Here is a 144,179-nt window from a genome sequence, read left to right on the forward strand (position 1 = left end):
GTCGCGTGCATAAGATGAATGTGGCAGAGATGTGTATATTGCGATGGATGTATGACCATACAAAAAGAAACGGTTGAGGAATGAGATAATAAGGAAGAAACTAGGGGTTACATCAATTTAGTACTAGTTGAGGGAGAATCACTTAAGATGGTTTGGTCATATAAGGAGGAGACCAAGTGACGCTCCGGTAAGGAGACTTGAAGATTTGCAAAGTGTTGGGATTGCGAGAGGTAGGGGGAAAACCTAAGAAAACTTGGAAGAGGGTGATTGAGAGTGACATGAGTGCTTTGGGAATTGAGGAAAATATGGTGTTGGATATGGCGGTGTGAAGGGTAAAAATTCGCATCAATGATGTGTTGTGATTAATTATATATTTATATTTAAACTTTAATTTCTATATTTATATTCGTATTTAATTTTATTATTTTATCTTAATAATGTTTCATGAATTATGTTGTTATTTTAGCTCAATACGAGTGCGACATGTCAAATTAAATGAGTCAAATTATTGTTTTGAACGTTTTTTATCCTTAGCTAATTACACATTCCTCCTTTCTTCCTCATCTTTACTCTGAGCTCCTCATGTTCGTTCTCGTTCTTGATTTCTTTTCTCTCCTCCTTTTCAAATTTCATTTATTATGAATTCTATCTCATCAATACATTGAAAATTTATGTGACTTATCATGTTTCTGTTATCGGCCTTTTTATTTTATTTTATCTTATTGTATTTGATTTTTGTTTCAATACTTTGTCAAATTCGTTGTTTTTGTTGATTTTATTTGTGAATTAGCTTTGAAATTAGTGAAAAGTGTTGATTCAAGGTAAAAATTGGATGTTTGTTTAGCTAATTATGTTTTTGATTTTGAATTAAAGCTTGGCTATAAGCGAGATCTGCATTAATTTGGTGTACGAATTAGCTTGAAATTTTGTAAAAATAAAAAATATACTTGAGCAATTATTTTTATTCCTTTTCCTCTTCCATCGCGGTCTGCAATAACAAATCATATTGAAATTCTCAAGGTGAGGTTCGTGGGCACTCCGCCCTTACATGTTGATGTTATTGATTGTTTAGTGGGTGGTAGTTTGCTAGATGACAATGGGTGATAACAGTATAACTGTATAAGCCTTTTTCTGGACGTTTTATAGTCTTCTTCCTCAAGGAAAGGATAATGGGAGGGGGTATTATCAGAAAGAAATTATTGGAAAATGCGAATGTGAACTCATCGGTCAAGGAACACAATAGAAGCAAACTTTAAAGTTTTTTGTTTGGAATTATGGGGGTGAAATTTGTCTGATGCAAGCTTAATAAAGTGTTAGAAATGACTTTGATAGTCCACCACTCGGCTAAGTAACAGTGTTACCGTGTTGATTAACACAGACCTTCGATGGTACCGTTTGGCAAAAGAAAAAAAAAAACAATTTTGGGTATCATATGGAAAAGACAGTTGTATAGTTGTACCAGATGGAAAATTCCAACAATCAATAACATCAACATGTAAAGGCGCAGTGCCCATAAATCATCTCACCTTGAGAATTTCAATTTGATTTGTTATTGCAGACCGCAGAGGAATGAGGAAAAGGAATTAAAAATATTGCTAAAGTATACTTTTAATTTTTACTAAATTTCAAGCTGATTCGTACACCAAATTAACGCAAATCTCGTTTATAACCAACCTTTAATTCAAAATCAAAGACATAATTAGCTAAACAAACATCAAATTTTGACCTTGAATCAACTCTTATTACTAATTTCTAAGCTAATTCACAAATAAAATCAACAAAACAATGAATTTGACAGAGTATTGAAACAAAAATCAAATACAAAAAAAATACATATAGAACGGACGATACCAGAAGCATGATAAATCGCATAAATTTTCAACGTATTGATGAGATAGAATTCATAGAACATGAATTTGAAAAGGAGGAGAGAAAAGAAATCAAGAACGGGAATAAACATGAGGGGCTTAGAGTAAAGATGAGGAAGAAAGGAGGAATGTGTTATTAGCTAAGGGTAAAAACGTAATTTTTTAGGAAAAGGCAAAAATGTCATTTTACATGAAATGTGTAATTAACGTCCCAATTAGCGTAGTGTTACTGTTTCAATTAACACTAATTTTCGGTGGTACTGTGTGGAAGAAATACTGAAATAACAATTTTAGGTACCATATGGAAAAGACAAATGTATAGTGGTACCAATTGGAAAATCCCGTTAAACATATTGGAATTTGGAAACCCTTGGCATTAACCCATTTTTCTACATTTAGTTCATGTTATATGAAAAAGGGTTAGCCTCGCATAAAATATTAATCATTAATTCCACTGGGTTTTTTCTTAGACAATTAAGTCATTTCAATTCATATTGAGAATCTCACAACTAACCCAACTTGTTAAATTAAACGTGTTATGTCGTTTTAACCCTTTTAATTATACGTGCTATAAAGCCCAGACTAACTTTTTTTTTCTTTTTTTTTTGACAAAACTAACTTAATTTTTTCCGTGACCAGTTACTCAGTTGGTGTCATATTGTCATGCCACATCAGCTTTTAGTATAAAATGGGGAAATAATATTTTTTTTTTTTGTATGAAACTAGATTAGACTCGTGCGTTGCACGATTAAAAACTTTTTATTATTATGCATAAAAATTAGTTTTTATCATTTGTGTAAAAAAGAGTGCAAATTTTTTTTGTTTGAAGAATATATATATAGTGTAGATTAATTAATTAAATAATAATAATAATAATAATAATAATATTGTTCGGGATACCCTTGTTGATGTTTGCTATCGGTCAGGGATTTCAGCTAGAAAGGAGGTGGACATCGGGTTATCTGGAGGGAACGACGGGGCTCTCAGACCTGCAGATGTGTTACTTTATTCATGGGATTGTGGTCGTGATGTCTGTGTTGACTTGACAGGGTCTTCTCCTTTGACAAAGTCTGGGCTTTCTGACTTTGTTCCTGGACGGGTAGTGACTGATGCGGCCAATCGGAAGCGGGTCAAGTACGAATCCAGTTGTTAAGCAATTGGATATGGCTTCCTTCCTTTCTCTTTCTCTTCTCTTGGGGAGTTAGAAAAGGAGGTTGTTGCATTACTGAAGCGGATCCAGAAGTTCTCGAAGACTCAGGATATTGGGGCGCGTGCTGCATCTTATATCTTTACTAGAATCGATTTTTCTATAACTAGAGGAGTGGGGGCCCAGATTGTATCTCGGCTTCCCACTAATTTTCTATAGGTTGTATAACTTTGTACGTCTTCTGGTCTTCAAGCTACGCTTCTTCGCAATTCTGGCATTGTTGGTTCGAGACCGGCCTTCGATGGTGCTCTTAGTCTTTTTAACAGGACTGTGGAGACTGACCTTATGAGTAACCCTAGTGAGATCGCTGCCCCAAGACTCATGAAAAAGTTGGCAGATATATATTTCACGAAGGTCACAGCATCTGCGGATTCCACTTTCTTCTTAACTCCGCGTCAGGTAGCCTTATGGAAGTCCCGACAGGGGGATCACTCTTCGTCCTGGTTGCGGACGGTCCCGATATTGGGTTTGGGTGAGACTATGAATGGTAAGACTTACCGTAGTGCTCTTTGCTACCAGTTGGGTGTTCCTTTGTTCTCCGTTTGAACACCGTGTTGTGCTTGCTCAAGGGTTTTTGATGGGGATATTTATGAGGATCATGCAGTGTCTTGTGCTGGGATGGTGGGTATTAAATATCGGCACAATGTTTTTCGTGACACCCTTGTTGATATTTGTTTTCGGTCTAGGATTTCTGCTCGACATGAGGTTAACGTTAGGTTGATTGGAGGGAATGCCGGGGCTCTACGACTAGCAGATGTGTTGCTTTATTCCTGGGATAGAGGCCTTGATGTATGTGTTGATTTGATGGGGTCTTCACCTTTGACACAATCGAGGTTGTCTGATTTCGTTCCTGGTTGTGTTGTGTCGGCGGCGGCTCAGCGGAAGCGGGACAAGTATGGGGCGCGTTGCAGGGCTATTGGCTATGGTATTCTTCCTTTCTCCTTTTCTTCGTTGGGGGAATTAGAGAAGGATGCTATTGCATTGCTGAAGCGCGTTCAAGCGTTTGCTAAGACTCGGGATATTGGTGCTCGTGCAGCTGCTCACATCTTCAATAGGATCGGGTTCGCTATAGCTAGAGGGGTGGGGCCCATACTGTATCTCGACTCCCCACCAATTTCTTGTAAATTGATTGACTTTGTAGGTTTTTTTGATATTTTTATCATAATAATAATAATAATAATAATAATAATAATAATAATAATAATTGATGACATCATATTTAGAAATAAAAGGAAAATTTTTAATGTGAGAATGACACGTAGGATAGTTTAGAGGTTGATGATGTCAGCAATGTTTTATTTTAGTAATAGTTAATGAATACATCACATAAATCATACAAAATATAGAAAGTTAATTCATAGGAAATACAGTTTCTAAGTGTTAATTCCTTGACTTCACATGAATTGTAAATTCCCATGTGCAACCAAACCACCACTAAGCTGTGAGGCCATACCAACTTAAAAAGCACTAGATTAACAAAACATGATAAGAACAAAGTTAATGCTCGATTATTCACAAAAATACTAGATTAACAGGACCCAACTACAGGACCAAAGTTTACAAAGGTCTGTACAGTTCCGTGACATTCTGGAGGGAAGGACCACTGCATATAAGTTGGTGGCGATGGCCACACCTCTTGTAACAAAGAAGTGCCCTGAATAAATGGTTTTTATACAAGTTCATCTCCAAAAGTATAATATGTACGAGTACGATAAAAGTTCTACATAGTTAAAGCAGTTGATGGGCAGTGAAGCTTTTTCAGTCCATCAAGAGTGATCCACAACCAAGGCAGCCGATTTACAAATCGGGCACACGTTTTTCAAGAGCAGCCACTTCTTCAAACAATCTACATGGTATTCATGTCCACACTCTAGGGTTCCCAGCTTCTGATTGTCTTCGTATTCATCCTGCAATGCCAATAACAACCATCATCATAATGTCTACAGAGCTTTTTTCATTTAACAGGCTAAGATTTCAAGTAAAAAGTGCACCAAGCTTACTTTTGCACCCAGAACAGAACCATAAAACAAAACATTATACAGTAGTAATTTTTACCTGGCATATGATGCATGAGTCGTTCTTTTGATCACTGCATGGCAACTCCTCTAAATTGATAGTAGCTGCAGTAGACTTATATCTTCTAGTTTTCAGATGGCATCTAATGTCTTTCTCTGTCAACCCAGTATTTACCGTCCCAATACGTTCACTCAAAGCAAGAAGCTCCTGCAATAAAGAAAGCAAATATCATATCATATCACCATTACCAGGGTACATGTAAAGATGTAAGAATAATGTACATGTCAGATTGCACTCAGTAATTGATCTGCAAGAGATGGTTTTATTTTGCAACACTATATATACAATCAAGATCAGATTCATAATTCACCTCATAGGACATGTCATCAATATCCAAACGCATATCCCTATGATGATCAATAATGCTCTCGACATCATAGTCTACTTCATAAAGGTCTGGGAAATCCAAAAGCGCAACTCTCTACAAGCAAGTAAGCAACAATGCAGAATATTAGCAGTCTTATAAAAACAGGGGTTCCTCATCTAAATTATATTGTGCATCATTTTAGTATTATCAGCAGTAAGCCTGCAACTCTAATGGCCCAAGCAACATCAAATCTCCTTTACTTGTTCATTCCCAGAGCAATAAAGGAGTAATGATTTTCTAAGCAAAAGCAGATAACTTAAACAAGTGTCATGCATCATAATAGATATGTAATAATTAAGCAGACCAGATTATGTTATTCTAACCTATAGGCTAGAGATATAAATTAGAAGTTTAAAGAATGGACATACATCTACTGGAAGAGTCCTCAAACGAGGAAGATCACGTCGTCTGGAGGCTACATCAGGCACAAGGCTTCTTCCATGAGAACGATATATTCTAATGCCTGTTGGCCTATTTGCTGGCTCAGCACTTTCTTGGGATATATACGAAAGATCATGAATCATACCATCACTTGGTGGAACTCTACTTGGAACTGCCAGAAAAGGTGGATAACAGGCAACACCATACCCTCTCAAACCCTGAATATTCTGAACTGGATGTAGATTGTGGTGTTGTTGAATAACAGGTGGCACATGCAAGAAATTGGCAGAGCCATGGTTACTAGATCTTTCAGTGTTACCAGGTAGACAAGCATTTCCTAGCTCAGGGGAACCTCCATGAATATTGTTCCCTGGATAAATCATAAAAGCAAATCATTAATTAGCCATCAGCATATACAACAATTTCTGAAGAAAACAAAAAAAAATCACAGTTCAAGCGTAACTTGAAAAAAATCATCAATCATGTGCACTTGTTTATGCATGTTACACGGGTCATTGTGCCAGCCTCTCTCTCCCCTCTACCCCCCCCCCCCCCCCCCCCCTCTTTCCTCTTTGTGAGTTGTGTGCACGTAGGTGTCAGGATGAAATAGAAATCATCAGAGACAAATGCATTACCTTGATAATAAGGCAACATGGGAGGTCCACTCCATGGTAAACCCCCAGCATTGCTGATTGACTGTTGCTCCAACCATGAGCAGCTAGATGGCTGAAAAGATTGGCCTCCATAATTCCCTTGAACTATTAAATTATTATAGTTATGCAACATAGCAGAATCCATATGAGGCCCAACAGCACCAGATCTATGCCTAGCTCCTGAAACTGCTTCCATCATAGGATAAGAGCCATTACCTCTGTAATCTGGCAAAGAAAGTGATGCTTCCATAGAAACAGACCCAGAATCATAATGACTGCTAGTCATAGGAGCAGCTGAAGAGCTACTAAGTCCTGCAGAAGCACCAAAATGCATAACATTCCCAGGAATTCCTTCGGAATTTTTCCCCTTACATAACTCTCTAACACTTTCTGCTGAGTAATTGATCCTCCCATGATCATTAAAGGGAACTACATTGCCTCCATAATTGCTTGAAGATGGTAGTTGGTCAACAAATCCATGGTTTAGTGGGACTGGAAACACCCTCGATCCAGATGCAGGTTCTAAATGTCCATTATAGAAGTTAGGCTGATTTGTAGCAGGATGGATAGGCTGATTATACTGTGTCATCCCATAAAAAGATTGCCTCCCAACAACATGCTCTGGTAAATGGTGGAGATCAAAGCTGTTCATACTTCCAGATGGAGGTAACACCTGATTTATATGTGACCGTGGAAAATTAGATGTGCTTCCCAGAAAAATGCAGGGCTCAGGATGAATATGATTCTGGACTTGCTGGCCATTTGCTAAATCAAAAGCCCGATGGCTGCTACACAACAAATCTCTTTCGTTCATATTCATCAGATGAGAAGATGTTCTTATAACTGTAAAAGAGAAAAAATTCGATCAAAATTTGTAACTCAAGAATCAGCTAGATAAACAGAGAAATTAGACTAATTGGTTTGATTGCTTATGCATAATTCCAATTTCTGACAGTAGTTTAAGCACAATCAAACACATGCGTAAAATAAAATGCTTCAGCAATAGAAAGCTTGTGCATCAAATAAGAAGATGATACTTCCTAAAACTGTAAGAGAGAAAAATACTCTCAAAATTTGTAACTCAATCAGCTAGACAACTGAAGAAATTAGACTAATACGTAAACAATAAAGGCGAACAAATACCAAACAAATACGTAAAACAAAATGCTTCAGCAATAGAAAGCTTGTGCATCAAACATAGTAATGAAAACAACAAAATGTTATTATATTTTGATCTTTTCCAAATTTTTAGCAATGGTAACAAATAAAAACAACACAGATAATAATTTATATTTCTATTATTACAACTAGAAAAAATGACCAACACAATTCATAGATGCATAACCTACAACATACACCCAAATTTCATTAATTCAATTAAGGACACTAGACATCAACTCTCATATACTTGTAGATGAACTCACCCCCAGCTTACACCCCCAGCCCAGCCGACCCCCACCCCGACCCTGCCCTCACCCCCACCCCCACCCCTCAACCTTAAAAAAATGCAGAGAAAAGGGAAGAAAAAGGTTAAGCTTCCAAAGGCATTATCTGTTCCCAAATCTAAAAATTAGTTGATTTTGACAGCAAACTGTTCAACAGGAAAGTCATTAACTGCCATGAAACCCTCAATTGAGTTGCACAAAAACATCAGAACCATTTAAAGAACAATGCCAACTAAGTATTCATCTAGAGTAAATGAGGAGTCTTGTTAGACTATCGCCTAAACATGATATATACCAACTCAACAATTTATTAATGGATAGCTAGTCCATGCATTAAATAGAACAATTCATACCTTGAATAACATCAATAATCAAAATGGAAGTTAATGACTTCAATTTTGGCGGGCAATCGCAATCAGGAGACTAATTACCTGAAAAAATACACACAAAACATTAGGAGCAATACAACATTAAAACCAAAAAATACCCAGAAAAACTGAAGTTCATAAGTTTGAAACCGAATAAAAATTAACGGTAAAATTTACGGTAGTTGGGCCCAAATTTTGCTAGAAATTAAATCAAAACCCTAATTTAAACAGCATAAAAATCCAATTTTTTTTCGTCAAAAAAGCCCAGAAAAATCTATTACATTAGTGGGGTAGAATCAATTAAAAAAAGACGAAGAACAAGTAAATCGATGATCAAAAACTCAAATTGGGATAATTCTGATCAAAAATTGGGGAAAATAAAATCGACCCATTATAGAATTGATGATTAATTAGAGAAATTGCTTACCAAGTTAGAAAATTGATGGAGAATAAAATCTAGATCGATGAACAAATTTGCAGAAAAGGAGAGAGGAGAAGAAAGGGAAGGCTAACAACGTCTGGGTTTCTATTTATCGTTGTTTTCCCCCAAATATTTATTTTTGCGGAAAATAGAGTTTGGTACTTTCTCTTATAATATAACCGTTTTTATTTGCCGGAATAAATTTGGTGCCTAATTATTTTTGGAAATTAAAAAAAAATGACCGTTTGGATTATTCTTGAGGATCAAGGAATCTTTAGGCGGTTGATGTGGTAAAACTATCCCGCAATTTTTAAAAATCATTGCAATAAATCCCATTTTTAATAAAAAAGAACAAAAATGGCCGATAATATTAAAGAGTGTGACCCTTCTTTTTCATGATATTTTAGGGTTGGTATTTCTTTTTCATGATATTTTAGGGTTTAGTCATAAGAGTATTTTTCTCTAAAAAAATTTATTAGAAAATATGAAAAGAGCATGACACTAAGTTGATATATTATTGTTATTTATTATTTATTTATTAATGTAAACTCGATTTTACTTTGTAATCTCCAATTTTGATGTTTTTAACAATGATGTATTTATTCAATGATTTGATTAATTTTCTTTTCTTTTTCTTCAATATTTGTTCTTGGAAACAATCTTTACTTCATTTGATTATGTAATGTGTTTAGCTTAGTTTTGTTGAAATTACTTTACCCTTTTGACTTGGTAACTCTTCTTCTTATACCCTTTAACATGATATGCTATTAACTTATATATGTGGTTGATCATAATGTAATGATCATTTCTTTGTCTTTATTTTAGCCACCAAAATAATATTTTGTCTTTTTTTAATAGTGCAAATAATTCAACCGATTTTTACTTATATAGACTAATCTTATCTTATTTGAATTCATTTAAACTTATCAAAATCTACTCGTACCTACACTTATTTTTCTAAACTTATTAACCCTTATATGAACTTATTTAGTTTCCTAAATAAGTAAAGATAAGGTAAACTGAACCAGACTTAGATTTTTAGCTATTTAAATTTTGACTTTCCTACCTCAAAGTTTAAAATAATATGCTTTTTATTTTTACTTTTGTTAATTGGTAAATTATTTTCTCTTCACATTTGCTAATACATATTTTAACCATTACATAGTATTTTCATTACTACTTCAATATCTAATTTAAATGTTTTTTAAATAGTTTAAACGTTTCTAATTATAATTAGGCATGAACATGGTTTGGTTTGGTGCGGTTTGACTCCAAAACCAAACCAAACCGCAAAATGCGGTTTGGTAAATTTTTCAAACCAAACCAAACCATATTAGTATTGAAACCAAACCAAACCGTACGGTTTGGTGCGGTTTGGTTTGCGGTTTATGATGTGATGATATTTTTTCCTCAAATATTGTCAAATAATATTTTATTAATTTATAATAAAGTTTTAAAAAGTAGCCCAAACGGATTAAATTGTACTACAAAGTTACAATAAAAATAACAATCAACTAATCAAGTGCTAATACATAATAAAAATAATACATAACAATAAAAAATATTTATATGGATTACTATAAAGTTACAGTAAAAATAACAATAAACTAATCAAGTGCTAATACATAATAAAAATAATACATAACAATAAAAAATATTCATACGGAGTACTACATCATAGTCATTAATTATATAGTATTGACCATATAGTTTTTATTTATTATTCATGGTTTTTTTTATTTATTCTTTAATTTTTTTTTACTATATAATAAGTAATTTTTTTATTTAAAAATTATATAAATTTTATAATACGGTTTATTGGTTTACGGTTTGGTTTATAATTTTTGCAAAACCAAACCAAACCATAAACCATATTTATAAAAAAATCGAGACCAAACCGTAATTTTATAAACCGTAAACCAAACCAAACCGCTAAAATACGGTTTGGTCTGGTTTGGTTACGGTCCAGACCAAACTGTGTCCAGCCCTAATTATAATCAATAACATAATACTAAAACAAACAACAATAATAACACATGTAAATTTTTAGTGCTGTTTTCCCCTCCAAATTTTTTTTCTATTTTTTTATTCACTTCCTAAAAAAAATATTTATTTCTTTACATAATTGTGATTCACTTCCTAAAAGACTATGAACATATTTTTTTCATATTTTTATTTTATAAAATATTAATCTACATCTTATACTTTTTTTTTTTTGGTGTTCTACATTTAGGGTGTGTTCTATTCACCTAATTTGAACTTATCTGAATTTATTAGACCTTATTAAAACTTATTTTAGTTGTAATTTGTACTTGGGTAACCCTTATCATAACTTATTAAACCTGAATTAAACTTATCTAAACTTATTACACCTGAAATAAATGAAAATAAGGCGAACAGAATAGACCCTTAGGGTGTGTTCTATTCACGTGATTTTCACTTATCTGAACTTATTAGACCTTATTAAAACTTATTTTAGTTATTATTTGTACTTGAGTAACCCTTATCAGAACTTATTAAACCTGAACTGAACTTATCTGAACTTATTACACCTGAAATAAGTGAAAATAAGGTGAACAGAACATACACTTAGTCTAACCCGAATTTGAGGCTCAATTCCGAGTATAAATCAAGATTCAAACTTTTTCAATTTCATTTAAAATTATGAGGATTATTTTTTGGTAGATTTTGAATTAAGATTATAGTTCATTATAAAACTTTGTTAAAACCCGTGCGTGGCACGGGACTTAATCTAGTTAAAAACACAAATTATTGACATAGGAAATAAGAATATGCTAGAGTGAATTGAATGATTTATGTCTTCGTCGTGTGCAATTATTAGATATATAAATGGATCAAATTATGGAGATAATTAAGTTCGGACATTTGGGTCATCGTTTTATCATAGCTAGAGGTAATAACGATCTTTGGGCTAGTAAAATAGCCCAAAACCCAATTGGACGGATCCTATAAGGTCACACAAAGGGCCTAGATTGAGCACGAGAGGACGAGGCCCATGATGGGCCTCATCCCCTAGTATGGCCGGCCACATGGAATGGATTAGAGGGTTTTGGGCTTCCTAACCCTAGTCTAGTTATTATAATGTGATTATAAATAAACTAGGTGCCTAGGGTTTGCATGTAACAGTAATTCAGTGATCAGTTTGATCAAACCTGAATTAGCAAACACGAGACCAAGGCTCTCAAATTCTCCTCTCTCTCACGGCACTCTCTCCTCCCTCGGCGCCAGTGTGGTGGTTCGTGGTAGTGGTGGTTCGTGATGGTCGGTTAGTCCATTAAAAGTGGTGATCGCGGTTTTCCCTTTCACTCGACCAATCTAGTATTGGTGGACGGCTCGTTCAAAACTCGTGGACTAAGTAGAGGAGCAACGCTTGAGGCTCTATTCTCTCCTTGATTTGTCAATCATTTGCTACGTGGAATTCACGCTTCAAGGGTATGATTATGTGTCTTGTGTGTTATGCATGTAATCTTGGGATTAGGTACTTGATTGAATATGATTCATGATTTTCCGCTGCGTAGTACCTATAAACTCCTACAGTGGTATCAGTTAGCCTCTTACATGAACGCGCTTGATTATATTAATACGATTATTTTGAAGTCCATGTTAATTTTATAATCAATTCAGAGGGATAAATTAATTTAATTATGGTTCAATTATTATATTTAATGTGATTAAACTTTTGAAATTGATTAAATGTAATTTAATTATGCTCAAAATAGCCATGAAGAAGACCGAATTAAGCCCTGGAGCATTTGAAAATTTCGAACCCTAACCCTAATAATTTTCGAATTTTCGAAAATTCAAAGCCTAAAATATGATTTTTGTGCTTGTTTTTTATTTAATTCAATTTTTTTATGTTTCATAATTTTAATCGGATTGATTTATGCATAAAAATATTTTGTGTATGATCATCGATTTAATTTTAAGAGTTAGAATTAAATTGGGATTAATTTTATGATGAACCCTAATTTTAATATTGAATGATGATTTAATTTTAAAATTTGGACTGATTTTATTTAATTTTAATAAAAGTTATTTTGATTAAATTAAAAACCAAAAAATAAAAAAATAAATAAAATAAATAAATTATAAGGCCGGTAGCCGCGGCTGGGTGGCGCAGCCACTGCGGCTGCCGACCTGGTAATGGTCCAAGAGGGAGGGGAAGGATAGGGTGGCGATCATGGTGGCTGGGGCAGCAGCTGCTGTTAGGATAATCATGGAAGATTAAATATGATTTATCTTCTAGATTAAAATAAGATTTGATTCTATCTCATGCCTAAATTAAAATATATGACAATTTTATTAACGGTCATGAATAATATATGATATTATCTAATTATGATTTAAAATATGAGATATTTTAGGAAATGCGTTGCCTTAATTATGAACATTTGATGTTGTAGTTTAGACAAGCATTTTGAGTGATTTATTATATGGCACTTTTATAATATATGATATTATGTTACTATATATATATATATATATATATATATATATATATATATATATATATATATATATATATATATATATATATATATATATATATATATATACACTAGTATGGCCCATAGATTCTAAAATACGATATGCGCATCGTGATGTATTTTTGTAATCTAAATACGGTCTGCGTACCGTTAAGTATTTTTGTAACTTTTATTTAAAGTAAATAGATTAGTTATTTAAATAGTGTTAGTCCAAAGAATCCCATGAAATGAAGGCCCAAAGGATCAAAGTGGATGGAGATCCATGATGATTCAAGTGGGAGTTTTTCATTTCTTGTTTTCTTAGGACTAAGGGGCCATACTATGTCATGTTTTATTGCATTAGTAGATTATGCATGTTAGATTTTATTTATGTTGATTGATGATGCGCTAGAGTTCACTAAATAATCACAACATAATAAATCTAGGTCCCAGTAATATTGAGATTACTTTTCCAATTAGATACCCAACAATCCTTAAATAGTGAGTGATGGGTCGGCCTCCGCAGAGCGTCACTTGTTATTTTAGGCATTTTCGGGAAGATCACGTTCTACATATTTAATTGGTTGTGCTCAACAAGGTTACCTAAAGCGTTTAGAACCTTGAAACAAAGGGTAATAATTAAGCATGTGATGGTTAATTATTCAACCACGAGTTACAAGAGTTGTAATCACTAAAGAGTTTACTCACCTTGAAAATGTAATGCTTGATGGTATGGCCTCAGTCCGGTCAACTATTACACAAATAAAGGGTCTTGGAATCACTTAAAATTCAATTGAGATCAATTAATGTTGAATAAAGTGCTTTAAAGTTACCAATTTAATTCGTTTATGGTACTTTAAATTTTAAATTAAACATAATTATTAAACTTTGCCTTATTTTGACATAGATGGGTAGCCGTAACAATGATGACAATAATGCTTTACCACCAACAATGAAAACAAGGCTTAATTTTCTCAACTTCAACGATTGGGAAAGCGAATTTAGAAGTGTTCTAAGGAACGAAAATCTCGAATTTCGTTTAGACTTACCAATCGAGGGCAGATTTAGCCCAGACATGACTCCTGAGAAGCATTTGAGAAATGTTTCAGATTCTAAGAGAGTCGCATATGTAATGTTATCTTCTATTCCAGAGGATTGGGCTAGAAGATTCATGGACTAAGAACCTTATCTCTTATTTAAGTGTTTACGTGATGTTTGTAATGGAATACTGAATTCCCATGTTGATGGTGAATTTGATGGAAACGTCGAGGAAATCATTAATATGGCTCCCAAGAACGACGACTCCTGGACTGGAAATATTGGGTTTGAAACCTACAAGATCAATGTCGAGATAATTTCGAGAAAACTCTTGCCAGGCTAGTCAGTACAGATTCATGTGGATATGATGGTTCAACTATTTAGCCGCATGAGTATGTTAGAGAGACCATACAAAGATCATCAGGTTCATGATATAATTCTGCATTCTCTACATGATGGTTTTGACCTCGAGAAACTTTCACAAGATAGTGAGGATTCTGCAGTCAAGCTAGTTGATTTACTTAAGAATCATGCAGAGAATTACCTGAAAGGAGAATAAGCCAAAGCTTGAACAAAGATGTCCTCACTAGGATGAAGTGACGAGTAAGAGTTACCTAATATCCTATGTTATAAACATTTTAACTTTCACTTAGGTATGTGATACCAAGTTGCAGTGTTTAACATTATTAATGTTGGACAGGAACTGCAAACAAGTGAAGCTAGCATGGAAATGGAGCTTAAAGGTGCACTAAAAGTGTTTGAGTGGCCAGAGATAGCTTCATAGTTTTATTTTCTAATCAGTTTATCATGATTTTAGAACAATTTCCAGTTTTTGACGAGGCAATTTTCGGTGTTAGTTTGAATACTGAATTGGTTTACTTGGCTTGGACAAGTGTTGATCCATGACCAAGGTAATAAATTGTTTTCATTTTGCTAGATATGAGTTATTTTGCTTTATGACATTGATATAAGTAGATCACAAAAGTAATATTAGATGATTTAAAATAAACTTACTTATAACAAAGTAAGATTAGGTCACATAAACCATTTGCACATCCAAAGTAACAATTGGATGGACTCTTATTCTAATTTGATTATGAATCACTTGAGAATTAGAAGTCATGCTTGATAAAGTGATCAAGTCACCTTTTAGTTGAAAAGGTAAAAGAGCTAAAATGACCTTTTGGAACTCATACATATGATGTGTGTGTACCAAAATTTCAAGAATTAGCAAAGAGATTTAACTATTTCATTGCTTTTACTAATGATTTAAGTAACTATATCGATAATTACTTAATGAAGTAAAGCATGGAATCATTGAAATGTTCAAAATTCCAAAATGAAATGTAAAATCAGTTGGACTTGAACAATTTAACACCACAATATGATTGTTGTGATAAATATTTAACTCAAAATCAATGATCATCTAAAAGGGAATTGTTGAATTAGTTCACAATCCAGAAACATTACATTTAAAATGTATGTGAAAGCAGGAATCAAACTTTGCTTTCCATGGTTCAATCCTAGATTAGCTTTAATGATTTACAAATATCGTTTGAGGATATGCATTACAACAACAATTGCGAATATACTAAACAGGAAACTTAACCAAAGCAGTAGAAAAGATGTCATAAGAGTTATGAACTGGAAATGTTCCAAAGTTATCTTTTCTAAACAAGATTAAGGGTTATGAAATCGATGTAAAATGTTTACAAAGATAACATAATGCACCCTACATCAGACAAATAGTTCTTCATAAATTTTCCCACGGAAACTAAGAGGTATTATTCCTACAATCGCGTAGAAAACAAAGTGTTTGTTGTTCGCAATAGTGTCTTTATAGTTTGAAATCTCTTCCTACAAAGCCAAGTGGGAGTAAAATTAGATTTCAATGGGATTCAAGACGAGCAACAAATGGATGTGGATTATACTACATTAGAGACGAGGGCGTATGAAATCAGCTAATTTGATAATTCATATGTCGAAGCAAGCTAATTCAACTAGCGAGACTACTATCGTCCCACTTGAATGAAAGGCTTCAAAGAGTTGAAGAGAATAATTCTATTGTTGCTCATACCTATTGTAGGTTACTTAGGATCAAAACAAACAGTTTGTTGAAATTCTGAGAAAAGGTGGATTCTAAAATTTTCCTATTGGAATGGTTGGAATCCATGCCCTACAAGCAAGCTTTGGATAAGTGCCAACTCAAGAAATGGCTTAAAGTCATGAAATCTAGAATGGACTCCATGTCTGTAAAGATGTGTTAGTCCATGATAGACTTACAAATAGGGTCAAACCTATTAGATGCGTAAGCTTATTCGGATTCTTCTAGTGATAGCTGATTTCGATTACGAAGTTTAGCATTGGATATCAAAATCACCTTCTTAAAATGTTCTTGATGGAGGATATGTATATGATACAACCTAAGAATTTTGAAATCCAGAAATCATAGAAAGTTTTGCGAACTTCAGAAATTCATTTATGGATTGAAGTAAGCATCAGGGAGTTGGAACATTCGTTTCGATTAGGCAATCAAACAGTTTGATTTCCTCAAAGAACGATAAGGAATCTTGTAGAGATAAGAAGTTTAGTGGGAGCAATTGGTCTTCTTAGTCTTGTATGTAGATGACATACAGTTCATATGAAATGACATATCAATGCTTGAATCAGTCAAGCAATGGTTAAGAAGTTGTTTCCATATGAAAGACTTAGGAGATGTTGAGTACATATTGGGAATCAAGATCCACAAAGTGAATCTTGAAGAATGATTGGACAACATCGAGAGACTTATGTTGATAAGGATCTTGACAAGTTCATGAAGCAAGACTTTAAAAGAGGATATCTTCCCATGTTTCATGGTGTTACGCTCAGTAAAACTCAGTGCTTTTAAAAGCTAATAGAGTTGAGTTGTATGTATATTATGCCTCATGCTTTTGAAAAAGGGTCCATTATATGTTCCATGATATGTACATAGTAAGATGTTACATATGACTTGTGCATGTGTAGCAGTTTCAAGTAAATTCAGAATAAGCATACTAAAAGTTGCTAAGAGCAAATCCTTGAGTACTTGAGAAGGACTAAAGGAATTTCTCTAGTTTATGGTGTTAAAAGTGAATAAATTGTCAAAAGTTATACGGATGCAAGTTTTCTAAACAGGCAAGATGACTTTAGATGTTGATCTAAATATATTTTGTGTCTGTATGGAGAAGTACAGTAAGCTTGAAGAGTTCAAAGCAGAATACTGTCGCATACTCAGTGTCAGAATATGTGTAATTAGCTACAGTAAGAGTAGTTAAGGAGAAAGTTTGGATCAAATTGTCATGTGACTAAAAGGATACCTTTGCCAAAACGAAGGAGCCCGGGTCACATCACAAATCCAAACAAATAGATATGAGATGTCACCTTATTTATGAAATCAATGACAAGCGGGATGTCGTAATCTGCAAAGTTTTATTGTGAGTGAGAAATCACTAAACCCCTTCCATAAACTAAGATATGAGAGTCATATTAAAGACTTGGATTGAAGCAAGTTATGTAATTTAAGTTGTGTATGTTTTGAGAAAACATATTACATAAGTAATGCATTAATTTGCAAAATTATGTTTAAACAAAAATTATTATCTCTCTTATTTAATTATGGTTTTGGAAATTAAATAAAATGTCCAAAATAATTATGAATTGATGGGCTCATCAGGTTGATGACCTGGTGAATGAAACCCCACAGGTGAACAAAATTCATGTATTATTTAAGTTCCTAGTTCAAAATCATTAAAGTGGACATAAATGATTTCAATAATCGGACTAGCATGTAAGATTGATTGGATAGCGCAGTTTCATGGGCTATAGGGGCATAGTGATGCTCGGTCAATCACTTGAATATGCATGTATGATGCATGATCGAACTTATGACCTACTTTGAAGTTCAAGTACAGAGCTTCCGGATATATTAGTGGATTCCTTTGACATGAGTGGAACATTGATTTCATTCAATGGATGTTATGACTGTGGTACACTCAAACGTCTACCCGTAACTGGAGATTATAAAGGGTGTTTCCTTGTTGAGTGGAACATTGATTTCAAAAGTTGAGTGGGAGCCTTGTTGCCACAAGATTGGATTGAGTCTACCTATTAAATTAGGGAATGTGTCATGGCCACTTGAAGAGGGAGAATTCAGAAAATACGTGGTTGCGTTCAAATGTATTACTCAGTAATCATTTGGTTTTGTAATTCTAACTCAGATTTCAAGAAACGATTTGTAGATTAATATGATCTCGACATGTGATGCAATCATATTATCAAATCGACACATATTGACTTAAGGAATTTGAATATTGCACACTTGTCTCAGACAAGTGGGAGATTGAAGGATTTATGTCTTCGTCGTGTGCAATTACTAGATATATAAATGGATCAAATTATGGAGATAATTAAGTTCGGACATTTGGGTCGCCGTTTTATCATAGCTAGAGGTACTAACGATCTTTGGGCTAGTAAATTAGCCCAAAGCCCAATTGGACGGATCCTATAAGGTCACACAAAGGGCCTAGATCGAGCACGAGAGGACGAGGCCCATGATGGGCCTCATCCCCTAGTATGGCCGGCCACATGGAATGGATTAGAGGGTTTTGGGCTTCCTAACCCTAGTCTAGTTATAATGTGATTATAAATAGACTAGGTGCCTAGGGTTTGCATGTAACAATAATTTAGTGATAAGTTTGATCAAACCCAAATTAGCAAACACGAGACCAAGCCTCTCAAACTCTCCTCTCTCTCACAACACTCTCTCCTCCCTCGGCGCCAGTGTGGTGTTTTGTGGTGGTGGTGGTTCGTGGTGGTCAGTTAGTCCATTAAAGGTGGTGATCGCGGTTTTCCCTTTCACTTGACTAATCTAGTATTGGTGGACAACTCATTCAAAGCTCGTGGACTAAGTAGAGGAGCAACGCTTGGGGTTCTATTCTCTCCTTGATTTGTCAATCATTTGCTACGTGGAATTCACGCTTCAAAGGTATGATTATGTGTCTTGTGTGTTATGCATGTGATCTTGGGATTAGGTACTTGATTGAATATGATTCATGATTTTCCGCTGCGTAGTACCTATAAACTCCTACATGAATTTCCTTCCGTTTTAAATAATAAACAAATTAGAATTGTATAGAATGAGCGGGATCCTTATATATCATATAACTAATATATAAAGCTAAACTTTTAGCCTGGTCATGAGGTAGCGACACTTGGCGTTTTAACTTTTCGCCAAGTGTCACGCCATGTTGAATAGATTTAAATAGATTTCATAAGATAAAAAAGTTATTTTTTATTCAAATTGAATTACAATTTTATTCAAAAAAAGTTATTATTCGATTATAATTCTCAAATATTATTATATGAATTTATTTTTTTATATTATAATATTTTTGGAGCAAATGAAGTAGTTCAAAGCGTAAAACATAAATTTATAACTAGAGTTGTTCATGGTCGGAACGACCCGCTAAGCCTGCCCAACCCGGCTCGTAAAAAGGGCAGGCTTGGACAACCTTTTTGAAAAAATTGGATATTTTGGCGGGCTAGGCTCGACCCGTTAATATAAATGGACGGGTATGGACAAGAAAATATGTATCGTGGGCTAGCCCGCCTGGCCCGTTAATAATAATAATAATAATTATTATTATTATTATTATTATATTTAGTTAGTTAATTATGAGTTTATGACATACTTTGTGTTTTTAGAAAATAAATACAAAGAGACTATTGAACTATAAGCTTTTATTAGTTATAATTATTTATATTAATTTTATATTTTTCCATTAACACTCATTAAATAAGTTTTTTCTTTCATATATTTATAACATATGTCATAATTTCAATTTTTTTTAAAAAAATTCTATTATCATTTGTGAACAAAAAATTATAAGACAACTCTACCAAAATAATTTTAGCACAGGTAAATAATAAAAAAGATTAATTAGTGTTATACAAAAGTAAAACAAAGATTTAAGGACTGTTAGCCCGCAGGCAAGCCCGACTCGTTTAATAAGCCGGAATGGGCAATGTATCAAGCCTGCATATAAGGGTTCGGATTTGCTACATAAAGGCCGTTGGACAAAAAAAATAAGCATAAACCTGGCCTACTACCCGCCCATGCTCGCTAATGATCACCTCTATTTATAATATATACTAATCGGTTAAAATAATATACTTTGCAATCTAATAGAATTTTATTACTATGTAAACCTGTCAATTAGGGTCGGGTCATGAGTCATTTCGCATTGTGTCACTAGGTTACGAGTCAAGAAATGTTCAACCCTTACCCAAAGTTTTGGGTTCGGTCAACCCAACGGGCTTTGAACATTTAATTTATTTTTTGCTAATTTTTTTACTTTTTAATGTATTAATCGAACATTTCCACCAACATTATATTAGTCATTACATGCCTACTAGATAACAATCGTCACAAAAGCACATCAATTCCTAAATAATTTTGTATCAATGATATATTTAAAATTTGATATATAGATTAAAAATTTATCTTAAAGTTCAATAAACAACTCGGGCATCGCACGAGGCACAAAACTAGTATATATATGTATACCAAGTACTTCTCCATTGTATAACCTTGAATTAGTTTACATTATTTCTAAATTAGAAATAATCATTATAGCAATTCATTAATCCATCCACGGCTGCTATAATTGCTTTCTTCAGTCTTATTTGGTCTTAAAGACAATAAGACATGTGACATAATTAAAAGCATAAATAATCCAATGACTATAAACAGAGGCCTAACCAAACAAGTAATGAAGTTCTAATGCACATGTGGCCGGTTGGACAAGCGAGCTAAAATATTGATTCGACATAAAGAAGCATTCTTGTGTTACTTTAGAGCATATGTCATCTCCACTTATGCTCCACATATAATTATTCTTTGTTAAAATAATGATCGATATTTTTTCGTATAGAGCCACGGATGAAAATAATATTGATGGGATTTAAACTTTAATATAATTTTTTGTTTATTTTTGTTCTTCACCCGATTCATTTTTTGAATTAATCCAAATTTGAGGATCATTTATGAGTGGTTAGTTTTATTTCCATCCAATTTTTGTTGTAGACGATCCAACACGCAATCCTCCCTATAGTGCAGTCTCAATCACCACTGCACCAACAATCAATTGGTAACTGTAATTTATTATATAGACAGGATCACAAGAGTAATATCTATTAGAGAAGATATTATTGCGTCAGTTTGGACTAATGAAATGTTTTCATCAGTCCGGACTAGCGAAATGCGGATTTTGATATCCTCAATTAGCTGGATGATATCCTCTAATGGCTGGATGGTATCCTCTACTGACCGGATGATATTCTTTATCGGTTATATGATATATATATATATATCATAGCTGGATCATATCATATAGCCAATAGAAGATATCATCCAGCCATGATATCATATAGCCAATAAATGATATTATCCGGCCAATAAAGAATATAGACACAATCATAAATGATATCATCCAGCCAATGAATGAAGGATATCATAGCAGCCAATGAAGAATATCGTAGACACAATCATAAATGATATCATATAGCCAATAGAGAACATCATCTAACCATGATATCATATATCTAATAGAGGATATCATTCCGCCACTAGATATATCATCCAGCCAATAAAGGATATCATATGGCTAATTGAGGATATCATCTAGCCAGTAGAGGATATCATCCAGCTAATAGAAGATATGATCCAACAAATTGAGGATATCAAAATCCGCATTTCGTCAGTCCATATGTCATACTAAGTATTTATTTATAGCATATGTATCCCCACTTATACTCCACAACATATAATTATTCTTTGTTAAAAGATCGATTCATTATCATTTTATAGCTATAGACAGAGATAATATAAACAAAATTTAATCTTTAATTAATTTAATCTATAATTTTAAACAGTATTCCTTAAATCAAAAGTTGCCAATTATGGGTCTGTTCTCATACGTTTATTTTTAGTTCAGTTCAGTTCAGCTCTAATTAGTTTAGTTCAGCTCTAATCAGTTCAGTTCAGTTCAGTTTATATCTAATGATATTGCTAATGATATAAAGCCAAATTTCATTCTTTTAAGCTCTTATTACAACAACAACAACAACAAAAACAACAACAACAACAACAACAACAACAATAATAATAATAATAATAATAATAATAAATAAATAATAATAATTAATAATAACATTGTATTAATTAGAATAATAAAGAGAGTGGTATACAGTTGGGGGGTTTGGCTCTGTTTAATTTCGTTCCAGCTTTTTCTTTCTTTTTTTTTTATTTTCTTTTTAATGTGATAATTTTTTACAAAGTGTTTTGTGTTCTTTTGTTATAATAATATTTTATTTTTTTAATTAAATAGTATATGTTTTTAAAATGTTTTGGGGTTTCATGTTTTTAATATATTTTCCATAAATATTTTATTTATATAGTATATTTTTCTTAAATATTAATATGTATATTTGTATATACACATATGTATAATAATAAATAATCAAAGATCACTAATCCGTAGTTAAAAATCACTAATTAATAAGTTCAATTCAATTCAGCTCAGTTGAATTCAGTCAATAAAAACAGGCCCCACGTTACATATGTCATATACTCATATAGTCATATGTTACCTTTGTCTTTATTTTCCTTTCTAAAACAAAAGTTATCCTTTGATGAGTACCCAAACAATTGTGTGAACACGTTAATGCTAAGACGGCACGAAACTTTTTCAAACATTGTTAGGAACTACAAGCAAAGATAACGCATGTTAGCATGGTAAAGGTATATTACAAGGATTTTATAATATAGATTAATTAATGGAAATAGGCTTAATTATAGCCAAAGCCAAATAATATCTCTTACGTTGATAAAACTAAAATAATTTTGTGCTATTAACGTGATACTTCTTAACAAAATTAATTTTGGCGATGTTCTCTTTAACATTATTTATACTATTAAGCCCCTGTTCTCTTCACCTTTAAAAAAATAATATTAAGTAAAAATAATTTCAGTTCAGTAAAAATAAGTTTAGTTCAGTAAAATTAATTTCAGTTCAATAAAAATAAGTTCAGTTTAGTAAAATTCAGTTTTCTTAAATAAGAATTATAATAGAAAATCAGTAAAAATAATTTCAGCTTAGCAAAAATAATTTCAATTTAGTAAAATTAATTTAAGTTCAGTAAAAATAATTTAAGTTCAGCAAACATAATTTTGTTTCAGTAAAAATAATTTCAATTCATCACAAATAAGGAGAAGAGAACGGGGCCTAAATCTAATATTCTAATATGAGTACTTTGCAAGACTATTCGTCAAATGAACACGAGTATCATTTTAAGTTTTGGTTGATAGCTTGGTTGTTCGATTTTTTTTTTTTTTTTTTTTTTGGTCCTTGATAATATGCATTGAAGTATTACTCCTTTTGTTTGATTTTTAAATTATGTCATATTCCCTTTTACAATAATTACATGATTAAGTGAAATTGTACTCCCTCCGTCCCCAAAATTTCGATTCTTTTGACCTAATTTTAGTTCTAAAATAATCGATCTATTTGTATTAAAATACCCACCAATTTACAACAATATTTGTGAAAATTAGCTTCTCCATATAAAATTTTATTTTTTTTCATGTATTTTTAATACTTTATCCCTCTACTTTTTTACAAATTCCGTGTAAATTTATCTTTCCAATATGTTTTTTTATTTCTTTTTATTTAAGTTTTTTAATAACCGCGAAATCAACCAAAAAGGGTCGAAATTTTGGGGACGGAGGGAGTAATTTTTTTCGATCTATATCAATACTACAATAGCATAGATCATAATAATTACAAAACAACTAAGGGTCTGTTCACTTTACTGAGCTGAACTGAACTGGACTGATTGGAGCTGAACTGAATTAAACTGAACTTAATAGAGCTGAAATGAATATTTTATGAGAGAAGGAAATTAGGAGCTGAACTGAATTGAACTGATTGGAGCTGAAGTGAACTGAACAGAAATTAAGTTGAAGTGAACAGGCCCTAAATCTAAACACATATATATAGTGATATTTGTTAAATTAACGCCTAATTACTTCAATGATTTTTTAGAATCAAAACTTAATTGTTTACGGAGTACAAGTTACAACGCAGCCTTACTTTAAATGGTTTCCTGCATGTAACTATCCACTGACAAGAAAGAGTGTTAGAAACAAGGTATCTGTCTGAAACTAGCTACTTCGTATATCGTTTGCCATTAGTTTAAATTTTAATTGCATGCATGGTTTTAAAAGATGCTCGACTTATTTAGTAATTTAGTTGATTATTAACAAAGGAATGAGTTGGCTATGACAATGTTCAAGGGCTACTCTTACCCTTACCCTTACACCATCCACCTTCCTCATCTTCCAAGATTCTCTCTTTTGTCATAATGCCCCTTTCACCAATTTACTTGTATCTCTTTCTTTGTACCGAAACAAAATACTATTCTCTTCCCTTTGAAATTGTCCCATTGATTGAAGCGGCTTGATTAGTACGAAGTACATTCATTAGTTTTGGTTGGATGAAATTTATTGAAGGAGAAAATTGGTTAAGTAATTAGCATGTGTAAGTAAGACCGTATAAAGGCGAGAGACTAATGAGAGTAAACTATGACCCTTGACCATAGTCAATTAGACTAATGAGAGTAAACTATGACCCTTGACCATAGTCAATTATATATGGGATAGATTTAAAGGGACAATGTACATTGAAATTGTAACAACACAATAATAGTAGAGAGATGTTCTCCCACATACGGAGAATTTTGTATTAAAGTAATTATTGTATCGAAATTGTAACAATTTCCCTAGTGGGTATTGATCTAACCTCATGAGTCATGATTGTGAGATACAATCCTTACCTCTATTGCTTGGTGCCATTGTCAACAAATGACCCTCGGTTTACTTAACGAGTGATGTGTGTATAATTCAAAACCTTAAAAACACATCTACTAGGTTTTGTACAAAGTAATATATACTAGTATATTAAAATTAAAAAAGCATTCCTAATTAAACATATGAGCCACCAAGCTAAGCTTGATCTACGGGAATACATTGTACCTTTTAACCTTGAGATTGAGATTCAATCCTCACTAGAGACACTTTGAGGATGGGGATCCTTTACCCTCCCCCTTGTTTGATACGCAAATATTAGATCAAAAGCGAAGCTTGGTTTAGTGGGAAGATTTGCATCTCACAACCAATACGAGGTTTTGGGATCAAATCTCACTGGAGGTACTTTAAAAGTGGGGATTCCCTTACCCTCCCCCTCCACTCCCAAAGTGCTTAGCCCGCTAACCTGGGGCAAGAGGATTTGTGAAAGGTTCCGGCCTGATAAATCTCTTCTCCTTACTAACAAAAAAAAAAAAAAAAAAAAAAAGAAAAAGATAAACTTATGAGCCATGTGTTGCCAAGAGTGAGGAATAGCTCAAGTGATTAGCTCTCCTTCTGGTTCCAAGAAATCTTGAGATCGATTCTCATTACTCGCCCTTGTGATTCTCTAAACACCAATTGTTAGTATGCTACTTTTAATTCTTTAAACAAAAAATTTTGCATGCACCCGGTTTACAATAATTTATTGTAAATCGGGTGCTGCCACACGTGCCGTTTTTTTTTAAAAAAAAAATTATAAAAGACGCGAAAACTGAGAACAATGGAGGAGAAAGAAACTAAGAAAACGCAACAATGGAGGAGAGAGAAAATGCAACAATAGAGGAGAGAGAAAAATTGATTACCTTAGGGATTCGATAAATTCGATCATCAATAGAGGATTCATCAGCAAACTTCAATTCATCAAATTGCAGTAATTTGATCCACAATTTTCTACAACAATAGAGGCAAATTCAAACACCATAAGGTGATTTCGACCTAAATCGCACAATAATAGAAGATGAAACAGAGAATTTTGTAGAAGATAACATCGAAACTACTTGAATTGATGATGAACACAGAGAAGCACCATTAATGAACGAGGATAGAGAAAGTATAAGCATGAATCAGGACACTAGAGGTAATCAAATTGACAATGCAGAAGAAAATCAAGTGGTTTCTTGTAAGTCAATTGATTCAAATTCAGCACAAACATCCAAATCAAATGAAACTGAAGGTCATTTCGATACAATCAACCTTGGAAAGAAATTGAATTTTGAAGTTAATGTGCTAAATTTTGTTACTCTTTGTGTGAACGAATGTTACCCTTTTTATGCATAAAGGTGACCCTTTGAACACACAAAATGTTACCCTTTTGTAAACTCACATGTTACCTTTTTGTTATAAAATGTACAGTCAACCTTGTAATTATTATGCAAAGGTGACCTTTTTTATGCATAAAGGTGACCCTTTTTATGCATAAAAGTGACCCATATAAAATATAGTATTTCTTTAAACATAATTATATGCTGCTACTGCTTATCTGATATGACAGTGTTAAATCACATATGCAAATCCAATTGATGCTTCTGGTTTAGATCTGAGAAGATCATTTGTTGGTGTGATAAGACAAAATTTTAAAAAAATCTTGGAATTGTATGAAAAGCATGCAGCTGTACTCGGGTTTTCAATTAGAAAACATACAACTAGATACTTCACAAAGACAAAGATAGTAAGTGAAAAATATCATGTGTGTTCTGCTGAAGGAAAGAGAAATTCAGGTGACAAGAAAACAAAATTGGTTGAAAAGATTGATGAAGAGAATGTAAATGTGAAAGTGATAGGCTAAAGTCGTATCACCCAATCAAAAGTATTACCTAAAATCACTAACTAAATATAGATAGGGAAGTAGGGTCGAATCCACAGGGAAACTGGTCTTTCTATTCCTAATTAATTAAAGCAATCTAAATTATTAAGTAACAAATTATTATTATCGAAGGGAAACTAAACTACGAAAATTAAGGGTAAAGAGAAATCAATGAATAAAGGACCTAGGGCATAGGTTCACCAATAAATAAGATTCCAGGGTAAAACATGAAAATCAATCATCAATGCATCAATTAACCAGATCATAAAGGGCTTTCGCTACGTATTACAATCACAGAATTAATCTACCGGTATTAAATCTCATCTCTCGAATCTCGACTTAACCATTTACAAATTAATCTGCCTATTGAAACTAAGCCTAAATATTAATTCCCATCTCTCGAATCTCGAATTAATATTGCTAAACTCATACATAATAGACCTACGCAAATCTAGTTGCATAGCATTAAATCAATCAATAGGAAATTAATATGGCATTGACAATCAACAACAATAAATTATCCCTTCACATTATTTATGGATCCCCACAAACCGTAGAAAGAAAACTACTCACACATAATTAAAACTAAACTAATCAAAGCGATTAAAGAAAGCATGATAAAAAGCAAGAATTAAGATAAAGAGAATAATAGTATTAAAGCAGTAGGAAAACAAAATAATAAATCTGATATAAAAAGTAGAAAAGAAAAGAAAACTAAACTAAAAGAAAAGAAAACTAAAAACTACCTAATGAAAGCTTACCTACATAACTACTACTACTCCCTTTTTATAAGGAAAAAGAATCTGTTTAAGAAACAACTAAGAAAGATAACCCTAGCTTAACTCAAACTATGATAAAGCTGCCAAAATTAATCTAGGAATCAAAGTCCCAAAATCAGCTCAGCAATCATGCGCATTCCGTGGCCCAAAATGATGCTTGATTGATTGGGCCCGGCAGACATTACGCCCAACAATCAATCTTGTGGCTTTCTTGAGCTGCTCTTTTGGGATTGGGCTCCTCAAGCTTGGACCCAATTTTCTTCCTTGTTTGGTCCGTAATAATAAGTTGTAGAATGTTGGACCTCTTCAAATATCGAGCCCTTAATCACCGGATTAAATTTCTCTAACTCGGGCCACTCGGCCTTAGGCTTAAAATATACAGTCATAAAATATGATCCGACTCTAATATCTTTGCAGTGGTTCAAATAGCTCAGGAATTGTCATGAATCTGCAAATTTCTACAAAATAATACAAACTCTACAAAAACACTAGAAAACGTATATTAGTAATAAAAATAGCTCCGCAGAGCTCATATAAGCAAAAATATGACCGTGGGACGAAGAATAAATATATGTATAAAATAGACTCATCAGAAAGCAAGAAAGCAAAGACAAGTAGCCATCACACGATCTGATTGTAAGGCAAGAATAAGAGCAAAACTTAATAAAGAAAGACACGTTAAGGTGGTGTCACATGTAATACAACATAGCCACGAACTAGCAAGGTCATAGTGGCATTACTTGCATCGTTCTAAAAGAAAAATGACAAAAGAAAAAGTTGAAGCAATCAAAACAATGAAATCTTCAGGTTTGACTACAATGGACAGTTACAATTACATGGCTACTGAAGCTGGAGGAGAATTGAATATAGGGCACAGTGTTATAGATCACCTAAATTTCTGTTCAAGGTTAAGAATGGAGCAAATTCAGGCTGGAGATGCTCAAACTTTAGTGAACCTTTTAAATCAAGAACAATCAGAGGATCCAAACTTCTTTTTTAGAGTGAAGTTTGACAAGAAGGAAGAATTTCCAATATATTTTGGAGTGATTTGATGATGCGAGAAGACTATAGAATATATGGAGATATTCTTGTCTTTGATACAACATATAGAACCAACCGGTATAATCTTATATGAGCTCCATTTGTTGGCATAAACAATCACTGGCATAATTGTATGTTTGCATGTGCTTTTATTGGGGATGAAAAAACTGAATCGTTTGTGTAGCTACTAGAAACCTTCTTGAAAGCTATGGAGGGTAAAACACCAACTTCAATATTCACTGACAAGGACCAAGCAATGGCAAATGTAATTGAGCGGGTAATAAGTTTATATTTACTGCATAAAGTGACCCTAAGTAATAAGTTACACTTTTTATTGTATAAAGTAACCCTTTTTACTGCATAAAGTGACCCTTTTTAATGCATAAGTGACCCTCTTATTTTGAATGTAGGTGCTTCCCAATACAAGGCATAGACTTTGTATCTGGCATTTGGAACAAAATGCAATAACCAGATATGGAGCTCTTAAAAAAGACAAAGAGTTCAAGTATGCATTCAACCAGTGCTTAAAGTGGTGTGTGACAGAACAAGAATTTGAAGAAAAGTGGCAGTCAATGATGCAGAAATATAACTTGACAGTACATTCTTGGTACAAAAGAGTGTACGAATTGAAAGAGAAATGGTGTCCTGCCCTTAGTAGAGATATCTTTTCAGCAGGAATCTTGTCATCACAAAGGAGTGAAAGCACTAATCATGCTATAGGATTCAAAGAAAGTAAAGCAACTACCTTGACAGAATTTTATACCATATTTAAAAAGACAACCAATCGTTGGAGAAGCACAGAGAAATATGATGAGTTTAACTGTAGTAAGTCAATAGCATTCTTCATTGCCACTGTCTGGAATGCTAAAGCATGCTGCATAGGTAAAAAGTTCACTCAAAAGTTCATAAATAACACATAATATGTAACAGCTTAAATCTAGCTCATGATTTTGGTGAACAGGTATTCACTTTGTCACTCTTTAGAGACTTTAAAGAGGAGTTTGGATACTCTATGGCAACAACTGTTTAAATGATAGGGACAATTGAAAAATGCATACTTTATCAAGTAACCCTAGATGACAAGCCATGGTCTGCACATCAAGTAAACTATATACAAGAGAGCCAAAGTGTATGGTGTACTTGCAAAAATTTTAAAGCATTTGGATGGTTATGTTATCATTACATCAAAATTCTACACCTACATTCAGTAACAAGAATACCAGACAAGCATGTTACAAAAATATGGACTAAGTTTGCAAAAACAGAGACATGGAATAGGTTGAAGAGTCAGGATCCTACACAGCCATATATACCATGGAGACAAACAATGATGAGAAAATACTACAATCTAATCTTAAAAAGTCAAGAAAATGAAGAGACAAAAGCATTTATGGAAGAAAGCTTTAGAAATAGTCTAAAAATGGTGGAAGACTTACTTACTATTGCTGCTCAGAGAGAACAAGGTGCAGAAGCTGCTTCTGACATTCCTGATATGGCAGACATCACTCAGAGCAATGATGTTTCTTCGGCATCCAGTACAAGCACAAGTGCACCAATAATACTTGATCCTAAAAGAGCTGTAACAAAAGGAAGAAGCAAGAGAGCAAAATGAGGACTTGAAAAAGGCAAGAGAAAAAAGAAACAGCACTGCCACCTCCTCATTCAAAATTTATATCAAAGACACCAAACATACGACTCTTTTAGAAAAATTTATTACTTGCCTTAGAACATTTTTTTTATCAATGTTATATTACTTTGTATTATTAAGCTTTTTCTTTTTTTTTTTAATTTTACTCTATGACTAGTTTGATTAAAATTTGAATGATACTCTTATTACTTAATTAGCATATGTTTAGTTTCCCTTTTTACCCACAAAAGTGACCCATTTTAAGTGCATAAAGTGACCCTTTTTAATGCATAAAGTTACCCACTTACTTTGAATGTAGGTGCTTCCAAATAAAAGGCATAGACATTCAGCAGTTACCCTTTCTACCCATAAAAGCGACCCTTTTTAGTGCATAAAGTGACCATTTTTAATGCAAAATGTTACCTTTTTAGGTGCTTCCAAATACAAGGCATAGACATTCAATTTTCCCTAGAATTAAACAGTTACCCTTTTTACCCACAAAATTTACCTTATTCATGCATATACGTTACCCTTTTCATGCATATACGTTACCCTTTTATTAACTAAAGTGACCCATAAAAAAAACTGAATTGAACCTTTTACCTGTATGAAGTAACTTATTTTACCTGCATCAAGTGACCTTTTTTAAGTGCAGGTTTGTCCCTTTTAATGCATAAATGCACAATTAAAAAGAAATATATGTACAAAATAAAATTTCAAATTACTTAATGTATGAATATACATTCAGTTTTCAAAACAAAGCATCCAAAAAATACATTCAATTTTCAAAAAAAAAACCCACCAAACACTATACCATAGAAGATTTAATTACATCATTGCACTTGATGTATGCACATACATTAAGTTTTCAAAAAATACTTCTACACCTAATCACTAAAAAGTCATTTCACTCTTTAGAAGGAATGTACTTCTTTGTTTGCTTTTTTTCCCTTTTATCTTTGGGCTTTTCTTCTTCTGCCTCTGCCTTTGCTTGTTTTTCTGCTTTCATTTTTCTTTCCTCAGCTTCTTTTTTCTTCTTCTCAGCAATTGCAACCTTTAATCTTACTTCAATTTCCTGGGCATAAGCATCATCTTTCTTCCTCTCATTGAACTTGGATAATTCTGACAAGACATCATCCCTCGATTCATTATATCACACAATACAAGTGTGGTACAGATCTCTCCACGCAGAAATTTTCTTCCAGCAACCTCACAACAGAGATAAAAAAAAACTTATCAATATAAAATTAATAAAACAACATAAAGGGAAAAACAAAAGACAAATAGATGAAGAATTACTGTTTTGAGATTATTTAATTTGAATGGTTCAACAACAAAATGGAGCATGTGATACATGACAAAGACCCCACAGTCCAAATTGTCAACCTTATCCTTTATCCATTCCAACTCAACAATTTCAAAGCGATAAGAAGGTATCTGAGAACTCTTTGGATGATTTCTTTTGCTAAGAAAAGCACCAAATTGATCACATTGATAAAAAAAAATATAAAAGTTTAGATTACATTGAATACAAAAAAAAAAGGTTACACTCTAAAGTAAAAGTAACCATTGTAACTGCAAAAAGTGACACTTTTAACTAAAAAAGGTTACCCTTTTAGCCAGAAACATACCACTTGAGCAGACAAATCTTTAAAGTAGTCAAGACTAGAATTCGAATCATGCCAAATAATAATAGATCAACTCTTTTGAATGATCAACAACAAACAAAACGTAGTGATTCTCAATAAGAATAGGAATATAGATATGAAACAGAAAAATTAAAAGTGATTTAGACAAAGCATTTCACGGACATAACTCTTTTAAGGGTATTATATGAAAGGAATAGTGTCCTTCGAACAAGTGTATTATTCCGATAGAGGGTTCGGAATTATTAGAAAGCTAATTATTCAGTGACGTCAAGTGATCGGAATGCCTGGGTGGAGGCTGCTTCCGATCAGTAATATTAATGTATAATTAATATTACAGCTTAATCTTGACTGAACCCTTCGGGTCACACCCAAGCAACTATCGAACCGAAACGACAAATTAATTTTGAAGGAATTAATGAGTCGACCGAGTAATTAATATTTAGACGTCGAAAATTCGAGCTTGGAGCTAGGGGTGAAAGTAGTTTGGATAAAAACCGAAAACTGATCCAAACCGAACCGAATTAGAAATTTGGTTCGGTTTTTTCGATTTTCGGTTCCAAAAAACTGAAATCGAATTATTTCGGTTTGGGGTCCCAAAAAACAGAAAACCGAAATGTTTAAGCCTATAGTGATTTCCAGCCCAATTCCCCTACATATATATAGCAAACCCTAATTTCCTCCTTCATCTTTTCTGACTTGCGCCTAAAACCCTTATCCTCCAGAATATTCCTCCACCTTCATTCCGCAGTTCCTCACCAAAACCCTTATCCTCCCTTATCACCTCACTCAAACACTCACTTCGGCCACCGTATCTCACCACCACCTTCCTTCAGTTTCGGTGTTTTGTGTTCATACTCCACTACTCCCTCATATTCGGTGTTCGTACTCCCTTAAATCCGCGACGTGCCACCACCTTCTGTCGCCACAACCTCTCTCAGTCACTCAAAGGTAAGAATTCTTATTTACTCCTCTTTTCCTACTTCTCTTCCAATTTTATTGGTGAATTTGTTGTTTTGTTCTGTTTGAATTGGGAATTTGAAGTTCTATTATGTTCGAATTGAGAATTTGATGTAGTATAATGATGTTTTGTTCTGTTATGTTCAAATTGGTGAGTACTTATGTTAGTTTTGATAGATTGATTGGTTTATGAGCCTTAATTTTGTAGTATAATGATTTATTTTCTGTTTTTTGTTGGTTGTTTTGTTCTGTTATGTGCGACTGTTGAAATTGATTAATTGATAGCGTTGGATTATTTTCTTTTAGTTTTGACAGCAATGATTCATATATTTCACTATTTTGCAATCCCTAATCTGTGATTCCATTCAAATTTCTATTGCCTGCCAAGTGCCAACTGTTTGTTAAAATGCCCTGTGTGACTGTTGAAATGTTAACTTGCTAACTTAATGGTGGTTTACTGGTTTATGCATATTTGATGTTGTTTAAAACTTGAAATGTTGGTTTATGCTGGTTGCCCTATTGGTTCTATATATTAGTTTCTGTGTTGATATGCTGGTTTTTTCTGTCTTAAATCAGCATGTCCACAAATATGGGTGACGTTGAAGGAGGTGCTCCTAATGAAACAGAGGAGCATCAATCCGATAATGGTAAATCCAAACCAAAAAGGAAGAGAATGAAGGATCACTCTGAAGTTTGGGAGCATTTTATCAAAGAAGAAACACCCACTGGAATGGAAGCACGTTGCAAATATTCTGGTATGAGATACAAGTGTGGTACAAAGAGAAATGGCACTAGTCCGTTGTGGGCTCACATAAATAGATGTCGTAAGTACCCCTATAATACTCCTAAAGATTCAAAACAAAGCTTGTTGTCTTTCAAAAGTAAAGTTGAAAGTGGTGGTACTAGTGGGTTGTCTTATGTGAAATATGATCCGGTTTTAATTAGAAAAGCTTTATCTTTCATGGTTATAGTTGATGAATTACCTTTTAAGTTTGTTGAGGGAGTGGGTTTTAAACAAATTTGTAATGTTATTGAGCCTAGATTTCATGTTCCTTCAAGAATTACCGTGGCTAGAGATTGTTATGAAACCTTTTTAACTGAAAAAAAAAGCTGAAAATGGTATTAAAAAAGTATAATTCAAGGGTTTCTTTAACAACTGATACATGGAAATCTATTCAGCAAATTAATTATATGTGCTTGACTGTTCACTTTATTGATAATGAATGGAAATTGCAAAAAAGATTTCTGAATTTTTGTCCTATATCAAGTCATAAGGGTGAGGAAATCGGGAAAGAAATTGAGAAATGTTTGTTGGATTGGGAGCTTGAAAAAGTATTTTGCATAACTGTTGACAATGCTAGCTCAAACGATACTGCAATAGGATATATGAGAAGGAAAATAAATGGTTGGAAAACCGGGGTTCTTAAGGGTCGGTTCCTTCATATGCGTTGTGTTGCACATATTGTGAATTTGGTTGTTTCTGATGGCTTGAAAATTGTTAATGAGTCTATTACTCGAGTGAGACATGCTGTTAGATTCATCAAACAATCCCTTACTAGGTTGTCAAAGTTTAAAAAATGTGTTTTAGATGAAAAAATTAGCTCTAGGAAGTTGTTGTGTCTTGATGTGCCTACTAGGTGGAACTCCACCTATTTAATGTTGGATGCTGCTTTAGATCTTGAGTTTGCTTTTGAGAGGTATTCTGAGGAAGACCCTCATTATGTGATTGAATTAAATGAGAGGGAAGGGAAGGGTTGCCCTAATTCTGAGGATTGGGAAAACAGTGAGAAGGTTTTCTAAATTTTTACAAGCCTTTTATGATCTTACCTTGCGTGTCTCTGGTTCTTTGCATGTGACTTCTAATTTATTTTTTCATGAATTGGTGAGTGTTGTTGTACTTTTGAAAGATTTGATTACAAATGAGGATCCGGAGATGTGTCTTATGGCTAGTAAAATGAAGGACAAATATGACAAATATTGGGGTGATCCGGAGAAAATGAACATGCTGATTTTTATTACTGCTATGCTTGATCCTCGTTACAAGTTAGATTATGTTGAGTGGATGATATCTGAAATTTATGATTCTTTGATTGCATTTGTTATGGTGAATAATTTGAAAGAGGCTTTGAATACTTTGTATAAGGAGTATCGTGTTTATTCTAGTGATGTGATTAGGGAGGATGTGACATCAAGTAAGGATGATTCCCAATTTTTTCCCAAACACAAGAAGATTGAGGCTTTGAAAAGTAAGTATAAGAAACACAAGTGTGAAAAAGATGGAGATGCAAAAATTGAGTTAGAAAAGTATTTGGATGTGGAAACGGAGGAGGAATCTGAAAATTTTGATATTTTAGGGTGGTGGAAGTTTAATAGTGCTAGGTTTCCTACGATGGGGAAAATGGCGTGTGATATACTTGATGTCCCTATCTCAACAGTAGCCTCTGAGAGTGCATTCAGCACTGCTGGTAGGGTTCCGGACCCATTTAGGAGCTCCTTAACTCCGAGGGTCATTGAAGGACTTGTTTGTGCTCAAAATTGGCTACGTTCTTCTCCATTTCCTAATGTAGAAGAGTGTTTACAGGAAGTTGAAGACCTTGAAGAAGGTAATATAAAACAATAATTATCATATTTTATTTTTTTTCATTATGTCATATATATTATGTAACTTGTTTATTTTTTGAATGTTAGACTTGAAGAATATGACATTTAATGGTCCAAACCCAAACTTGGTTGAGCTTAATTGAATGCTTGAAGAGTAAGCTGCCAAGGTTGAAGCTGCCATGTTGAAAGAAGCTGCTGCCAGACTTGAATGAATCTGCTATCATGTTGTTTTTAGCTGCTGCTTGTTGATTTTTATCTACCATGTGGATTGTCATTTTATTTTTAAGACTATTGTTATGTCTGTAATTTTATTCTGGCTGGACAAACTTTTTTTTTATTATGTTGTTTCCTAAATTTGGCAAATATTATGCTTACGGACTTAAGTGTTGTAATTCATGACATCATGGTTGTGGAAGCTTTTTCTTAAAATTTATGCTTTTGTTCAGGAACAAGTACAAAATTTAGGCCTTAAAAAGGCCCAAAACTATTTGTCCAATAAAAGCCCAGAATTTAAGGCCCAAAACAATAGTGCAAAAAAATTTGGTTTGGATTGGATTCATTTCTCAAAACCGAATTATTTCGGTTTGGATTGGATTGGATTGAATCCAAATTCGGTTTGGATTCGGTTTCAAAAATCCAAAACTGAAATAATTCGGTTTGGATTCGATTTGAGGTATAATTCAAACCGAATACCGAACTTTCACCCCTACTTGGAGCGTCGGAAGTCGAGTTGAAAATTACTAAAATACCCATAACATCGAAATGCTCGAGTGCTAGGGGCATATGGCCTAGCAAGGTGGCTAGCAATGCGTGCTAACGCACCTTGGCTAGCATGGCCAGCTAGCAGCCCACACCATGTGCGAGGCATGCTAGCAGCTGGCCGAGGCTAGCAGCCCGCACTTGGTGCGTGGCATGCCAGCAAGCCGAAGCTAGTAGACCGCACCATGTGCGAGGCTTGCTAGCAAGTTGCGGTTAGCAGCCCGCACCTAGTACGTGGCGTGCTAGCATGCTGCAGCTAGCAGCAACCTTCGGCTATAGCAGCCCGCGCATATGGTGCGTGGCCTGCTGGGCCAAAAGGGATGGCAGCAGCAAGGCAGCCCACCTTGGGTGCCTTGGTGCCCAAGTGTGGGGATGCCACGTGGCGCAAAGCAATTGGGTTTGGGTGTTGTGTTGGCCGGCTATGGGAGAGGGAGTGGGGAGTGATGAGTCTATTTTACACATATATTTATTCCCCGTCCCACGGTCATATTTGTGCTTATTTGAGCTCTGCGGAGCTATTTTTATTACTAATATACGTTTTATAGTGTTTTTGTAGAGTTTGTATTATTTTGTAGAAATTTGCAGATTCATGACAATTCCTAAGCTATTTGAACCACTGCAAAGATATTAGAGTCGGATCGTATTTTATAATTGTATATTTTAAGCCCAAGGTCGAGTGGCCCGAGTTAGAGAAATTTAATACGGTGATTAAGGGCTCGATATTTAAAGAGGTCCAACATTCTACAACTTATTATTATGGACCAAACAAGGAAGAAAATTGGGTCCAAGCATGAGGAGCCCAATCCCAAAACAGCAGCTCAAGAAAGCCACGAGATTGATTGTTGGGCGTAATGTCTGCCGAGCCCAATCAATCAAGCATCATTTTGGGCCACGGAATGCTGACAAGGGAATAAACGCGTCGTCAATTGTCTATCCCTAGATCAAATACAATTTATACAACCTAAACAGACCTAATACGAGTATAAGGCAAGCATAGGGGTCGAACCACAAGGAGACATGCATAAACAACGCATTCACTACTTAAGACTTAAGCTATCTCGAGACAAGAAATGTGAATAACTAAGAGATTAAACTAAAGATTAAGAATGATTAAAGATCAATATAACTAAACACCAAGGGAAGTGGGTAGATGTAGATGTCACTTGATCATGCAATAACACGGAAGCAAAGCAATGGTAAACTAAACATGCAAGAATATCGAAATAAAGCTCAATCTAACCGCCTTCCGGGGTTAATCGATTTCTCCTAACATAGCCTCTATGTTTCCACACTAGAACCATATATTAGAAGGTGCAATCAATGAACTATCGATAGCAATGAACCTTAACTAAGTCAACTTCCGTTTCTTGTTAGCAAAGATTCACCTTTAATCAACCAACAATGTGCACTTGCAAGAGGATTAAAGAATATCAAGCATACAAAGACTTTAATCACCATTAACATAACCCCAACATCATAAGCATGAATCAATTAACAACTACACCATCCCCACACCCTTGGCTAGGTGACTACCCACAAATCATATTGAAGACAATATCAATCATCAAATCAATAAGCATCAACATGATTGATAAGCAAAGAAGGAAAATCAAAATAAACAAACAAAACTAAATACAAAAGTAAAGAAAGAGAGTAAGAGATTGCTCATTAATTGAAGATGAAGATTTACAAAGATTCAATCAAGCTCCTTCTTCAATATCCAAGTTCATCAATGAAAATCCACACTTTCTCTCTCTACTAATGAAGTTTCTCTCTCTAGATTAGGGTTTAATTGTTTCTAAGATAAGGCTAGATGATCCACTAATCTACCCTACGACCTATATATATAGGTCCCTTAAAAGATACAAAAATACGAAATAAAAAAAACTGAAACTCAGCGGTGCGCGCCCGCGTAGATGTTGTGCGTGCGCCCTCGCAGATCTTGTGCGCCCGCAGATCTGTGGGTACGGGGAATTAGACCCATGGATGCGCGCCTTCTCCCAGCATTCTGCGCTCTCGCTCTTGAAGAGTGTGCGCCCGCACACAAAGCGCGCACAGGGCGCACACAACTCCCTGTTTTGGCTCTGCTTCTGCTGCTATCTCGTGCGGGTTCTCCCAGGGCTGCGCGCCCGCGCAGTTCAAAGGCGCGCGCCCGCACACAAAGCGCGCACAAGGCGCACAAAACCTTCTGTTTGTGTTCTGTTCTTGAAGCATTCCTGCGCGGGTTCTCACAGTGTTGCGCGCCCGCACACAGGGGATTTTGGGGTTGAATTGCTCTTCTTCCAATGCCTTGATTCCTACAAAACAAAAACAAAGAAAACAAGGAGAAAGGCAAACAAAGAAAAGAAGAACAAAAAGGAGAGAAAAAGGGGGCAAACAAGCTACAAATGGGAGGGAAAACCCGTAAAAAGAGCACTAAATTGTGGCATAAATGCCACTCATCAAATTCCCCCCACACTTGCTTCTTGCTTGTCCTCAAGCAAAGGAAAACAAGGCAAAAGACAACATACATAACAAACACAACATGACAAGGTTCAAGAAAATCAATCAAGTACCATGGTGAGAAATGCTCAATTCGGACTCAAATATAATGACATTGATCAAAGAATACTTACCTTTCTCAATTCAAGAGGGAAAACACGTTATAAGTTGCTCAAGGTTGAAAGAGACAAACCTAAGCTAAGCATAGAGAACTAATGATTTCATCCTCCGCCCTAGCCCCATCCAAGACGGTCCACGTTCTCTCCGCTAGCTTCAATTCATCCCCTAGTTGGCTCCTCATGATTCCGCGAGGGAACCGGAAAAAATTAATTCTATGTGGAACAATGAGGCTATCCTGACATCTCAACTATGCATACTCTCTCCATAAGGTTGAAATCTATCTCCCTCCACCGTTTCCTTGACCACGCCCCTCTAAAGTCCAAGGGTCTTAGTTAAGGTTGTAATGTCATGGCTAAAGGTTAAGGTTGGGAATTAATTTGAAAACTTTGGTGGAAACTCCTAAGTGAAGCATAAGAGTGGCCATCTCTCAATAACAACATAGGAATCTAACCTAAATTTCAAATCACAACCCTCAATACAAATTACATGACAATACTACTCTTTTTTGCAAGATTTTTATTCAACTTAATTTTTCCTTCTCTTTTTCCTTTCTTTCTTTCCTCATAATTTTTTTTTTTTTTTGAATGGTGTTTGGTTTTCATAAATTACAACTTCCTTGCCAAACCTTTTGCACACTTTTTCATGAATAGACTTTCAAGACCTCATTCGAACCAAATTGCACAACTTCCTTGCTTAAAATCAAGACTCTCAAACTCGAACCTCACAAGCCGATGCTTCACTAACTACAAGGGTTGGTAGAACATAGGCCGCTAGGTTTGTAATGTGGTTTAACCAAGAAAGGGGAAATAAGGCTCAACATGGCTAGCAAGAAGGTATATGTAAAATAAAAACCAAATTTGTAACAAAACACAAGGAAAACAAAGAAAAATGAGAAGAAATGCCCTCTTCCTCCTCTAGAGTTATATGATCACGATCTTGGGAGCTAGATACCAACACAAGGATTAAGACACGCATAGTTAAGGATCCAAAATGCCGCTCAACAAAAGTGATGGAGGCTTGAACAATAAACGCTCACATGGGATATGAAAATAAGCAAATACCAACCAAGGGAATCCTATTCACTACGGAGAGCAACACCATCTTACCACTTTCCCGTGAACTAGGGGTTCAAACGTCCTCTAGAGTTCTAAACCGGGCTACCTTAGCTTAAAATGTGTCTAGTTCAACCCTAAGCACTCTCAAACCGTGAAGACCCTCTTCAACTAGGAAGGTAAGCATTCAAAAATATGTCATAACAAAAGCATATAGGTCCACATGTCCAAATGAACGAGCAAATTCTCAATTTTCAAATTTTTTTTTTTCTTGTCATGATTATGAATGTCACATAAAAGAAAGAAGAAAAGCAACACACAAAGGAAAAGGAAGAAATCAAAAAGGTTCATAAATGAGGCATGTAAATCATATAAATCCCAATCGACATACAATGATCGTTGAATACAACATCAACGATCCCAGGTTCCTTAGAACCAAATCAAACAACCTCGAACCAATCAACTCCTTCCTACACTAACCTAAGCTATGCAACCAATCAAATATTTAAAGAGTTGAGAAGGAGAATTTGTCACCCAATTACGCTTAGCAAACGCAAATCCACAATCGTTGAAACTCCATTGCTCGGAAAAATTTGGGGAATGCGCCAATAAGCCCTACAAAATGTCAAAGTCCAAAACAACTCGGCAAATATTTGGTTAGTAGCAAGAGAAATATATACAAAGAAATAAAGAGAAAACAAAATAGAGAAAAGAAGCTACTAAAGAAAAAGAACAAAGAAAAAAAAAAGTTTGGATTAAAGGGGAATTTGGATTTTCGAAAAAAAACGGGAGCCAAAACAACACAAGGTTTCATTAAAAACATCATCATCATCATTTTTTTGAAAAGAGGGGAAGGAACCTTCCAAAAAGACACCTTTTGGCCCAAAATTGCGCCCCATAAGAACAAAGCCCTTGAATGAAACAATAAATAAGCACCCCCCCACACTTGAACGGAAAACCGTCCTCGGTTTGAACAAAGTGGAAAATGGGGTGGGAGGAAGGGCTAAACTCGGCCCGAGGGCCCTAGTCCTCCATGTGAGAACTAGAGCCCTCTCCATATGGACGCCACTCGTAGTCGACGTCGATAGGAGGGCCATGGGGGTCCCAACCACCGGTGTAACCCGGTGGAAAACCACGGTTCCGGTACAACTCTTGTTGGTAGTCCGGAAGAGGATCAAAGGGAGGGGGCATCTCAAGAGGCTCGGATGTGTACATGGGGTAGTTGGGGTCCCCACGGTAATCACACCCCCCCGGTGCCTTGTAATCGTACCCCTCAGAGGTGGGGTAGTTCACACGGGGGGCCCCTTGAGATGAAGGCCTGGACCAATAGGGCCAAACCGGTTGACGGGGAGTGCCGTCAACATGCGGTTCCTCGTGAGAAGGAACCGGCCCCTGTTGGGGCGGAAAATACGGATAGTTCACCGGTGGGTCAAAGTGCCCTTGGTTTACATGCCAATCATAAATGTTGGCATTGTAAACCGAGTACCCATCGGCGGCCTCCGTCAATCGGTTAACTTGCATAGAAAGGTTTTGGAAAGCACGCTCAAGGTTAAAAGAAGAAGAGGAAGAGGCCATACCTCCCTCGCTAGAGGAGGAGACGCGCAAACCTTGGGATCCTTCCCCATATTGAAAACCCTGTAGTTGAAACCCTTGTTGTTGTTGTTGTTGATGAAATTGTTGTTGTTGTTGGAATTGTTGTTTTTGTTCTTCTTGTTGTTCTTCTTGTTGTTGTTGTTGTTGTTGCCGCTCGCAGACAATCATGTTTCGCTCACCTCCAAGAGCGTTGGGAAGGACACCATTGTCCCTAGGAATCTTCCACACATTCCTTGTGTTCCGCTCCAAGGAAGTGCGGCTCGGGAATAGAAGAATGCAATGGTGCTCCCGCTCAACGCACCAATCGTGGAAGTTGTTCACATCGTCGGTCGGTTGGATGAAGACCGACTTCCGCATGTATGAGATGTCCACGAATATATCCTTGTCTTTCCCCACCCTTGTGCAAAAAGGGAAAAGAACCTCACCCCCTAGCTTCGAGGCGATCCTTGTAATCATCCCTCCTAAGGCAATCTCTCCCGTCTTGTTCCCATTCTTAATTGCCTCACAACAGAGCACAAACCAGTACCCCATGTTGAGCCGCCCACTCAACTCCTCCTTTGTGGCAACCCAAAGAGTGAAGAGCTCTTCATGAGAGAGCTTGCTCAAGTCTTGTTTGCTAAACACCACAAACCCCAAGATGCGGTGTAGGATGCGGAGTATCGGATGGATAATTTGGCTAGCCACCGAGTACCGAGTACTAAACTCATCCACGTCGGTAATTGTCCGCCACCAACGGAAAGCGTCGTACTCGGGGAAAAGCTCGGTGGATGGGGCAAGAAGATCGGCGTCGGGGTTAAAGTCTAGGAGTTCATTTAGACGCCGAAGAGAGATGACATGGCGGGCATTAAAGAGTTGGAAGGAGATTTGGAACTCGTTGTTTCCAACGGGTTCCTTCTCAAAGGAAGCTAGGAACTCGTAGGTGGGTTCCTTGAAGGTTGGGTATTGGTGTTGGATGAACTCACTCATCCCAAGGTTATCAAGAAGGGACTGAAGGTCCTCATCTATCCCCAAGTCACGCATTGAGCGTTGATAGTAGTGTCGGGTGGGGTTTAGCTTGCGTTTGAGGAGTGTTTGATGGATGGGAGCATGGTGTCGGTTCACAAATTTTAAGGTGGGAAGAGAGGATTGTGCTTGGTTTAGATTTTGAGAGGAGGGTTGGGTTTCGTCAACTGATATTCTAGGCTCCTTCCTGCTCCTTCTCCTACCACTCATCTTCACCAACTTTACTCAACAACCTAAAAAGATACCGAGAACACCAAGGAGTGATTCCAACACTCAAAAATACCAAATCCTTCCCACAACAACAACAACAATTGAAACCTTTGATCTTGTTATCTGAAAAGGGGTTAGGAGCAACAACTTTCCAAGATACAAATAACACAAGAGAAAACAACTATGACCAACAATATTCAACGCCAAAATTTGCAATACTCAATCACTAAAGAGACAATCACTAAGCAAATTTCAATATCAAGCATCAAAAACTCTCAATCAACATACATTTTCAATCTCACATGCATTAACAATTTTCAATGCTCAAAATCAAGCTAGTGATCACTCACACAATTCTCAATATCCAAGTCAAGTAATTGCTAGGCAAATTGCATGCAAACAACAATATTCACCAACAACACTCACAAATCACCAAGAAATTCACAACAAAATCCACAATTATAAGCAAAACTATCTCAAAATCACACAATATTCATACAAGCTCAATTTTTGCTTAACAATCCTAAAACATGATATTATCTAATGAATTAAAGCCACAAAGTACTTAAGGATTAGGATTATACCACAATTGAAGAGCTTGAAGACCTCCAAGAGCTCTCACGCACCACCACCTCGGCCACCAAAGAGCCACCACGAATTTGGTGAAAAATGGATGATTTTGAGAGGGGAAAGTGATGAATTTGTGAGAAAAGTGAGGGAATGTAAGGGATTTGATGAAATTTCAAGGAAATAAGTGAGATTAGAGGGGATTTGGGAGGTTAGGGTTTGAGTTCTTGAGGAGAGAGAGTGAGAATCGTGAGGGATGGTGAGAAAGTGATGAAAGAAACGGGGAAAATGAGAACTTAAGCCCCGATAAACCCAGATCTGCGCGCTCGCGCAGGTATACTGCGCGCCCGCGCAAGTGAACTGCGCGCCCGCGCAGATGTCGCACACACGTCGCGCAAAACCTTCTGCCAGAATCTGGAATTTTTGCCTTAAATCTGCGCGGGTTCTCCCAGGCCTGCGCGCCCGCACAACCCTCTTCTGCGCGCCCGCGCAGATGTCACGCACAAGGCGCGCAAATGTTTCTGCCAGCTTCTGTTTTCTGAGCTTCCCTGTGCGCGGGTTTTCCCAGGCCTGCGCGCCCGCGCACAGGGTCTTCATCAAAGTTTTCTCTTTAAATACTCCTCATTCACTTCCAAGTCTCCAAACCCCAACTTAGCTCCATATATAACACCAAACGGCCTGCAAAAATAGTCCTTAATTACACATCTAAACTCCATACAATCATCCTAGATGCACCGTTTATCAAACACACAAATACAATCGAAACTCACAAATCCCAACAATCCAAAGTTGTAGATAGAAAAATGAAAGCAGCATGAAGAGAAGAAAGTAGAAGAGGGTTAGAAACTCGGGTTGCCTCCTGGAAGCGCTTTTGGTTAGCGTCGTTAGCTCGACGTTCTTCGAGATGATTAAGGAGGGTGGAATTGACGATGCACATCAATTAGAGTAACTGAAATTGGTTCATCACTTGGGGATCCTTCAAAATAAGGCTTGAGGCGGTGGCCGTTGACTTTGAAAGGGGAGTGGCCATCTTGGAAAATTTCATATGCACCATACGGGAACACCTCTGTAACAATGTATGGCCCACTCCATCTTGATCGGAGCTTGCCCGGGAAGAGCTTCAACCTCGAGTTGAAGAGGAGCACCTTTTGCCATTTGACAAAATCTTTCTTGATGATTTGAGCGTCGTGCCACGCTTTTGATCTTGCCTTATACATACTTGCATTCTCATAGGCACTCAACCTCAACTCCTCTAGCTCATGCAACTCTAAAAGCCTTTGCTCCCCCGCACTATGGAGATCCAAGTTGATTTGCTTGATCGCCCAATGAGCACGATGCTCCATCTCCACGGGAAAATGACAATTCTTCCCATATACAAGCTTGTAAGGAGTGGTCCCAATTGGCGTCTTGAAGGAGGTCCTATAAGCCCATAGAGAATCAATGAGTTTAAAGGACCAATCCTTCCTCGTCCTAGCAACCGTCTTTTCCAAGATCACTTTGAGCTCTCTATTGGTGACCTCCGCTTGACCACTTGTTTGGGGGTGGTAAGCAAGCCCTCGCTTGTGAGATACCCCATATTTATCAAGAAGTCAAACGAAGGTGTGGTGCTTGAAATGTGACCCCCCATCACTAATAATTGCTCTTGGAACACCGAATCTTGGGAAGATCACTTTCTTGAAAAGGTTGACCACCACCTTTGAGTCATTTGTTGGAGAAGCTACGGCCTCCGCCCATTTGGACACGTAGTCAACGGCAACCAAAATATACTTGTTCCCATTTGAGGAGATAAAAGGGCCCATGAAGTCTATAGCCCACACATCGAAAACTTCAAGCTCAAGGATGGGGTTTTGCGGCATTTCATCCCTTCTCGAAATATTCCCCACCCGTTGACATCTATTGCAGGTCTTGACAAACATCCAAGAATCCTTGAATAAAGAAGGCCAAAAGAGCATTGATTGAAGAACTTTTGAGGCGGTCTTTTGAGCACTCATATGCCCACCACAAGGAGAAGAGTGGCACATATGGAGAACACTTTGAACCTCGTCGTTGGGGACGCATCTCCTCAACAACCCATCAACCCCTCTCTTCAACAAAATCGGTTCATCCCAAATATATCTCTTTGCCTCGTGCTTGAGCTTTCGACGTTGTTGTGAAGTGAAATCCGGAGGTATGGCACCACAAGCCAAGTAATTCACAATATCCGCATACCATGGCGCCGACTTCACCTCAAGAACATATAGTACATCATCCCTTAGAGCATCCTCTATTGGCAAACCATCATCCTTGAACCTTGCACCGCCCAACCTTGAAAGGTGATCTGCCACCACATTCTCGGCTCCCTTCTTGTCTCTCATTTCATAATCAAAGTCTTGGAGAACTAAAACCCATCTCAACAACCTTGGTTTAGCTTCCTTCTTCCCTATCAAATATTTGAGAGCCGAGTGGTCGGTATACACAATTGTCCTAGAACCAATGAGGTAGGTTCTAAACTTCTCAAATGAGTGAATAACCGCTAAGAACTCCTTCTCGGTGGTTGTGTAGTTTCGTTGGGCATCATTGAGAGTTTTGGACAAATAATGTATGACATGAAGCTTCCCATCCTTTTGTTGCCCAAGAACCGAACCAATAGCCTCGTCGCTTGCATCGCACATGAGCTCAAATGGAAGAGACCAATCCGAACCTTGGACAATAGGGGCGGTGCAAAGGGCCTCTTTCAACCTACAAAAAGATTCTTGACAAGCATCATCAAATATAAACTCTTTATCTTGTTGCAATAGGGATGTGAGAGGCTTTGAAATCAAAGAAAAGTCTTTTATAAAACGCCGATAGAACCCGGCATGGCCAAGAAAAGATCTCACTTCCCTCACGTTGGTGGGGGGAGGAAGTTTCTCAATGACCTCTACCTTGGCTCTATCAACCTCAATGCCGGCATGGGAAATTTTGTGCCCAAGAACAATCCCACTTTCTACCATAAAATGGCCCTTTTCCCAATTCAACATGAGGTTAGCCCTCTCACATCTTTCCAAGCAACGAGATAAATTAGATAGACAATCTTCATAGGTGGCTCCTCCAACGGAGAAGTCATCCATAAAGACCTCTATCTCATCCTCAATCATATCACTGAAAATAGACATCATACAACGTTGGAATGTTGCGGGAGCATTACAAAGCCCGAAAGGCATCCTACGATACGCATAAGTATCGTAGGGACATGTGAAAGTCGTCTTCTCTTGATCCTTAGGGTCAATCGGGATTTGGAAAAATCCCGAATACCCATCAAGGAAACAATAGAAGAAATGCTTTGTAAGCCTCTCCAACATTTGATCAATGAACGGTAATGGAAAATGATCTTTGCATGTACTTGTGTTAAGTTGGTGATAGTCAATGCACATGCGCCAACCGGTTACAAGCCTAGCGGGAACTAGTTGATCATGATCATTTTTCACTACCGTCATTCCCCCTTTCTTAGGCACAACTTGCACGGGAGATACCCAATCACTATGAGCAATCAGGTATATAATTCCCGCATCAAGAAGCTTAGCCACTTCCTTCCGCACAACCTCTTGCATGGAAGGGTTAAGCTTCCTTTGCCTTTGCCTAACGGGTTTGGCATCTCCCTCTAGATCAATTTTGTGCATGCATAAAGAAGGACTTATACCTTTAATGTCATCAATGGTATAACCTAAAGCTTTCTTGTGTTTTTTCAAAACATTGATCAAGAGGGACGTTTACTCCTCCGTTAGGTTGGAATTAACAATTACAGGGAAAGACTCATTAGAACCAAGAAATACATACCTCAAGCCCAAAGGTAGAGGTTTCAAGTCTACCTTTGGTGCTCCCTTACCATTAGTGCTCTTCTCTCTTTCCTCAACTTGAAAGAGATCATGGGTGTGAAAAGCCTCTTCCTCCATGCTCTCATCCATGCACTCACTCTTGCTCTCATCTAGAAAATCCTCATAGAATTGAATGTCGTCCTTGTGAGCACCTAGCTTGGAATCATTCAACAATACGCTTTCTAGGGGATCGTTAGTAGCATGCAAGTGGGAACGAGAAAATTCACTAAGCATGGTATCTAGAACATCTATCCTAAAGCATTCATCACTTGAGGAGGGTTGTTGCATGACATTATTCAAATCAAACTCAATTGAATCATTGTCAATTTTCAAAGATATTTTACCCTCCTTCACATCAATGATGGCCCTAGAAGTAGCTAGAAACGGCCTACCCAAGATTATAGGAATCCTCTCATCCTCATCCATCTCTAGCACATAAAAATCCACGGGGAATGTGAACTTTCCTACCCTAAGGGGAATGTCCTCAACTTTACCCATGGGAAACTTAATGGACCGATCCGCTAGTTGGAGAGTAATGTTAGTGGGGGGAAAGGGTTCCTACACTAAGCTTTTGGTAGACGGAGTAGGGCATGAGACTCACACTTGCTCCTAAATCACACAAAGCTTTGTCAAATTCAATGTCATTAATAGAACAAGGGATGGAAAAGCTACTCGGATCCTTCAACTTGGCGGGAAGTTTGTTGGAAAGGATTGCACTACAATTGGCAGTCAAGCTCACCGTTTCACACTCCCTTCTCCCACTCAATAGATCTTTCAAAAACTTAGAGTAATGGGGCATTTGTTTCATGGCATCAACAAAAGGAAGGGAAACATGCAAATTCTTAATCACATCCAAAAACTTCCCAAATTGAGCGTCAAGCTTAGCTCTCACAAATCTTTGGGGAAAAGGTAATCTCTCCTCTCTAGGTTGGAGATTTAGGGGCAAGGGGGTGGTTTCTTTCTCCTTTTGCACCTCAACATCCTTCTCCTTCTCAACATTAGAAGGCTATTTGGTTCTCTCATCCCCTTTCTCTAACTCTACTTCATTTCGGGGTTCCTCCTCAACTAAGGGGTCACTCCCTACTACCTTTCCACTCCTTATTGTCACGGCATACAAAGGTTTTTGGTTGACTCCTTGACTAGGGATAGTAGAAGAAGAAGAAGAAGAAGAAGAAGAGGAATTAGAAGCAAGTTGAGCAATTTGGGTTTCAAGCATTTTCATATGAGCATTGGCTCGCTTTTTATCCTCCTCATTTCTCTTCTTTTCCTCCTCATGCATTTTCATAATGGCATCTAGCTTAGCCATCACGGGATCATTTGGAGGGGCCTCAATTTGAAGAGGTTGTTGAGGTGGAGGAAGTTGGGATTGATGAAAACCCGGAGGCCTATTGGTTTGGGCATAGTTAGAAACATTTTGGCCCCTATTGCCTCCGGTGCCTTGGTTGGGAACATTGCTTTGTTGATTGTTTCCCATGTTACCTTGATCACCAAAATTTTGATTTTGATGGTCATGGTATCGGGAGTTGGGTTGTTGGTTTTGATAACCATACCCCCTTTGGTTAGAGTAGCCTCTTCCATTGAAATTAGAAGGGCCTCCCCCACCATGGTATTGGTTACCATAGCCACCACCACTTTGGTTCCAACCACGGTTTCCACCTTGATTCCAATTCCCCATTTGATTGGAGTTTGGCCTCAAGTTCCCTACATTTTCCATTCTAGGGGTAAAATTCATAGCATTGACATCTTCCACATTATCATTATGTTCATAGGGAGGGGGTTGAACTTCACAAGCATACACACAATGGGAGGTATCATGATCATAGGTTTCACAATTTGAGCAAAACATGCATCCTTGAGGCATTTTATTATAAGAAGAGGGGGAAGAAGTGGTCATACCATTGCCTCCCTTGGTTGAAGGGGAGGTATTACCATGAGGGTTGGACCTTTCTTTCATCATTTCGTCCATTTGCTTGGCCATCTTGGAGATTTGGGTAGAAAGGTTGTTGATTGCGTTGGCTTGCTCCAATGCATAGACACCCTTGCTAGAAGTAGCCTCCCTTTCTCCTTCATAACAATCATCATAATGCTTTGCGGCCTCCTCTATGATGTATTCCACTTCATCCTCTCCTTTGTTCATGATTGGACCGCCGGCCGCGGCATCTAGGCTTGTTCTCCCTTGAGGTGTGAGACCTCCATAGAAAGTGTGGATGAGTTGATACTTGGGTATCCCATGATGTGGGCATTGACGTTGAAGCTCTTTGTACCGGTCCCACGCCGCACTTAGAGTCTCACCACTCTTTTGGCGAAAACCTTGAATTAAGGACCGAGCCTCGGCGGTCTTCCTATGGTTATAAAATCTCCTCAAGAAAGCCGTAGTTACTTGGTCCCAAGTTGTGAGAGAGTTAGGGGGCACCTCCTTCTCTAACCATTCTAGACCTCTCCCAATTAAAGAAAATGGAAACATCTTGAGGCGGATATACTCTTGAGTCACTCCATTGGCTTTGATCGTGTCACAATACTTCTCAAATTCTTTCAAATGCTCATGAGGGCTCTCAAATTTTCCACCCGAGAATTGTTTCCTCTCTATTAAAGCAATCAAATTGGGCTTGATTTCGAAATTGTTGGCTTGAGTGGTAGGGGTTAGGATCCCACTTTGGGCTCTAAAGGCTTCGGGAGCCCCAAGACGACTCAAAGGTATATTCTCTCCCATTTTAGAACCTTCTTCACTTTTGGACTTAAAAATTGAAAAGGGGTTGATTCCCGGACTTGATGGTGAATTAGGGCTATCTAAGTCTTCACTTGAGGGTGAAGATGGTGGAGTATCTTCCAATTATCTTACTCCTTCTTTCGTTGGGGTGTGAGAATTTCTACTTCTCGCTCTCGCTTCTCTTCGAAGTAAGGACAAAGATCTCTCTAGCTCCGGATCGATGGGAATCAAAGACCTTGAGCGGGTTCGTCCTCTGTTCATACAACAAAGCTAAGGAGAACGTAAACACTGACAAGTAACAAGTAGTAGCAAATACTAACAAACAAGGAATGAGATAGTCTCAAATAAAGTAATGAAAAAGCAATGGAAGCCGTCTCCCCGGCAACGGCGCTAATTTGACAAGGGAATAAACGCGTCGTCAATTGTCTATCCCTAGATCAAATATAATTTATACAACCTAAACAGACCTAATACGAGTATAAGGCAAGAATAGGGGTCGAACCACAAGGAGACATGTATAAACACCGCATTCACTACTTAAGACTTAAGCTATCTCGAGACAAGAAATGTGAATAACTAAGAGATTAAACTAAAGATTAAGAATGATTAAAGATCAATATAACTAAACACCAAGGGAAGTGGGTAGATGTAGATGTCACTTGATCATGCAATAACACGGAAGCAAAGCAATGGTAAACTAAACATGCAAGAATATCGAAATAAAGCTCAATCTAACCGCCTTCCGGGGTTAATCGATTTCTCCTAACATAGCCTCTATGTTTCCACACTAGAACCATATATTAGAAGGTGCAATCAATGAACTATCGATAGCAATGAACCTTAACTAAGTCAACTTCCGTTTCTTGTTAGCAAAGATTCACCTTTAATCAACCAACAATGTGCACTTGCAAGAGGATTAAAGAATATCAAGCATACAAAGACTTTAATCACCATTAACATAACCCCAACATCATAAGCATGAATCAATTAACAACTACACCATCCCCACACCCTTGGCTAGGTGACTACTCACAAATCATATTGAAGACAATATCAATCATCAAATCAATAAGCATCAACATGATTAATAAGCAAAGAAGGAAAATCAAAATAAACAAACAAAACTAAATACAAAAGTAAAGAAAGAGAGTAAGAGATTGCTCATTAATTGAAGATGAAGATTTACAAAGATTCAATCAAGCTCCTTCTTCAATATCCAAGTTCATCAATGAAAATCCACACTTTCTCTCTCTACTAATGAAGTTTCTCTCTCTAGATTAGGGTTTAATTGTTTCTAAGATAAGGCTAGATGATCCACTAATCTACCCTACGACCTATATATATAGGTTCCTTAAAAGATACAAAAATACGAAATAAAAAAAACTGAAACTCAGCGGTGCGCGCCCGCGCAGATGTTGTGCGTGCGCCCTCGCAGATCTTGTGCGCCCGCAGATCTGTGGGTACGGGGAATTAGACCCATGGATGCGCGCCTTCTCCCAGCATTCTGCGCGCTCGCTCTTGAAGAGTGTGCGCCCGCACACAAAGCGCGCACAGGGCGCACACAACTTCCTGTTTTGGCTCTGCTTCTGCTGCTATCTCGTGCGGGTTCTCCCAGGGCTGCGTGCCCGCGCAGTTCAAAGGCGCGCGCCCGCACACAAAGCGCGCACAAGGCGCACAAAACCTTCTGTTTGTGTTCTGTTCTTGAAGCATTCCTGCGCGGGTTCTCACAGTGTTGCGCGCCCGCACACAGGGGATTTTGGGGTTGAATTGCTCTTCTTCCAATGCCTTGATTCCTACAAAAAAAAAACAAAGAAAACAAGGAGAAAGGCAAACAAAGAAAAGAAGAACAAAAAGGAGAGAAAAAGGGGGCAAACAAGCTACAAATGGGAGGGAAAACCCGTAAAAAGAGCACTAAATTGTGGCATAAATGCCACTCATCAAATGCGCATGATTGCTGAGCTGATTTTGGGACTTTGATTCCTAGATTAATTTTGGCAGCTTTATCATAGTTTGAGTTAAGCTAGGATTATCTTTCTTAGTTGTTTCTCAATAAGATTCCTTTTCCTTATAAAAAGGGAGTAGTAGTAGTTATGTAGGTAAGCTTTCATTAGGTAGTTTTTAGTTTTCTTTTCTTTTAGTTTAGTTTTCTTTTCTTTTCTACTTTTTATATCAAATTTATTATTTTGTTTTCCTACTACTTTAATACTATTATTCTCTTTATCTTAATTCTTGCTTTTTATCTTGTTTTCTTTAATCGCTTTGATTAGTTTAGTTTTAATTATGGGTGAGTAGTTTTCTTACTAGGGTTTGTGGGGATCCATAAATAATATGAAGGGATAATTTATTGTTGTTGATTGTCAATGCCAGATTAATTTCCTATTGATTGATTTAATTCTATGCAACTAGATTTGCGCAGGTTTATTATGTATGAGTTTAGCAATATTAATTCGAGATTTGAGAGATGAGAATTAATATTTAGGCTTCGTTCCAATAGGCAAATTAATTTATAAATGGTTAAGTCGAGATTTGAGAGATGAGATTTAATACCGGTAGATTAATTTTGTGATTGTAATACGTAGCGAAAGCCCTTTATGATCTGGTTAATTGATGCATTGATGCTTGATTTTCATGTTTTACCCTGGAATATTATTTATTGGTGAACCTATGTCCTAGGTCCTTTATTCATTGATTTCTCTTTACCCTTAATCTTCGTAGTTTAGTTTCCCTTCGATGATAATAATTTGTTACTTAATAATTTAGATTACTTTAATTAATTAGGAATAGAAAGACCAGTTTCCCTGTGGATTCGACCCTACTTCCCTATCTATATTTAGTTAGTGGTTTTAGGTAATACTTTTGATTGGATGATACGACTTTAGCCTATCAGGGAGCAAGTTTGGTCCCCTCTTCTCCGAATGGTCCTCACCTAACCTCTCTTGTGAGCATGCCACTTGTTGATTTATTAGTAGCTTGATTATTAATTTTATTTTTGATTTAAAATAAAATGGAAAAACCAAATCTCCCACATTGATGGGTGAGCTTTTCTCACTCTTGCATTTCCCTATAAATACCCAAGTTGGGGTATTGGGAAAATTGCTTGAGTAAGTGTTGAAAAAGGCATCACCATTGTGAAAACCTTTGAACACAATTAATTACTCAGGTTTTAGGTCGGCTTAGCTAACTCCTAAGCATTAGACCATTTTCGGTGGTCGAGTTGCGGGTGGACTTCGTTGGAGGTCCTCGTGTGAGCGGGGCTAAAAGCTTTCAAAGTAAGAGCTCAATTAAGTGAGCAAAGCACGCGACAAAGGTATTTACCTCTTTCTTAATCTTGTTAATTAAGTTAATTATGCATTATAGTTATAATTATTGTGAGTGTGTTCTTGGCTCGGGTTTCCTTCCGCGGTGGGTCGGACTCACCGAAACCCAACATTATATTAGTTTAGCATGAAGCATACCCGTTCAGCATCCATTATATCACATTCAGGATTCTCGTAGCTGACCCACCCTTCCCATATACCGTGCAAATCGTTAACAACACTAGAAACGTCACGTTGGCAAATGTTTTCACAAACATGCAACAATGCAAACTATTAAAGTATAAGATCTTGTTTATATACAAATATAAAGTGAATGTGTTTAAATATAAAAATATCAAATTACTTACACTTTGCCTCGTACCAAAAAAGAATCTTCGAGGACCAGAAGACTCAAAACAAGATCTCTCATTCAAATACAGAGCAAAGCAATCAATAATGCACCATCGAATCCTAAGTGGAGCATTAAGGGACACCATATCTCCTCTTGGAACTAGAAAATTCATTCCAAAAGTCACAAGATTCTCACTGCAACGATAAAAAACAAGATTAACATTTAAAAAAATAAAAGGAAAAAAAAAAGGGAAAAAAATAAATACTCATAGAAAATGACACTTAACTTCCTATGCATTGATATATCCTTCAGCAAATAACAATCAAGAACTTCCAAATGTTAACGAGGCAAACCATTGAAAATCCGAGCATTACTTTTAAAAAAATGAGTAACAAAAGGCACATTCTGACCTAATGGCCCACAGTTCAGTGAGCATAAAGATTTATTGGATCTGATAATACGCTCGGGAACAACTTCATTAGATACAGGAACATTTTCATCAACTCCTCCTCTCTGATCCTCATTAACTTCACGAACAGAAACATTTTCGTTAATTCTACCACCAACATTTTCATTAACTTCGGGAACATCATCATTTTTATCCTTATTATGTTGTTTACCACCATACGCTTCAAGAAACAACTCATGTGCAGACTTCATCTTAATGCACTCCTCAATTATACCATCTATAAGCTTATGGTAATGAGGATCAGAGAGTAACTGGTGAGTTTGAGAAATTGCAACAAGATCCTCAGAAGATAATGAAACAGTTCTTTCAGAAAGAACATTGGAAACCAAATCACTCAAGGTTTTAAAACCATTTGCTTGAACACTTGATAAAACATCCATGTTTCTTTTAAGCAAAAGAAATGATTCATGAATAGCCTACAAAACATAGAAACAAAGAAAGAATTAAACAAATATGACAAAGAAAAATAATAAAAAAAGTAACTGAAGCTGAATATTTAGGGTAACTTGAGTGCACAAAAAGGGTAACTTTTGAGCACATAAAAGGTTACTTTTGTAAACATAAAGGGAAACTTTTGTGCACATAAAGAGTAACTTTTGTGCACATAAAAGGGTAACTACTACACATATGAAAAAAACACTTACATCAGTTGAAATTTCTTTTATTTAATCATCAGTCATCACACCTTCTGGAAGCTCAAATTGAACAAAGTGGCCAATTGTACCACTTTAAGAACCACCACCAATTCTTAAGCCACCTTGAGCAGATCCCAAAGTAAGAGGTTGCTCAACAACAGATTGGCTAATAGGAGACTATGACACAGGATACGTAGTAGTATCCAATGGTCCCTGTCCAAAACCACCAGCTTTAATCTCCAAATTGATCCGACTTTTAATCTTAGCATCTATCCAATGCTGAATCAAAGGAATGCTACAACTCTCCTTTACTCCTTGAAAATTTAAACGATGAAAATACAGAATTTGCAAAAGCACCAAACATCCGCTAACATTCTAAGCAGTTGGATCATTGTTATAGTTATCAACAGATTTCTTTAACTTCTTCAAAACACAAGAACACCAATCAAAAGTTTTGATTTCATCAACTTCTTCAACAGCCTTTAGCAACTTCAATGAAGCAGTCCTGTTAGTAGTAGGAGCTAAAAAGCTAGACATAGCATGAACCACAAAATACCTCTTAAATTCCTCCCCTCCATCAACCAAAGCTTTCATTCGAGCCTCCAATTTTGACAAAGGAATAGCTTGCTTATCAGAAATATCAAAATCAGATCTCCATGCCTGAATAATACAGTTGTCTACACTTGTATCTTCAACATTTTTCTTTAGTTCAGGAACAGGAATATCACTCATAGGCAAACAAAACACATCACATACATCATTCCTAGTAACTACGAATTCTTTACCACTACTAATAGTAAACATGCAGCTACCACCATTAAAGTTTTTAACAAGCCAAGGAAGTATTTTACGACACAGAGTTTTCAACTTTAAATCTAATAAACCACCAAAACCAACTTCTTGAACAGCTTGTTTTTTTTTATTAACACTAAAGCTTTGCACCAAGCTTTTCAAGGTATATGGTCTACACCTTGTAATCAAAGGTCTCTAGTCCCTATATAATTTTTTTTTAAAAAAAAAAGAAAAAGTAAATAAAACAATGTAATAAACAAATGCAAATCAAGTTTCAGTCAAAGCTTGGTGCAGAACAAATCAAATATCAATCAAATCAAGTATAAACAAATGCAAAACAAGTTCTCTTACAGTGAAGTATCAGAGTCAGAATCAGAATCCAATTCCAATTGAGGACTCATCTTTCTCTTCTTACGTACTGTTTTTTCCTTAGCAGACTCTTCAGGCACTGCTTTGGCCTTCTTAGGTACTATTTTACCTTTAGGAGCCTCTTCAGTCAAAGTTTTGGCCTTCTTAGGCACTCCTTTACCCTTAGGAGACTCTACAGGCACTGTTTTAGCCTTCTTAGATACTACTTTGGCTTTCTTAGGTACTGCTTTTGCCTTCACAGCAGACTCTTTATAGCGATAACCACTTATAGAACCAAAACCACCTACATCTGATTAATACAGAAAAAATCAACACAAATTACCAATTCATAAGCTATCCTAGCAAAACTATAAAAGTGACCCTTTAAGAGCAAATAGTGACTCTTTTAACAGAAAAAAGTGACCCTTTTAACAGCAAAAAGTGACCCTTAATATGCGTAAAGTGACCCTTCTAAACACAATGACATACTGCCTATTAGCATACTCAACCTAAAACCAAGATCAATTCCAATTAGCATATTCTCCCTAAAATCTAAGCATTGAAATATAACAAAGAGCAAATTCTGAAAATAACATGCACTAGTTAATGGACATATAACAAGTAAATACAATTATCAATTCAAATTATCATAATCCCCGTTAAAAAAAGCAAAAAATCAAAGAGCACATTCGCAAAAATATCATGCAAAAGTTGTTTAACACATAACAACACATGACTAAACAATTTTTAACCAATTAAATACAATAAAAAAAATTAAAACAAAAATAAACACATTAACTTCAAAATATAATTCCAATTATCATAATCTGCATACAAAATAAGCAAAAAAACAAGTGCAAACTCTGAGAATAACATGCACTAGTAATTCGACATATATGTACGAAAATTGAATTGAAAATTTTGAAAAATTGATGAAAAAATTAAGTAAACACACCTTCTTCAACATCTGAAGACTTCTTTGTACTCTTCTTCTTCACCATTACAGAATCAAACACTACAAAAATCGAAAATAAAAACAAAATAAAAAACCTAATAATCGAAGAATAAAAATAACTAAAACTAACAAAAATCTCAAAAAATTAAGTAAACAAACCTCAAATTAGCAAATAACAATTTCGATTCTAAAAGAAAAGTGAGAACAAACTCGAAAATCAGCGGTTGAGGAGAGAGAAAATCGCCGGTTGAGGAGAGTGAAAATCGCACTTAGGAGGAAGAAAGAGAAAGAAAGAAAAAAAATCAGAATGAAGAAGAGAGAGAAAATAATTTGAATTGTTAAAATTTAAGAGGTTAGTTGAAGCTTGGCACGTGTGTGAGAAATAAGGAAACAAAATTGTTTCCTTGTAGAAGCTTGATTTACATTAAATTAGTGTAAATCAACCTTTATTAAACATTTGTGTTCTTTATATAAGCCGGACGCTAATAGTCACCTTTCTTGAAGACTACACTTACAAATTTCATTTGTGTGTGTTTTTAAAGGTCAATAAGACCATTGTGTTTTTTAAATGTCAATAAGACCGATAGTCAGTACAACATATTAGTGTTAATTCATACCAAATTTAAAATTGATGTCTATGTATGACCTATGAGGCTATGACATAACAACGTGTCTTTCATATCGTGCTAGAGTAGTCAGATTCGTGTCAACAATCAAGTCGGACCATTTCCCTGCCATGTTTGACCTACACCGCTTAATGCTTGATGGAGGAGAACGTATTTATCGTAGGAGCAAACCTTCTATTCCACATTTCCACCCCTAACTGGCAGCACCATCAATTAAAACTTTACGACAAAGTAAAAGAAAAAATGGGGAGTGAGGTCGTAAGGAAGAAGAAGAACCCTAAAATGGCGCCTCTAAACCCTAATTGGGCTCTGCTTCAACAGGTACAATATTTCAATCTCTCTCTTCTTTACATTCAATTCAATTCTTCGTATTTCCATTTATACAAATTAATCATGTATTCTGCAATCTTCCACAGAAATTGAATCTTCAGGGTTCCAAACCCAAGCTTTCGCAGCACTCTAATGGCGGCTCCTCGCCTGTATTAGGTCTCTTTCTCTTTCTCTTCAATTTGTAGTTTGTAGTTTAATTTTATTGTTTGTTTTGCTTAATTTTTCTCTTTTTTGCAGGAAAACGGAAACAACGCTCTGTTCCTGAATCCGATGAGTCTCAAGTCAATGTTCTTGCTCCTTCTTCCTCTGATTGCAGGTACCACATTCACGCTTTCGGGTTTCTGTTACGTTATTTATTATCGCCTACCAAACGAGCTGTTATATGTTTACCTTACCTTCCTGTATTTCAATTGTAATGTGAATAGCTATATTTCGACCGTTGTTCGACCGGTAATTTGGATGTTCAATACTATTCTTATTTAACTTCTGTTTCCCATGGGTTCTATTGAATCCTTTTTCTTAATTGAGAGTGTGTTAGCGAGTATATTAATGTTAATCTATATTCGAATTTCTTAAGGTTGGTGGATCATCATCATTCGTGTTCACGCTATTTTAGTTATACAGAAGTTTGAATTTCATTTAAAAATTAATTTGGAGAATAGATGGTATTGGTGTCGATTTTGTAGTCTTGTAATTTCCATGTATCAACTGATCATTTGTATTTCCTTCCTAACTGTCAGCATAACTTTTTTTTTTTTCTTTTTTGCCTTTTTATGCACTCATATTTTGTTACTATGAAATTTGATTCATAAGGGAACTTAATTAAATTGTGAGTGTTAATAGTTGTTGTAGTTTTTATTCGTTGCTTGGTGTAAGTTATATTGATCAAGCTGAAGTGTATGTGTTGATTATTGATGGAATTTTTATTTACTGCTGGTTTATGTTGTAATGATTTTTTTTTTCTTAGTTTGACAGATGAGGTAGCCATGGATTGTGAGATGGTTGGGGTCAGTCCTCAGGGTAATAAAAGCGCTCTTGGGAGAGTTACACTGGTACTATATATTCTTCATCCTCACATTCATGCTCTTCTGCTTCATTCATTCATATAAAGTTGTCTGCCTTTTTAAAGTACTGCATCCAAATTTTCTTTTTGTTCAATTTATAAATTCAACTGACATGACTGGTTGTTTGTGAATTTGTGTTATTCCACCCTTCATGATTTTTGATCTATCAACTTCTGTTATTTTTGTGTATTCACCTTTTGTTTTCTGTCTGGAGGAGCTATTAGGATGCATGTCCAATTTCCCATTGCTGTATCACCTAGCTCTTTTTATTGTGCACTTGTATGGATTTTCCATTTGAAAGTAGCAGTTATTTGCGGTATTTGGAATTTGGATGTAGTAATAATATTTTTGTCTGCCTATTACCAATTATCTACCATTGCACATGCAAAAATTGACCTAATAGGCTAATACAACGGCTTTACTACCAATTATGTTATTAGTGCACAAACAAAAATTTGGCCTAAGACATGGCCGTGTCTAGTCATGCCATCTTAATAAAATTGCCTTAGAACTTTATTTGGATGTGGTATAGTACAGATTGTGTTGCTGTCCAGTCAACTCTCTGCTTTAGTGTTCGGTACTTATCAACAATTCACTCCACAGCTCTGAATTCTCTCGAGTTCTATCAATCAAAATTATATACGAGCTTCCCTGCATCAATTATGCGTTACAAAACTGAATTAGTGCTCTAGGATTATGTGGATGAATGGAGCTTAAGAGTTAAGACCTTTCAATTATCTGCTGTCCGAAGATATAGATGAATCTTTGATCTCTCTTCCATGTGGCTGATGTTTTTCTTTTCCTGGTTCTTGGGTTGTTTAAGGGGAAGGTATTGGAAGAAGTGTATTTGGGCTTTAGGAGCCTAACTTTTATATCTCCTCAAAGATTCTGTTCTCAATCCCTGGTTATTTGTGATTTGGTACTTAGTTTATAGGTTATGTTGTAGGAGGTTTTTTTTTTCCCTTTCATTCATGGTACTGGAAACTTTCCAAAGGATAACCGGAGGTTTGAAATTCTAGGATTCAGCAGGCTTGACCAAGAAAGGGATGAACTATCTGTTAGACTGGTTGCTTTATGTGAATTTTGCGTGCTACTATTTTAGACTAGTTACAGCTTTCAACTACCGGTTTGATTCTTTGTTTGGATTTTAATGTTCTCAAGTGCGTATACTATAATATATCATTGGAGTAGAATGGTGTTTTGTAGCTCATGGACTTTGTTCCTTGATCTATTATCCCTCTCATATAGTCATATATGTGGCTTTCTCCTGTTCATATATTTTCTCATGTCTAGGTCCCCTATTAATGATTTAATGTACATCAGTTTCTGGCAGGTAAATAAATGGGGAAATGTGGTATATGATGAATTTGTCCGGCCTATTGATCGTGTTGTTGACTTCCGAACAGAAATTAGTGGAATCCGACCTCGTGATTTGAGGAAAGGTATGCTGGGCATTGTTTGTTGTCATTATTATTTGTAGTTAAGAGTTGAAGCCTTGTGGGATTAAGGCTTTGATTGATTGATTGAGTTGAAGCCTTATGTCTTGTGTGGTCGTTTTCATATTTGTATCTAGGCTTCTTTTTCTTACTTAGATCCTGCTAGTGACTGTTCATTGTATTAGAATCTCATATGTTAAGTTTATGCCTGTATCAGATGATATAGAATAAATTGGTCCAAATAATTGTGCAACTACTATTTGTGTTTGAATTTGGACCTATCATGAGTGAATTTAAATCTCTGTATGAGAATTAAGGCTCAATGTATATGTCTTAGTCTTACTGCATAAAGTGCAATACAGGCACAACAGGGATGTTTGCATGCATCTAAGTTTGAAATAAGCCAAAACCTTCATAACTCCTTTTGAACAGCATTAAGAAGTCAGCATAATTTTAAATGGACATGAATAATATAATGATCAGAAATTTCTTTCTGATACTTATTATGGATTATGTGATTGGGTCTTGAGTAAAGTTATGGCACTATTTGTCCTGTATCTGTTTTTGTTGAGTGCTCCTCATTTTGCTTATGGATGATTCTACAGCAAAGGATTTTCCTTCAGTTCAAAAAAAGGTGGCAGAGTTGATCAAAGGAAAGATTCTTGTTGGCCATGCTTTGCGTAATGATCTAAAGGTTAGTTTCCCCCCTTCCCCCACACTAGTAATATTTGTTGAATTTATCTGTACCCTACATTTTAAACTATAACCTCAACTAATCATCTCTTTACAGGCACTTTTGCTAAGTCATCCAAAGAAAGATCTGCGTGACACTGCAGAATACCAGCCATTTCTAAAGTATGTCTCTTGCTTCATACTCTTTTCTATTTCGAGGCTTTTCCTTTCATATAAGTTGAATTGCTCATCTTGAACTAATCTGTTTAAAAAATTATGCTCCATTGGAATGCATGATAAGTAATTATTTGAGTTCTAATTGTTTTTCTTGAAATGAGTAGGGAAAGTCGTAGAAAGGCACTTCGGCAACTTGCTACTGAGTTTCTTGGTGTAGAGATCCAGAATGGAGAGCATTGTCCTGTGAGTATCTTAACCTGAATTCCTTGATCCATCCAATGACTTGTCTTAGTTTATAAATTTATCTTTGACGGTAGAAACTAGGGTGTCAAGATGTCAACACTCAATACATATAGTTTCTTATTATTCTGTTAAGGAAAGGATTATGCCTATCTGAAGATGTTGATCTTGCTACTGTCTCTCTTGTTGAGATGGAAAGATGTGCATTATGAACTCGTTGATTGTTCGTTGGCTATGTTTTGGGTGCTCACTATTTACACTGAGTCACAATCGTTATGTCAAGTCCTTGCTTTTGTCACCCTATTTTTACTAATCAAAACTTATATGTACCGATGTTATATTCTTTTTTTTACTGATTATAGCTAATCTAATTATTACTGGAAAAAACTTATTTTTACTTGACTTTGCCTTAGTGTAGAGTAGCTATATTTTTTTGGTTGAAATACTTCTGCTTCTACATCTATATAGAAAAAGGATTCTAGTTTACAGTGTGGAAATTGGCATTATGATCAAAGGATTCTGATTGCCTGACTCCATGAGTTAGAAATAGTATATTTTACTTTTGGGCTTTGATCATTAGCTTTGTAACTCCATGAGCTGTTTATTCAGCAAAGCTATCAAACTACTGTAACTTTACTTAGAAGTTAATCAAAAAGGTGCTTTTACAAGGGTCCCTGTAGCACTCCTGAGTTCTAACTACTAGCAAGCCCCAGTTAAAAAGGCTGATATAAGGCTAATTCAAGTAGCGATTTCCCCTTCAAAGTGCACGCTGATATACAAATATTCTATATCAGCCTTATTAACTTGTATTTTTCCCTAACCACTAGGGTTCTTTCAAGCCTGGAAGCCCCCTTGTGAAGTAGGTGTAGTTTAGACTTCATGGTAGTGGAGACAGGTGAGGGGAGAATCTATTGACATATAGCCTAGCAACTCAGCAAGTTGTGGGAGTTATTGATGATTGGAGTTCTACAGAATACATAATAAGTTTATTTAGTTCCAAGGCATTGTAATAATACAAAATCCTTGTTGTATGGCATGGGTTAGTTGTAACTCCTAGATATTTTATAAGCACTTGTTAGATCTATGATAGTATTTGAATTTCTGATAGTTGTTGCAATGTGTAACAATGTAATTGGATGGGGGAATGTGGAGGGAAGGGACTTAGGAGTGTGAAGGGTTATTTTTCCCTTGTTTAGAAATGCAAATGGTGAAGATAAGGAAAGGAAATTAGATGGACTGAACACTCAAAATCACACATAAGCTTAACTCATAATAATAACAAAATTCGGTTATATATATACCTAACATTGTCTTGTTCCCTGCTGTTAACAAGAAAAAGGAAACTAAATAATCTAGTAAAATAAAAAGATAATGACTAAAGAATTAATTAATGAACAAAAACTGTCCCAAAATTAACCCTGACAACTTGGAATCTACTTATACTAAACACCTATACTTATTATCATTGTAAAGATAATAATAGAAGCCACTTGTAAAACCCCTAATATAAAAGTAAGGTAACACCAAGAGGGTTTCTAATTGAAGCTGTAAAGATAGTCATAAGGATTCTTAATTTGCATCACCTCACCACTCCTTCCCTCCCCTCCCTTCCATCCCTTTCCCCTGTGTTTGCCTTTTAAGATCTTAATGCATCTGCATTGTGAGGGTAAGAGGGTAGTACTTAAGATTAATATATCTTTTCAGGATTTTGTGTTGATTTAAGAAATGATTTTAAATGCCTTTCATATGCTGACTTTTGGAATAATCTTTTGTAATTTTTTTAATTGTATTTAATTCCTTTTGAAATTCTTCAATATTTAGAATCACCAATCACTTATTGAAGGGATAATAGTGGACTTTAAAATTATATGTAATACTAAAAGATAATAATTTGTAAACTCTACGTAAAAAGGTTCTTGGAAGCATTTATAGCAAATTGAAGGGGGGATAGTTTTGTATAGCTCCAATTTATCTCATGGCATATATTGGAAATACCATGTAAGACATTCTGAATGTCATGCATAGAAACCTCGCACATTCTGGTAGATATTTAACTTCTGGTAATTTGATGAACTCAATACACATTGATTACACTGAAGTGGGGTGAATGGATTTATTAGTGAGTGATAAAACCCTCCTGCAAATTATAAAGCATGCTGAAAAGTTGCTAATAGAAATCATGTTTTAATACCCTGAAATCCTGCAATTAGAATGAGTGAACAATTAGCAAGCATAATTTTCCTTGGAGAAGTCTTCAAAAAACTGATGTGATTGCAGGTTTGGTATTGAAGTTCATAATAAAAGGTTTTAAGTAAAACTGCTGAGTTTTCTAAAAAGTAGTCCAACTTGCGCAAAGAAGCCTGGTGGAGGCTTCAAGTAAGCCCAAGAGCAGTTGTTCTTAAACAATCTTCTTAAAGTAGAGCCTGATCTTGTACACTTTGTTTGGATAGACAGGAAATGTAAGACAGAGAGTGAAGGAAAAGGGAGGGGAATAAGTTTTCTTGTTTGGAAGGTGGTTGGGGGAGGGAAGGGGAGCGATACATTTTCCTCCATTTTCTCTCCCATCTTTAATTAACATGATCACTCTAAAATTGGAAATATTTGGAGGAACTAAAGCCCCACCTCTCTCTCTCTCTCTCTCTCTCCCCCCCCCCCCCCCCCCCTCTCTCTTTCTTTTGCCCTCTCCTTCCTTTCCCTTCTATCTTGCATCCAAAAAAAGTGTTTTTTTTTCTCTTGAGACAAGGAATGAAGAACATTTGAGCAAATAAGCTAGACTAAAAGAATTCTGAAGAGCAAGCTTGAAAATTTTACTTTTGCTTTGATATCATTGTTTCTCATTATATTTGCAAAAGAGTGTATATTGTATAGGGAGTATTTGGACCATTTGATGAAAAGAAAGTGAAGGCGCTTGCCTTTGATCTTGTGATTTAATGAGAAATTATGGCTCATTGCCGTAAGGATGTAACATGGTGAATTGAGATTGAAGAATGACGAGGGGATTCAAAGGACATTTCTCCTTGCCGAGTTGGCAATTATATTAGGAAGTTCGACTTTTGATTCTTACGATGCAATACCAGTTATGGTGTATATGAGTGCCTCAAGTTCTTTATTGAACCCTTATTGGTATCAAAACATGTAAGGTAGCTTACAAGTAGAATGATTCAACTGACTGAATACTGCCTCTTTGGGTGCTGCTTCCATGAACAGAACTGGAAAGTTTTATAACACAAGATAAGAGATAGAAGATATCAGTGATGCCTGCCTTGTTTTATAACACAATGATAGCAGATATGTTTTGACTGAATGCTGCCTTGTGGTGACTGCCTTGTATTCATATGAAATAGAAGATTGCAGGATAGATCATATGTCGGCGGGCATAATTCATAATCTATCTGCTGATGCTCCCTGCTGGAGTTAGTTTTATGTTATCAAGCTTTATGCTGATATGACCTCTGCTCTGTGTGGACCCTCTTAAATGCATATGTTAACATTTATACACATCTCTTGGGCTGGAGTCGTTGGACTTGTTAAAAAAATAGACTTAGGTGGGGGGGAGGGCCTTCATTAGTTTTTTCTGTGAATGCTATCGGCTACTATCAAATGGGCTCTTTTTGGCCTTCACCCATTTTCCTGGATATGGCTGTCAGGGAAATAAATTACTGTTGGAAGCCAAGTCTACCTTGAAACTGCAATATTGAATCAGAATTGTTAAGAGTAGGATTATAAATAGGATTCAGATTGAATTTTTGGATCAGATTCCTCGATGATGCTAGAGCATTGTGATTTCAATCCAGCTTTGTATGATAGAACTTTCAATTGTTTCCTGTTAGGTGACAAACTAACTTGGGTTGCTTGCTCCTTTCTGTGGTCTCTCAGATTGAAGATGCTCGTGCAGCTATGTTGCTGTACCAGAGGCACAAAAAAGACTGGGAGAGGAGTGTCAAAGATCGGTCAAGGCTTATGGAAAAGCAAAAGAAACGCAAAAACAGGAAGAAATCAAAGAAGAAAGTGGCCTCAGAGGTGAAAAATGCTCTAGTCCTGTAGAATGCATCTGTCAGCTAATTTTTTTTTATTTTCTGGTTCATAGTTCTAAGATAGCAGTCCATTCACCTTAGCTTTTGAAAGAAAAGCACCATATATGGTTGGAAGAGTGTTTTTAATTCCTTTCGATTATTGACCTTTTTTTTTTTAATGATTTAAATTTTGTAATACGGAGTAGAATTCATGTTTGGTAAAAGAATGTACTTAGTTATTATACTTGAACAACAGAGTTGCCTAGTTCAATATAAAAACAACTTAATGCAATTCCTCTTAAAGTTTTAAAACCCCATATACGTTCAGAATTGAGTTTGTAATGCTGTAGCCCCTTCTCAAGGATGAGCTTAATCGTCTAATCTCGTGGGTTTGGAATCTAAAGATATCATCATAGTTGGTCTTGAAAATTCTAAATTAGTTTTAGTAAAACAAATCAAAAATTTGCCCACTAGATTGTCTATTTAACTCATGCAAGAGATGGGTTTATCATCCCTCCATCTAGAACATAGGATTTCTGGGAACGTTCCAATGCAATAACCTCATCGAGTCATTTCTATCCATTCAGACCATAGAATTTCATATTAAAACATCCCAATAACTTCGTTCCCTCAGCTCGAATCCACGATACGCATCTGCAACAGTTCCATAGCAGTAAGATGCTGAAGTACAGACTTTTTATTCACAATAAACAGTCATCGCACTCCACTCAAACAGTGAAGAAAGGCGTACGCCACCTGAATGTATAACCATTGGTTCCTTTTGCGCTCGAAAGATGATCAATTTAGGGACCAAGAGAAGTGGTGACCGCAGAAAAGTGCGTTGAAAACTGAAGTTGGAAGCAGCACTATATCTATATTTTTTTATAGCAAAGATCGCTGATTTGTTAGCTCAAAGATGCCAGCAAAAACTATGTTACAAAAAAAAAAAAATGTGTCAAGTGGAAAGTGGTTTATTACTTGGTCAATATCGATTTGATTCTGTTGATTATTATTGATGATTCTTCTAAGTGGTGATTTAAGTGACTTCCTATGTAATGATTAATTGAAAGTAGGCAATGGCTTTTTGTTCATGTAGCAGCATAACCTTAACTCCCATATATTATATAACACCACAAAATTCAATTACTTCTACTGCTTCATCTTGTTACTTTAATATGATTTTCATCACTCTTCTTTGTGAGCCGCTACCAATTGGTGTTCTGGCATCATAAGTCGTATTATTAATGTCCAATGGTGATCGAGTAGAAAGTTGGAGATGATGAACACAACATGCCAGCAAAATTTCATCACAAAAGCCTACATATAAAGCTTGACGATTCTTAAACAATTTGTACAGGTTACACCGAAGTGATTGTTGAACAATAACCTAGGGTATAAAAGTTGTTAAACTCGAGCCAATATGCATCATTCATAAATCGTGACTGATAAAATGTTCGTTCTTTTCATCTTAATAACATATACGTAGGGCTTGTTCTCTTCAGATTATTTTCAGTTCAATTTAGTTCAGTTCAACTCCAATAAGTTCAATTCAGTTCAGTTCAATTCAATTCAATTCAATTCTTAATTTCCTTCTCTCATAAAATATTCAGTTCAACTCAGCTCAGTTCAGTCAATCAGAACAGGCCCGTAGTATTAGTTTAATTAGTTCAGATAAGGGTCAATAAATTATTGACAAATTTTGACGGACAAAACTTAAACGAATAGAAGGAAGCCTTAATGACTAAAGTGCAAAGTGGAAATGGAAACAAACGCACCTAAGAAAGTAAGAGGTGCATATAGAGAATAGAGAGTGGAGATGAAGCGCAAGTGCACAACAAAATAGCTATGGATGGTTACTCTTTGTTTCTTAGCTCATCCACATCAAATTATCAATATTCTACTAACTATACTAAATGCATGTGTATGACTAGGACATCCTAGAATTTACAATAATCATTAACAGAAAACAACAAGAATACAACAAAGGTTTTACCAAAATTAGGCACTTAGCCGCATAAATACCACAATTATTGTCATTTATGCAAGCTTTAATTAATTAATTTAAAAATTAGGTTTATGATATTTCTAGAGAACCATATCCTGCTACTAACAGCGCACAAAGTAGGTCTATCCAATAGTCTTAAACCCACAAAAGTTCCTTTTGTATAGTTTAATTAGTCTTAATGCACAAGTGCACAACCATTATATGAGTAATTATGAGCTATTTGTTATTTTTAGGATATAGTTTCTTTTTCAATTGCTATTTATAGCTCAAACATGAGGAAAAATGTAAACCAAGTGAATCTATGTTTCCAAAAATGAAAACCTCTTCTATAGCAACACTCCTCTTCCTAGCTATCTTCCTATTTTCATTTGGTAAGTTTCATTTTAATTCCTATTTATAATTTTTTTAGCTTTTCTTTTTTCAAGCTTCTTTTGTCTGCCCATTTTTTTTTTTTTTTTAAATATGCTACAGAGTTGAGTTTTTTTTCCCTTAATATGTTATGATTATGTATATATATTGTTTGCAAATATTCTCTAAAGTAAAAAAGATGTGATATATAGTTTCTATATCATTTTGTTTATCTAAAACATGTAGCTCGTATATATACTCATGAGGTAACACATGTTAAGTTACAAAAATAAATTTCAGCATAATTAAATGGAAAACTATAAAATAAGAGTATGGAAATGATGAATCTTAAAGGAAAATTTACTCTGTATAAGGAATCTTTTAAATGTTATTGTGTGCCCATAAACACACATTAGAAAAATCTTTTAATTGTTTTGCGGTTACCGCTATTCAAGGTTCACATAATTATTTGAGCATTGAGAGGCAACTGATTGGGACATATCAATTGAGTCAATAAGGTCATGTTACGTTCATCTTATTTCATTTAGATCAGAAAAAAAAAAATAGATACAAGTAAAAGTCGAAACCTACAACTAAAATAACTTCTGATTTCCTATAAAAAAAAATTCTGATAAGCTTCTTCTTATTTTTTTTTTTTTTTTTTCATGAAAAATAGGGTTGAAATCAGGAGAATGCCAGTTATGTTCATTTGGAACAGTGGAAATGGAGAGATGCTCAATCCCTCAATGCTCTTCAGACTGCAGGAACAAAGTTTCACATTCAACGGGCAGATGCATTGCTATTGACACTTGTTGTTGTGTTGCAAGAGCTCATTTCCATAATTAATTACTTTTCTTTAATTATGTTAATGTTTTCACTTTATATTTACCAATTGTCATGCTTTTTTTTTTTTTAATCGGGAGGCTTATGCTTTGAGCAGCAAGTGAGTGAATAACGATGTACTTTAAAGAGGCTTTTTTTGTTTTGCTTTTGGGCTACTTAAGATTTGTAAAGTAATACCCCAAAAAGTATTGTAAGCTTTTGATACAACACCTATTAAGGAGAAGAAATTTTTATCTTTTGCATGCAAAATCTACATGATTCTTTAAAAATGTTTGATAACTTAGATATTTCTATTTCAAAAATAAAGATGACATTAGGTTGAGCTGACACGTGACATGACATGACCTAACATAAAAAAATACAACATGAAAATGGAGCAAACACAATGCAACACTTAAATTGTGACTCTAAGCATAATAACAAGACATGATCCAACACGACATAATAATCAAATAAACAAAACTTACCGCAAGCAAGTACTATACAACATGATACGGTGGCATGTTGACTTGGGTTATACTTAAGCCACCCATTTAGAAATTTAGGCACGCTACATGCATAGCTGATAGCTCGACCTTAGACACCAGTGTACCACTCCAAGTTTGCTTGCTAAGTCATTGTGTTTTTTCTTTTTAGATACATCATCAAGTTGATGTTCAGTTGGAATATAGCTTAAGCTGCTTATCTCTAGCTAGTGAAGTTACAATCCACTTGTATGTGTTTTGTTCTTTCATGGAATGTATGAATTTTGGACGTATTTGGCAAAATATAGCTGTGAAAATAGTTGTTATCCGTGAAGGTAATTGTTAGATGTATAGGTAGCTATTAGCTGTCAATAAACTGTTAGCTGTAAAGATATATAATTTAGATTTGAGTGTTTGATAAAGTAGCAGATGACTAGATGTTACATATAAAAAATCAATATTGTTTTTAAAAAAAACTATAGATTAAATTTTCAACAGCTAACTACCTCTAACTTTAAAAGCTAATATTTCTTACTTTTGATCAAATTTACCCCAACCACTACATTGTCAAATATTCATATTTTTTGTGAAGTAACGGTTGACTTGGTCAAACTACTAAAAGCTAGCGTCGAACACACCCAAAATCTATTTGAACAGCAGATTGATTGTTGTTGTACTCACAAAGTCACAATGTATCCTTATAGGCTTTAGGTTAATTATTCACTCCCAATATTTCAAGTAGTGGTACGACTGTATGAGCTAGACCTGTACAATAGGTCAAGAGCCCATTAAAAGCCTTGAGCCAGCCCATTTATAAGCGGGTTTTGCCAGTTCAATATTATTTAGGACTGGCAATCCCTAACCTGATCCAAACCCGACCCGAAGTAACTGAGAGAAACCCGAACACGACCTGAACCAAACCCGAACAACCCGAATTTGACCCAATTTGACCCAAATCTTCCACCTTTCCTCTCCAATCCTCGATCAAACTTGCGTTCTCCATGCGCAAATATCATATTTTGTAATAATTTTAAATTATATACTTTTTTGATAATTTTTAAGCATAATCTGAAATCGACTTGAATTTTGACCTGAACCCAACCTGCTAACCCAAACTGCCACCCCCAAAAATTATGGGCCCTTAAAGGGTTGGATCATCATGATAACAAGACATGACCCAATAACTATCACTCCTTCTGATTCCTAAATCCATCTTTTGACTTTTGAGGAACTCATCAATATAGTTCCTCGTTTTCCAAGAGATTGCAAAATTTCCAAGAAGCAATTATTAATACAATACTTATTGATAATTTAAAGTTTTGTAAAATAACTTCAGAAGTCTAAGCATTAGAGAGCTCGTTTTAGAGAGAGAAAGATGAAACTACTACATTATGTAATGTATAAAATAATGAATTCTAAGTATATTACATAGTAGTATCGTTATTACATTATGTTATAATGTTATATATATAGTATACAGCAATAAGTATTATAATTATGTGGGTATGAAATTATGAATTGCATAGTCTCAGATTCATTTTCTCCTTTTGATGCATCATGCATGCCTTTTTATTGTCGTTTGAACTAAGTTAACAATTAGGCCCTATTCTTTAGGGTTGCTCTTCTCTTTCCTGCCCTGCTATTCTCTGCTATGCTGTGCTGAAATCCGCTCTACTCTGCTTAAAAATAATAATTAATAATAATAATAATAATTAGTAAAAATAAAATAATAATAATAATAATTAATATTTATAGATAATAATAATAAAACTAATATAATAATAATAATTAATATATAATACTATATAATATTAAATTATAATAATAACTAATATATAATGATAATAATTACTCCGTAATATTTTATTTTATTTAACACATTTTCTTACATTATAAAATGAGTAAAAAAAATCTTTAAAAAATCAAATAATAATTGATGATGATAACAACAACAACAATAATAATAATGCGATGATGATAATAATAATAATAATAATAATAATAATAATAATAATAATAATAATAAAAATAATTGATAAGAATAATAAAAATAATTAATAATAATAATAATAATTGATAAGAATAATAAAAATAATTAATAATAATAATAATATTATTATTATTATATCTGCTCTGATTTACTAAAATCTGCTCTGCTCTGCTCTGCTATGTCTAGAAGCTCAAAAGAACAGGTACTACTCTATCTATTAATATTCCAACATAATGATATCATGTTCTTGAAACATATGCTCGTATATATTTTACGACAAGTTATGTGACACATTACTCTGAAATTTGCTTTCTTATTTGACGTAAATTAAGCTTAGGAGCTTAAAGAAATATAAAGGAGTAAACGAAAAGAATTGTACTACATTATTCTATACTTATCTGAATTTTATCTCTTAAAATTGTTTCATCACGCTATTAAATCTGTTCTCTTCACCTTATTTTTGCTGAATTAAACTAATTTTCACTAAATTGAATTATTTTTGCTAAACTGAAATTACTTTTACTAATTAAAATTTATTTTTACCGATACTCTATTATATTTTCTGTTTAGTTGGAGTTACTAAATTAACTAATTTAAAATTAATTTTAGTGAAATGAATTATTTTTAGGAAAATTTTATAACCCTTTTGTTGTCAAAATACACCTTATAATTTTTTTTTTGTTAAAACACACCTAAAACCAAATTTTTTGTTTGTTTGTGAGAACACACCTTCCCTTGTTTTCAGACCATTGACTTTTGTTTACCGGCGTTGACTCGTCACGTGAGACTCACATTATCAGAATGCCCCCTTTATCTCTCCTCAAGCCACCCAACCACAAGCCTAGACAACCCTGGCCACCGGCACCACCGCCTAGTCGCCACTAGAACCACCTCTCAATCAACCATGGACACCACCACTAATCAACCTAGCCACCATCACTACCCACCCAAATAACAAAAAATTCACCCGAAAAATCACATCTATCTTTCTCTCTTCTCCATTTTCACTCCCTCCTACTTAAGATCTTCAATTTTCTGTAACTTTTCCGTAGATCTAACAATGGAGCAAGAATCCCCAATAAAAACCCACATCAAATCCACCACAAATTACTGAGTTTAATCTTGTTCCTGATGGTTAAGGTGGTTACTCTTTGCCATGGATTGTTGCGCCGACGTTGGAGGAGCTGAGGATGGCCTAGTTGTTATGAATGAAGAAAGGGAAGGGGGATTTTTTGGATAGGTTTAGAGTGATTTGGATGGGCTGTGAGCGGTGATGGTGGTGTCTACGGCTGAGAGGTGGTTCTAGTGGCAACTACGCGGTGGTGTTGGCGGCTAGGGTTGGCTAGCTAGGATGTGGTTGTGGTGACTATGAGGAGAGAGAAATGGGGTATTCTAAGGACGTGACACTCACGTGAGGGGGTCAATGCCATTAAACCAAAGTCAATGGCCTGAAACTGGGGTAAGGTGTGTTCTCGCAAAAAAAAACTGGTTTTAGGTGTGTTTTAACAAAAAAAATAAAAATTATTAGGTGTTTTTTCACAGCAAAAGGGTTATAAAAGGTGTTATTTGAAAAATTTTCCTTATTCTTTACGGAACTGAAATTGAATTTACTTTTACTAAATATTATTAAGGTAAAGAGAACATGATCTTAGTAATTAAAAAATTTAAGAGTTGGAGCTAATACATACAAATCAATGGACAAGTATAGACATAATCTCATACAAAAAAATTTAAAAAAAAAAAAAAAAAAATTAGTATAAAGCTAGAATTATTGAGGGGATTTGCTCAAGTGAAAGGAATATATTGTGCGACTTTTAGCGTGTCATCTCTAGAACTTTGATTACCCTTGAAAGCATTCATGACTTAAATGTGCATCAAATATAATGGATCTATAAAGTGAGCATAAACCAACACCAAAGTAATGACATTAATTTTATTTTGTATTTGAAATATGCTAGCATATCATAATAAGATTAAAAGATTGGTTAGTTAGTGTATATACTTGTATATAGAGTTTATGCAATTATGCATGTACGTGTAATATAAGATTATTGGATGTAATTTATGATTGAGCATCCCCTTCAAATTATTATCATAACACAAGACCTTAATAAAATACCAAGTCTTAGTACAAATAGTATTATATGTTATTATATATATATTTTTTTTTTTTTGAGAAAATGTATTATATATAATTGGTAGTAAATATATTTTTTCGTCAATAGAATAACTTAGGTTCCTTAATTATGATCAAATTAACAAAGAATTATTAGTGAACTAAAAAACGAAGCTTAATCCTTGTTTTCTTCGCCTTATTTTTGTTAAATTAAAATTATTTTACCGATTAAAACTTATATTAACTATTTTCCTATTATATTTGTTTTTCAAAGTTGCTATAGATGATACTTCGTACATTACAATTGGATATGTTTGGCTATCTCTTTAGAAGATACTTTCTTTTTATTATTTTTTTCCAGCAAAAAAAAAAAAAAAAAAAAAAAAAAGTAAACCACTCGTAATTAGCCACACCTATGTTTAGGTTAGGATCGCTTGTCTGTTGTTAAGAAGTATGGGCAGTTAATAATCTATCAAAAGATTCGGATCATTTAGAACGGCTAAGTGCATGCGTATAAACTATAGCTAATAAATTAATATATGGTCATAGATTAATTAGCCATTCATTAGTAATTAGTAATTCATTAATAGTGAAAGATTATGTACTATTCTTCTGCTAAAATAATAAAAAGATGGTCGGTGTTCTTGCTCCAATGGAGATTAGCCGCATAAATGTGACAATTATTGTCATTTCTATGTAAGCCTTTAATTTAATAATTAGTGAAGAATAATTAGCTAAAAAGAGTGTGATAACAATTGTATGCTCCAAATTTTCTTTAACAGCACATAAAGTAGATTAATATACAATAATATGAGTTTAATTTTTACTTAACTTGCCACCAACTCCTTAAATATTTGCCATTATAAATGATAATCGTTGTATCAGCTATATATATTAGTAGGAAACATAGCAAGGTTTAATACTACTAGTGTATTAATGTTTCCCAACATGAAGACTTCTTCCAAAGCAACGATAGTCTTCTTGGCTCTCCTCTTCGTTTTCTCGTTTGGTAAGATTTACTTAGCTAAATTACTCATTCAAAATATAATTAATTTAATTTGTTCCATGTTAGTAGTGTAATAATGTAAATCATTTGCAATGAAACTCAATTCTAGTTATCTCTTTCAAATTCATTCATTTTCAAAAACTTTGAGTCTAATAGATATTTATTGGAATTTTCTTAGCTATTTTTGAGCTTAAATTAAGTTATTCAAACATGTTTTTATCATCTTTAGGCTTTAATTTTATCTTAGTAAAGCAAAAGAAACAAGACCAACATGCATGGTCTAATAGGGTAGGTTGTGTTTTCTTCATTTGAATTAATAATGAGTTTAGGTTAGATTCTTTTAAAGTATGATCTGTTTCATTGTATTTTTTTTCGGTCTAGTCTGCTTTGGTCAAACATTGACCGTATTTGCATGTTAACATCTAAATAGAATACAAATGAGTTTAAGTGAAATCTTGTTAAATTTGTCTTGAGGCCTGTTTACTTCAGCTTAATTAATTCAGTTCATTTCAGCTCCAATCAGTTCAGTTCAGTTCAATTCAATTCATCTCCAATCAGTTAAGTTTAGTTCACTTCAGCTCTTAATTTTCTTCTCTTATAAAATATTCATGTCAGCTCAGTTCAGTTCAGATCCAATCATCAGTTTAGTTCACTTCAGCTCCATCAATTCAATTCAGCTCACTTCAGTAAATATGACCAGACCTTTGGTTTTATATTATATCAATAACAAGTACAAAATTTCAAAATTGGTAATAAGCAAAGCACAAATAAAAAGATTTGGTCTGAATTTTATAGTTTGATTTGATGTATACGAACCTAATATATATAATTTTTATAATTAGACAAGGAGAACATTATCTAAGAATGGTTATAGAGTATACGATGTATATTTAATTTTAATAAACTCTCTTTTTCATTTTTTTTTTATTTTTTATGGAATAGAATTAAAGAATTTAGAATAAAAGTTTGATTTTCCCCCTCCTTTTCATGTAAACATTAAGTGTAATACCATATCTAACACATGAATTAATTTTGCCAACTCTTTTAGATTCCTTATTAACGTTTTGAACAGTAGGCTAAACGATTCTTTTTTTTTTTTTTTTTTTTTTTTTTTTGAGGGGAAGCTAAACGATTCTTTATTTGATTTGAGGGATTATATTCTTGCTTGGATGCATTAATCTAATTAAGAGTACTCCCTGATTACTTTTGGTTCTTAAAAAATGATCACTTGTGTGATGCTTTTCTTGTTATTAACTATTATATTGAACTATAAAGTAATTAAATTGATCGAGTAACCACTTGCACCATTATGCTAATGAAATTCAAACCCAAATGCCAAATTACAAACACAATAATAATACTCCCTCCGTTTCAATTTGTTAGTTCCATATACTATTTTGGGCGTTTTAAAAAAATTTATCCATATTGAATGTATTCTACTTTAACTTAGTTTTTATTTCCTATTTTATACATAATAAATTTTGATTGCTTAGATTAATTGATTGTGAATTAATGAAATGACTTTAAGTAAATAAATTACTCCCTTGATTTATGCAGTTATGGCTAATGTTTTCCTAAAAAAAAATAATAAAATTAAATTAAATAAGGCAAAATTATTTGTGAATTGTTTTTTACTTTAATGCTAGATTCCAAATGTTCTCCTTCTCTTATTTTATGTGATTGATTCCATATGGGACTAACATATTAAAACAGAGGGAATAGTAGTAGTAGTAGTAGTAGTAGTAGTAGTAGTAGTAATAATAATAATAATAATAATAATAATAATAATAATAATAATAATAAATATTATAAATATCCGGGTGTAAGGTGCACCCAAGGGTTTTTTTCTGCTCATTTCAAAATTTTAAAATGAGCAAAAAAAACTATCCCTGGATGACCTACCTTAATGTGCACACAGGTGTATCTAAAGAATTTCTTTGTTTATTTTTATGTTTAAGAACTTCATAGAAAAATATGCGTTCCTTTTAAATTAATTTTGAAAATAATGATTTTTTAAAGCACACCTTTAATGTTGAAGTGAAATATTAAGGTGCTTAAACTAACATGCCTATAAATTTTTTTTTTTTTTTTCCCTTAAAAAAAGAGATGAAATCAGGGGAATGTCAATTATGTTCATTTGGAACGGTGGAAATGACAAGATGCTCAATTCCTCAATGTGCTTCGGACTGCCGGCGCAAAGTGTCACATTCAACTGGGAAATGCATTGCTATCGACACTTGTTGTTGTGCTTCAAGAGCTCACAAGCATTAATACTCAATTCTATGTACTTAGGACTGTACTAATATATCATATGCTTTGAGTTAAACTCTTCGAATAATAAACATAGTTTAGATTTCTCCCTTAAGAGAAGGATCGTTTAAACTTTCATTGTATCTTTCGGATGTATTTTTCGCTTGATTTATGAGCAATTAAACAAACTTATTGTCCATTTTCTAGTGGTTGGCTTTGAGTATAAAATAATTACATGTATTTAATTGGAATTTGAAATTAGCCCTATACTTACGGGTGGTTTTGTGTATGGGCTAAATCAAATGCAATACAATTATGGTTCATTTCGGGTTCTATGTAAATTACGAGTCAAGCGTTGAAGCTTGAGGGTAGGGGTTGTGGTCCTTGTGGATGGGTTTTGCTACTTTTAGACTTAGATCTCAATAAAATCTCACCAACTTTTACATGTGGTTGACCCACACCATCATGGGTTTTACTTCATTAATGTTATAGGGGTGACTCGGTTAGTGTTACATAAGTTACTTCGTTCGTGTTATTGGGGTTACTTGTTTAGTGTTATACGAGTTATTCAGTCAGTGTTACATGGATTACCAGTTAATGCTATAGGGGTTAATTTGTTCTTCTACAAGCGGCCACATGGTGTGGCCAGCCGCACGCAAAACGGGCTGATAAATTTTTTTTCGTTTGTTTATACATAAAGGTTCTAAATCCCTACCTTTTAAAATGTATGAGAAAACACTTATGACTAATTTGAGGAAAGTACAATTATATCCTTAAAATGTTGGTATACCTATATGCCCCTATTAATATGATGTTAATTGCGTTTAAGCTTTTCATTATATGATTTAATAATTTAACTCTTACTAATAATGTTTGGACAGTTATACCCTTAAAAAAATTGTATTTACTTATTTGCACTCATTAACGTTAATTGCCTTTTTTAAAAACTCTCAAGAATAATGTGTGACATTGATACCCCTAATAATATTTGTTTACATATTTTCCCTCATTATGTTGTCAACCACTGAAAAAGGTCCTCGTAAATTGCTAGTTATGACGCGTACATCGCACGCGTTAGGGCTTATACTGATTTACTGAACTAAGCTGAACTGAATTGAACTAAACTGAATATTTTATGAGAGAAGGAAATTAGGAGCTGAGCTGAGGTGAGGTGAACTGAACTAAACTGAATTGATTGGAGCTGAACTCAATTGAAATTAAGCTAAAGAGAATAGACCCTTAGCCACCCTAGTCATAATATAAGTCTTCACTAGCTAAAAAATACTACCTCCTTTTCTTTTTATTTGCAAAAAGGGGTATTTTATGCGAGATATAAGAAGAAAAAAAAATTCAGCTGTTGCAAATAAAAAGAAACAGAGGGAGTGGTTATTCAAGAAATGGTCAAGGATGGATAAATTAGTTTCATTGACTAAATAATCTAAACACACTTAAATTAGGTTTTACTCTTAACACCTAGGATCTTATATGTGGAATGTCAGTATGTCACTCATCATACTAACAAAGTGAAAGATAATTTTTTTGGAAAAATTGTTCCAGTTTATACTCCTTCTATTCTTGAAATTCGACTAACATTCTGTAAATTCTTGTTTTTAGAAAAGTTCGAAAAATAGCTAGAGTGATTTTAAGCAAAATGTAATTAACATAAGAGAGATAGAATAGGTGTTAGGGAAGATGTGGATATAATTGAGTGAAAAAGTGTAAAAGGAATTTACCATTGTTAGAATAAAATAAAACGGAAGGGTTTATTTAAAAGATTTTAGAACGCCACATATGAAAATGATATATTTTATCTATTGGAAAAAGATATTTGGGTGGTCAACCTACCTCCCTGGCTACCCCACCCGACCCAACCTACTCGTCACCATGACCACCAACCCCCGTGATCTTGCTTTCCCCCACCACCGACCCTCCTTCCTCCCACCCGACCTTGAAATGGGGCGGGGTGTGATGGCTTGTGAAGGGTGGGGTATGGTGGGCAGGCAGTGTCCGTGAAGAGGAAAGATGATTTTTGAGGTTGGGTTTTTAGGAGAGGGTGGTTTTCAAGAAGGGGGCGGGGCCGGTGAAGGGTGGGGTGGGCAGGGATGGGGAGAGGGTGATTTTTGGGGTTAGTTTTCGAGGAGGGGGCGATGGGGATGGGTTTTAAGGGAGGCGACGTGGTGGTCGTGGATGGGAAGCAGGGTTACCGGAGGCGGAGTAGTGGTGGTGGAGGGGAGATTGAATAGAAATACTAGTAAACTTAAATAATTTTTTAAGCCAATCATAGAGCAACATGTGGCATTTTAAATTTTTTTTAAAAGGATATCAATTCGACAAGTCATTAATTAGAGGCCATACGACATCTACAAAAGAGATCAGAAATAATTAATACAATGAAAATTGAATTGAGTAACAATTGTAATTTTGTAAAACTACGATCGCGAGTGAGAATTGACATTGATGAATACCCTCGTCTCTTGAATCGTTGTCCTCTGTAGCCTTCTTCTACAAGGGGACCTTACGATCTTTGGTAGTTTTTGAATTGAATAGAAGCTGATTCGATTAATTGTAGTCGTTGATCTGACAATTGATTCAACGTCGCACGAACCACCACCAATAAATTAGAACTTCCAATGGCAAAAGAGAAATCATCTACACCGATTATGACCATAGTAAGGATGAAATATATTATTATAAGCGATTAAAAAGGGATTTTGGGTCTAACCACTGATCAAGGAACTAGTGTTATCCCCTACCAATGTTCACGAGGGAGATGGAGCAGAGAAGGATGAAGGAGAAAAAAAAGGGAGAAGGGAGAAGATTGAAACAAAACCCAAAAGACTGGGAAAACCCTAGCAAAAAGTAGAAAAACACCCTCCCAAGGAGAAACTTAGATGGAACTGTTCAGCTGAAATATCCTTGGCAACACATGACATAGTTGTTAAACCTGGTATTTTTTTTAATGAAGATTGATTCATAAATAAAAAGTCATACGACATTAATGTTAAACAGGTGACAATCAGTTAATTCAGATTTGACTTGTTTAAAATTGATAACGTCCAAATGTTGTAATATTAAGAAATAATTAAAATATTGTCTTTTTTAAAATTCAACCACTCAAAGGTTATTTTATTTTGAAAAGTATTGCATAGAACGGACTCACGTAAGTCCGGTCATACAAACAGGAAAAAAAATTAAAATTTTTAATTGTTAGAAATTAGATAATAATGGTCAGATATTAAGTTATAAATATCAAATATTAGATTAAAAGTGTCAGAAATATTGTCAGATATTAGATTATATTTATTAGATATTAGATAATAAGTGTCTAATATTAGGTTTTAATTGTCAGAAATTAGATTATAATAGTTATTAGATTATAACTAGTTATTGGCCCGGGCAATGCCCCGATACATCATAAAATTAAGTTTGATCAAATTTAATAAAAAGGATTAATGTTAAACAATACGGATTATTAATAAGTGAGTGAAATATATATGAAGTAATAATCTATATGATCTTTCATTAATATATATTTAAAATAAGCATGTCAAATTTAAATTTGGAGGTGTAGACACCTAAACATGTCTCCCCAAAATCAAACCCGATGATGAACAACCTTTCACCACCATTATAGGTCGGGTTGAGTATTTAATCCCGGGAGTGCTTAAAATTCATATTCAATCAGACTCAGTTCATAAAATCAGTCCTAATGTTTAGTCAAAGTATAGTCCAATTTATATTTTGGCCTAAACCTTTTATTCATTTCATATTATTTATTATTTTAGCCCAATTAATAAATAATAAACCTAAATGGCCCAAAATTATGAAACGACACTTTAAAATGTTGAGCGTGATTAGGGTTAAAATGAATTTGGACATAAAAATGGAAGCAGGGTCCACCGCGTCACTGCAAACTGTGTCGTGCCATGGTGCACATGCTGTGACACGAGATGGTTCTGTGTTTTCTTCGCGTAATACCTAAACGCGTTTTATCCTCTGTAGGCTTGTTTCTGTCCCGCGTCACACCAAAGTACTCCGCGTCACACTAAAGTGTACCGTGTCATGGCATATTTTGTTCTATTGCGGCATTATTTTTTAGGGTTTTTTTTATCTTTTTAGGGTTCTGTGTGTTCCCTCTACTCATTTTCTCCATAAATACCCCCTAATTTTGTTGTTCGGGGCATCAATTAACACTCTCTTCTCTCTTCTATGCTCTAGCCTAAACACTAGCCTACCTTATTCTCTCAAAATACCTTCCTTAAGCACTCCAAGGATTTCGTACTTTACCCGAGGTTCTGTCCTTAAACCAAGGCGTGAAAGGTAGAACTGATTGAGGGTTTGGCCTCAAATCAACTCTATTTAATTTAATTTTAATTATTGTTTTACTTATTTCCTTGAAGTTACTAACTCGTTTATTGTTTTATAGTTGCAAGCAAGCAAAATCAAAGTAAGGAATCATGTTCCTTTTATTTCTATTATTTTTCTAACGATTTTATATTGTTGGATTTATTGTTAAATTGCTTCCAATATTAACGTTTATTCTATTATTATTGATCACCATATTGCATGTTTAAAGGGAATATGTAATTGAAAATCACACCTAAAAAGATAATTTGGATGACCGGTTTAGGTTCCTTTTTAATCTTGTTATTAAATCAAGTGATCACAATATTTTAGAATTATATGTTGCATTAATATTCAACCAATTTAGCATAATAATAGTTTGGAGCAAACTGAATCTTTGTTTGCATGCCTTTGAGATCGCATGAATCACTTTTCAATATAAGAATCGAGTAGAGGCTAATACGGGCGAATATGACTCCATGACTTACTTCGTATCATCATCCCCAATCCTCCTTTTGTGGTTCCGTACCATATGGAGTTAGTAATCTCATGGATTATGAATGGGGTGTAACCTTCACGGGTCAATCGTTGTTGTCTTTCGTTGTCTCTTTATCGTGGTTGCCTTTTACGATCCGTGAACGGTTTACAAGTTTCTTAAAAACTTGTTGGCGGCTCCCTACTTTCCTTGTCCCTAATCGTATATGTCAATTCCCACTTCCTATGAGTGCCAAGCATATTCACAACATGCTTAACGTAGGCTCACTTCAAACGACACCTACAGGAGGTTATGCATATGAAGAGTTTTTTTTATGAAAATTAAACATTATTATAGAGAATTAAAGTTATAGAATTAAATTTGGAGGTTATACATATGAAGATTTTTTTTTTAATTAAAGTTATAGATTTTAATTAATGCGTATAGAATCAATTTATATTGGGGAAAGACGTGACATGTAGGATGTCACCTCACACACATGTGTCGCCCAGTCATGTTGTGGGAAGGGTGACACATGGCGTGACCATGTTGTTCCCTTGGGTTTTAATAATATTATAGATTATCAGATATTAGATTGTAATTGTCAGAAGTTAGATTATAATTGTCAGATTTTAGATTAAAAGTGTCAAAAATTTGAAATTATATTATAATTGTCAGATAATAAATTAAAAGTGTCAGATATTAGATTAAAAGTGTCAGAAATTTGAAATTAGATTATAATTGTCAGACAATAGATTAAAAGTGTCAGAATTTAGATTATAATAGCCAGATATTGGTTTATAAGTATCAGATATTAAACAATATTGATCAAAATATTTGAAACAAGAGCAACCTCTAAAGAAACCGCCGTAATGGAGGTTGATCAGAATACATATGATTCTTCTCAAGAAGCAGAGGAGATGGCAATCTCTTTAGAAGAAGCCGCTAATTAAAATTGCGAGGAGTAAGATGATCGCTAAAGGAAAAGGTCCAATGGAGGAGGAAGAGCAGCTTGTAGAGGTTAATGTTGAATGTTGCGATGATGATGACGATTATGAAGTCAATGAAGATTTATACGACGAATTCCTCTTGGAACCAAATTCAGAATCTGATAGTGACGAATTGAGTACTGCTAGTAAGTTTTCAAACACGGAAAGGGAGGGGGTGGGGTCGTCGGCGTCGGGGGATGGGAGGGGGAGGGTGGCCGTCGGCCGTCGACAAGTGGCTAGGTAGTGGCAGTTGCAGTGGGTGGGGGATGGGTGTGTGCATTATAAACCGGACTCACGTGAAACGGTTTACGCAAAACCTTCTGATTTTATTTATTTTAATTTTTCCAATATAAAACCCGAGGGAGTATTTTATTTGAGTTTTTCAAGATTAAACGAGATTTTTTTCACATGCCACATCAGAATTCCTCATACTTCCTACGTGTTTTAATAAGTGTTACAGTTTGAACGACACATAGTTGTAGGCAATTTAATTGACTTAAATAATATAAGAGGTAAAGTGGCCAGTTGGAGTATTAAAAATTTTTAAAAGAAAGATAGTGGGGTTAATAGTTTATTGAAAAGTAATGAATGTGAGAGGATAGATATAATAAAAAAGTAGTAGTGGATTTGGGTGGGGATCACGAGAGGAGAAAAATATACTACCACCGTTTTTATTTAGTTGACACGTTTTGACTTTAGCAGTATTCACACACCTCCCTTTGACTGTATTTTTTGCTTTATACGTAATGAAAAATATAGTCATGTGAGATCTTGTTAGATTCGTCACGTTATATACTTTCAAAATATCAAATTTTCATAATTTTTGCTTATCGATAATTAAAGATATTAACGATTGAATAAGTGCATTGGCAAACGTGACTAAAGAAACGTGTCAACTAAAAAGAAATGGAGGAAGGGATACTTTAACTTGTTTGGCATCATTTTTGGTTTTCAATTAACCAAAAACCAAAAAGAGGAAACAAGAAAAAGGTGTTTCCACTTTTCTGTTGTCAGTTTTCAAAATTATCATGATTTTAATAAGTTTATATAATTTTTGATTTATTATGGGACATATATCATATCTTCTATATATATACTAAAATAACAACCGCTGATGTCATCATTGCCTACGTGTACACACCCATTTGTGTCTCCCCAAAACCAATCCCGGTGATGAATACCTTTCGCGTCGAATCATAATTGAATGAGTGAAAGTGTTGAAAGTCTAATGTTGTGATTAGTTTTTATAAAAAATCTTTCTTTCTATTTTCGAGAACCTACTCTATTTTTATGAAAATAGCCAGTCCATTTCAGTTTGGTCCATGACAAGGATCCAATAATGGTGTAGTTGGATTGGGCTCGAAAAGAGCTTTCCAACGATATATTATAAGCCCAATTCCGATGAATAATGAGGAAGTTATGGCCAAAATACTAAACTGGGCCAGGTTTGGTTCTTATATGCGGCCCAATGATCTAGAGGAGGGCCTATTATTAATTATCATTCCTAAAGCTATTAGGATTGATTATAGTCTTCTAGAAGGTTCTCTTAAATCCTAATAGGATTAGGATTGATAATTATGTTTTGTGAGTTTTACTTGGAATAAAAGAAGTGTTTTATATGAAAATACGATTTTACCCTTCGTACGGATTTTTACGACTCAAATTTATTAAGAAGTGGATTGTGCGTTGAAAACCTTTTACATCGCCAAACGACGGGTTCGTCGCCTGGCGACGAGGCCTGCTGTTGGCGACAGATGGTAGTTTTATTCCTTTTCGAACTCTTATTCGTTTCTATCAATTCCGGACTATTTTCTTATAAATAGGGTCCCTAGACCTCCGTTTTTCAATAACCAGAATTCTCTAATTCTCTTCTCTCTCTCTAAGCTAAAGCTTATTCTCTCTCTCCCTCTTTCTAGCCTAACCTTTTACAAACACAATTCCTCATACATTAGCACTAGACACACCTAGCCAAGTTCGAAGTTGCCTTCGCCCTAGACGTGAAAGGTTTGATATTTATGAGGGTTTGGTCCCAAATCTCTATTTCAATTATTTAATTTAATTGTTTGATTTTATTACTTTCCTTGAAATTACTAACGTGTGTATTTTGTTATTAGAAAGAGGTACGAGGCATCGAAGTAAGTGCTTTAATTGCTTTATTGATATTATGATATAGAGATCATGTTTAGATTATTTTATTGATTCATGGTATCATGTTAGGATGTTTTATTGCTTCCTAGTATCATGTTTAGGGTAATAATTAAGTTTCTTATATCAGTTATGATTTCTATGATGCTTCCTATTTTCTTTCTTAATATCATGTTAGTATCATGTTAGGGCTAAAGCTTTGATCTTTATATGTTTAGTGACATGCTAGAGTTTGTTATTAATCTTGTTAGTATCATGCCTAGGATCTTGCTATTAATATTATGCTTTAACATGATTATTTAGATTACAATTATTATGATTATGATTATTATGTTGCTTGATTGTTATTATTGTTATTGTTTGATCACACCTTTTATGCATGTTTAAAGGGAATTTGTACTTGTAATCACGCTTAATAAGATAATTAATAATCTTGTTTAGGGTTAATGTGATTATAATTCAAGTGATCGCCAATAATAGTTTTATTTGTGCATTAATATTCAACCAACATAGATAAACAGGTTTAGGGTAAACTTATTGATTGTATGTTAGTCAGAAAGCGCACATGAATACGAGAAGAATAAATTAGAGGCCTATTTTATAGGGCGAGTTCTTTCTCTTTTAGATTGGATTTGTACCGTCATCCCCGAACTTCCAGTCTTGGTTCCAGACCTATTGGAGTTAACGATCTCCTGGATCGTTAAGGGGTGTAACCTTCACCCTGTAACGGTTTACAAGTTCCTAAAACTTGTTGGCTACTCTTTTGCTCTATCTTCCTTCCCTTTGGACGCCACCATGCTTAAGTGTATGATCATAGTGGGACTCAAGTTTGGGGTAATGCTTGAAATATTCCCTACACTACGTGTCACTTTTTTATTTAATTTCCCCCCCCCCCCCAAAATGCAAGGATGATGTTATATATATATATATATATATTTTTTTTCTTTTTAAGCTACTCTATTTATTATAGCTTTGAAAATATATTCCATTTGAATTTTTAAATTTTATATTTTGGGTTTTCTACATATATTATGCTATTTAGTTATTTACGAGTTGTTAACAATAGTTTATAATATAATTGAATTGAAATTTCTTAATTAAATATGAAAATTACGCACTTTCGGAAATTGTATATTCATATTTAATTATAAATTAGTTAAGAAAAATGAAGAAGTTATTTTCTTTCACTACGTGTTAAAAGTCTATAATTCAATTTTTATTTTAAAACGTGCATCGCACGGGGTTAATCTAGTACTTTTAAAAAACAGAAAACCAAAAAACAGAAGAACACAACAATGCCAAACGAACCCGTAGTTTTTTGCCAAAAAAGCGAAGTGTAATAATTACTAGGTTAATTTTTAAATTACCACCCAAAAATGTAACCATTTTCAAACTAACCATCTGTTTATTTTTTTTTTAAATTACCATCCCTTAAATTAAATAAATGCTAAGATTACCACCCATTTTAAAAATCCTGTGGATTTTCCATCTGTAGGCCCCACCTTACACTTATTTTGACCCTTTTGACTGATTTTTTCCCGAATTTTCTCTTTAAAAACACTCACTATACTTTAATGACATCAAAATTCCAAACCTTTTCAACATAAATACTTTGTAATTCAGATTAAATCCTTTTGTTTTACTATTGATAAAATATACCCAAAAAAAAAGGAAAAAAAAAACTCTACGGTCATAACGGGTTACGAATTATAAACTGTTCGGTTATAACCGGTTACGGGTTGTAAGCGGTTCGGTCATAACTTATTACGGGTTATAAAAGGTTCAATCCTAACCAGTTACAGGTTGTAAACGATTTGGGTTTATCGGGTTTTTGTCGGGTTTAAACGGTTTCGGTTTACAATGGGTCGGGTTGCTGTCGGGTTCAGAAGTACTTGGTTCGGGTTGTTCTCGGTTTCGGGTTGTATCAGTTTGGCTTGATAACGGGTACGGTTCATTAACGGTTCTCAAACATTCGGATCGGTTCAATTTCAGGTTTTAAAAATCGGGTCGGGTCGGTTTACGGATTTAAATTAACAGGTTCTTAACGGTTCGGTTCCGTTTTGGAACAGTTCAAAACAGTTCGGATTCATTGGTTCGGGTCGGTTTTTGACAGCTCTATTTGTGAGATATAAAATATTCCTTTGTTGCAAATAGTAGTTAACGGAGGTAGTATTAAAATACGGCCAAATTTAATTAGTGTAACACTTATTAAAACACGGAGGGAGTACTAAAAAAAAAAAAAAAAAAAAAAAAACGTACGAGTAATTTCTCAGTACGGTTTTTACCTTTTTAATGTATATACTTCGTATATTTTTTTGTTATTTAAAGCGAAGAAAGAAAATCAGCAGTACTGGGAAGAGGGAAAAAAAACCTGAAAAGAGAAGGTTTTGCCGGAGTTGATGAACATCGGCAATTAGACAGCAAATCAACATCTATTCACCCGGAATTTCTCAAAATCCGACCCGCTGTAAATGCCGATTCAGCCTTCAATTTACGAATCCAAGTGAAGGGTTCTGCAATTCAATTACTCATTCATGGGTCGTCCTCCTACTCATGGCGCCCCGTCTTTCCGCTTCTTCCCTGCCGAGGTCACTTTCTCTCTCCTCTTTTTCCGTCTTTCATTCAATTTCATTTCTGGGGTCATGTATTTTTGAATAATTTAATGTGGGTTAAATGCAAATTCAGTCATTATTTATCTTTTTGGATTTTATTACGTTGGTGTTTTTAAAATTTGGGTTTTGTTGGGATTTTAATGTGTTGGTTGAAGTACATTTTTTGGTCTGAATTTTGTTGAATTTATGAGCATGATCATAGTTTTTTTAATCCTCTGATTTTTTTTTATTTATTTATTTTTTTTTTTTTTAATGATGTATTTATATGAATGTTGTATAGAGCTAAATTATTCAATATATTTGAAGATGACTCGGTTTATGCTGTGAATGCAACTTGTAGTTCATTTCCTTGATGGGAATCGCCATTCCGGTTAATTGGATACTTTGAGTATCATAATTTATACTTTGGTTGAAACAGTTCTAATAGTTAAAAGAGATGCATTCGGATAAATTTAAATTCTTGGCGGTTGACTAGGACACTATGCTATTAATTTGGATGTAGAATCAATTTCCTGCTGCTGGGTTTATGCATATACTTTCTCGGTTTCTTTTTGGTTGACACATTCTGACATTGACACTATTCACACACTCTTATTTGATCGTGTTTTTTTGATGGTCTTGTTAGATTTATTTCGATGTATAATTTAAAATATCAAGAATTCATAATTTTTGCTTATCGGTAATTAAGATAGTAATGGTTGAATTTGTGAATTGGCTAGTGTGACTAAAGAAATGTGTCAAATAAAAAGAAGTAGAGGATGTTAAAGGTTTGTATCCGTACCGACCTCTGGCCCTTTGTATTTTTAATTGGCATTGTTGACAATTGGTTACTAAGTCTTCTCCTATTCACTCAAATGGAGCGACGGGGGGTGGGGTTGGGGAGGAGGGAGGTTTCAGCCGTTTAGACTATTATTTATGGAGTAATATAGAAGAATATTGCTTTTGGTGAAAGGTATATTATTCACCTTTTCAATCTCTAGAGTTGTTTTGTTCAAGGCATACGTTCTTCTGAAAACTGACCTTGTCTTATTAGTGGAAGTTCTATGGAAAACTATGTAAATTGTATTACATGCATCAAGAATTTGTTTGGTTGCTTGCATAGTATTTCAACTGTTGGCATTTCTTTTAATTTAAGGTGGGATTTGTTTGTTTTTAGGTTGCACAAATGGAAGCTCTTTTACGAGAACATGGTGGTCATGTTCCAGCTAGAGAGGTTCTTATGGCGCTTGCTGATAGATTCAGGTTTGTTATCTTTTTCAAATAAGGCAAGCTGTTAATTCCTGTTTTGGCTTATCTGATCGAGGGATATTTATCATGAGTGTAGTAATTCATCAGAGCGATCTGGAAAAATCACAGTACAAATGAAGCAGGTATCTAATTAAATCTTAGAAATCAATTGATTAACCCATGGCTATCACTATGTTCTTGGCTTTTAAAGTAATGTTTGATCACTGAATTTCTATTGGTTATGTTGTAGGTCTGGAACTGGTTCCAAAATAGGCGTTATACCCTGAGGTCAAAATTGGTCAAGGCACCTGGGAACCCAAATATGCCACCTAATCCGCAGGCTGAAGTTACTCCAGTAAGAAATGTACCCTCTGTTCCTCAACAGACAGTTGCACCATCACCGTCAGGTAGGATGAGTTTGATCACCAAGCATGCTATACCCATAGTATCTATAGACGTAGGACGTTTCCCTACATTTAACTATGGAATTATCATGTGTATTTATCTAAAAGTAATATGAATATCATGTATCCTTTCATCATGCTTCTTCCTTGGCATATTAATTTCTTGACTTCTATTACAAATGGTTTTTCCGATTTGGCATTTGGCCTCTAGACCTAGACTGATTTTGAATCGGCGTTAGTTCTGATTTATAAAATTACCTTGGATATATGCTCAAACAATATCCTGGTTTTGTATTCATTGTATCATATGTTTGTTGCTATAGGGATATCAAGTTTCATTTTTGTGTACTTTTTTGCCAATGCATTGAAAGGACCACCTCAGTATAACCATTTCCTTCTCCTTTAAAAAAGTATGGTTTAGATTTGTTGAGGAGATTAAGATTGGTGGATGAACACGTGAACCTGTGTGCGTCTTTGGTGGTAGTGCTGATTTTGCTGGTTAGTGATTAGACCTTGGGCTATTGAATGGAAACACGATATGGTTTATAAATGAAAATGTGTTCCAAGACAAAACAACACTTGCAACACAGCTTGAGATTTTATTACTAAAATTCTAGCTTTAATTGCACCTATTTGAGTCTTTTCAATCGGAATTTCAAGTTGATGACTGAAAGAAGTTACTGACAGTGAGAATGCCAAATCAAGGAATTACTTTTTACATATTTGACAAAGCATGCTAGGGAAAATGGTTTGTGATGAATCTCTACTCTTTCTTACACTGGATTGAGGGTTTATATTAGACTTAACAATTTGGACTTGGCTTAAGTCTAAATTTGAGCTGAAAACATTCCTCTTCTTTTTTCTGTTTATTTATTTATTTATTTATTTATTTTTAATTTTATTTATTTATTTATTTTATAGAGTCCCGATCTAAGCCTAATTGAAACCAAAACTAAACTTGCTACTTTGTATCTAAGCCAAATTACTCCCTATACTCCTAAGTAAAAGTCCTATCTCACCTAAAAACTTGTTTATAAAAAGTCCTATTCCACTTATTTATTTCTTTTTTCACTTTTGGTCAACCAAACCCCACTTTCTTATTACTTTATTCATTTTGAATCGACGGCTACCCAATTTCTAACCTTGATAAAACTTATTAAGGGACAAATCGGTAATTGCATATTAACTATCAACTTTTCTCTTAATGGCTGTCAAATGACCTTCAATTGACAGTAATGGCTTGAGGGTGCTTTTCATTTTCAAACCCCAAAACCCTAAATTTTCATTTTCATAATTTCTCTCTCCTTCTTGTACTTTCATGCCCTCTTGCAAGGATTTTCCTCTTTGAATCGCTCATCTAAATTTACTCTTCTTTTTGAGTTGATTTCGGTTCTTGGCTATTTGATTATGTGCTTTCTCTTTTCTCTTCTGTTACTTTTTTCTCACTTATCTCTTGCACAAATTTGCGCCCCTCAATTTAAAGCTTCATCATTGTCAACCCTCTTCGCTTTGATCAGATCTTTGTTCATTCCTTTTCAAAATGGAGTCTTATAAATTCAAGAAGATTCAACTGCCATTTGCCCAAATGTCATCCAAATGAAGGAGGTACCAAATTTATTTCAACTTGGTACCAAATGAAACGATTGGTGTAATATTGACATACATTTAGTACTAAGTTTACTTTTGTTTGATAAAATTAACATACATTTGGTACCAATTACCAAAAAAAAAAAAAACAAGTCATGATGTTTTTTTCAATGTTTTGTGGCGTGAAGGGTGGAAAATTTTAGTGGATTGCTGGCATGATTTTTTTTGGGAGAAAAAAAATGAAATTTTGCATGAGCCATACTTCACTTTATGGAAACATAATACATAACTATGTGAGTTGACAACCGTTAAATGCATAAACAGCTAACGCTGCCTTTTCATTTATTACTCTTTTTATTTTTTATTTTTTTTTGATTTTATCATAAGATGTCTTATTAGAAGGTTTATGAAAAGCTTGACTCCAAGGAGGGAGAAAAGATGATTATAAGATGGCAAAGAGAAGACAAGAGGCAAGGAAGGATATTGGCATGGTAAAGTATGTCAAAGATAAGAACCAAATTGTTCTATTACAAGATGAGGACATCAATGATAGGTGGAAGAGGTACTTTGATGAATTGTTATTTGGAAGTAATGGAGTTGTGACGGGAGATACCTCTATGAGTGATGTAGAAATCAACATGGAGGAGTATGTGAAGAGGATTAGGAGAGTAGAGGTGGAGATTGCACCAAAGAAGATGAAGCCAAAGAAGGCAGTTGGTCCTGATGATATACCGATGGAGGTGTGGAGGTGTTTGGGTAAAATCGGTATTGATGGATTAACAGACCTCTTAAACAAGATATGGAGGGCTATAAGGGTTCAACAAGATTGGAGGAAGAGCACACTAGTCATGGTCTATAAAAACAAAGGAGACGTTCAAGATTGTTCTAATTATCGAGGGATAAAGCTTATGAGCCACACTATGAAGTTGTGAGAAAGAGTGGTTGAACATAGGTTAAGGGCACGCACTAGCATTTCAGATATTTCATTTGGTTTCATGCATGAGAGATTTACTATGGAAGCAATTCATTTGATAAGACAAATGATGGAGTTTTATAGGGCAAAGAAGAAAGATCTTCATATGGTTTTTGTTGATTTGGAGAATGCATATGACAAGCTGTCAAGAGAGATACTTTGATGGGCAATGTTGAAAAAAGGTATCTATTGAAGGTACGTGGACTTAGTTAAAGATATGTATCGGGATTTGTCAACGTATGTGAGGACATGTGGAAGGTTGACAAAAGATTTTCCTATTATAATTGGATTGCATCAAGGGTTTGCATTAAGCCCATTTCTTTTTGCAATGGTTCTAGTCCTTATAGATGAAGTAACTAAACCAATTCAAGATAAGGTTCCACGGTGTATTTTGTTTGCGGATGATATCGTTTTGGTGGATGAAACTAAATTTGAGGTTAATGCCAAGTGGGGGGGGGGGGGGGGGAAGCAATGATGTGATGAGTTTGGATGGAAAAGATTTGACCATGAGTGAATGTTTTAAATATCTTGAGTCGATCATCTAGTAAAATAGGGACATTGATCAAGATGTAGCCCACAAGATTAGGTCAGGTATGGAGAGCGGCCACAAGAGTGTTATGTGATCGAAGCATTCCCTTACAGTTGAAGGGATAGGACTGCCATAAGACCAGTGTTGCTCTATGGTACAGAATGTTAGGCTTCTAAGAAGCACATTACAAAGATGGAGGTTATAGAAATGCGCATGATAAGGTGGATGTGTGGGAACACTCTAATAGATATAATCAGAAATGAAGTTATCCGCAAGAAAGTAGGTGTGACAGGCATTACAGACAAATTAAAGGAAAATCGTCTGCGTTGGTTTGGGCATGTAAGACGGAGACCCAAGAGTGCATCGGTACGAAGAGTAGGGGTGGCATTATGGAGGGATTAAACGAGGGAGAGGGAGACCGAAAATGACTTGGTTGGAAGGAGTTAGGAATGATGTGAACTATATGGACTTGCATGAGGATGAGGTATTGGATCGTAAGGGATAAAGGAGGAAGATATTTGTGGACGACCACACGGGAATAATCATATTTGGTTCATGTATTCTACCCCATTTATGGGATCAAGGCTTTGATTGATTGATTTGTTTTTATTTTATTTTTTATCATAAAAGTTCATTTTATTTTCAAGAATGCCATTTGATTTGTAGGTTAGGAATTAGGTATTCCTCTTTCAATAAATCAAATATTACTATCTTGTTTTTTTATTTTTCACTTTTAATCAATTATACCCTATTGTGTATTAATTTGTATTCATCTCCTTACCAACATGAGCAAAAGCAATTCAACTTTTTATGTAGGAACGGAGGGAATATTAATATTTTGTGATGGGTCATATACATTAATTATCTCGGAACAGAGGGAATATTAATATTTTGTGATGGGCCAAATTCATTTATGTACAAATTTATGAATAAGTAACCTTATCAAACTCATAACTTGGCTCAAATACCTTCAAATGCACTATTACATTCACCTGTTTGGGCCTAATTTTTGTGCTCTATTGTATATTATTTTTAAAAATGATACATTTATATGTGTTTTTTGGATCTAGATACCCTATTCCAGTTCCAAACAAAAATTCCATATATTTAAAGATTTAATTCGTTAAAGACTTGTTTGAAATTTGGACTTTGGACAATTTGAAACTCAACCTTTTTGCCTCTTTGTGTTCATATGCAAATTAAGTTGATTTGAAATATGTTCTAATATAACTCCTTGCATTCTTTTTAGTTGCCTCCTTATCTCTTTAAGACCTTAGGATCAAGAGTTATACTCCAGCTCGTTTTTTTTTTTTTTTTTTTTTTTTTTTTTTTTTTTATGTTCTTGTTTGAAATCAACTTGCGAAAATCTTCTAAACTCTTTCCAATTCATATTGTAAAAACATGACATATGAGGTCTTATTTAATTTGTCTCGATGAGTGCTTTAAGAATATCAAGTTTATAGTATATATACTATTCGCAATTAGAGATCTCTATGGTAAAAAATGTGCATTGAAAAAAGTGTGTAATTCAAAACAAGAACATTGAAAAGAAACGGAGGCTATATAGGTTTGTATTTGAAAGCATTCTTAGTGCACTTTTACAAAAGTACCGTTACAAAATATATTTACTCACTCTATTCGAATAAAAATGACCATTTAAGTTCACTTTTCCTCAAAACCAATTTGTCGATCTTTTCAAAGTTTATGAAAAACCCAGCTCGATGATTGTAGTTGAATTGGTTGAACAATATATTGTATAAATGTAAATGGAGGTGAATAGAGGGAATTTTTTCTGAGTAGTTGAGTACTAAGATTTTATGGATGTAGACGCTACTATATTTCTCTTACTTCAGTTTGGCATTTATTCATATGTAAGAACATTATAGAAGTAATTTTATGGATTCCCTGAGGTCATGAGAAGTTTTTACTCTCCCGGAATATTAGCATATCCAACACTCTTCAGTTTGTTTGATTTTCTTTGTGATGATGATTTTTACGGCCAATGTTTACCCATTTATTGTAAATTAAGAAATTGAAAGAAAAAAAATCCGTAGCCATATGAACATATATTCAGATAATCCTGTATAAATCGATTAGATTTAAAAAAAAAAAAAATAATTATACTTTAATATTGTTCAGATTTTTCATGCTTCAAAATTACTTTCTACACATTGTCTTTAACGTTTTCCAATGTACAAAATCGACCAGTTATATCTTCGCTTATATATTGGTAAAGATTACAAAATTGATATTATCCATTGAGCTAAATCCAACTATACATTGAGCTAAATCCAACATTTTACATACTCGTAAGGATTTTGTCATTTATATGTTTCTCCATTCTTTTAATTGCAGCATTGGGCAATCATGCTTGCCGATTCACATCTTATGCTATTAATATCTTTTATTTCATAAAAAGCAATCGAGGCAAATCAAGCAAAATCTGACATGATTGTTTTTTTTGTAACATATAAATCACAAAAGATGATTAAAGGAGTGTGTAAATTGTGGAAAAAGTCAAACGTTGTGATTAAAAGTAGGGATGTCAATGGGGCGGGGCGGGGCGGATGTTGGCCTTCCCATCCCCATCCCCACCTAATATTCTCATCCCCATCCCCATCCCCATCCCCGCGGCGGGTCCAAGTTTCATCCCCATCCCCGCCCCACCAAGTACAACTCCAAAACCATCCCCGCCCCACCCCCCACTTGGATATCCATCCCCACCTAATCCCCACCAAAGACCCGCCTAATCCCCACCCAAGATCCACCTAATCTCCGTATCTCAAATACACAATCCTACATAATTAATACGAATTATAAAATAAACGTTCTACGCACATTTTTGTGTTATAATATAAGTGTCGTACAAAGTATTATAATTAATATTGTATTTTACGTAATTATTTTATAAATACTACAAAAGTATGTAATTTTACTTTAAAAGATATATAGATGTGGGTATGAGGTGGGGATGGGGCGGGTACGAAGTGGGGCGGGTGGGGGGGGGGGGGGGCGGGGATGGGGCGGGTATAATTTAAAATCCACCCCCGCCCCATCACCCATGGCGGGTATGGTTTTTATCCCCATCCCCGCCCCACCACCCGCCAAACCGAGACCCATCCCCGCCCCACTGGGGCGGGGATGGGGCGGGTCTCCTACTTGACCCGCCCCACTGACATCCCTAATTAAAAGTGAAGTGAGGAGGTATTGTGGTCAAAGCAATCATAAGAGTTGTGCAAAAGTCAAAGTGTTGCAAATATATAGAACAAGAGGAAATATTATACTACCTCTGTTTCTTTTTAGTTGACACGTATTCCTTTTTAGGAAGTTTTTTTTTAGTTGACGCGTTTCCTTTTAGGGTAACTTTTTTACCTTGCATTTACAAGCTACCCCACTTGCTTTTTCATTCTCTCTCACTATTTTTCCTCTCCTTAATATATGTGCCTAAATCAAACACGTCAACTAAATAGAAACGGAGGAAGTATATTTTAACATTAATTACCTTGTTATGCAAAGTTGGGTGGAAAGCTAACGGGGCATTAATTTTACTCATAAGATTGTTAATGAAATAATGACGTAGTCCAATTTTTGTTAATATATGCATCTTTGTAGTGAATGCCTAGATTTTTAGCTTTACAGTGCTGAAAAAAAGCCAAATTGGTGCTGTTTTACTGACTAATGTTATTAAGGAACAGTTAGGAAGGCCTGGAACCATAACTTTGTGTCAACCTCCATCGGAACAAAGGGAACAAATTATTGATTTACTTACATTTTTTCTCATGGCTATATTAATGTTACTAAAAAGAAATTAAGATATCTAAAAACACAATTGCACAGACCTCTAGAAGAATGGGATTGGCTAGAATCTTCTACAGGTGTTGGTAGTTTGGGAAGATTTTCTTCTTTTACCAGGCATAATTAAGTCGCAAAGCAAACAGGACATCAATCAAAAGTACAAATTGTGTGCAAGAACAAGATCCGCCCTCCTGATCTTGAGAAGCTATCATATATAAGAAGTTGGCCTACCTTGAATAATATTAAAGGCGAACTTTTTACAGCTTGTTCACATAAACTGCTCAAGGTGCATTGTAACCTAACTGGTCTTCATTTTTTACGACAACCTAGTTCTAAAACTTTTGAACTTGTTCTACATTAAAGAGAATTAGTGGTGGCATATCTGAATCTAGTAGACTAATTTATTCTGATTTAGCATATTGGTTAGTTTTTCTTGGAAGAGCAAGGAGACATAGGTAATCATAAATGATGTAATCTGATGGAAAGAAGAAATAGATGAGAATTATTGTTTACTGCTTTATGATGATTATTGTTATTCATTACTTTATGGATTGTGCATGTTTCAAAATATTGGTACAACAACAGTTAAATCCAAACTGGGCAGTCTAATTTAATGTTGCATTAAACCGTGCCCATTTTAACCATATGAGACTCAAAATAAATTTCCAGAATGAAAAATTTACTGTTCATAAATTATAGCCTTAAAAAATTGAGAATTAGCAATAGGGAGAATTATTAGTAATGGTAATGGGCAGTTTAATTTAATGTTGCATTAACCCTTGCCCATTTTAACCATATGAGACTCAAAATAAATTTCCAGAATGAAAAATTTACTGCTCATAAAATATAGCCCTCAAAAAAAAAAAAAAAAAAAAAAAAAAAAAATAAAAATATATATATATATATATATATAGCCTTAAAAAAAATTAAGAATTAGCAATAGGGAGAATTATAAGTAATGGTGATGGGGATTTTCCGCTGTATACAATGCACTCTCTAGCATTCCTATTTTGTGACAAGTTTATATATAGTGTCTCTGTTTTACATACTACCACTATGTAATCTGTTGGTCAACTCAACTGTTGCGTAAATAGCAGAAGTGTTTGTTGTTGATACTTCAGTTGAGCAAATAGCAGAAGTTTAGGAATTTTTTACGTTGAACTTTTGCAGCATAATTTACTAATGGCTTGTTTGGGCAGTACGGGTAATGTGAAGGGGTAAAGAACAAGGGAAAGGAGGAAATTTGCCCCTCATTTTTTTTTTAATAGAGAGAAAGAAGAGGAATGGAGGAATGATATCTTCAGCATTTAATTCTGGCCAATTATATCCGGATTTTCCGGCCTTTATTTCGCTACCATTTTTTGTTTGTTTTCCCCTTGTCACATTTTTCATCTTTAACTCTCTTTTTGAGCCTCTCTTCTCTCTTCCTTTGAAAGGAGATCTCAGGGCTTTGTTTACCCTCTGATCCGACAACATGAAGCGTTCTGTTCCTTTGAAGGAATACTCAGCACCTAAAATCTGTAAGATTCGAGGTTGAGAAGTAGTGGCTAGAGTGCTTACTGTCACTCTATATCCCTCTTCTGAGTTTTTTGTAAAATTGTATCGTGAAGTAGGGTTTTGTGTCCCCTCCATTATTGATCTATCTCCTCTTCTATTTTCTTCTCAAATTAGCGCTGAGATTCTGATAATTCCTCACTTGTATTTCCTCCTCTCTCCCTTATCCCTCTTTATATGAGCCTAGCATGATGCTCTTAGAGGCAATTTTACTAATCTGTGATGTGAACAAAGTTAGATTTAGAGTGCTATTTTGATGCAGGAAAATTATTCTGTGGATTTGTAGACTAAAAGTCAAATTCTGTATGTAGTTGGATGCATCAAGCTTTTCGATTTATCTCTTTCAACTAATGTGCTCTGCATCACTTGTAGCATAGTCATGTCTTGTATACTGAACAGATATTTTCCATGTTTGCTGAATGGTATTTGTTTATTTTTTTTTGCATTTTGTTTGTCAAGGAGTGATATATCCAGGCGTGTTTATGGAGTTGCATTTGCTCTTTTGATAAGAATGCACAATGATATAAATGTTCTTTACATCCTAACAAGTCCTACTATGTCTTTTTTAGGTCATAATGTGGCAAAAAATACAACTGAAAATCCTTTAATGGAATTTGAAGCCAAATCTGCTAGGGATGGGGCATGGTAAATAGATCTTCTATTTATTTAATCTTTTGGTAACTTCATAATTTTTATATTGTCATTAATTGTTTATTCAGAAACTAATACTTGATGTCTCTATCTGGTAGGTATGATGTCCAAGCATTTCATTCTCATAGATATCTTGAGACTGGTAATCCCGTAAGTGTTTGGAATTCATCTGATTTTCAATATTTACTATTAAATTTTGAGGTATATGTAACCTTTTTGGCCTTGCCGAGTTACGAGAAAGACTTAGTGATGGTTTCTAACTTCATGAATAGGCTTTGAGGATCTGCATTCCTTCTGTGTCATTTTAGCTCACTTTTCTTCCCATGAAACCCATTGCCATTATATTTTGTAGTCGGTGTTTGGGGGGGGGGGGGGGGGGGGTTTGATAATCGCAACTTCAAACTTTCACCTCCACATTTATTTCATTTCAAAAACTTCCTGTGTTGGCCAGCAATAACAATGCTGGGAGGTGGATATGGAGTATGGACTCTGGGGACCAATATGATGATGGTGGTTCCAAGTTTGATTGGTTGAATCTATTTTTCAATTTTCTTACATTTTTAAATGTCAGTAGATTGGAAGAAACTGATCCTATTTATCTATTTATTTTTGGTTGAGATTTAGAGAAAGCCTGTGGCAAGAATTACAACCTCTTCTCTCCAATCCTCTCATACCTCAGTACAGCCTCTTCTTTGGCCTACCAAACCTTCAAAAATCACTCATTAATGCCTAGGAATCTAACCAAATCCTCAGCCCCTACACTACCATCAAGACTAAGTTAGAGAGCCCTTGCTACCTTGTCTGTTACCCTCGGTGTCAGCAAGCAAGTTTGTACCTTGAAAGTTACCAGGGCTCATGTTTGGTCGTGGTTCCTAGAACCAAGTCAACCAACGTCGAAATATTTTCAGTTTTTGAAAAAGTTTCACTACTTTATTATTAAATTACTTGATTTTTGTGAATGAACAGAGAACTCTGTAATCAGAATTATATCTTATGTCGGAACTCTTCTATATTATTTTTGATTACTTATTATGTTGTCATGGGTAGAAATTACACTTATCACTGCAATCTAATTATGATGGACCATTCAGTTACTTGCTTACCAATATAAAAATGTCGTTATAGCTGGGTGTTTTATCACTGCTCCACAAATACGTGGGGTTTCAGCTTTTAAGGCCTTTCGCAAGGTACAAGCTGTACAATATGTGCCCGAATTTGTACAAATCAAGCACGAAAATACTACCTTAGTTTCACAATGATTTTAACATTTGTCATTTTGGTATGTTTCAAAAATGTTCTTAACATGTTGCTTTGGCATATCCTCTTTACTATCCTAGTCCACAGTGTTTACACATTTCCACTCACTCTTTCTTACCCTATTCACTTTGTTCTTCCACCCATCCACCAATTTATTTATTTTTTTTATTTTTATTTATTTATTTATTTATTTATTTTTTTTTATGGATTATCAGTATCTGTCTGGGAGCAAGAAGAGTTATCGGAATCTGAATGCTTCTTCAACTATAAAATTTTGTAGGAAAATGTTACCTCTTTACCTGCCTTTCTTTTCCCCTTTTCTCTGCTTGTTTTATAATCTTGATATTCATTTAAATATTTATTAACTTATTTATAACTCTATAGAAGAGAAAACTTTCTGAATCAATTTGGAATCAAGTAAGATATGAGAAATATCTACAACACATTTAAATTGAATCATCTCAACATTCATCAATATATCTTAATATTTACCTTAAAAATTTGAGTATATTCTCGAAGTTTAATAACTTGCAGTATACAATTAGAATTGGATTCTCTGTTACAACAGTCAATATAATTTTAGTTAAACGAGTCCTTTTTGATTCTCTCATGGATCCATGATGACGTAGGTCTAGTTTACTATTGATCTTTGGTTACGCTGCTTTCAAATAAAACCATGATAGCTTGGCTTCTAGTTATTCAGAGTTGTTGCTGGTTTGGGGTGTTGGCCTATCTACATCTTGTGCTCATTTGTGGTATCCTATGTAGGACAATCTTGCTGCTGATTAATATTTAGCTCTTTATCGGATATGTGCTGAATAATTCTAGAAGTAGAATTGTCTTAGTTCTTGTCTATTTTATCACTCATCTTTTTTATCTTGGATTTTCATGTCGACACTCAACACTGTGATGTGTATGAAATTTTTACCCATCACCTTGATTTCATCTAGACCTAATGATCTTGATTAACGTATTTGTGGAGATAAACTTTAATATAGAAGAATGGCAAACTGAAAGAAAATAAGCCAATATGTGCTAAAATGTGAGCTGGAGATAAGAACATTATTCAGAACTAGGAAACAAGTAATTCTAAAATATGTGTATTTGTAATGTGAATTGACATAACTAATGTAGAATCAGGAATGTGTTTCACTAATGCTGTGTCCCTGCATCCTTGTCCAAATTTGGATCTTTGCATGTCTTAAACTCTTAACACTTGAATTTGTGCTCATACCTGACACTCGTACCCATGTCTGAATTTTGGGTTTCAGGAAGTTCTGATCCGTTTTTCTGGATTTGGGCCAGAAGAAGATGAGTGGGTTAATGTTCGCAAACATGTTAGACAGAGGTCACTTCCATGTGAATCATCAGAGTGTGTTGCAGTTCTTCCTGGGGATCTCATCCTCTGCTTTCAGGTAGGACTTGATCTTTCAATTATGACTTGGAATTGGCAATACATTCTGACATTGTGCTTTTGTACTTTAAATATATATTCAGGAAGGTAAAGAGCAGGCTCTTTACTTTGATGCTCATGTCCTTGATGCTCAAAGGAGGAGACATGATGTAAGAGGCTGTCGCTGCAGGTTTCTGGTCCGTTACGATCATGATCAGTCTGAGGTATTTCTCCACCTCTGTGTTTCTGCTACTTTCGATATTCTACAAGATTTCTTTACATAAGAGATACCCGAGGGAGATAAAACAATACCTCTGTGTTTGAAGCTGTAGAAAGTTGTTGTTAGTCCTTAATTTAGTGCGAAGAAATGACTTAAATTGTAGATCTTATATCTGCATTTATCCTTTTGTATCGGATTATGTAATTCCCACTGAAATCATATGGTGTATCATCTGCTATAGGAGCTGAATGATTTATCTTACCTGTCATTGAATTGACATCCTGACTATTCTTTAAATTTTGGTGCACTTAGTAGAAGACCTCCAATGCTTTGAGTTTGAAGTTCTCTTAGTTTCTAATAGTCACAATACATTTCTTTGTATGAAGTTTCAAATTAGTTTTTTAGTAGTCAAATGGGCAAGATATTTCGTCTGCCCACCCCCCCCCCCCCCCCCCCCCCCCCCCCCCCCCGGTTGTACCCTTTAACGAAGGAAGTAGCCAGCCAAATGGAAGTTATATGGGCCTGGTGCATACAATCTCCAGACATCTAGCTTTAAATTTACCTTTTAATGTTTGAACTTAGGAGGATGAAAAGGGTTTTTTTATTTAATTTATTAATTCTTCTCAAAGTTTTTATACTCAAAGAATTTGTGCCTCATAGATTCCTGTTTACTGCTGGACTGCTGGTTTACAAAACACTCATTGTTCTTTTGTTTCTGCCTCTAGGAAATTGTGCCCTTAAGAAAAGTATGTCGTCGGCCAGAAACTGATTACAGGTTGCAGGTCCTTCATGCTGTCAATGAATCAGCATCAGCATCTGTTTCTGCAGACTCCAAAAAGGCTACAGTTGATCCTACTTCAAGCGGCTCATTGAGGGTGACTAGTCATAATCCCAGTGCTTTTGTCGGAGTATCTGCTCCAACTATTATGAGTGCAGGGGCTGGTGGTCCACATCCAACTACAACTCAAGTTCCAACTGTAGCTCCTGCTCCAACTCCGGCAACTGGTCCTGCTTTAGCTTCAATCCCATCTCCATCTCCAGCTCCTACTTCAAATTCAGTTTCATCTCCAGCTCCAGCTTTGGCTAATGCTTTAGCATCAACTTCAGTTCCAGCTCCAGCTCCAGCTTTGGCTAATGCTTTAGCATCAACTTCAGTTCCAGCTCCTGCTTTAGATTCAACTTCTGTTGCTGTTTCTGCTGAGGCTGATCGGGCTCCTGCTTTAAGTTCAACTTCAATTGCAACTCTGGCTGCGGCTTCAGCTCCAGCCTCGGCTCTAGATCTGGCTCAAGCTCCAGCTCCAGCCCCAGCCCCAGCTCCAGCCCCAGCCCCAGCCCCAGCTCCAGCCCCAGCCCCAGCCCCAGCCCCAGCCCCAGCCCCAGCTCCAGCTCCAGACCCGGCTGCGGCTTTAATCCCGACTCCAACCCTTTCTCCAGATCCAACTGTAGCTTCATCTTCCATTCCAATTTCTGCACCAAATTCATCTCCGAGTCTGGCTTGTGCTCCAAGTCCATCTGTGAGTGCTATTGCTATTCCGATTTCTGATCCAGATCCTGCCTCAGCTCCACCTCCAGATCCAGTTCTAGTTCCTACTCCAGCTCCAGTTCTGTTTTCTATTCCAGCTGCAGCTCCAGAATTGGAAAAGACTAAGAGTGGCAATTCAGGAACTTCAGCTACTGAAGCTTCTGCTGAGAACATTATGAATCCTGGTGCTGCTAGCGAGATTGTAGAAGTCAAGAAAGAAGAGGGACAAAATCTGGAATGTTCTATGTTTGGAGGAAGCAGCATCTCTCAGGGAGAAACAAGTAATAATCCATCAATAACAATTTCTGGATCAGAAAAACCTGGAGTAATTGAACCGATTGAACAGGCTATGGCAGTGAGCACTGCAACAACTGGTAGTAGTCCAATTGTTTCAAGTCTTTCAATGAAGGCAGAGAGTAGCAATCAGGCTGTGTCGGCTGAGGATACAATGGAATGAAACATGGAATTGTAGCTTAGGTTAAATTAGGTTAAACATGGAATTCAAGTCTTAATTGTATCTTGGTTTTAGACCATTATTTCTTGCTTCAGCTGCTTCCTTGACTGCTGCAGTATTTGACAGTTGTAGTGTATTTTAATACTTCATATATCATATAGAAATCAACTCTATAACAATTGCAATGCTTGATTGTAGTTGTATTAGTTGTTACTAAGCTTAACATTCAACAAAGTTCAGTTTACAAAATATTTGATTATGTATTGGACAGAAATACATATATTGGCTAGTCAACTAAATAGTGAATAGTTTTGCAGTATGTTTCTGCCTAAAGAGATTGTGATTTATGTGTTGCAAATTCGACATGTATTTTTAGCCTTTATCCAACATGAACCAAATAACTTTAAGGTTTGATTTTTTATAATTTTTGTAGGAAACTTTGTAAGAAAACATCTTTTAAATCCTCGTTTTTGTGAAAAAACACCTTTTGAAAAAAATGTTGTAAATAACAGCTGAACAAATTTGCCACTTTTTAAAAACCACCTTTATTTTTTTTGCATTATTTTTTTTAGTTGTAATTTGCTACTAACAGCAGAACAAATGATGATTGAATTGTTAGTAGTGAAAGCTCATTATCCTACCGTAGTGGGTGAATTACATCAAAAAATATAAAATGGCTGGTTTGTTTTTTTACATTTTTTTAAAAAGGTGATTTTTAAATAAAAAATCTTTTATTTTTATTTTTTACTTTTTAACCCCTGGAATTATTGTATTTACAAGACATTGACAAGTTTTGTTGAGAGAACATGTTAGGGTTGATAATGCTTTCCATAGTACAAAGGTTGATGAGAATGAAAAAAAAAATATTAAGGTTCGATTACAAATTAAACTAAAATGCACTCAAATATATGTAAGAATCTCTTACAAAGGAAGTAAGGTACGATTGACAAAACAAAACAATCTACGAATATATGTTCTATAATTATTGACACATTATATGTCTACAGTTCTACATAGTCAAACTCAGAGCCGTCCTAAACATTTTGGAGGCCTGTTCTAACTCTGAAAATTGGGCCCTAGTTAGAACTACAATTTTTTTTTTAATGAACATTGTCTGTCTTATTAAATGTATACACCAACTTTTTTTTTAATTGTAACTATTAAAATCTCTCAATTGATTCAGCAAATAGTTTATTAAAAAAAACGAAAAACAAATAGTAAACTAAAATGATATTTTAACACTGCAGCAATTAAACAAATAGTCTATAAAAAAAGGAAACATATAATGCACCAAAAACACAAAAATTAACAAACATTCGAAATGAGAGTAGGATCAAAACAACAACTTGATAATCCAATTAGCAATTCTTCAAATTCCAAATAAAAATACGATGTCATACTTTCAACCTTTAAAAAATGCAACACCACCTCATACCAAATCTCAAAAAAAGTGAAATTAAATTATGCTTTATGCATACCTCATAAGTCATAACCGATTCATTTAATTGGAAGAACTTTGATTTTTGAACGAGTAATCCCAAATTCATAACAATGAGTAATCTAATTATTCGGTGTTCGTCGAATTTTGAGATTTAAAATAATTTAATTGTGGAAAATATGAAATAAATTTTCGATTGGAATCAGTTTAAGGATTGGAAAATATACCCTCATAACCAATAACCATTGTGATTGACAGATGAATTGAAAGGGGTTGTTAAATTGGAAGCTTAATTTTTATTTTCTTTTGGTAAACACGTGAGATTTACTGACAAATTAGAAAAGAAGTGAGAAAAACGGAAAGTTTTATAGTACAAGAATTGACTATTGTTATAGAAATTACAAATTAATGGGAGTAATTATGAAATAAATGAATTTGAAGAGTTAATTTACGATGAAGAGATTCTTGAAAGTTGAAATAGACTGAAGCAATAAAGAGTCAGACTAAAGTTAGACAAAAATCACAAAACACAGAGCAACGATTTTTTTTTCTTTTACATAACTGGACTTCTAGTAGAAATGGGCTCTCGAGATTCCGGAGCCCTGTACTAAGGGGCTGGTTGCACAGGGTTTGGGTTGGTGGAGGACAGGCTAGGCTGTGGAATCCCCCACCTTAGCCGGCCCTGGTCAAACTTGAAACACTCGCCAATCATTAGACATGGAGTTTTAAATTGCAACACCAAAATTTATACGTAGTTTAAGACACAACGACACAAGTGATACCGAGTAGTAAACAAAGAGCTGAGCAGTGAGTACACTATGCGGACGATACTCCTTACACGTCTCCATTCCCACAACCAAAACCCACCATTTTCGCCTTCTCCTTAAACCTCCCTTAACTCCCTCCTCTTTCTCTCTCCTCCCTCTATTTCTCTCTCCTCTTTCCGAATGTTGCGATAATCACTGCTCAAATCAATTCATCATTCATCTTTCTTCAATTTCAATCCAAAATGCGGTTCCTTAAATCATTGCATGTATTCAAATCGAATGATTCCAGTTTCAAGAATTTCATCTTTTCATCATCATTTTCGAAGAGTAATATCAATTTAGGGTTAGGGTTAGGGATTAATGGTAGTACTAGTAGTAGGAGTATTGTGACTAGCTGTAGAGCAGTGCTTTTGCCTCATTTTGGCGGTCCTCAAGTTCTTGAGCTTCGTGATGATGTTGATGTTCCTGATCTTAAGCCTAATCAGGTTCTTGTTCGTGCTCGTGCCGTCTCCATTAATCCCCTCGATCTACGGGTTCGTCTCTCGCTTTCTTTAATTGTTATACAATCAATCTGATTGATTTATTAAAAACAAATTTGATGATTTTTTTGTTATTATGAAATGCCAAAATGTGATTTTCTTGGTTAATGAGCAATGTATATATGAAATTTGTTATTTTTTTTATGTTACACCTTACTTGAAACTAAATTGCAAATTAATGTGTGTAATTTAAATCTTGATGTATCATTCATGTAAGGGTGATGATTATTTTGGGATGTTTGATTGAATGTGAATTCTATATTAGAATGGCAGCTCATGTTGTTGGCCATGTTGGGTGGTTGAAGGATTGGATATTTTTCCTCTTACATGAATGATTACAAGAAATCATTTGGAAGGTTAATTGAATTTCTAGTTTGTTGCTATCTAGCATGGTTCACAAATTGTCGAAAATTTAGATAACAATATAACAATAATACTCCCCGTCTTCAAGGTTTGGACACACATGTTAAAGTGTCAAGTTATAGGAAGATCACTTGTGGACATTCTAAAAAGTAATAGAGGAAGATTATATGTGGATAGACGAAGTACATGGATAATTGAGAACTTCTAATGAGTATACGGAGAGGAACAAATTAATAATAATAGATGATCCACCAATGACTCCAAGTCTTTTAGGCGTAGGTTGAGGGACATCCATTTTCATTGTGGATAATAAGAGATGGAGAGCTATCACCTTTGTTTCTTAATTTGTAACATCTATACCTTCTAACTTGATTTGGCTAACCTGAATTTGGACATATTTACTATAAACCTGAGAAAATTTTGGATCTCTGAAGAAGCTGGATCATACATGTTGCCTTAATACATTAAGGGAGCATTTGGATTTCATGAATCTCATTCATACGCACCTATACAGGATTTCATGCATATACAAATAAAGGGTCACATAATAGTTTAGAATTAACTTTTGAAGCGTGAATCCTCTTAGCAATCTTCTTCTCTAAGGGAGATAAAGAGCCTCAAATGCGACTCCTCTATTTGGTCCACCGGCTTGAATCAACACTCCACCAATGCTAGTTGGAGGGAAAAACCTTTCACCTTTCTTGGAGTAGAGAACCGGTTTTTAGAGAGCAAATATGGAGAGGAAAAGTTACGTTGCTTTTAGAAAACTGAATACTGTATATTTTATTTTCTAAAACCTCTAATTAATATAATCTCATTATCATTAATTAGGTTACGATTTTCCTCTCCTCTTTCCCTTCTTGGCCGGTCACCCTAAGGCCCACTTTGGGCTTCGGGTTTCTTTATTGATTCAAACCTAATGTGTGACTTTGTAGGATCCGTTTAGGTGGGATTCGGGTTTGTTACTCACTAACCCAAAGTTCTATAGCATTCTCTAGCAAGACGTATAGACGACCCAAGTAAACGAATTACTATCTCCATAAATCGATCCATAATTATACTTAGTAATTGCATTGCAGTGAGGACACATTTCCTTCATTTTTTGGATTGGAAACGGATTCGTTGATACCAACACTGTTACCGTGTGTTTGGTTAGAAGGCATGGTAACAATTACCATCACCTAAGTAATGGTTGCCCTTCATTTGTTACCTCTCAAAATTTTGGGGCAACAAATACCCTTACCTTCCTCTTAACAAATGCTCTTTTCATGGTTAAACCAAACAAATGAAAGGGTAATAGCTAAATGATTCCTTCTCCCCGCGTATTTGTTTCCTTTCCACTCCATTTCCATTTTCTGAACCAAATGCCCCCTTAGTGATTTTATGCTGTGAAACATAAATTTCTTAAGAGCATGACCTTTATTGATGAACTGATGATGTCCTACTATTTCTAACCCTTTTTGCTGTCGTCTAGAACACCACCTTGGTTTATTAGGACTCTGCTAGTGTCCCAACTCTATGTTTCTTTCATAATGTAGGAAAATTTGTACTCTAATTACTTAGACATGGATATTGCTGCTTGAATGCTGGAAGCATATAAGTATTTCCAATCACCTTTCCATGATAGATCTTCTTTCATAAGTGAATTCATTTTTATACTATACTTCCTCTGTTTCATATAAGATGACATATTTCTTTTATGCATGTTTGTCAATGCATACTTTCTAATGCAAATATCCTTGATTACATATCAGCAAAAGCTTTGTTATATCATACCTTTTAAAAAACACTTTTTGCCAACAACCTTTTAAATTTTTTTTTGGCAAAGTCAGACCTTAGTAAAAAAAAAAAAAAAAGTTACAAACTAACATTACTCTAACTTTCGGGATTGGCCAATTTTCGATGGTGACTCGCTTGTGTAGGGCGTGTGACTCTAAGCCTTGTTTGGTTCACTTTATTTTTGCTCGATCTGATTGTCCGATTTGACCAAACTTTGACCTTAAGTGTACGATAATCTATAAAGAAAAAATATATCAAGTGGGATCTTGTTAGATTCGTTATAAAGTTTAGTTTATTTTCACAATTTTTTTTCATCACGAAATTAAAGATATTTAGCGATAAAAAAATGCACATAAAACAATGTTCTAATCTAAACTTATTATTTCTAATCTGACTTATCCGATCATCTGAACTTATTTTTTCTAAAATAAGTAAAATTAAGGTGGACTAAACAAGGCCTAACTTTCCTTATTGCACCCCTTTTTTCCGCTATATAACATATAAAATTCAAGTGTCTTTGGAATCTCGGTCTCAATAGGAGTGAAATGGAGGTGCAATTAGGGAAAATAGGAGTTGTGCCCTATACAAGTGCATCAACATTGGAAATGGAAATTTTTTGGACAACGCGTGAAAGTTAAGTAAGGTTGTTTCTAGCAAAAAAAAATTATTAAGGTTAAACTTTGCCAAAGAAAATTTAAAAGGTTGTTTTTGACAAAAAAGTGTCTTTTAAAAGGTCTGATCCGACAAATATTCCTACTTAAAAAAATAGATTTTGAGATGAATTTAACATAAACCCACATGTCTATATTTTTTTTCAACACGAAATCACAAAATAAAGTCTAAGCAAGTTATGTAAATAGTGCACAAAGTCAAACTTTGTCATCTAATTTGCAACGGAGAAAGTATTTTTTATACTGTGACTCATCTTTTGAGTGTTTTTTTAATCAGTTAAATGTGTGCTTGACCGCTGGTTGCTTCATCAATTGCTATATTGCTTTGTATAATTTACGGTCCAATTGATTTGAATTTATTCACTTGAATGTTATAATTGCTTATAACCTCATATGAAATCTACTTAATCAATTAATCCCATATGACCATATCCATCGCCTATTCTTCCCTGTTTGTTGTGCAAGCTTAGGTTAAGGACGGTGATTTTTTTTTTCTTGATAAAAAAATATTTCTTGTAAATGGGCCACAAGATGCTCTTAGACTTTGGCTGTGTTCTCTGTCATTAGCCCTGTCTTGCAGTATACTTTCCACTTCTACTTAGTTTTTTCTCACTACTTCTAAAAATCTTTGCTAAATATTCTATTCTGAAGCTTTAATTCTATTACTTATAATAAAGCCGATTCCCTTAAGTGTCTGTCTATGACTTAGCACCAATGAATCAGATCAATGTAATAGTTGAGTAGCCGATTTAGGGGATTTAGAGGAATCTTTGGCTCTATGCACTTTTTCTTTTTTTTGGCAGTCTAATCGTGCGCTGGTGTTGATTATAACATATTTAAGAATTCAATATGTATTTTGTCTAGAATCTTTAATGGAGAGGATTTTAAATATCCTTGTTGTGTCTTGATAATTAAGTTTTGTATTATTCTCTCCATCTCAATTTAAGGTGCTCACTTATCATGACTCGTAATTGTAAAACAGTAGTTTGGTTTTCATTTTTTATTTTATTTTATTAAAACGATAGCCGTGATGATTAATAGTTGGGTACTTACTTAAATGAAGTAGAGACTAGAGAAGGGGTGGGACCCTAACTTTTACTTGTGTGAAGAGAGAGATGATATAAAATAGTTGGCAGTTGCTAATTTAGAAATTGACAGTAAATTGGGATAGATAAAAAGGAAAGTGAACAACCTAAATTGAGACAAAGTTGATGATTGCAAATCTGGACTAATTAGTCAGGTGAAGTATCTATGTTGGGTTTGCTATGAAGTTAGACAGAGTAGTTATACTACTATGTTTTTCTTGTGTTGTAACAAAAACTTTAATTGTCTAGTCATTCTTATTAGCTAGGAAGCACGGGTACGGCAGGTAACTGGCGTTTCCCGTACCGGGGACGGATTGGGGATGGGTACGGCTAAAATACGTCCCCGAGACGTTTCCAAAAAATTGTGTACGGCGGTGGAATTTGGGTACGGCGCGCTCAATATTTGGGTACGTCTTGGGTACGGATCCAAACATATTTGGCGTCTCCAAGTTCATTTTTTTTTTTCTCTTTTCCATCTTCTCACTTTCTCGATCCCTCTTCTCTCTTTGAAGACTCAACGCCGACCACCAGTTGCCGACTCAACGCCCACCACCACCAGTCAGGTCATCCGTCCAAGCGGACTTCTCCTTCACCGGCGACTGAAACCTTCCAAGTGGTCTTCTCCTACACCGGCGAGTGAAGCCTCTGGTTTTTTTATTTTCCCTTTTTCCCCTTGTTGCTTCGTGCTTCAGAAGTATGTGGGGGTAAATCCTTTTAGGTTGGTCGGGGGCAGGTGAGGGAATACCCCCACATAATTTCTGTTACTTTTGGTTTTTATCCTTCTTTTTTACATTTATTTAACTATGAGAGGCAGGCTTTGACTTTTTTCATTGAAATGTTTTAAAGTAATTTTCTCATTTATTTTAATCTATGTTTTATTTATTAATTTTCTATTAGTAAAATACCTTTTTAAAAAAAATTAAATGTCAAAATAATTTTTTACTAAAAAATAACCATAAAAAATTAATTTTCTGATTTTTTTGCAGTATCCATGCCGTACCCGTTTTTGGAATTTTTAATTTTGCCGTTTTTCGCCCCCGTACCCGTCCTTGTTTTTGTCCCTGTGTCCGTCTCGGTGCTACTTAGCTTATTATACCTTGCACGTGAGGAACCTTATGGTTCATAAGATCCTAATTTAGAGTTGTTATTGTTGCTAATACTTCTAGATGCGAGAAGGCTACGGTCGATCAGTGTTTGAGCCTCTACTTCCCCTCATTCTAGGTCGTGATGTTAGTGGAGAAGTTGCAGCAGTTGGAAGTTCAGTTCGATCAGTTAGTGTAGGTGAAGAAGTTTTTGGGGCATTGCATCCAACAGCTCTCAGGGGTACATATGCTGACTATTCCATCTTTCCAGCCGAAGAAGTTGCAAAAAAACCAGCTGCCATGAGCCACGTGGTAAGTCATAAGGAGTTAAAGTCTTGGGTCAGCATTGTGGCAAAGTCTTGGGTCTTTCTTCACAAAATTTTATATATTCTTTCCGATTGCTTATCACATTTTTGGTAAAGAAGGATTTAACATTGTTGCTAGCTCCTCCATGCTCCTGTTCTTCTGATAATCGCTATAGAGGTGAATAGGTTGTCTTGTGGATCTGATGAGGTCAAGCATCTATTGTGGAAATTGTTTTCCGGATGTCATTTCCTGTTTCCTTGTTAGCTTCATTGGAAAATGTTGTGAAAGTTACTATATTGTACAGGATGCTTGTGCGATTCCCTTTGCTGCTCTTACTGCATGGCGTGCTCTTAAAAGTACTGCTAGAATTACTTCAGGGTAAGTACTCCAGTTTTATTTCTTATATGTGCTGAAGAAAGTTGTCTCTTTGGTCATGCATATAATATGTTATCAGTTGCAAACTTGCAACATACTAAAATACTGCAGCAATTTTTTTTTTCTTCTCCTTGATTTCATTCATGTACTTTCTTCTCTCTGTTCTTTGAATTTGTTGTTTATATTTATGTTTTAGTTGGGATGCTTTGCTTAAATTTGATGCGACCTTCTGCTTCCTGCACTGCATAAGTTTTCATACATAGTATTTCTGCAGGCAAAGAGTGTTAATAATTGGTGGTGGAGGAGCAGTTGGTTATTCTGCAATCCAGCTATCAGTTGCAGCTGGTTGCCATGTAACGACCACTGTTGGCGGGGAGAGTATTGAACGCGTTTTGGCTGTTGGGGCTGAGAAGGCGGTTGACTATACCACTGAGGTAGGAAGTCTGTTTTAAAGTTATTGTCTGGCACATGCTAAACTTCTATTTATTTGTAAATTATAATTGAAAACCTTATATCAATTATTTGATGTATTCACTGACAGGATTGTGAATTAGCAATTAAAGGGCACTTTGATGCTGTTTTGGATACTATTGGTATATCTGAGACTGAAAGACTAGGTGTAAATCTTCTGAGGAAAGGTGGATATTACATGACTTTGCAGGTGAAGTTTCAGAGCTTGTTTGCACTTAAAGACACTTCCTCATTCTCTTTTAGATTTGTTGAGTGAAAGTCTTGCTTCCTTGTGATGTAGGGAGAGGCAGCATCCTTGTCTGATCACTATGGTTTGGCTATTGGTCTTCCTATGGCTTCAGCCCTTTTGCTGAAAAAACAAATGATGTATCGGTACTCACATGGAATAGGTATGTTTACTATGTTATCTATGAAATTTAGTTGCACACTTGCACATGTACTATTTTGCTTTTTATAAAATTATATTTCCTCCGTTTATTTGTTACAAACATCATATTAGCCTTTTGCACTATTTATGTACTCCATCCGTCCCACATGAACTGAGACATTGGACTTTTTTACACTATTTATATTTTAACTTTGACTAAAAAATTTACTAACATAATAAAAAACATATTTTTTTTGTAAAAAGAGTTAAATAGCTATTAATATAAAGTTCCATTCTATAGCTTTTGTTATAATTATCATTAACATTTAATTATATAAAAATAAGGTCAAACTAGTGCATCGGCATGTGTGCAAAGGTTGACTGTGTCAATTATGGGATAAAGGGAGTGTATTAGTGTGTTTTTTTTTTTTTTTTTTTTTTTTTTTTTTTTTTTTTTTTTTTTTGAGGAAAAAGGGAGTATTAGTTTTGACTATATTTGCTTACTAATATATTAAAAACTGATGCTATTATAGTATTATGTCAAATGTTAATGTATACTTTCCAAACTTTAAAATACAGTTATAGGTAAAAAAAAGTATTTTTTTTTATTTTATGATTAGTATGAATATTTAAAGCTATTGATGGTCAAAGTTGTGTGCATTGACAAGCTTGAAAGGCACGTGTATTAGGAAACAAAGAAATTGTATCAAGTTCCTGGTATTAGTTTTTCTATTGTAGTCCTTGTATCGGTGCCCAAAATATCTAATACAACCATTGCCATGTTGATAGGGTAAGGCCTTGGTGCAAAAATACATCCATATTGATTTGGTTGGGCCAAGTGTATAGGATTTTTAGTGACCGAATTGAAACCGTCCACCTCAGATTGCTTTTTTCAAAAACCTTTGTTCAAATCAAACTTTATATCCTCAAATCACCCTGCATTGAATGTTACATCCCTTGATTACTTAAAGTTACTTAAAAATACGATTGTAGGTTCCCCAATGGCTTAAAGCCTCTAATAGTCTACTCTAACTATTCTAATAGCTTACATCTATTATAAAGTCTTAGAAGATTGTAAAATCAAATTCACATCACGACAATTGTGACACGATCTCTGGGCAACATCCATTTTGAAATTAGACTTTTCTCACGACCAAAACCATATTTTTGAACCATGGGATCAAACCAATCAAGAAAATTAAAATTCTTTTTACCTCTCCTCTACATCCCCTCCTTTTTAGGGGTTGTTTGATATTTGCACTAATTTCGTACCTGGATATGAATGGTATCATGTATTCTCTCCGTCCCATAATTTCGTGTCTATTTCTCAAAAAACACGGTAATTAAGGAGAATGGTGGAAATATGGGGATATACTATTGGAAAGATAAAAAGTAGAGAATATTGTATGAGAATAATAAAAAGTAGAGAATGTTGTATGAAAAAGAGAAAAAAGTAATTTTTTTTTGGGTATATGTGTATTTTGTATGGGAAATATAAAAAGTAAGTAATGATTATGTGGTATTTTTAGAAACAGACACTCAAAAAGGAATACAGGCACGAAATTATTGGAGGGAGTATAATAATATATGCACTTTCCACTACTCCAGGGCTCCAGGCAAGTGCCTATGACTTAGACAATATGGAAAATGGACTTTAACATATGGTAACTGTGCTTAGATCATATGTTTGTAGGTTGAGATAGTTGACCATCATAATTTTATTGGATCCATTAACATCAAGGAACTGACTGGCAGAATTGCATTATTTTGTGCTGTTTGTGATGAATTGCATGACCATTCTTTTTCTTTTTCCACTTTGATGCAAGACGGCAAGCTCAGATTTTCCTTTGGATTTGATTCTAAAATTTAGGTCTTTATTTATATTTCTACTCAATCTTTCTGTGTGATTTGGAGGATATGTCAATTGTCAATACTGATATTGCTTGTGGTTGTGTCTTGTGTGTGGAATCCTTTATATGAGCTATAAAATCATGGATCAATTTGAGTAACTGCCTGGGATTTGCTACTCCATCTGAACTGCCCTTATGAACTAACCCCGATCTATAACCTATAATAGGTACAGTTTATGATTAAATACTCTTTAAGAGAATTCTGCTTAGAATGAGTGATGGAGAAGGAAGGATATCAAGGACTTTAAAACAATTTGCTGCCCTTCACTATAGAGGGGTTGGATGATGTGATAGATTCCTCAGACAAGTTAATGCTAATTATAAAATTATTTAAAGCTATGGTTCCCTATGCTCCAAGTCCAAAGTGTTACCATCATTAACAGAGCTATACTAGTAAAATTCTTTCAAAGAGACATTTGCGATTAATGTCAGTTATCTTCTTGTTATACAACAAATGTGAGCTTCTTTTCTTGTTACTTTTTAGTCATGGGCAATGCTTTCCATGCTTGGGACTTTCGATGAATATTGGGATTTGTCTATGATCTAGAGGGTTTATGTCAACACAACTTTAAAGCTCTTTGGAGTGTTCAGAAAACCTAGAAGGGTAAAAACTTTTGTTTGAGGCATGGGTTTTAGGGACCTATCAGTCTTGCAAGTTGCAGTTGTTACAGAACTAAAGTCATTTATTTAACATAGGTGAAAAGAGAATCTCTGTCACATATATGATGAAAAGAGTAAAGGGTTTGTTTGATTTGAATATGGCAGTTAAGGTTTTGTTTGATTGGAATATGGCATTTAAGGGTTTGTTTGATTTGAATATGGCCTTGTAACATGGATGAGGAATTGTTTGATCCAATTGGCTTCCCAAAAGGGCAGACAATGTTTGTCATTGATTTTCATGTCCTTCATTAAAAGATTTGCTTTGTAAAGAGTTGGAGTGGGTACATTTCAGCGTTGTATAACGAATTTACGAGCTGAGATTTTAGCCAAATTGCCTCCAGTTTCTGACGTGGTGGCTCTAGCTTTTAGGTGTTTATTTGTTTCTAATCTTAAAGAGAGGGTTTTTTCCGGTATTGCAGATGGGTGAACATCATAGGTATTTATACGCCTACAAGATAATTCCCAAGCCATGCTTGATTTTAAAAGTTAATGGTAATTGATATTCAAATGTAGACCCTTTAAAAAAATGTAACTCAAAAGTTTATTATAATATTCAATAATTAAATAATAAAGTTCCTAGGAAAATTCTACAAACATCAATAAAGAAAAAAAGACAAGAAAAATACGTAGAGTTTAGGAGGTAAAATTCCCTCCAAAAAAGACTTTGCTTTAGTATAGGTCCTAGTTCAAAACCCGTGCTATGCACGATTTTACAATAGTAATTCATTATTCATTTATTGAAAATTTCACAAAACGAAATCATATCATTAGAAGTATATTTTTATTTTATTTTAAAAAAAGTACAATAAACATTGTAATATACCGTAAGATTAATCTCAATGTCTGAATTTATAGTTTAATTAATGTGAGATGGAAGGATTAATAATATGTTAGCATTCGTATCATGAAAGCCTATGCTTGTTCTTATTTAAAAAATATTTAGTAATCAATATTCATGCTATTCTTGTTGAAAAAAATAAAAAAAAAAACTTTTGGATAATATTCTAAGTAGTATTTTATAATATTATATTACATTTTTTATTCTTTATCACTATATTTTTTTTTTATTTATTTAAAATATTATTGTTGGGTATCATTACCTAAATATAAGGCGAATACTAATCCACGAGATATAGTAACACACTTCTTTCAATAAAAAAAAGGTAAAAAAAAAATGGCGGGAAATCTTTTTATGAGTTGGTGACACGTGTACTTAGGGTTAACTACGGGGATTACTTTAGTATACAGTATAGATATAGATTGATCAATTTTTTTGTAAGCTTATGTTCATTTGTATCTTTTATGGAGTATAGGCTGTCTAATTTAACTCTTGGTTGATTGAGTGTTTTAAGCTTGTGTAACTGGTATTAAGCTTCAATTTCTTTCATGTTACTAGCTTTGATTCCTCTGTGCTATGAGTTTTAGATTTGATGGCTTTGGTGTTGTGGGCGTTAGCTCCATGGGTATTGAACTTCGGCTGCTTAAGCGTTTGAGCCATTTTTCACTCTATTGTTTTGTGTATCGAGCTTCAGATCTTTAAAATAATACGAAGTATTATAGAATATCTTAGTATCAGCGGGTAAAGCCGAAAGTGGGAGGGGGCGGTAACATAGAACAATTTAAGGCTTCATGCTTATGCTCAAATTCTCAGGTCTCATTGAAGTCAGGACTCAGGAATTAAATTCACTAGCAGATGACTTGTAATTTAAGGCTTCATGACTTATGCTCAAATTTTAATAATCTGTTTTTTTTTTTTTTTTTTTTTTCAGAGTATATTTGGACATTCATGAGAGCTGATTCTGAAGGTTTACAAGAGATCCGCAGGTTGGCTGGACATGGGAAGCTGAGTGTGCCTGTCGAAAAGACATTCCCAATAGTACAAGTGAGAGAAGCCCATGAGGCCAAAGATAAAAGGATTGTTCCAGGAAAAGTAGTGCTTGAATTTGACTGATTGCTCATGGTCATTTCTATAGCTTTGTACTGTTCCTTTTTTTTTTTTCCCCTTCCTAAGTAAGCAAAAAGAACCAAATGAGAATTTACATTGCGGACCTTGATTTCTATAAGTTCTATGAAAGAGTACACATCCAAGTGACCTTTGTACATTCTGAGCCAAATGTAAATAATACTTGTGTTGGTGTGTCAAACCAGGTGAGAGAAGGCTTTTGCAAAATACTAAGGGTAGTTTTCTGTCTGTATTCTTTTGGCGCCCTGAATATAAAGCAGTTGGTAGATCTGTTGATTACGAATGAGCCCTCAAAAGGAAAAAACAGGTTATCTGTGTATGAGCTCTCAAACAAACTTGGATCAATGTAAGACATTTTCATCTTAATATTAGTAGAATTCTACTTTATGAATCATTCTGCCTCTAAATTTGTTTAGAATCTTACAATTGTTTACAATTTAGGAAATATTTTAAATTATTCACCAAAATAGAAGAAAATAAAAAAAATAAATAAAAAAACTTAATGAATTGTCTTTTTTATTTTATTTTTTTTTATATATAGTTTTTTTACTCTTTGACAGCATTAAACTTTCATAAAATTTTTTTTTTGAATAGTAAAATTATTTTATTAATAATAAGTCATACATCTAGAAAGATAATGGAATTTAACAAATACATAAGTCGAATCAAATAAAAATTCTCTTTAATGTAAATGTCATTAATGACCTTAATTGGTATTGTGTAAGGGCTATGTGAATAATAACTTACTTCCTCGACTAGGTACGTCCATGCCTTATCCAACATGAACGTGCATGACTTGAAAACTGCTCCAAATGAACTTAGCTTCAATCTTTGATCCTTGTGAGCCTCGATTTAGATTCGCAACACCATAAAATCTTCAAATTAGCTCCGTTAATCTTGAAATACATCAAAAAATAACAAAACTACCCATAACAGCACAAAGTCATTGCAACTAAACCAAATTAAGCCAAAATGAACCAAAATTAACTAAACTAGACTCAAAAACTAACTAAAAATACTCTAGAATTACGCACAATACATGATATATCAAATTCCCCCAAGCTAGCCTAATGCTTGTCCTCAAGCATTCGAGTATTCGACCATGGAACACTAAGGGAAATAAGATAGCCTCTCAACCAAGAAAACATATGTTACCAAATAAAACCAAGTGAAAGAAAAAAAAAAAAACAAGAAATGCAAACCATCAATTTTAAAACCACCAAAAACTTCAAGCACTCGGAATTGACATCCAATCTCGCCACACATCTCCCCTAACCAACTCAGTCATATATGAATAGCATCTCACTTTAGTTTTGCAAAATAAAATAAATATGCCACTCATGTATGTGTTTACAAAGGTTAGAACAAGTAATCACTCATCCTAAGAATAAATGTCCGTCGACTTCATGCAATCATTTTCTTTAGATTTGCTAATAGACTTTCTCCACTTTGTCGGATGATGATGCAAAACAGAGGTCATGAATTCCTAAATAAGGGTAAGCTTGGTTAAACAAGGTTAGAAGACATTATTTGGGAATATGGTGCTCATAAAAGAAAGATCCTAATCCCACTAGATAATAATCAAATAACGGGTTCAAACCAACCTTATATCCTCCAAACAACACACAAACAAGCCCCTTATTCACACAAATCAATTCTCTTACTTTTTTCAAGGCAAACACAATTTCATGACAAATATTGCTCTTCTTTTTCATCACTTTTTAGCTCAAATTTCATGATTTTTTGAATTTCCTTTTTTTTTAAACTCAACCTTGCACTTTTTTTTTTCTAAAGCGTAAACAAATATTGTCTTTTTTTTTTTTTCCTTCTTTCGCTCCTTTCTTTTCAACTTCTTTTCTTTCTTCTTTACTGAAAGTACCACGACTCAAAGGGGCATAAACAGTACAATGATTCTCCATCAAAATAAACCTACAAAAAGGCACTAAGGCATATAATATAAGGCATCCAAGAAGGGAATCAAGGCTCAAATTGGTTCTCCCTAAGAGTTAATGTAAAATGAAAAAAGTAGAACAAAAAATCACAAACCTAAGAAGTTGAAGCTCTAATTTACTAAAAGGAAATTCAATCATTCTTCCATATTGCATCAAAAAGTCTCAAATAGTCGCAAAGCAAACACAATAATCAAATTACATGAAGGAAATCTATCACAAATGAAAAGAAAGCGACTGAAATAAGATGTGTTAGTCGAATATGGCTCAAAAATCTCACATGGGTACTCAAACTATTCATATCAGTTGAGCGGGGAGACCATTCTATCCACAAACAAGTTGAACTCCAAGTCAATTAGTTAATGGGTTTTTCATTTTTCATAAAATTTTCATATGTATCACATATCAGCATTGATGCAAAACCATGTAGATGCATAACAGGAAACTAGAAAAACCAAAAGCAAACAAACTAATATATACAAAGCATAAAGTAATCCCTCCCTCAAGCTAAACTTCACATTGTCCTGATATGTCTATTCTATATAGTGGTTTACCCCTGTCCCTTGGTCATAATTAGGAGTATTTTTGGCTCTTTAGAGCCACTTTTATTGATAATGTGTGCTTTCTAGTGTTTTTGTAGTTTTGGTAGCATTTTATAGGAAATTGCACTTTTAAAGCATTTTCCCGAGATTTTTTGGAGCAATTACGAGCATTGGAGGAGTACGACCATCTTTTGTAGCCCATTAGAGTCATCAAACCGGTGATTAAGGGCTCAACTTGGAAGGAATTGAGGCATTGGACTGAGTGATTAAAGCCCAAGTAGGAAATTAGCGTTTGGGCCAAGTTAATAGCCCAAATGAGAGTCCAATGGTGCCCAAGCTAGGCTAGCCCGATCAGCCACCTCGCTCTAAGGCGCGCCCGACCGGGCAGGGCAGAAGAACAACGTCGCAGCATCTCTTGCCCTATCTCGCGCCCGACCGGGTGCGAGAGATACCTCAAGAATGAAAAAAGGCGGGCTCGGCCGGGCGAGCTGGCTCTCGACCGGGCGCGTGTCAAGAAGCTATTCCAGCGATTTTACTTAGTTTCTAATTAGGATTTTTAGAGGCTTTGTTTAAATACGTTTTGAGTGTTTGATACAATTATCTGTTCTCTTAGCTACCTCTCTCTCTCATTAGTTTAATCTTCTCTTAAGTTTAAACTTCTCTGTTGTTTTTCCTCTCTACAACTCTTGGTTTAATTCAATTCATTATTTCCGTTAACTTTGATAACAATTTCTTCCCTTTTTATTTGAGTAATTTATTTGCTTTTGTTCATCATGTTTTGCTCAATTGCTTTGATTAGTTTAGATTAAATTATGTGTGAGTAGATTATTTTCTTGGGTTGTGGGGATCCATAATTAATATGAAGGGGTAATTTATTATTGTTGATTGTCAATGTTTGATTAATTTCCTATTGATTGATTTAATGCTATGAAATTAGATTTGGCCAGATTTAATTTGTATGAGTTTAGCAATATTGATTCGAGATTCGACATATGAGAATTAATGTTTAGGCTTAGTTTCAATAGGCAGGTTAGTTTATAAATGGTTAAGTCAAGATTCAAAAAATGCGATTTAATACCGGTAGATTAATTCTGTGATTGTAATACGTAGCGAAAGCCCTTTATGATCTGATTAATTTATGCATTGATGATTGGTTATTGTTTTTTACCCTGCAATATTATTTATTGGTGAACCTGTACCCTAGGCTTTTATTAATTGATTTCTTCCTATACTTAATCTCCGTAGTTTAATTCTTCTTTACAACATTAAATTGATTACTTAATAATTTAGATTATATTAATTAAATAGGAATAGAAAGACATGTTTCCTTGTGGTTCGACCCAACTTCCCTATCTTCTTTAGTTAGAGGATTTAGGTAATTCTTTTGATTAGGAGATACGACTTTATCCTGTCATGTCCTCAATGTGAACATATATTAATCAAAACTTGCAATGGTTAGAGAAAACTAGGCCTTATTGGCCGGAAGAGGGTTCATACCTAGGAGAGGAGCTAGGACTACCCTGAAAATAGTGTCGCATCATACCCCCAAGACACCCAAATACAAAAACAAGAATAAGGAAAATAAAAAGAAATGGGAAAAAAAAAAAAAAATCAAAAACAGACTCCCATTTAGCGCTTGTTTAAGGTCTTTAGCTTGACTTCTCTTTAGTAGCTAGCTCAACCTGGGTCACCACACACAAAAGATACTCCATGGTATTGCTCATTAATATATTCACCTCCAAACGACTTCTTTAATGGTTGGGCTTCCTTTTATTCTCTGGAGAGTTCTTCATATGAACCCTAGTTCATCTTCTTCGTTTTTCTCTCTCATGTTCATCCCTAATTTTCTCTAACCTTACTATCTAGATCTACCTTTAGACATTAGATCTTGACAAAAACAAGCCCCCCAAGAACAGGGTTAACCTTGATCCATTTCACGAGGCTTTCATGGCCAACGACGACGTCAGTGAGGGTAATTTGATTATGTCCCTGATTCAATCTATTGAGACTGGATCTCCTGTTCCTCATCAATTCTATGAGTCTGGTGAGGATGGTCGTTAGTTCCTTATTATACATCGACTACCTACAAGGATTTAGGAAAGATCCTTGAAAGCGTGGAGGAGGAGGAGCGTTTGTTAAGGGTCGAAGGTCAAGGGGTGTCCCGTGACAAGAAAACGCTTGATTTCAGTGTTGAAGCTATAGATACAGTCCTTGAAACTAGTGTGGGGAGTTCCGTTCCCACCAAGAAGCCTTGATCTAAGAGGGCTAGGCCACCCTTGAAGATCTGGGCTATAAGGAAGGCAGCGTTGATAGCTTTAAGGAGGATGCGTGGCTTGCCAGATCATGAGATAATATGCCTATTCTCTGATGATGAGCCTGAAAAGGGAGAGGTTTCATCACCTCCTTCACATAAGGCTGCCCCTCTAGTGGAAGATAGTGAAGTGCAAGTCCCTCCTTTGAAGCACTATGCAAGGCGGATGAACCCAAAGGTTCAACCCTCCAAGTGACTGCTTGCGTAACGATTCCTAACCCTAATTTATTTAATTTATGATTCGAGTCCCTTTCCATTGATTTTTTTTTAAAAGTCTGTTGATTTGATCTAGTGCCTTGTTGGCTTTGTTGCTTTTTTCTGATTGTGTTGGGTTATTGTGCCTGTTGCCTGTTTGGTTGTGTTGACTTCATTTCTCTGATCTTTTGGATTCTTGGCTATGTTTGTAATTTTTTATTGATGATCATTATGTTGGCTTCATGTATGTGTTGGTGTTTTGGTCTGATTTGTTGGCTTGTTAGAATATGATGGGTTGTTGGACTTCACATCCTACACTGGTAATTGTGGTTGATTTTATGCCTTTTGTTATTCTTGTAGCCTCGTTTTTGAAGGAGTTTGTTTGCTGGTTGGATTATTATGGGTTTGATTTGATGGATTATGTTGGCTTGTAGTTGCTTCATGCTTCATGCTGCATGTTTTGGTTTCATTGGCTTTCTATGATTGGTTTGGTTTAGCCAAAATAACATGTGGTGCCCATGGGGGTTTGATTGATGAATGATGAGGCTTCTGTGTGCTTCATTTCTTTAATTTTGGCAGGGTTATACCTTACAGTGTTCTCAATGATCATTTGTGTAGAGAACACATGTCAGTCCCTTACTATTTTTAAAACTTTCTTAAAAGAGTCCCCTTTAATTGTCTTTTTTAGCCTGATTTGTATTGAGTCCCCCATTTAACTGTGTTGTCTACTTTCTTAAATCCAAATGATGAAGGGACTCCATTGAATTTCCCTAAGCACAAGTGTTTTGCTCCAACAATTTGTTTTATGCTGTTGTTGTTGAGATAACCTTGTTAATTAGTGTTGTATTCAACAATAACATACAAACCTTCCGATGGATTAATTGCCCACATAACAGCTGATTCTTTTTCAATTTTATTCCATTCAAAATGTGGGTACAAAAGGACCATAACTTGATCAAAGACCTTACACAGGACTGCCTTACATGTTTGCATCATTGTAATCAACAAAATACACCTGACCACCTAATAAGTGAATGGAAAAAAAAAAGGATTAACAAAGCTAAGTGGTTATGTGTGGCAGTACTAATGTTTCTTCATTATTATGATGAGTCCCCTAGTGTAGGGAATATTTCAAGCATCCCACACTTAAGCCCCACTGTGATCATGCCTTAAGCATGGTGGCGTCCAAAAGGAAGGAAGCTAGAGCAAAAGAGTCGCTAACAAGTTTTAGGAACTTGTAAACTGTTCACGGGGTGAAAGTTATACCCCTCACGATCCTAGAGATCGCTAACTCCATAGTGGTATGGAACCATGACTGGATAATCGGGGATGAAGGTACGAATCCAACCTAAAAGAGATTGAACCCGCCCTAAAATAGGCCTCTACTTTATTCTTCTCATATTCATGTGTGCTTTCCGATCAACATACAATCATTAGGTTAGCTTTAAACATGTTTAATGTATGTTGGTAGATTATTAATGCACAAATAAATCTATTATTGGCGATCACTTGAATTAAAATCATATTAGCCTAAACCAAATTATTAATTATCTTATTATGCGTGATTTCAAGTACCAAATTCCCTTTAAACCTGTAGAAAAGGCGTGATCAAGTAATAACAATAATATCAAGCAACATAATATTATTAACACAATAAATCATCATCATAATAATCTCGTCAAAGCATAATATTATTAGCAAGATCCTAGGCATGATACTAACATAATTAATAACAAATCCTAGCATGTCACTAAACATTAAACAATCCTAGCTGTACGATAAAAAATGTTGTAAGGAGTCCTTTTTCCAATATAATCAGGTAATTAGAGTTCATACTTATCATTAATTAAAATCAGATTAAATCCTTTAAAATACTTATTTTATTCCAAATAAAATACTTTATCTTTTCTAAATCAAATAAAAATATAATTATTAATCCTAATCTCTTTAGAACTTAAAAGAAACTTCTAGATTATTCTAGAAGATTAAAGTAAATCCTAATGAATTTAGGAATAATAAATAATAGACCCTCCACTTGATCATTGGGCCGTATATAGATCCGGTTTGGGCCCAGTTTAGTATTTTGGCCATAACTTCCTCATTATTCATAGGAATTGGGCTTATAATATATTGTTGGAAAGTTCTTTTCGAGCCCCATCCAACTACACAATTATTGGACCCATATCATGGACCAAACTAAACTAGACTGGACGTTTTTCATAAATAGGGTATGAAAAGAAACATTTTCGAAAACAGAAAGAAGTATTTTTATTAAAACATTTTTAGAATACAGAGGGAACTCACGAGACTTTCACACTTCACTTCGTTCGATAATCAATTACGTGAAAGATATTGATCATTGGGTTTGGTTTTAAAGGAGACACAATCAGGTGTCTACACATAGTCTGCATCTACCTTCATATCTTCTGTTGCTTGTTCAGTGCCTTGATTTGCTGGTCTAAACATAGTGTTTAAGTACTCCACAACCTCCATCTCTACTTCCTTCTGCACTTCTACTTGATCTGGTAGAATGCCAAGATTTTCAAGTTTTTTTGTTCATGTGGGGTATTTTGTACTTGTTACCACCTTTTGCCTTTGATCTTTATCATGCATTTTTGAAAAGTCAACCAAATGTACTTGTTGACTTGAGGATTGAATGTGTCATAAGAGTCAATCACTTTTTCAACTAGCTCATCTAGGTTGCTAGAAAAATACTGATATTGCAAATATTGAATATACCTTTTTTTTTTAATCAATATTGAATAGACCTAAATAACCCTAAATCAAGCACATTCAAATCAGGTGAATGTGCTGGCTGAAAAACAAATTAAATGTTGAACCCATTTGTTGTTGTTGCTACCATAAACTCTTCATCCTTAAGAACTTGGTGAGGCCTTGCATTGTCCCATTGAATGACAAAATTTTTGGCTAGACTTTCAGGCCACTTAGACATAATTGTTGGTATCTTCTTTGTCAGCAACATATCTCTAATCACTTCTCTGTTTACATTCTGGAGTGTCTTTGTTTCCCAAGTACCTGCTGTTCTGTTTTTGCTAGATTTCTTTGCTTGTTTTTTGACAATGAGTGGGAATATGCTATATTTCCCATCATGGAGAAGTTCCCTATTTATGCCATACAATGGCTCCCCAATCATTGCCATAAATATTGCCTTGAGCTTGAATCTTCTTGACTGTATTGCTCTGTATTGATCTTCCTCACTTGGTAGGAGATAAAACCTTTATCAGGGTATAGATAGAACCATTTCTCATCTATGTGTATGATATGGTTCATATCAGCAAATGTGGGGTCCTCATTACCTATAATTGGATTAATGTGTGACAGAACCCATTTGAGTCTTGCTACCTTGTGGTCTGATGAAAGTGTTGGCTTGTTGCTGCTTGTGTGTGTTCTTAGCCTTCCCTTTTTCTTCAAATTGTGAAGAGTGATATAAGAGATCTTCAATGCTGCTACATAACTCCTTTCTATCTGCCTTAAATGCAAAGGGACTAACTGTAGGAATTCATCAAAAAATTCTATTGGCTTTGGCCCTGTTCTGTCATATTTCTTAGTCCTAATATCAATCAAATTCCCTTCTGCCATTTGTTTTTTAATGTCTGTGAATATTCTTGTGATAGTGGATTTGTGAACATTGAATTGAACAGATAAATGTTTCAAGTGACCCCTTGGTAAGTTCCCCTCATGCATTTTAACCAACATAGCATCAACAATTTTATTTTTCTTTTGCATGGTCAGATGCTTAATTTGTGGAACTTGAGTCCCATGTTCAATTGGTTGTTGCATTTCTGGGGACTGACCTTAGCTTCCGTATTTTGCTGCCCATGTTCTTTTTGTTGGTTGTCTTGCATGTACTCATCTTCAAATTCATAGTCATCCAAGCCTAGATCTTGCATATCTTCTTCATGATCAAAGTACAATTCTACCAGTTCTTCTTCTGTTAGTATTTGATCAACATCGAAAAATAGAGCTTCAACAAATTCTGCCATGTGTTGTTTTTTATTTGTTTTTCTTCAGATTCAGCTTGATGATGTAGGGGTGGCTGATGATTTTTTTGGAGGAGATGAAGGCTGCCCTCTGTGGATTAGTAGATAATCAAGGATGCTTGGATTTGCAGCTTATGAAGATTGATGATGTGCAATACTGATTTATGTTTAGGGAATTTTTTTTTGGTTTTTATAGGCTAATCATGGGTTTTTAATGCTAACTTTTGGATTAAGGAATTCATCTTTTGAGAAAACTTATTGTTTGTAATTAATGGTGACACATTGAATGTTGTTGGAATTATGGATCGGAGGCTGGTACTTATATGTCTCTTAAATGCTGAATGTAGGCTTTAAGTGCCTTAAAAAATTGAAATTGTGGTTTTTTTTTTTTTTTTTTTTTTTTTTTTTTTTTTTTTTTTTTAAAAAAAAAAAAGTAGGAGGGAAAACAAAGCCCACCCAAAAATTTAGCCAATTCGAATTTTGGGGGAAAATTTGGGGGGGGGGGGGAATCAAGTCCCTCCTAAAAGGACTAGATTTCCCCACCAAAAATGCAAGTGGGTGGGCCTACTTTCTCTCTCCTATCCCTTTAATTAAGTTCCTTAACTTTCTCTAATCTTTGCCCATCCAAATTTTGCTTTGTGAACCGCAAACCCTCTCAAAGTTGCACATAACTGTTAACGGCGGTAGTATAAAGTTACCTAATATAGAATTGATATATAAAGAAAAATACCCAAAAGTAGCAAGTCAATAAGTCATGCATTTTTTTTTTAAAAAAAAGGGACGACGTAGATTCATAAGTAAGTGTTTCTTTAATGTTTGTACATTACTAGTTGTGCTTGTGTGAGCAACATGCGCAAATCCCCCCCCCCCCTCCAATTTTGCAAAATTTATTTAGTAAAATGTTTTTGTAGTATATTTATTATGTGCTAATTAATTAGTTTATGATTATTATAAGTTATATATGCTCAACAATTACTTCAATCAAGATTAATTTTTAACTAATATAAAATCATAAATAGTTTGTTCTTGGATTATTTTACGAAAGAGCTTTAAGGGCCATACCAGTAGACTAAGGCCCTATTCTTTTGAGCTTCTGGGCAGAGCAGAGAAGATTTTAGCAGAGCAGATTTTAGCAGAGTAGAGCAGAGCAGATTGAAGCACAACAGAGCAGAGTAGATTTTATTATTATTTTTTTTGAAGAGATGAGCAGATATTATTATTATTATTATTATTATAATTATTATTATTATAAAATATAAAAAAAACCTACAAATTCAATCAATTTACAAGAAATTGGTAGGGAGTCGAGATACAATCTGGGCACCTACCCCTATAGCTATAGCTAACCCGATCCTGCTGAAGATGTGAGCAGTTGCACGAGCACCAATATCCTGAGTCTTAGCGAACGCTTGAACCCGATTCAACAACGCAATAACATCCTTCTCTAATTCCCCCAACGAAGAAAAAGTGAAAGGAAGAAATCCATAACCAATAGCCCTGCAACGCGCCCCATACTTCTCCCATTTCCGCTGAGCCGCCGCCGACACAACACGACCAGGAACAAAGTCAGACAACCCCGATTGTGTCAAAGGTGAAGACCCCGTCAAATCAACACATATATCAAGGCCTCTATCCCAGAAATAAAGAAACACATCTGCTGGTTGAAGAGCCTCGTCGTTCCCTCCAGTTAACACAACGTTAACCTCCTTTCGAGCAGAAATCCCATACCGAAAACAAATACCAACCAGGGTGTCATGAACAACGCTGTACCGATGTTTGATACCCACCATCCCAGCACAAGACACTGCATAATCCCCATAAATATCCCCATCAAAAACCCTTGAGCAAGCAGAACACAGTGTTGAAACGGAGAACAAAGGAACACCCAGCCGATAGCAAAGAACACTACGGTAAGTCTTACCATTCATAGTTTGACCCAAACTCGATATCGGGACCGTCCGCAACTAGGCAGAAGAGTGATCCCCCTGTTGGCACTTCCATAAGGCAACCTGACGTGGAAATAAGGAGAAAGTGGAATTCGCAGATGCAGTGACCTTCGTGAAATATATATCTGCTAGTTTTTTCATGAGTCTGGGGGCAGCGATCTCACTAAGGTTACTCATAAGGTCAGTCTCCACAGTCGTGTTAAAAAGACTAAGAGCACCATCAAAGGCCGGTCCTGGACCAACAATACCAGAATTGCAAAGAAGCATAGCCTGAAGACCCGAAGACTGCAGACGCGACGCAAGGAAAGCATAGTGCCTGTAGACACCTAAAAATGTCTCCCCAAAAACCAAACCCTATGATGAAACTGACGTTTCATCGCCATTATTGGTCGAGTTGAGTATTTAATCTTTGGAGTGCTTAAATCCATATTCAAATCCCAATACATTTCATAAACCAACCCAATTCCTAGCCCATTTCCCCAAACCATAACTTATTTTCCTCTTTTCGTGCCTTTAAACCCAAAATAATTCACTTTGTGTCCTTTAAAATCATTCATTTCGTGTCCTTTTTATAAAAACGTTTAGTCCAGTTTATTTTGGTCTACAATCTGGGTCCAATGATTAAATAGTTGGATGGGGTTGAAAAGATCTTTCCAACGATAAATTATAAGCCCAAATCTGAGTTATAACGAATAAGTTATGGTCAAAATACTAAACTAAGCCCAAACCGAACCTAACCCACCTTACCTACGACCCAATGATCATGTGGAGGGTCCAAAGGATTTAATCCCATTCCTAAACCAATTAGGATTAATTGGAAGCTTCTATAAGTTTCTAAAAGATCTTAATTATCCTTTTTGAAAAGATAAGATTAAAGAGTTTGAAATTGAATAAAACTTTTCTTTTTGAAAGTCCTAATTCTATTCGAATTGAAAGACGTTCAAAGATAGTCAGATATTATTTTTGTTCCTCATATTTTTTTTATCCAAATATTATATGGTTGGATAACCCTTGAAATTATCTTTCCAATGATATGTTATAATATCAATTACGAGCTATAACGGAAAAGATATGATTGACATATCAAACTCTATCCAAAACTGACACCGTCCCACTATTTCGGCAATATCTTTTATTATACATGATATTTTAATCTGATTTTAATTGAGTTAGAAATTAGACTTCAACAGCTTTCCAACGACATATTATTTATCTTATTCCGATTTCTGGATCAAAAGATATGATAAAAACAAAAACCGCAAAAACTGTTGTCTATCGCAAGAGTACTATTCCAATTCGAATTCTTATCTTTTCTTAATTTTTCGACCCTTCTTTTTCCTTATAAATAGAGGTCATATCTCCCCTTTTTCAATCATCAACAAGCTTGATGAAAAATTCATACTCTTCTCCCTCTTTAGCCTAAACACTAGCCTCCCCATTCTTTCACTATTCCTTCCTTTAAGCACTCCAAGGAGTCCATACAATACCTGAAGTTCTATACTTTAACCAAGGTGTGAAAGGTATAATTGACTGAGGGTTTGGAACAAATCAACTCTACTTTTAATTTAATTGTTTCAATTTGATTTATATTTTTATTGAAGTTACTAACAATTTATTCATGATGTAGCAATTCAAGGAAACGCGGAAAGTGAGTAATTAATCACTTAATTACTCTTATTTTTATTCTTATTGCTAGTATCATGATTAGGTTAATTTATATTTGATTTGACTAACGTTATTATTGTTAAATTGCTTCCAATATTAATGTTTATTCTATTGTTATTATGATCACCATATTGCATGTTAAAGGGAATATGTAATTGAACATCACGACTAATAAGATAATTTGGACGACCGGTTTAGGATCCTTTTTAATCTTATTGTTTAATCAAGTGGTCACAACTTTTAGAATTATGTGTTGCATTAATATTAAACCAATTTAGCATAATAATAGTTTGGAGCAAATTGAATATTTTGTTTGTATGCCTTTGAGATCGCATGAATCACTTTTCACTATAAGAATCGAGTAGAGGCCAATACGGGCGAATGTGACTCCATGACTCACTTCGTACCATCATCCCTGATCCTCCTTTCGTGGTTCCGAACCATATGGAGTTAGTAATATCATGGATTATGAATGGGGTGTAACCTTCATGGGTCAATCATTGTTGCCTTTCGTTGTCCCTTTATTCGTGGTTGCCTTTTAGGATCCGTGAACGGTTTACAAGTTCCTTAAAAACTTGTTGGCGGCTCCCTACTTTCCTTGTCCCTAATCGTATATGTCAATTCCCACTTCCTATGAGTGCCAAGCATATTTACAACATGCTTTAACGTAGGCGCAGTTCGAGCGACGCCTACAGTGCCGAACATCACCCGCCAAATAGACAGCCAACCACCATAAGCAAAAGGTAAGGTGGAAAGTCTCCATTGCCAATCACTAAAACCAGGCCCCGAAGGAGTTATAATTTGCTTCAAAGAAGCCCGAAGCTCAATTTGGACTCATTTGCAAATAAATGCACCAAAGAATACTTATCTTTCTCAATTCAAAGAGGGAAAACACGTTCCAAGATGTTCAAGGTTGAAAAAGACAAACCTAAGCTAAGAGTAGAGAACTAATGATTTCATTCTCTGCCCTAGCCCCAACCAAGACGGTCCGCGTTCTCTCCACTAGCTTCAATTCATCCCCTAGCTAGCTCCTCATGGTTCCTCGAGGGAACCGAAAAAAGAAAATTTTATGTGGAATCATAAGGTCATCCCGACGTCTCAACTATGCATACTCTCTCCATAGGATTGAAATCTATCTCCCTCCACCGTTCTTTGACCACGCCCCTCTAGAATCCAAGGGTCTTAAGTAGGGTTGTAATGTCATGGCTAGGGGTTATGGTTGGGAAACAATTTGAAAATTTTGGTGGCAATTCCTAAGTGAAGCGTAAGAGTGGCCATATCTCAAGAACATCCTAAGAATTGAACCTATTCTCAAACTTACAACCTTTCAAAACAAACCACACCACATTACTTCAATCTTTTTTATTTTTTTCTCTTTTTTTTTTTTTTTTTTTTTTTTTTTTTTGCTTGGTTTTCATGAGTTTCAACTTTCTTGCCAAACCTTTTTGCGTACTCTTTTCATTAATAATCTTTCAAAACCTTATTTGAACCAAATTACACAACTTTCTTGCTCAATTTCAACATTATCAAACTCGAACCTCACAAGCCAATGTTTCACTAACTACAAGGGTTGGTAGAACATAGGCCGATAGGTTTGTAATATGGCTAAGTCAAGAAAGGGGAAATAAGGCTCAAATTGGTTAGCAAGAGGGTGAATGTAAAAATGAAAACTAAATTTGTAACAAAACACAAAGAAAACAAAGAAAAATGAGAAGAAATGCCCTCTTCCTCCTCTAGAGTTATATGGTCACGATCTTGGGAGCTAGACGCCAACACAAAGATTAAGACATACATAGTTAAGGATCCTAAATGCCTCTCACAAGAATGATGAAGGCTAGAACAAATGACGCTCACACGGGATAAGAAATATAGCAAATACTTACCAAGGGAATCCTATCCACCATAGAGAGCAACACCATCTTACCACTTTCCCGTGAACTAGGGGTTCAAACGTCCTCAAAAGTTCTAAACCGGGCTACCTTAGCTTACAATGTGTCTAACTCAACCCAAAGAATTCTCAAACCGTGTAAACCCTCATCAACTAGGAAGATAAGCATTCAAAGACACATCGAGGCAAACCAATCCAAAAGAGTGAGCAAATTACACATCAAAAATCATTTCAAATTGTCATAATTATGCTTGTAACACAAAAAGGGGAAAACAAAACAAAAGAAAGAGGAAGAAATTAAAAAGGTTCACATACGAGGCATATAATCCAATTAAATCCCAATCGTCATACAAGTGATCGTTCGATAGCAATATCAACGATCCCAGGTTCCATAGAACCAAAAGCAAACATCCTCGAACCATTCAACTTCTTCCTAAGCTAAACACCCAAAGAAAAAGAAAATAAAAGAGAGGAAAGGTCTCACCAAATGCCGCTTGAAATGAAGACAAGATAAATTATACAATCTCACCGAGGGGGGGCTCGATTTGCCCCTTAACTTCCTTTATCTCCATTTCCAAGCTTGAAAAGTGAGCCAAAATGAAAGAAACGACTGAGATGAAACAAAAATAAAATAAAAAAGTTAAAAATCAAAGAAAGAAACTAAGAATTTAAACAAAATGAAGAAATAGAAATAAAATAAAATAAAATAAAATAAAAAAAATTTAGATTAAGGGAAGTTTGGACTATCGGGAGTTTGGATTTTTCTTCATGGGAGCGCCATCACCTTACACAAACACTTGAAAATTCATTAGCAAAAGCTTATCAAAATCACCCAGGGACATCATCATCACAATCAAGAAGATAAATCAACATCAAAACATGATAAAGCCAATCGAACCATGAGAGCTCTACCACCTACAATGAAATCCCTTCCTACACTAGCATGATGAAAAGCCTTCCCCCACACTATAAAAAAAAAACGTCCCTTTGCCTCTTACACACCCCCCCCACACTAAAACAATGCACCGTCCGCGGTGCGCCAAATTAAAATATTGGGAGGGGGCAAAGGGGAGAAATGAAGAACAAGGGGGGCTAGTGGCCACTAGGGCCGGCTTCGTCATCATCTCCATCATCCTCGGTGTCGTAAGAGAAACCGTCTGGAGGGATGCCGTGTGGGTCCCAACCACTGGAGTAACCGGAGGCCAACCATAGTGACCTCGGAAGAGGTCTTGTTGCCATTGAGGCAACGGGTCGAAAGGGGCGGGAAGCTGAAGAGGGGAAGGGTGGGTAGGGTCGACATATGGATAGTTGGGGTCACCCCTAAAATCTCTCCCCCATGGGCACAATAACCGTACCCGGTTTCCGTCGGGTAGTCTACGCGGGAAACACAGTGGGAGGAGGGCCCTTGCCAATAGGGCCAAGTGGGTTGTGATCCCTTCCACCCAGGGACCGGGCCTTGTTGGGGTGGCCAATAGAGGTAATTTACCGGGGGGGTGACCTCACCCCTATCCACGGTCGCACCATAAAGAGCTTGGGTTTGCATAAACATACACTGTTGGTTCTCCATTAGGCTCTGCATGCCAAGTTGCATGCTCATCATTTATTGTTCAAGGCTACTCATACCTTGATGTTGTTGTTGTTGTTGTTGCTGATGATGTTGTTGTTGTTGCAGTTGTTGTTGCTGATGTTGTTGTTGCTGTTGTTATTATTGTTATTGTTGTTGGTGTTGTTGCTGTTGTTGTTGCTGTTGTTGGTCGACTTCCATATTCCTTGCGCCACCCAGACCAGTGGGTAGCACACCATTGTCTCGCGGAATTTTCCATACATTCCTTGCGTTCCGCTCCAAGGATGTACGGCTGGGGTAAGGCAAGATACAATGGTGCTCGTGGTCAACCATCCAGGCATGAAAATTGTTGGCATCTGAAGTTCCTTGGAGGAACCCCGGTCTTCTCATTTGTTGTATGTCAATGAATAGATCTTTGTGGGCCCCAATTTGAGTGCACGAGGGGAAGAAGCGTTCATAATTAAGCTTCTTGGCAATCCTTGTCATCATCCCACCGAGGGCAATTTCTCCCGTCTTGTGACCCGACTTGATTGCCTCGCAGCACACGACGAACCAGTACCCCATATTAAGCCGACCTTTCAATTCCTCCCTAGTGGCAACCCACAAAGTAAATATCTCTTCATGCGAGAGCTTACTCAAGTCCTGCTTGCTAAACACCGCAAACCCCAGAATGCGGTGTAGAATACGGAGCACAGGGTGGATAATATGCTTGGCCACCGAATACTTAGTGTTGAACTCTTCAAAATCGGTAATCGTTTGCCACCATCGAAATGCATCGTACTCAGGGAATAGGCTCAATGAAGGGGCAAGGAGGTCCGCCTCGGGGTTCAAATCCAACAATACATTAAGATCACTAAGAGTCATAGTGTGCTGGTTGCTGAACAGTTGGAAGGAAATTTGGAAGTCGTTCCCATAAGGCTCCTTTTCAAAAGAGGCCAAGAATTTGAAGGTGGGTTCCTTATATGTTCGGAATTGATGCTTGATGAACTCACTCATTCCTAAGTTGTCAAGGAGCGACCTTATATCATCGTCAATCCCCAAAGCTCTCATGGAGCGTTGATCATAGTGTCTGGAGGGATTTAACTTTCGTCCGTGAAGGTCGTTAAAGAACGTAGCATGGACCTTGTTCAAGAATCTCAATCTAAGGGGAACATTTGGTCCTTGAGCTTGAGTTTGTTGAGTACTCGGTTCCTCAACCCTTAACCTGGGCTCCTTTCTGCTCTTCCTTTTGCTCATTATGTTCTCAAGCAACACAAACAACCCAACCAAAAGGACAACTCCCTTCGAACTCAACCAATAATTGGAAAATAACAACAGCAACCCAAGTCTTAACAATCTGCAAAAGGGTTAGTACTAACAACTAACCACACAAATATAGCTCCCAAGACAACTAGAATCAACAACAAAGCAGTCAATCAAAATACATTATGATAGTAAGCAATTCTCATGAAAGTAGTTGCATTATCATCAGTACTAACACCAAATTTCTCAACTTAATTTCATGAAAATGGCTTCCAAAACAATAATATTAACAACAAAGTCCCAAAATCACTAAATTTCACACTAATAACCAACAAATCCTTAACAAAGAAAATCAAAATCACAAGAAATTCACTCAAGCTAATTCATGCTTAATAACTAAAAATTTTGCATATACAAGTGAAATTAAGTAATAAAATAGCAAAATTTAGAGTTATACCACTTTGTAGAAGCTTGAACACCACTAAGAACCTCCAAGAACACTACCTTCAATGAAGCTTGCAAACCATGAAATTGGAGGATTTTTTGGTATTTTGGAGAGAGAAAGTGGGTGAATTTGTGAATAGAGTGAAAATTTTTGATGGATTTGAAGGAAAATCAATGGAATTTGTGAGAAATGGGTGAAATTTGAAGGTTAGGGTTTGAGTTTGTGAGGAGAGAGAAGAGAGCATGAAATATGGGTTTCGAAATTATGAGGACGAAATGGGGAAGAAAGGGTTAAAACCCGATTTTCTCAGCTCTGCGCGCCCGCACAGAAGTCGCGCGGACTCTCTGTCTTGAATCTCCAATTTTGAATTAAGCTGTGCGGGTTCTGACAGTGAGTGCGTGCCCGCACACCTTCCCTGCGCGCCCGCACAGAGGTCGCGCAAACCTTCTGCCTCGAACTCCAATTTGTGAATAAATCTGTGCGGGTTCTAACAGTGCCTGCGCGCCTGCACGGATGTCGCGCACAGGGTCGCACAGAGTAAAATTCGATTTATTTCTCCTCACATCTTCGAAATTGAAAATCCTTGTTCCTTCATCATCCAAACACCTATCAACCAAAAGGGGGAAGAATCAAATTCAAATTCAAATTAAAAAAAAAAGAAAGTGAAATCGGAATATTTTAAAAAAATACATAGAAAGGAGTTAGAAACTCGGGTTGCCTCCCGAGAAGCGCTTCTTTATGAGGTCACTAGCTTGACCATGAGAAAAATTCTTCAAGTGGGAGGCTTGGGATCCAAAAGATCAAGCATTATACATTCGATGATACCAACTTCTTCCTTGCAAAAGTAATGCTTTAAACGATGACCATTAACCATTAACTTAATACCATCCGCATCTAACTCAAATGAGCCATAAGGAGTAGTCTTTGATATCACAAAAGGACCCGACCACTTTGATTTGAGTTTACCCGGAAACAAACGAAGCCTTGAGTTGAAAAGCAAAACCTTGTCTCCAACCTTAAAGTTCTTGTTTCGAATATGTTGGTCATGCCACTTTTTGGTCTTCTCCTTATATAACCTTGTGCTCTCATAAGCATCATCTCTAAGCTCTTCAAGTTCATTGAGCTTAAGCAATCTCTTCTCACCGGCCAACGATAAATCCATATTAAGCTCTTTGATGGCCCACCAAGCCTTGAATTCTAACTCAACCGGCAAGTGACAAGCCTTTCCACAGACCAACCTATAGGGGGTCGTGCCGATTGGAGTCTTGTACGCCGTCCTAAGAGCCCATAGTGTGTCATCAAGTTTGAGAGACCAGTCTTTCCTTGATTTGTTCACCATCCTTTCAAGAAGATTTTTTATTTCACGATTCGAGACCTCCACTTGTCCTTGAGTTTGAGGGTGGTAAGGTAATCCAACCTTATGATGAACTCCATACCTCTTGAGAAGAGCTTCAAATTGCTTTTTGGCAAAATGGGAGCCTCCATCACTAATTAGCACCCTCAGAACTTCAAACCTAGGAAAAATGATCTTCTTTAGAAGCTTAAGCACAACCTTGTGATCATTGGTAGGTGAGGGTATGGCTTCAATCCATTTCTTCACATAATCGACCGCTACCAAGATATATAGATTCCCACAAGAAGAAACGAAAGGCCCCATAAAATCCACCCCCCCCAAACATCGAAGGGTTCAACTTCTAAAACACTTTGTTGGGGCTTTTCGTCCCTCTTGGTAATGCCTCCGCTCCTTTGACATCTATCACATTGCGCAACGAATTGGTGGGCGTCTCTATGCATCGTCGGCCACCACAATAAAGATTGAGAGATTTTTGCCACTGTTTTGTCAACACCACCATGTCCTCCACATGGTAGTGAGTGGCAATGCTCAAGAACTCGTTGAATTTCATGATCTGGAATACACTTCCGATAAAGGCCATCTCCACATTGCTTGAATAGGTATGGGTCATTCCAAAAGTACCTTCTCACTTCCTTGAAAAACTTCTTATTTTGTTGAGAAGAATACTCCGGGGGAACGACTCCACATGCAAGATAGTTGGCTATATCCGCGTACCAAGGGGTAGAAGTTGACACCAAAGCCATGAGAGCCTCGAATCCTATCTCATCATTAATCGGTACATCCTCTTTTTTCTTAAAAGGTAGCATAGACAAATGATCCGCTACATAGTTCTCCGACCGCTAACATCTCTTTCTCCGTTGTTGTGTAATTCTTTTGAGCCTCATCTAGAGTCCTAATTGCATAGTAGATGACACATGATTTTCCTTGTTTCTTTTGACCAAGAACGACACCTACTGCAAAGTCACAAGCATCGCACATTAGCTCAAAAGTCAAGTTCCAATCCGGAGCTTGCATAACGGGAGAAGAAATGAGAGCTTCCTTGAGCTTACAAAACGCCTCAAGGCAAGCCTCATTGAAGCTAAAAACAACCTCTTTTTTGAATAATTCGGTCAAAGGTTTGGCGATTAAAGAAAAATCTTTGATAAACCTCCGTTAAAAACCGGCATGCCCAAGAAAAGCCCGTACCCCCGTGATGGAAGTAGGAGGGGGCAACTTTTCAATCACCGAAACCTTGGCTAGATCAACCTCAATGCCATTTTTTGAAACCTTATGGGCGAGGACAATGCCCTCCTCGACCATAAAATGGCACTTTTCCCAATTTAAAACCAAAATCATCTCTTGACACCTTTTCAAAACTTTTTCAAGGTTAAAAAGACAAGTGTCAAAAGACGAGCCACCAACACTAAAATCATCCATGAAAACTTTAATTTCTTTTTCAAGCATCTCAGAGAAAATGGAAGTCATGCATCTTTGAAAAGTAGAGGGAGCATTTCATAATCCGAATGGCATTCTTCGGTATGCAAATGTCCCATATGGACATGTGAAAGTAGTTTTCTCTTGATCACTTGGATGGATAGGGATTTGGAAAAATCCGAAATACCCATCCAAGAAAAAAAAGAAAGCATGGTTAGAAAGCCTTTCAAGCATTTGGTCCATGAAAGGGAGAGGAAAATGATCTTTCTTGGTGTTTTTGTTCAATCTCCTATAATCAATGCACATTCTCCACCCGGTCACCGTCCGGGTGGAGATTTCCTCTCCCTTTTCATCCTTGATTATGGTCATTCCACCCTTCTTTGGAACTACATGAACCGGGCTAACCCATTTGCTATCGGAGATAGCATAGATGATGCCCGCCTCACGTAGTTTCAAAATTTCTTTCTTGACAACCTCTTGAAGCTTGGGGTTCAACCTTCTTTGAGGTTCAATGGAGGTGGAATGATCATTTTCAAGATGAATACGATGCATGCATAAAGAAGGGATAATACCTTTGATATCATCAATGCTATACCCTATCACATCCCTATATTTTCTTAAAACATCAAGAAGTTTTTCCAAATTAAGATCATCTAGGGTAGCATTGACAATAATAGGGTATTTTCCCTCCTTATCAAGAAAAGCATATTTCAAAGAAGGGGGAAGGGGCTTGAGTTCTACCTTGGGAGGAGGCTTAAAACTCTCCTCCAATTTCTCCTCCTTGGACTCAAGCTCGATCTCAACTTGTTGTTCAACTTCCTTCTTTGAGGATTCCTCCATTGCCATGACAAACTCTTTAGCCTCTTGAGAGTGGAACTCTTCCTTGCATGTAAGGGCTTCTATCATTGGATCTTGAGGCCTCATCACGACCCTCCCCATACGATCTAGCTCCTCATTCACGACATCAACTCTATAGCATTTTTCTACCATGGGGGTCTTGAGCAACTTAAAAAACTCAAAGACAATCTTTTCATCGGCCACCTCACGTGTGATGGTTTTGTTCTTGAAATTAATGACCGCCCCCAAAGTCTTAAGAGATTTACGTCCCAAAATCAAAGGAGTGTTAACATCTTCCTCCATATCCATCACTACAAAGTCACAAGGCACATAGATGTGTCCCACTTGAATTGGAACATCCTCAAGCTCTCCACAAGGTAATTTCGCCGACCGATCGGCCAATTGAATTGTCTTCCTTTTAGGGATCATCTCTATATTGAGTTTTTGAGCAATGGATAGAGGGATTAAACTAACACTTGCTCCAATATCGGCTAAGGCGCCCCTAGCTTCCATGTTCCCAATTTTCACCAGCAAAGTGAAACTTCCTGGGTCTTTTTCCTTCTTGGGCATCTTATGTTGGACAAGAGCACTCACTTGATGTGGAAGGGTGATAAGCTCATCATTGAGCTTCCTCTTGTTGGTGAGAATATCTTTGAGGAACTTGGAGTAAGATGGCATTTGTGTCACAACTTCAAGAAAAGGGAGGTTGATATGCAAATTCTTCATGACACTAAGAAATTTTGTGAACTTGTCATCCCACTTCCTCTCCGCAAGCCGACCGGGAAAAGGAACCGGTCCATCAAGATTCCTAGCCTTACTAGGAATTGAAGTTGTCTTCTCATTGTCAAGCTTCTTCTTCTCCGAACCTCCTTCTATCTCATCACCCTTTTCTTTCTCACCTCCCTTGTTTTCATTCACACTCTACTCTCCTCCCTTCTTTTCCTCACTATCCCCTTCATTTGGCCCTTCATAGGAAGTTCCCGACCTCAATGTGATCGCCTTGCATGTATCGGGTTTTGGATTGTGAGATGGGTTAGGTTGTGGTTGTTCGGGTAGAGTGGATGGTGAATTGAAAGGAGTTCTCTCGGCCAATTCAGCTAGTTGTGAATCAACCATCTTGTTGTGAGATCTTATCTCTTGCATTTGTTGCCCAAAAGGTTTCATTTGCGCATGCATGGCTTGGAGGAGTTTAGTTTGAGTTAGATCCGCTTGAGGTGCTTGTTCTTGATGATTTCTTTGAGGTGCTTGGGTTTGATTGTTGTATTGGTTGTTCCTTGGATAGCTTCCTCTTGGGTTTTGGGGTTGAGATGGAGGTGGATTTTGATATTGAGGGTTGGAGTTATAGGAAAGTTGAGCTTGTTGGTTCCATTTTTGAGGTTGAGGTACAAACCCGGGTGGTGGTTGTCTCCAAGCTACTCCACCGCCACTTCCTCTAAATCCCTCTTGCCTTGTGTTGTATGCCGCTACATGTTCGGGGCTTAAACCTCCACAATAGGATGTATCATGGTTCGTTCCTCCACAATTTTGACAAGAGAAAGAGTTAACTTGAGAAGAGCTTGCTCCACCACTTGAACTTGCATTCACACTCGTGTTCAATTTGTAAAGCCCTTTTGTTAGTTGATCAATTTGATGTTGTAATTGATCAACTTTCTCCAATTCGTAAATACCACCTCTCTTTGGAGCGTTTCTTCTTCGGCCCCCCCAAGAGTAATTCTTCGTACCTCTTCTATCGTGGCTTCAACTTGATTTTGAGGGATCTTGATTAATTGACCACCCGCCCTTGCATCCAAATTGGCTCTTGACATGGGCTCCAATCCGTCGTAGAAAAACCGCATGAGCAACCCTTGATTGTACTCATGGTGGGGACATGCTTGTACCAACTCCTTGAATCTCTCCCATGCTTCACCAAGACTTTCATCGGCATCTTGCTCAAATGATGCAATTTTCCTTCTCATTTCGGCGGTCTTCTCCTCGGAGATAAAGCGCTTCAAAAACGCCTTTAACACCTCCCTCCATATTGTCAGAGTGTTAGGCTTTACTTGCTTTAGCCATTTCTTTGCTCGTTCGGTGAGAGATTGCCGGAAAAGGTGCATACGAATGTAGTCTTGACTCACTTCATTGGTTTGCATCATTGCGCACAATTCAAGGAATCGGTCCAAATGTTCAATAGGGTCCTCACTTGCACTTCCAGAAAATTGCTCCGATTGGACCATTCTAGTATATTGTGGATGGATTGAGAAATTGGTTTCCGTGATGGGCAGCAAAATCCCTCCCGTGAGCTCATAATCCTCCGGATTTCCGAACTCACGAAACAAAACATCATTCTCTTGCCCCGCCATTGATCCGCGTGGTGAACTTGAAGAGTAAGTATCACTCTTACTATCAACTATATCACCAAAACCTCTTCCCTCGTCTTCATAAAGCCTACGGACTTGTCTCAAGGTTCGGTTGATTTCGTGGTCAATTTGATGTGAGGGTGCTCCTTGAGACCTCCTAAGCATTCACCAAGGCTAAGAAAACAATTAGCTATGACAAGGATGATAAAACAAAAAAAAACAAAAAAAAAAAAGAAAAGAAAGTAAAATGACTCTAACAAAAGCAATAATAGACGCTAAACAAGCCGCTTCCCCGGCAACGGCGCCAAAATTTGATCACGGGTTAGATAGGTCGTTAAGCTACTACCCTAACCAAATTAATCATTTATAATACCTAAACCTACACTAAACTAGTTAGTGGCAATTAAAGGGTCGAACCACTAGGGAAGCACGCTAATTCAACATCAAATATCACTAATGCAAGAGTGAAAAGGGGATTGTTTGGTTTTGTTGAGTAAGAACACTAAAACTACAAATAAGCAAGAAAATGATGATTAAAATCAATAGAAAATGACGCTAAGGATACGGGAGTGTCCAATATGATTAGAAAGAGGAGAATAATGGTGATTATCATGAAATATATGCCAAAGAACACAAGATTCTACCTAAACAACTCATTCTCATGCAATAGTCTAGGCAAATCAATGAAAGAGGTCTACACTAATAAGGATCATTCTCATGCATCCTATTAGTTACAATCAAATCAAGAGAATAAAGAAGCACAATCCATAAAAACTCCACTTTCATAACTCATTCTCATGCAATCATTAAAATAGAGATGATCCTAATCTATTTCAAATCACTTTCATGCATTTAAACTAGAAAACATCAAATAGAGTGCAACAATAATCCCAAGCTAATAAAAATCATGTCTTTCATCAATATATGGCATAAGTTTGATCCAACCATCATCATTCATCCAATATCAAATCATATCTTCCACCCCCTTTCCCTAGCTAAAAGTTTAACCTAGAGAAGGGAGATTAAACATAATATCAAAACTAGAAATAAACTCAAGAAACTCAAAACAAAACATGATTAAAATCAATGAAATCAATAACAACTAGATAAGCTAATAAGATTGACAAGAATAAGTAACAATAAAACAAATAAATAATACTAAAGGAAAGGAGAAGAGATTACTAAAGAAAGGATTAATGAAAGATGAAAACTTGGATTCTTGCTTGATTGATGGAAGATTAAAACTTGAGCAAAGTTGAATACAATAAAAGATGCTTGAATAACAATCTATTTTCTCTCTCTAGATTAGGCTAATGTTCTATGTAATTAGTACTAAGTGTCCTCTATTACAAAGAGTCCCGTCCATATATATATGGCTCCCCCAAAAGAAAGAGACTTGGACAACAAGGCGCAAATAAATCAGAAACCCAGCCGTGTGCGCCCGCACACGACATATGCGTGCCCGCGCAGTAGGTGTGTGCGCCCTCTCAGCGTAGTGCGCGGCCGCAACTTTGAGGGTACGGGAAAATAAGCGCTCCCGCACAGTAGGCTTGCGCGCCCGCGCATCAGGTCGCGCCCCCGCAAAGAAGCCGCACAACAAGTCGTGCAAACTCTCTAGTTAGAATCTGTTCACTACAAGAAAAATGTCTTTTCGTAGCGATTATGTCGTAGCGATTGTACATTCGCTACAATATGCAAGTATGTTTGTGAAATAATTAAGGAAGTCGTATCATTTTACAATCGCCATGGTTTTCCCATATAAAATCAATATGGAAAACATTATAATACATATATCCATACTATTTTTACACATTTATAAACTTTTGAGAAATCGTATCATTTACAATCGCCACTAAATCCTAAAAATCGATACGAAAAGCCTTTTCAACACTAGGTATATAAATATTATTTGACAAAGAATACATAAAATATGTCATAGCTTATTGGTGAAACATTTAATATAAGAGTTTGAGGTTGCATGTTCGAATCTTGTAAAGATCATACGCATGTTTTTTTTTTTTTGTAGAAAATGAGTTAAACATTTGTAGCAATTGTAATCGCTATAATAATCACCACAATTGGATGTAGTTTTTCGTATCGATTATTAAGGCCAACCCCAGCGATATTGAAAACCACTACTAAAGGCTAAGGCAACGGGGGATATTGTATCGAATGACCATTCGTTGGGAAAGCTTTTTGTTGCAATTACAATCGATACTAAAGGTTAAAATAATCGCTACGAAAAGGTTATTTTCTTGTAGTGGTTTCTCCAGCCTGGCTGCGCGGGTTCAGACAGGGTTGTGCACCCGCACAGCCAAAGGTGCGCGCCCGCACAGCAGCCGCACAGCACCCCGCGCACAACAGTTAGCTTGGCTTCTTGGTATCCTCTTTCTTTCGGCACATAATACCTACAAAACAAAAGCATGAAAATCAAAATAAAAACAAAGCGAGAAGACTAAGAAAAGGGAAGATAAAGGAGAAAAGAAAAGAGGAAGCAAAACTAAGTAAAAATGCTTAGAAAAATGGCCAAACAAGTGCAAATGAGGGGAGAATCCTTAGAGAAAAAGGATAAAAGAGTGGCATAAATGCCACTCATCACTCTTTCTAATAACAAAATACACACGTTAGTAACTTCAAGGAAAATAATAAATCAAACAATTAAATTAAAGAATTATTGATATAGAGATTTGGGACTAAACCGTCAGAAATATCAAACCTTTCACGTCTAGGGCGAAGGCAACTTCAAACTTGGCTAGGTGTTTCTAGGACTAATGAGTGAGGAATTTTGAGAGAGGGAAGGTTTAGAAAAAAGAATATAGAGAGAAAGCTTCTAGCTTTTAGAGAGAGAGAGAATAGAATTAGAGAATTCTGGGTGATTTGAAAACAGGGAAATACGACCCTTATTTATAGGAAAAATAGCACGGGATCAAAGAAAATCATATTCGGAATAAAATACCTCCTGTTGCCAACAACAGGAGCCAGCGCCAGATGACAAGATACTAGGAAGGTCAGCGCCAGGCGACGACTCTGTCGTCTCGCGCTAGTTCAAAAGTACAATGTGCTTTTACACACGGAATCATTTTAAAACTTTCTGCGTCCAAGCAGATTTAAAATCATATTTAATATATTTTATTCAAAATAAACATCTTTTAAAAATATAATTATCAATCCTAATCTTATTAGAATTAAAGAGAACCTTCTAGACATTCCTAGAAGATTAAAATCAATCTTAATCACTTTAGGAATAATAATTGATAGACCCTCCTCTAGATCATTAGGCCACATTTAAAATCGTTGGGCCTAATTTAATTTAATCCATAACTTCCTCATAATTCATCGGAATTGGGCTTATAATATATCATTGTAATGCTCTTTTCGAGCCCAGTCCAACTACACTATTATTGGACCCTTATCATGGAACAAACTAAATTGGACTGGCTATTTTTCATAAACAGAGTAAGTAAAGAAATATTTATGAAAACAGAAAGAGAAATATTTCAATATAAACATCCTCATCATTTGACTTTCCACACTTTCACTTTGTTCGATAATCAAATGACAAGAAAGGTATTCATCACTGGGTTTGATTTTAGGGAGACACATTTGGGTGTCTACACTCCGATACCGTTGTTGGGTTTCGGAAAGTCCGACTTTCTGCGGAACAAAACCAGACTTTAAGACCCGGTCACTATTAATATAAATAAAATACATAATTAACAAGATAAAGTAAAAGGACAATATTATCCTTGATGTGCGCTTCGCTCGTTCGATGAGCTCTTACATGGAAAGCTTTGATTCCCACACGCGCGTAGACCTCCGGCAAAAATCCACCCTCAACTCGACCCGTTCGGTCTCTACTCGGAGTTTAGCCGAGCTACACCAAAAATAAACTAACTTGAGTTTTAATGAACTTAAAAGTTTTCTCTCTTTAGAGATGCCTTATTGAGTTCAACTCAAGTGGAATTCTTAAATCCCAATACATGGGTATTTATACAGAATTTTCACAAAACATTCTACTCTCCCATCAATGTGGGAGACTTGGTAAAAATCATTTTTCCATTTTATTTTTAATTCAAAATA

The 144,179-nt window shown here is 35.5% G+C and overlaps 6 protein-coding genes and 2 non-coding genes across 9 annotated transcripts; 7 read left to right on the forward strand and 1 right to left on the reverse strand.

Annotated features, from left to right (window-relative positions):
- Nucleotides 1-4,517: 4,517 nt before the first annotated feature.
- Nucleotides 4,518-8,932, reverse strand: LOC145576725 (putative E3 ubiquitin-protein ligase ZFP1). Its single transcript, XM_081634442.1, has 7 exons — nucleotides 8,793-8,932; nucleotides 8,351-8,428; nucleotides 6,535-7,395; nucleotides 5,887-6,269; nucleotides 5,462-5,572; nucleotides 5,131-5,298; nucleotides 4,518-4,982 (listed from the first exon to the last, which is right to left on the reverse strand). The coding sequence occupies exons 3-7, from the start codon at nucleotides 7,370-7,372 to the stop codon at nucleotides 4,842-4,844; spliced, it is 1,641 nt and encodes a 546-aa protein (XP_081490568.1). The 5' UTR covers nucleotides 7,373-7,395; nucleotides 8,351-8,428; nucleotides 8,793-8,932; the 3' UTR covers nucleotides 4,518-4,841.
- Nucleotides 8,933-34,268: 25,336 nt separating this feature from the next.
- Nucleotides 34,269-34,952, forward strand: LOC145575584 (zinc finger BED domain-containing protein RICESLEEPER 2-like). The gene has a single exon (XM_081633430.1). The coding sequence runs from the start codon at nucleotides 34,269-34,271 to the stop codon at nucleotides 34,950-34,952; it is 684 nt and encodes a 227-aa protein (XP_081489556.1).
- Nucleotides 34,953-35,106: 154 nt separating this feature from the next.
- On the forward strand, nucleotides 35,107-35,896 carry LOC145575585 (zinc finger BED domain-containing protein RICESLEEPER 2-like). The gene is made up of 2 exons (XM_081633431.1): nucleotides 35,107-35,755; nucleotides 35,841-35,896. Exons 1-2 carry the CDS (start codon nucleotides 35,107-35,109, stop codon nucleotides 35,894-35,896), a joined length of 705 nt encoding a protein of 234 aa, XP_081489557.1.
- Nucleotides 35,897-49,595: 13,699 nt separating this feature from the next.
- On the forward strand, nucleotides 49,596-49,701 carry LOC145577254 (small nucleolar RNA R71). Its single transcript, XR_014098712.1, has one exon. It is a non-coding gene; the product is annotated as a small nucleolar RNA R71 (small nucleolar RNA).
- Nucleotides 49,702-57,738: 8,037 nt separating this feature from the next.
- Nucleotides 57,739-65,752, forward strand: LOC145576726 (uncharacterized). Its single transcript, XM_081634443.1, has 9 exons — nucleotides 57,739-57,871; nucleotides 57,967-58,036; nucleotides 58,118-58,196; nucleotides 58,848-58,932; nucleotides 60,278-60,386; nucleotides 60,986-61,074; nucleotides 61,171-61,235; nucleotides 61,394-61,472; nucleotides 65,346-65,752. The coding sequence occupies exons 1-9, from the start codon at nucleotides 57,794-57,796 to the stop codon at nucleotides 65,511-65,513; spliced, it is 822 nt and encodes a 273-aa protein (XP_081490569.1). The 5' UTR covers nucleotides 57,739-57,793; the 3' UTR covers nucleotides 65,514-65,752.
- Nucleotides 65,753-86,798: 21,046 nt separating this feature from the next.
- On the forward strand, nucleotides 86,799-102,956 carry LOC145574822 (uncharacterized). The gene is made up of 9 exons (XM_081632681.1): nucleotides 86,799-87,045; nucleotides 88,226-88,311; nucleotides 88,394-88,439; nucleotides 88,547-88,703; nucleotides 97,708-97,783; nucleotides 97,888-97,939; nucleotides 100,318-100,461; nucleotides 100,544-100,663; nucleotides 101,385-102,956. Exons 1-9 carry the CDS (start codon nucleotides 86,992-86,994, stop codon nucleotides 102,636-102,638), a joined length of 1,989 nt encoding a protein of 662 aa, XP_081488807.1. The 5' UTR covers nucleotides 86,799-86,991; the 3' UTR covers nucleotides 102,639-102,956.
- Nucleotides 102,957-104,843: 1,887 nt separating this feature from the next.
- Nucleotides 104,844-116,641, forward strand: LOC145574825 (uncharacterized). 2 transcript variants are annotated; one of them, XM_081632684.1, is made up of 7 exons: nucleotides 104,844-105,373; nucleotides 110,444-110,671; nucleotides 110,970-111,043; nucleotides 111,315-111,474; nucleotides 111,582-111,701; nucleotides 111,792-111,900; nucleotides 116,218-116,641. In XM_081632684.1, exons 1-7 carry the CDS (start codon nucleotides 105,083-105,085, stop codon nucleotides 116,397-116,399), a joined length of 1,164 nt encoding a protein of 387 aa, XP_081488810.1. In that variant the 5' UTR covers nucleotides 104,844-105,082; the 3' UTR covers nucleotides 116,400-116,641. The 2 variants fall into 2 exon arrangements, with proteins under 2 accessions (XP_081488810.1, XP_081488811.1); XM_081632685.1 differs by lacking the exon at nucleotides 110,444-110,671.
- A 22,972-nt stretch (nucleotides 116,642-139,613) lies between these two features.
- LOC145577121 (small nucleolar RNA R71) lies at nucleotides 139,614-139,721 on the forward strand. The gene has a single exon (XR_014098610.1). It is a non-coding gene; the product is annotated as a small nucleolar RNA R71 (small nucleolar RNA).
- Nucleotides 139,722-144,179: the final 4,458 nt, after the last annotated feature.

Source organism: Chenopodium album, chromosome 13 (genome assembly GCF_948465745.1).
Source record: "Chenopodium album chromosome 13, dcCheAlbu1.1, whole genome shotgun sequence".
Classification (NCBI taxonomy): Eukaryota; Viridiplantae; Streptophyta; class Magnoliopsida; order Caryophyllales; family Amaranthaceae; genus Chenopodium; species Chenopodium album.

Coding starts and splice junctions, on each gene's coding strand:
- LOC145574825 (XM_081632684.1), top strand. CDS start 105,083: ATGCGGTTCCTTAAATCATTGCATGTATTCAAATCGAATGATTCCAGT. Junction 111,475..111,581: donor CGGTTGACTATACCACTGAG/GTAGGAAGTCTG, acceptor ATTCACTGACAG/GATTGTGAATTAGCAATTAA. Junction 111,901..116,217: donor TCGGTACTCACATGGAATAG/GTATGTTTACTA, acceptor TTTTTTTTTCAG/AGTATATTTGGACATTCATG.
- LOC145576726 (XM_081634443.1), top strand. CDS start 57,794: ATGGGGAGTGAGGTCGTAAGGAAGAAGAAGAACCCTAAAATGGCGCCT. Junction 60,387..60,985: donor ACCTCGTGATTTGAGGAAAG/GTATGCTGGGCA, acceptor ATGATTCTACAG/CAAAGGATTTTCCTTCAGTT. Junction 61,473..65,345: donor AGAATGGAGAGCATTGTCCT/GTGAGTATCTTA, acceptor GTGGTCTCTCAG/ATTGAAGATGCTCGTGCAGC.
- LOC145576725 (XM_081634442.1), bottom strand. CDS start 7,372: ATGAATATGAACGAAAGAGATTTGTTGTGTAGCAGCCATCGGGCTTTT. Junction 6,270..6,534: donor CATGTTGCCTTATTATCAAG/GTAATGCATTTG, acceptor TGATTTATCCAG/GGAACAATATTCATGGAGGT. Junction 5,299..5,461: donor TTGATGACATGTCCTATGAG/GTGAATTATGAA, acceptor TCTTTATTGCAG/GAGCTTCTTGCTTTGAGTGA.
- LOC145574822 (XM_081632681.1), top strand. CDS start 86,992: ATGGGTCGTCCTCCTACTCATGGCGCCCCGTCTTTCCGCTTCTTCCCT. Junction 88,440..88,546: donor TCACAGTACAAATGAAGCAG/GTATCTAATTAA, acceptor GTTATGTTGTAG/GTCTGGAACTGGTTCCAAAA. Junction 100,462..100,543: donor ATCTCATCCTCTGCTTTCAG/GTAGGACTTGAT, acceptor ATATATATTCAG/GAAGGTAAAGAGCAGGCTCT.
- LOC145575585 (XM_081633431.1), top strand. CDS start 35,107: ATGAAGGACAAATATGACAAATATTGGGGTGATCCGGAGAAAATGAAC. Junction 35,756..35,840: donor AGTTGAAGACCTTGAAGAAG/GTAATATAAAAC, acceptor TTTGAATGTTAG/ACTTGAAGAATATGACATTT.
- LOC145575584 (XM_081633430.1), top strand. CDS start 34,269: ATGGTATTAAAAAAGTATAATTCAAGGGTTTCTTTAACAACTGATACA.